The sequence below is a fragment of the Perca fluviatilis genome, chromosome 21 (assembly GCF_010015445.1).
Source record: "Perca fluviatilis chromosome 21, GENO_Pfluv_1.0, whole genome shotgun sequence".
Lineage (NCBI taxonomy): Eukaryota > Metazoa > Chordata > Actinopteri > Perciformes > Percidae > Perca > Perca fluviatilis.
In genome coordinates this window covers 11,847,496-11,991,163 of record NC_053132.1, presented here as the reverse complement: position 1 = coordinate 11,991,163, position 143,668 = coordinate 11,847,496, and the positions used below count along the sequence as shown (strand labels likewise).

The 143,668-nt window shown below is 40.3% G+C and overlaps 4 protein-coding genes and 1 long non-coding RNA gene across 5 annotated transcripts; 2 read left to right on the top strand and 3 right to left on the bottom strand.

The window, feature by feature from the left end:
* Positions 1-14,624: 14,624 nt before the first annotated feature.
* On the top strand, positions 14,625-21,420 carry LOC120551361 (G-protein coupled receptor 26-like). Its single transcript, XM_039788765.1, has 3 exons — positions 14,625-15,636; positions 16,456-16,569; positions 18,690-21,420. Exons 1-3 carry the CDS (start codon positions 14,969-14,971, stop codon positions 18,916-18,918), a joined length of 1,011 nt encoding a protein of 336 aa, XP_039644699.1. The 5' UTR covers positions 14,625-14,968; the 3' UTR covers positions 18,919-21,420.
* Positions 21,421-28,646: 7,226 nt separating this feature from the next.
* On the bottom strand, positions 28,647-57,363 carry cpxm2 (carboxypeptidase X (M14 family), member 2). Its single transcript, XM_039789323.1, has 14 exons — positions 56,553-57,363; positions 53,175-53,276; positions 47,952-48,061; positions 45,319-45,458; positions 40,716-40,800; positions 39,386-39,536; positions 38,750-38,838; positions 35,592-35,715; positions 35,225-35,421; positions 34,210-34,389; positions 33,199-33,496; positions 32,719-32,858; positions 32,082-32,181; positions 28,647-29,503 (listed from the first exon to the last, which is right to left on the bottom strand). The coding sequence occupies exons 1-14, from the start codon at positions 56,833-56,835 to the stop codon at positions 29,247-29,249; spliced, it is 2,256 nt and encodes a 751-aa protein (XP_039645257.1). The 5' UTR covers positions 56,836-57,363; the 3' UTR covers positions 28,647-29,246.
* A 14,420-nt stretch (positions 57,364-71,783) lies between these two features.
* LOC120550610 (carbohydrate sulfotransferase 15-like) lies at positions 71,784-93,050 on the bottom strand. Its single transcript, XM_039787217.1, has 8 exons — positions 92,961-93,050; positions 91,309-91,623; positions 89,033-89,372; positions 82,724-82,867; positions 80,611-80,767; positions 79,689-79,845; positions 77,534-77,681; positions 71,784-72,032 (listed from the first exon to the last, which is right to left on the bottom strand). The coding sequence occupies exons 1-8, from the start codon at positions 92,997-92,999 to the stop codon at positions 71,803-71,805; spliced, it is 1,530 nt and encodes a 509-aa protein (XP_039643151.1). The 5' UTR covers positions 93,000-93,050; the 3' UTR covers positions 71,784-71,802.
* A 57-nt stretch (positions 93,051-93,107) lies between these two features.
* Positions 93,108-94,001, top strand: LOC120550611. Its single transcript, XR_005637758.1, has 2 exons — positions 93,108-93,323; positions 93,534-94,001. It is a non-coding gene; the product is annotated as an uncharacterized LOC120550611 (long non-coding RNA).
* A 7,745-nt stretch (positions 94,002-101,746) lies between these two features.
* LOC120551667 (carbohydrate sulfotransferase 15-like) lies at positions 101,747-142,879 on the bottom strand. Its single transcript, XM_039789160.1, has 8 exons — positions 142,654-142,879; positions 119,518-120,120; positions 117,137-117,476; positions 111,357-111,500; positions 107,927-108,083; positions 106,249-106,405; positions 104,119-104,266; positions 101,747-102,249 (listed from the first exon to the last, which is right to left on the bottom strand). The coding sequence occupies exons 2-8, from the start codon at positions 119,956-119,958 to the stop codon at positions 102,053-102,055; spliced, it is 1,584 nt and encodes a 527-aa protein (XP_039645094.1). The 5' UTR covers positions 119,959-120,120; positions 142,654-142,879; the 3' UTR covers positions 101,747-102,052.
* Positions 142,880-143,668: the final 789 nt, after the last annotated feature.

The window sequence follows — 143,668 nt, the reverse complement described above, 5'->3', positions numbered from 1 at the left end:
AGCTTTTAATCATAACACATGATTTTAATCAGCAGATGGAGTTTGCCAAGTTGTCATGGAATTATAGACCTCAGAAAAAACGGACTTTTGAACCTCTATAATTTCTAAAGATCAGGGGATATGATCAGAAGCGCATAAAGCTACTTAATGGACTGTGGTGAGATTGTTTCTTAGCTGCTGTTTCAACTTTGAACCTCAGCTTGTGTCAAAAGTTTCTGGGAAATTTTCAAAGTAAATCAGTTGCTCATCTACAGATTGAGGGTCTTCAAGAGTCTTTTAAAAACACCGGAAATGCATCTTTTACAGAGTGAATTAAAAGTAGACAGTTGGAGAAACAAGACTTTTTGTTAACACTTTAGATTACAGGCTGCAACATACAGCGTAATAGTCATTTTGTTTAAGTTAATGGCATGTTACATGTTAAGCCCATAGTTTGCATAGTCTGAGTATTGAGAAGAAATGTCCCAAAATGTCAACATATGCTTATACCAGTACCTTAAATTGTACAATACTGGAGTATACTATTTATTTCCCACCTGTGCTAATAACCGAGTGAAAATGGAATTAATTGTGATCCAAGCAAATATAAGAAAAAAACAGCCACAACTTTCAGAATAACTAACAGATCGTCTACCACAATATGAAGTGCATTCAACAAAACTACAGTGAGCAAACACCAAACATTTAGAAATCAAAATCTAACCCTATTTATAATCCTACATTTTGTCAATCCCTGTTGGTTTGGGATTTCTGTTTACCATAAATCACCATGGAATATAAAATATTTCATACATAACATTATATAGTTGGTTCAACATAAAGATATAGTTGTATTATATGTAATATAATAATCCAGTTCATTCTAAGTGTTATGATTCATTTTATAATACAGCAGTGCAAGATGAAGGGGAAATGAAGGAATAAAATTATTATTCACAGGTAACCCTTTAAGAGCACAAAGAGCAGATCTATCACAATAATGTAGAGACGTTTAACCTGGAGTTGGCTGAAAATAATAAGATTTTACATTTCAGAGCATATGGGAGGACACTGATACTGTATATTATGTGTTTTCCCCTGAGCTCATAGATGATATACATAAGGATTTGCTTGCACATGTAGCAGGATTCTCACATCCTGCATGAGTCTACAGAAAGGATATTACAAAAGTGATGAAGAATATTTAATTCAGCAGTAAATACACACGAAATATCTCATTGTGGTGATAAACAATATCCGGATAGCACAAAATACCATGAAAGAGCTTAATATCAAGAGCAGATAGCCAAATCAGCTCATATGGGCTCAATGGAAGCCAATAAACAGAGGCACTCTGCCTCTTCTGACCTTCACTTCTGGTTGAGATCGGGGTGATAAAGCAGGCGCAACCTCAATAAAACCCATACAATGGACTAAAATAAATAGATATTAAATTAAAGCAGAGGCAATACTGGCTGAACTGCTGCAGGAATTTGAGAACAAAAGCTTCTTTGTGCAGTTTAATATTGTCTACAATCACCGCCTCATGATACATTTCCAATCATTTTCATCTCTTGCCTTCACGTATCAACACATATAATCATCTTGTATTGGAACTTGCAAATGACTTGTGTGTGTGAGCAGCCACGTTTAGATATTAAATGTGACTCATGCTCCTAGTTTGGCCTTTTCGGTTGGAGTTAATATCAAATTCATAATCTCTCTCATCTCTGACTGTCCAGCGAGGAGGAGTTTATGGTGTCAAACATTGTCATGAGTGCATGTTGTTTGTCTTGCACAAACTTTACCCTGGCTACATTTTATGTTCTTTTTAGGCATTAGGCTGCATTAGGCTGCTTATTTTGGTGTCATTATTAAACATGCTGCTGCAAAACCCATGTTGTTGTCTTTAGCCTTTTGTCATGGGCTGAAATACAGGCCCCCTTCAGGTCCACTGCATTGCTTCAAGTGGTTCCTGAAGCCTTGCGTCTTCCATTGCCAGCGTTAATGTCATTTTCACCTAATGCACCTGAAGAGCTCCGCTCTGTGTGTGGGGAGTTGCTGAGGGTTTTCAGGTCCCCTCTAAAGCGTAATTAGGCATCAGCGTTCATACTTGGGGGGCTTAGCTACTATTGTATAGAGCGCTTAGTAACCTCAGTAGACAGAAATGAGCGTAATCTGGAGAATTACTGTGGTATTAATTATATGTATGGTATTTGTCAGAACTGGACTGTCATGTACAAGTAGTTCATATTTAGTGTGGTGTACAGTATAAAAAAAGATAAAAAACTTTCACACTGACGATATTTCCATATTCTATCTTTCAAATCAAATATCTCATTTGCAGAAGTAATGGCTACATGACATCGCTGATGCTCTGCTCACTAATTTTTGCTCATTTCCTTTGAATTATTAATATGAGAGATTCTCCATATGCTCTAAGAGGATTCTTGCCCATTCCTTTCGGAGAGAATTAGCATTTTACAATGAAGAGTATGAAGAGCCTAACTGCCCCAATCACACCAGGGGATTTAAAATCTGTCTAATCGAGATGTTTAATAGGGGTTGCAGCTGGATGACCTGAAGTAAATGGTCTGAAAATATTCCTGGGTCTCAGTCACCTGTATAATTAGGACAATTTCACCTGCAAAAGCATGGGTGCTGAAAAGAGGTTTGCGAAATAAGGCTCTAAAAATGTAGTCTTGCATTGCCAGAACTATTTCCACAGCGCTGCGGAGGAATACTATAAATGAGGTAAAATAAACCATTCGGAGGTAAATTGCTGAATGCATAATTGACATAATAACTACACAAAACTGAATAACTCTTAATCCCACTGATATAATAAACTCAGTTAAACCTTGTCTCAAAACTGAAGCGGGAAAGTGTAAAAAACAATTTTGCTATCAACCCAGGAGAGCATTCTTTGTGACTAGCCTGCCTCAGTAATTAGTTATGCCATATGAAGAGGTAATTTGTATGCTAAAGTTGAATTGTTCAATTATGACTGGATGTGAGAGGAGGCCTTGATGCCATTTCATCATGTTTGAAAATAGTGTTGAACCCCTCAAGCCGCATGTTGTAATAGTTGGCAATTATAGAGAGAGCCCTCTAACTAAGTTGATTGATGAAGAAGCCTTTGCTACCTGCCGGATGCAGTCGTTGGCAGTGAAGAGTCGGTCCATTCAGCCTGCAGAGCTGAACCAGCCGGGCTCTGTAGAAGAAAAAGTTCTCAGGTCCAATTCAGTGGCTGGTTCAGATTAGTTTTATTTACTGCGCGGTGGTGAAAGAAGTTCACAAAAGCTGTCGAATTCTCTCTAACCAGAATGAGTTTCTGGTCAGGGTTTTATACACGGTTACAGGAAGGGACAGAATAAACAAAGGCTGAGAAAATGTTAAACTTACAAGTCTATCTGACTTGTAAGGCTCAATACTGTCTCTCCAAATAATCAGAAGGTGTGAATATCTCTGTTGGGCCAACCTGGGCAAAAGATGATCGAAGTGAAATGCTTCCTCTAACACCAAGTTAGAGAAAAGGCAGAGAGACTTAAATAAATCAGGATGCACTAAATGTTGTTGATTAGGTAAAATTGTTCCAGCACAGTTGAAATATCATACAGAACAGTAGGAGTTTGATCAGTGAACAATTCAAGAGAGTATTAGTATAAGATTAAACTAAAACTCTTAGGTAATTCATTTTCTTCTACAGCTCTAAGGACCTCAACTAGCTGCTGATAGACGGCATAAGCACCAACTGTATAAGTACTGTGGAGGACAACATGTTAAAACAACATTATCACAAAAAAAAACCAAGAGATTAGTTGGCAATTTTTTGTCGGAAAAAAAAAGCTTACTTTCTTCATGCTATAAACAGATAGAGAAACTAAATCACATGAACAATGATCCTCAGCATTTTTTCATTATGTCATGAATACAGTTTCAAATAACATTTTGAATGCCCAATCCTCCAATTTGCATTTCACCCTGGGAAGTTTCATGTGTTTGTGGCCTCTGAATACAGCTTTTATTGAGGCCAAAATCTGGGATTGAGTTTTGGCTCAGTGATTTGTTTTTTTTCCCCCTGTATACTGACCTCTCAATGAAGGCCTGAAAACAAGCATTACTACCTTATTCAGGTATTGTGTTTTTTTAAAAGAACAACTGTAAATGTCAAACAAATATGTACATATTTTTTAATTTAAATTTCCACAGTGATGCGAATGCTTTATAACAATTACTATTTTGTTAATTCAATTTAATAAAAAAAACCTATTGTATAAATAATGAAGAAGCCTTGTATTGCCATCTGCAGGCTGCCATTAAACAAAACAATAAAAGGCATTTAAAAACAAGATCTTACAAAGCTTGAAACGTTTGTCATCATCATAATATAATGCACAGTGCTTGAGCCAAGTGTAATAAAGCAACAGAAATAATAGAGAATAATACTGTTAAAGAGAAATTCTGTGGGACACTGAATTGCATTTGCATGTCTTTTTCAGATGTATGGGTAATACAGACATATACCAAGTAATTACAACTCCACAATCAGTTACTGATGACCTGGGATGACATGGGCTGATGATGACCAATCATTATGGTCCATTTCATGCTTTTTAGGGGCCCAGATGGGAATCCAGGAGACAAAAGGGGCCTCTTCACTCTCACCCAACAGCTTTTCAAGATTCTCATTAGCGTGCTAAATTGATCCATATGTGTCCAATTTGTAATTAGCTCCTACACAACAAGGGATGACACAATGTCTTTGAGAGTGAAAAGGTCTAGGCCTAGCTACTCTATTAAAGGCCTGTCTGTTCTCAACAACAACAACATTAATAACAATACAGGAAGTGAGATTATTTTAGCTTTTTTTATATACAGATACGGACAGATCTTATTTGTATTCCTTACAAAAACATGAAGGCAATAAAAAGCTGCCTTTGTGAAAAAGAATTCATAAATAATAAAAAGTTACAGTAAGGCCAAGTCAAAACTTTTGTGAATTTAGGAAACACACTTTAAGCTTTGTTGGCCCTTTGATGAGTGATTTGTAAAACCAGAGGTATAACAACAGGTACTTTCAGCTCTCCCCAAACAGAAAATGCCCCTTTCATGTTCTTCCAACTTGGTACTCACAATCTGAAACAAGGGTGCAATTGTGGTTGTCACCAAACAATGACATTTTTTTCTTTCTTTCACTCTCTAAATTCCCCATATCATCTCTACACAGATGAGCAATTTGTCTGTCATGACGTCTGGGGCATTGAGCCACTCTGGGCCTATTTCCCTGACAACACTGTTATTAGGTGTAAGCCGAGCCAGTGGCAAATGAACCTGCCTACTGTTTAGGAGGCCAGGGCTCTTTTCAGCGATTAATTTGATAAATATATTAATTATGAATCTGGATGACAGTACAATCAGATTGTCAGGCTTCTAGACTTAGCCTTTGTGATAAGTCTGCTTTGAGATTGAGTCTCCTCGGGTTTCAGGAGCTGTCATCCCCGGGGCTCAGCCTCTTATCAGCGCCTGACCCATTCACTTGGTAATTTCCTGTGTGTTGTAATTAAATGGAGGCTTTCTGATTGCAAGTGACTCTCTTTAAGAGGTGCTTCTTGGGTTTCAGGTGAATGGGATGTTCAATGGACTGTCTGTCTCCCCTGCTCTCTGCAGTATGTGTACCTTTAATACATCTGCTTTAATGTGAAACTCTTGTTGATGGTTTCTGCTGAAGAAGAATCCCCACAAATCCTGTATAAGGGTGTACAATGTTTGTCGATGTGGACATATTCCAACGCACAAATGAGTATTACAAGCTGGTTTGTCTCATCATCAAATAACCCAAAGAAAGACAAACACCAATTTATCACTTTGAATCTGGACAAACAAATATGATATGTAAGGTAGCTTTCTTCTTGTTAGGTTATGTCAGGTTAACTCAGCACAAAACCAGTAACCAATCAGTTAATAAACTATTAAACATATTAAAAACATTATATTTGCACTGAATGATGGTCTGTTTATTAGTATGCTGGAATATGTTGGCCACTGCTTGGAAGTTTAAGGAATCTTCTGCTGGCTGCTGACAGTGGAATATGGACATTTACTGTAGGTGCTGACTCTGCCAGATCATCTCCGCTTGGATACTGTTACAGGACTGGCAGACAGACTTCCTGAGCCTGGCGTTGGGCCTGCAGCAGCAGTCCTCTGTCAGTATAGTCTGACAAATGGTTGCAAGGCAGTGGGATGTTTAAAAAAAATAAAGTAAAAATAATGCTTGAGGTGCAGCAGAACCAAATACTGAAAAGTCTGGATTTTCTTCAGTGGTGCATCCATGTTCATGCCATCAAGAGATGACAAAAAAATATTCTATATAATTTATAGAAATTACAGGCTTCATTTGGAGTTTATGTTTTAAAGTTTTAGTTTTTTCAGTATCTAATCTTTGGTAAAGAAGACATTAGAGGGACAACTCAAATTTACACACAACTGTGTTTACTATTTCCCAATTTAATTCACCCTTGGTAACACCCTTATTCTCAAGAGTGGGAGCCAATGAAAGCTTAAATTAGCTCGCCTGCGCTGCCTCTGGAGGCACAAAAGGTTTCCCTGCCGCCCCCTTTCAGTTTTCCTCTCTGGTATCACCAAGACCTATAATTAAAATCACTTTTTTTTTTCATATGGCCGGTGAGCGCCATTAATTCAGAGAGTGGGAGCCATTATGGAGCTTGTGGCTCCCGGGGTAGCACTGGGGAAGAGGTGGGGCACTGGCTTTTCAACATTAATGGCCCCCATATGTGTCTGCCTGCCAGTAATCTCAACAAGGAGTGAAGTGGCTTCATCACAGCTGCAGAAGCAGGACAGCAGCTCCCAAAACACGGCAAAGATTAAATGGAGTTTCGTCCTGGGCCCTTTACTCTGACCTGTGCTGTGACATTTAAAAAGGTTCTCACAGTGGGCTCACCTTTACTTGCCATAAATTGGGATACAATCGGGAATATTGATTTCGTTTATATCACTTTTCAGAAATAGCAGCACTTTTATTTTTAATAAAGGATCCCATTTATTTATGCAAGTGCAAATATTTGGACAGAAACTGATACAGCACCTTGTTTTGTATTGTGGAATTATTTTATTCTTTCAGCTTGTCAAACAGCGTCTTGGCTGGAAAAACAATGTGTAGGTCACCTCTTGTCTACATTCAAAGGTTGTCGAATAATTCCTATATACACCATGACAAGCAGGACATGCAATTTATAAATGCCACTCAACAAGACGTGGACTATAAATAGCAGGAAAATGACAATGTAGATAAAAACAGCACTGACCTTGCTTTGCCACAAGGAGGAAGCACCGGTTTAATTTTGCTGCAGTTGTAGTTCATTGCTCAGTCATGCAATAACAGTTCAACAGACACTTTTAGTCTGATTGTAATGCTGCAGCTTTTCACTAGATGGCAGGAGTGCATCATTTAGTCGCTGAGCTTGTGTCATCATAACAATGAACATCCAAGATAATCTCTTTTATGGACAAGCCACCTGAAAAAACAGGAGAGTCACTGCTTTTGCTTTTCTATCTGGACAACAGTGGTGGCTAAGCTGTAAAACAGGCTTCTAAATATAAAATGACTCATAAAGAAGTATGTTACAGTAACACAGCATTTATCAAAACACAGCCCCCATGGATGATAAATGTCAGGCCTCAGAAGCAACCCTCTTTCATCTTTTTGTATCATGTCCCAAAATGACACCTTTCTGGACTCATATCTTTTAAACTATCTCGGAAGTTATCAACACTCCATTAGAACCAGAGCCTGTACTGGTTGTCCTTGGAACGTCTGAAACATTACATAAGAAAACTCACCAAGTTCCAGCAACAATTCCTTTCTTATTGTCTCATCACAGCAAAAAAAAATACTTTCCATGTCATGGAAAGGGTCAGTGGTTCTTACAACCAAGATGGTGCTCCAGGACCTGACTAGTACATTACATCTGGAAAGGATGAGATATGTAATGAAGGACAAACTAGCACAATACAGTAAAACTTGGCAGCCCTTTGTGTCATACCTGTCACAGTGAAAGTTGTAGAATACATATACGCACTGTTGTACTGTATCTCTTTAGCGAGTTAGATGAGTGAGAGTAGTAGGTTAAGGAATGGGATGGGTATGGGGAAATGAAGCTCTCACGTGTGTGTGTGTGCGTGTGTGTTTGTTTTATTTCTGTATTTCTGTACCAAATATTCTACATACAGATTCATGATTGTAATCTTACTTTCGCCTTTCCAAATTTTTTTGCATTGACTTGACTATGCTATCTATTACTATCTGTACAATAATCCTTGGCTATAGTATGTTTGTGTATTAAAAACAGGCTCCATCACATTTCTAGAGATAAACTTTAAAGGATCTGATCAAGTTTCCATCTTCAGAGCCTCATATGTATCACTAAAACGAACAGTTACCTTAATGGTTACATCCTGCTGGAGAGGGGACACCAAAGGTTAATTGCAGTCTCCTGCAAACTAGATAGAGTGGCTCCATGCAAACAGGGAAAAAACAAATTACACTCTCACAATCATGCAATCATGCTGATATGAAATTAATTCTCTGAAGCCAAAATCTGCTGTTATCCCCTTGTTGCATTCTATCCATGCTGGCCATGATAAGCCGGAAATAAAAGAATAATTATGCATTAGTGTTTCTAATTAAGGTTCCTCTCAAAGGTAAATGGAACACTGATGAATTTTTTTCTGGGATTTATTAAATGACTGTGAAATCGAATTAGGGTAACAAATTAATCCTTGCCGTGAATTAGATCAGTGAATGAGAAAATTGACTTTTCAACACAAAAGCAGGGGATGAGAAGGCAGGATTGGTATAAAACACAGACACACAACAGGTTGTTGAGCTCACATGATTATCAAGGATGGATGGCAACAGCTCTTGTCCAACCGAAGACGTCCACATGGGCTACATTTACACGTAGGTACTGTAGGTGAAGCATCCATAAAGAAATTCACAGGAGCAAGAATCATACACATTTCTTATCTCAGAGAGACAAGAAAAGTGCCTTTGGCTCCTTCAGTAAGTACACATGGCTTTTATTCATATACTCACACTTCCTATACTCACACACATTGATTTAGCCTCTCAGTGACATACTGTGCTGTGATTTTGTTGACTCCCACTACTGTATTTTTCCAGGCATACCCACAATGCATTCAGAAAATCTGTCTAGTGTTTGCAGTGATGCACAAACGTATGCATCCCCAAAAGAATCATATTTTTCTTGAGTGCACCAAAGTGTGCCAGTACACTGTTCTTTCCTTTAACACAAAACTGTTCCTACTTGAGAATGATAATGCACTTTTTAGTTTAATATCTACATGAAATACACTTATTTGCATTCTTAAAAAGATTAAAAAAAAAGTATAGAGCAAAGCGTTATTATTGTGGTTCCCTGTTTAAATAATTGTTTAATAATTTATTTAGTACTTAATGACTGGTATGCTGCCTGTTTCCTCTCACTGAGGTGCTCTACCCAGGGGAACAATAGCTGTAGCTTCCAGTTATAGATCATTGGTTTCTGGCTTTAGGGGGTTAAACAGTTAATATTGAAAAATACTGATTATATTTCCTAGATTACAAAAATAAGTAAGTCTTTAAGGGGGAATTCTAACTATCAAATACGTTTGCTGGTTTACATTTTGACAATTCTCTTCATATTGGACACAAAGTGCATAAACAATTGTCATAAAATGATGGATAGTCTCTTATGTGGCTTAATTTTTATTAGGATCAAATAAAGGTCAAATGTCAAAGACTTTCACTGGTAACAGGCTGTATACTTCTCTCTTTCATGAGCTTTGGGTTTTGCTGACTTGCATTAATCACTCGATCTCAGACAGTAGACACAACAGGTCTATTAGAAAACAGGATTTAACTGGTGTCAGGAAGAAAGATTTTAAATCTCACTCCAGCGTGGAGGAGAAATCTAATCGAGTCAACTGCATTTGAAAAAGTATAGTTTGTGCATTTCGATTTGAAAGCTTGTGCCTTGGCACAATATAATCCCCCGCTTTATGTTTATCTGGACGTTATTGAATCCAAACACTCTGCAGCTTCACAGCAAGTTTGACACTTGGTACTTTGCTGCAGAATTGCTAATAAGAAGATCAATACATTGCAGATTGTGTTTGCTTTCAGCTGTTTGATGTAGCACGGGTGTCAAAGAACAGCTGATAATGACACTGTGAAATCATCTGTAAAATAAACAGATGAAAGACAGAGAGCCTCTTATTTGAGCTGCTTTATGACCTGGATTGATACCTCCAAGGGTGAAAATATGTCCTAAATTGTAATGTGTAGAAAATCCCTCTGGCATCAAACTCAGTGGACCTTTTTCTTCTGGCCAAAAATACATCTATTTCTTGTAGGGTTCAACTGTTTTACATAATTATTATATAAATCTGACTCCATCCTTCAGAAGCTGAACAGCAAATATTAGCAGAACACTGTCCAGCTACAGATAATAATTGCAGCTCCATGTTTTATGGGCCAAATGTTAACAAAGAGGCTAAAAGCAATTTGTCAGTACCTACTGTCAATCTGACAATCACACCATGTCATACTAAAATCTTTTTTTTTTGGTGGACAGTTGCCTATTTGCAGCCATGATCATGGTGTCACACTGCCAAAACTCTCCCGGATCCATAATGAAAATAACCTTGTACTCTATAGCCCGGTGCCTGTATTAACAGTGTTCAGATTATAAATTGCTGATGGCGAGCTCGGGCCTCGGTGCTGGGTTTCCTCGACATCACCACTGCTAATGTGAAATGACAGAGGGGCCTCAGATTGTTCAGGGGGGTTTTGGTGGTGCACTGCCCAGCCAGGCATTCAGATGGAGGGCATGGACAACAGCCTCTTATGATGGAGGCTTTTCTAACAATCATTTATAGCACTCAGGGTGTTACATTGTTATATTATTACAATCGATAAGCAGAGAAGTATGGAAGTATTAGCAGCAAAATGTATCTAAGCATCAACAGTCCTGGTCCATTCATGGTTGTTAAAAATTATTGGTACTTTTGTACTTTTTCTAAATTTGCCCGGCTGCTTGTGGTAGCTTAGAACCAGCTTAACAAAATGTTTGAGTGATCCAACAGCTTTGGACAACTTCTTTGGCCCTATATGTGTTTCTTTAAACGAACTTGCAAGTTGTTTTGCCCTCATGATGACTGAGCCAGGGATGACAGGAGGCTGGAATTTCAGAACTGTGTCAGTACCTTCCCAGTTTGGCATTTCACTGTTTGTCTAAGTGCGTTTCCCTCCTGTCTTCACCTATGAGACCTTTATAAGCCATGAGAACGCTGTGCTACCAGTCAGCTCTTAAAGTATGTACATTCTTCTGAATTACATAACGTAGTCTCAAGTCTGAGTTTTAAAAAATTCCCCCAATCTTTTTATCTAAGTTCCTCTCAACTCAGCTTAGAAATCCCACATCAGTAGTTGAGATATGTTCAAATTATAAGCGACAAGTCTTTATTCAAAAGGTGAGTTGGGAAAAACGTAAAAGCTAAAGCATACATCTAGGTTAAAACTTTACGCTAGCCTGCCAATCCGAGGGAAGTCATGTGTGGAATTGGAACTGGCAGCAAACTCAAATCCACACTGTCGTGGCAAAAAGGAGGAGTGCTGCAGGCTTTCTCTCAACCTTCCATCTCTCACAGTCAAGTCCTGCACTTGTTGAATCTTCTGACAAGAGGTATTATCTTCAAAGGGCAGATCTGCAGACTTGATGTCTTGACTTGTCTCAAACACGGTAAACACACATACAAAAATCTGTTTTTATGTTTCTAACATCTACATGTTTACACAGTTAAGATGGCAATCAATAAAGACAATGGTAAGAGTCCTTCGCTTGGATTACAATATAGCAAGCGATCATTGACCAAACTCGTAAAATTAGCACTAGTCGATTAGTCAATAATTTTGGAACTCGTCCTCTATTAAGCAAAAAAGAAAATCACTGGTTCCAGCTTCTCAAATGTGAGGAATTTGTTGTCTTTTTATGTTTTTAAATGGAATATCGGTTGGACCAACTATTCCAAGCCATCTTGTTAGATTATGGGGTAATTTTTCACCATCTTTAGACATTTTGTAGACTTAATAATTACTTATTAATAGTCTATAGCCTTGACGTTCCACTTCTGGGATTGCTCCGGTGCCGCAGGAAATTCCGCCGGATGCATGTATTTTTGCTGATGTCCATTTCCTTCCTCTTTCTTTGTGTTGGAATTTTAAACTCCGGAAGATTTATGATGACTATGGTTGACTGAGATCTCTGCAGGGTAAATTGAGACAGCTAGCTAGACTATCTGTCCAATCTGAGTTTTCTCTCGCACGACTGTTTTGCGGGGCTCCGTGCAGAGTTTAGCGCTGCCCATGACGATTGTGATTGGTTTAAAGAAATGCCATTAAACCAGAGCATGTTTTTCTCCCATTCCGTACTGCTGTGTGGACTAGCCAGACCCTCCTCCGCTCTGCAGCGTGTGAATGGTCTGGCAAAGCGAGACTACTTGATTAATAAAAATTTTAAATAGACAGATAATAAAAAAGTTGTTAGTTTCAGCCCTAAAGTCAGCAATATTGCTTGTAAATAAACAAACTGAAACCTGCTGCTACACTTCCACGCACAGTATGCACAAACTCATTAATGTTTGGTAATGCATGTATGATGAAATGAGTAAGGGATAATGGCTTTTACCTGGATTGACTTCATTAACATTTACTTCCTAAAAAATAGGCAGGTTTCTTTAATATTTTGTTTGTGTCTCTGATTTATTTGTGAGATGCACTCGACCAACATCGGACAAAGAAGCTGCTGCGCTGTATTACCTGAGGCCAGGAGGCATCAAAGCCTCCAATCAGGCCTCATTTACATGGATCTGCTTAGACATAATGCTCTCCTCAAATAAAGCCTCTTTCAGGTGGAATGAAAGAGAACATTTTGTATATATTTCAAAAACATCATCCATATTTATCAAAAGCTATTTCTATGCACATCTGTCTAATGTGGCATGGTGCCTAATGGGGAAGTTTGTGTGGCTTTGTTTTCCGATTGATCCATCTTTTATAAAACTCAACTTTTATAAAAGAAAATTTGCCAGCTAGAACAACAAAATCCATCACAAGTACAATCCTCTCACCCATGCACAATAAAAACCCATCCATATCACCCCTCAAAGCTATATTTTTAGAATGGCTTTTTTTTTTCACAGACATTATTGTCTCTGGAGCTGGCATTTAATTATGAAAAGAATAATTAAAGTGATCCTTACGAAAAGCTGCTTTTGCACCTGAGGTCAACTTGTGGTTCTGTGCTGATAAGGCCTCTGAACTGACAGGAGAGAGCTGCACAAGCAGTTGCATGACTGTGCTCAAAGATTGCCCCCATCACATATATATGCAAGTATAATGCTGGAAATGCATCCATCATAGCCAAAGCCCTACTCTGGGCCAAGATGGAGCTGCATTTCAGCTTAATAACACCCAGGAGCTGGCCGGGTTGTCTGTCCTTCCCCTGCAGCCGCCTTCTTTTTGCATCAGAAGCAAACATCAGCCCATACTCCACAGCCACATACACCATTACAGAATGACATTTTAACGAGCTTCCTTTTAAATGAAAATCTTCCTTTTTTTTCTCTCCTGTTCCTGTTCACCCTTTGCCACCCAGGAGAGAATGAAGAGAACATGGTGCCCTGCATAAAGTAGAATCACATCTCCCCAGTGAAATACAATGTCATGCACATTGTGTGTTGCAGTAACAATAACTCTTTCCACCCACACACTCTCACTCTGACACCCCCCTTCCCCTTATTGCAACCACTACCCCCACCTCAGGCTGCTCCAGAGCCTTCAGTGGCTCACGTGCCACAGCACACTCTGATGAGTACCACGCTTCAGAGGAACGATTCTCAACACTCAAGTCCAGAGGGGCAGCACAGTGTGGGGGCGTCATCCGGCTTCCAGAGGAATGGAAGATGTTGCTGCCTATTAATCTGATGAAGCAGACTTAATCAGTAAAGATTTTTGAGTAAAGCATGAGGTGAAGAGATACTGCAGGAATGCAATGGTTGATCAAATCAACCGAAACCACTAAAACATGAATTGATTTGTCTTTCATCAATCAGTTTGATTCCAAAATAAGGTTTGATTAAATGAGCCAGAGTGGGGAAAAAAATGATCACTTGACAATCGCTTTCGCACATTGTGTGGCAGTTTTCTTCACGTGCATGTGTTGTTTGTATTGTATCTATTGTCACTATAAAGAAGAAAAGAAAAGGAAATACACCTTGAATACATCAGACAATGATGGTATAATTTAATGTGTATGACATTCATCTAATTGATAATATAAAAACAGTGTTCCAAGTAAAAAACTAAAAAAAACTAAAATAATAATACTAAGCACATCAAGTGTGTAATTTACTGTTAAAACATTTTTTTATTCAAGCATAAATTTGGATTATGTGAAAGGATGAAACTCTTTCTAGTAGGAGTCCCAACTTAATGTTATTTGTTTAACAAAGAAGACAGGAGAGAGACCAAGTAGCCCACACACTGTGCAGTGTGTGCGGAAGGGTGATGCCTCGAGAGCGCATCACAGCACGACAAAACCCCACTGCAAGACGCAGTGCCAGAATAGAGCAGCTTTGGCACGAGAGCTGGTTTCCTGTAGTTGATAGGAGGAGAGGGAAGATCGTCTCTAAGAATCCCCAAACATACTTCTTATCATGCTGGAATCCGAATCTTTGCTGGCTCGCGTACAGAGGCAATGTAGTGGAAAGAAAAAGGGGAACTCCACCGGTGGAGAGATCTGGGGATGCATGGACGCGGCTATGGGTGATTAATGCCATGTTGTAGCTGCACAACAAGACTGGATATGCGCACAAAAAGTGGGGATAAGTGAGTTTCGGGGCCCACAGGATGGACACTGCGGAGGTGATTCTCTCTGTGCTGGTGGTTGTGATTATCTTAGTGTCGTTGCTGTCCAACGTCCTGGTGCTGATCTGCTTTCTGTACAACCCGGAGATCCGCAAGCAGGTCCCCGGTCTGTTCAACCTCAACCTCACCTTTTGCAACTTGTTGCTGACTGTGTCCAACATGCCGCTCACTTTGGTGGGACTTGTCAGTAAGGCTCAACCGGGAGGAGACGGCTTCTGCCAGATTGTGGGCTTCTTGGAGACCTTCCTATCCACCAACTCGATGCTGAGCATGGCAGCTCTGAGCATCGACAGGTGGATCGCGGTGGTGTTCCCCCTGAGGTACCACTCCAAAATGCGCCATAAAGACGCGGCTTTTGTGCTTGGGTACACGTGGGCACACTCCATGTCCTTCTCCACGGTGGCCACCTGCCTCTCCTGGGTGGGATACCACCGGTTTTACGCGTCCTGCACCCTGTTCAACCCGAGGGCGAGCAGTCGGACCCAGTTTGTTATCTTCACCGTCTTTTTCCACTCCTTCACCTTTCTCCTGTCTTTAATAGTGCTGTGTGTCACTTACCTCAAAGTGCTTAAAGTGGCAAGGTTTCACTGTAAGAGGATCGACGTTATTACAATGCAAACTTTGGTGCTGCTGGTGGATATACACCCCAGGTGAGCTCCTTGGACTTATTTTTCCTGTTGTATTGCTCCCGCATTAGGCACCTCTTATTACCCTTATACTACACTGTTGACTCACATTTGGAAAGCAAATAAGGACATTTCAAGATTGTTCAGGATTTAGAAAATAAGAACAAACTGTACAAATCAACCCTATGATCAAAAAGGGGAAAAAAATTGTTTTCATTGGGAGCAATTAGTGTAGTTGGAGCCCTCATTTCTTTTAATATTGATTTTAAAGCCTGAGCAGTTAATGAGGCTTTGCCATCTTTGCACTGTGTCTTCAGTATTCAGAGGGGGTGCACCATCTGATTCTATTCTATACCTTATATATATATATATATAGTGTGTGTGTGAGTGTGTGTGTGTGTGTGTGAGAGAGAGAGAAGAGAGAGAGAGAGAGAGAGAAGAGAAGAGAATGAGATCTATCCATGTAAGTTTGGCTACATACTACTGTCTTTGAGGTGCATGCTGGTGTTCCAACTCCTGCCTGTCTTTACTGACCATGTCATTAAATATTAGATGAAGTAGTGTGTCATCATTACATCACAGCCTTAGTGCACTCAGGTTCACACGCAACATGTTATGTAATTCCTAAAGTGGGGATCCTTACTTTGGCGTTACAGCAGTGTCTTTGGGATAGATCAATTATTTTACCTCAGTTTAGCCTCATATGTATTTAACCCCTGCACAACAGAAATAAAGCAGAAGGGCACCCACTAGCTGTCTTTTATGATATTTCTAGAGACACTTTGTGGTCTTCTCTCACTTTGTCTCACTGACATAAACCCACTTAACTCCCTGTGTTTCCAGTGTTCGCCAGCGTTGCTTGGAAGAGCAGAAGAGGAGACGACAAAGAGCGACAAAAAAGATCAGCACCTTCATCGGCACCTTCATGGTCTGCTTCGCTCCATATGTGATTACAAGGTGAGAGTCCCGTGCAGACCATAGGGAAACCACACTGGCACACTGCGGCGTACGCAGCACTTTTGTTCTGCTGGTATACCCCAAACCTCCCTCCTCTGCTGTCAAATCCCCCCCACCCCTTCCTCTGTCTGCCTCCTCTCTGCTCACTCTCCACACTGGCCAGAGTTGGAAGATGAGATTGGCTGATCTTGTGATAAGTAATATGCCTCTGCTCTGCTGTTGCTGCTGCATTAGCACTTTTCTCCTCAAGTTCGACGGGTGCATCAGTTAGTTAGGAAAACACTTGCATCCATCACTGGACAAAGAGAGGATGTGACATGAGGCTTTAGGGTGTGAGACACAAAAGTGATGTACGAGTGGACATGTGAGAAAAAATACAAATAAAACTGTTTGTACTTGAGACATTAGAATATAAAAAAAATATAGTGTGCAGGGAGAGAAAAGAAACCTAAGAAAGGCTAATTTGTTACCTCTATCAACAAATACAGACGCTGAACATGTTCTGTAAGAGGTTGTTAAGGGTTGGTTCTCTCAAATTACAATTTATTTTTAATTTTTTCGCCTCACTTTACCGTTTTCCACTGAAGAAATAGTCCCTGATTGTTCTAGGGATTATCCAAAGTAACAGGGACACTGTTTTTGGAAAATGATGCTGTTGAAAATTTCATTTTCAATGATGTCAGAACCTCAAAAGGAATTCTATTCACCTTCATTATATTTGGTTTGAGGCAGACATCATCTACCCATGGGTACCAATAAGTCAGTAAGTCAAACATATCCGTGCCCCAAACCCATGCTACATACGTTATTTTAATGAGAAAAGGGTTCCATAAATTACTACCCCCTATCTTATTTAAAATGTACCCCTGCTCAGAAGATGTTGGTGTGATGTAGATGGAGATTAGATGGTGTCTGGTAGGATATGAAATGATCCAGAGAGATTTATCTTGTAAACGTTGCCCATTAACATCTTTAATTAAAATCTCTCAACATTTGGAAGAAGTAGGATGTTTTTTTAAATGAAACCAGGTTGTCATAAATAAAGTTAAGTCTTGAGTTTTTCATTCACTCAGAAAATTTGTGTTATCAGTTAACTGTCGGTAATGAATGACCATAGCAGCACTGTACATGCTCTCATTCCGCAAATGGCAGTTTACTAATTACAATATGAATATATTACGCCAAAAGCTCCACCACTGCCTCTCTGATGCTCATTTGTTGTCAGGGTCATCAGGTGTATAGTAAAAGCCCCGCTGTGTGCTGTGGCAGCTGACTTAACCTTCTGTTCGCTCTGGTGGTGTGGAGTTTGTGGGCAAATGCCAGTGATGGCTGCCGGCCCCTGTAAGACCAGTGTTAATGTGCTGACAGAGCTTGAGTGTGGACAGAGTAATCATACAGAGTGCAAGCACGAGGATCAGCATTTTTTTAATACCATTTATGACACCACATACGGTAACATGTTTTTATACTTGATAAAAAATCTGCATGAAAGCACCCATTTTACGTCTTAATGAGCATGGCTGAGATCACTTTGAGATGCAAATAACAAGCAAAGCTCATTATGTGCCCCTGTAAATCAAATGTGCATTTTTTTCAAGTACAGAAGAGTATTTTTTCCCCCACACTGCTGAAAGAACTCACTGTCATATGCCCTTCATGGTTTTCTGCTTAGCCTTCTGTCTAATACTGTATTCAGTAACAATCAGAGTTAATTGGCTTGTTTCTCAGTACTGCTTAGACAGGTCTGTTTTATTCTTCTGGTAGCTCTGCCTTTCCTTTTTCTGACATTTATGCTGCTGGTTGCAAATGAGAAATAAGATTAAAAAAAAAGTTGCCTCACACACAATGTACATGCGTAAAAGAGGGCGACATTTTACATTTAGTTTTACTTGACAGCTGCCTCCACTTTAACTTTAACTTACTTACTTAGATGACTCTAAAAAATAAACCGTAGTTCTTTTCATAACTAGTAAAGAAGCACTCTTCTCCCAGTGATAAAAAAAAATGTCTTGCAAATATATTTCTATTTCTGAATAATAAGCTTAAGGCATGCAAGCCTTTTCCAGCATGTTGACTTGCCTCACCCTCTCACAACCCTCTCTGTTTATGCTTGCTTGCAGGATTGTGGAGTTATTTCCAGCGGTGCTTATCAACCCCCACTGGGGAATTGTCTCCAAGTGCTTAGCTTACAGCAAGGCAGCCTGCGACCCTTTTGTGTACTCCCTGCTGCGACACCAGTACAAGAAGACTTGCACTGACATCATCAACAGGCTGCTGAAGCGTAGCTCCTTGAATACATCCGGGCGCATGCACGAGAACCAAGTCAACAGCATAGTGCCTGCAGAGTGACAGATAGTGGATTGATACAGTCTGAGTGTTGACCCAGCAACTGTTAGGGAAATATCAGACTGATTTATCGTCGATGAAGAAGAGAACAAATATCGGATGTTTCCGTCCACGTCTGCTTGAATTTGGTCTGACGTGCCAAAAAAAAACAAGGTCAAATCCCTGCACAGGAATACCACTGTGCTTTCATACTGAGTCCCCAGAGCAGCAGATCAGTGGAGTGAACTTGTGAGGACTTTCGGCAATTCGGCAGATTTCACATCCACCTGGAGAGACATATGTGCTCAGCCAAGAAGAATGGCCAGTTCATAGCCTCATTATTCCAACTAGCATAGCTTTCAGTCTGATGTAAGATGCAGTATATTGAGTTTGTTTTACATAACTGTAGTAAATGCTCATTATCTTAAAGAAAAAAAGGATAGGGAATGACTGTACTGTATGTCTGTTTTAGTCTGTGCCAAGTGTTTGCAAGTGACAAGTTGATACGTTCACACTGTATGTAGCACTGAAAACTAGTCTAACCAAAACTTGACAGTCCCCAAATTGTATCACAGATGAAAACATACAGCAGACAGTGCCGCAGCACAGTCCGGCTCAGGTTATTTCAGACATGATGGGGTAAAAAATAGCCACAATTTAACACATTTAAGGTACTTTTATTTTTGTAGTACATTGCCTTGTAGTGTATAAGGGCCAATGAAGGGAAACAAAGCAAGATTATGTATTTTCTGTGTTTCATGTGCGTAAACACATTACCATTATTTGTGCTTTCAGCACCCATTTTGAAGGACCCGGCCAAGGAGAGTTCTAACAGGAAAAATAGGCCTTTAAACCGGCTGCCTTTGCTGTCACGACTGACATGTGCCCCTCAGGTTGTTTAGTCAAGTGGAGCGTGATTGACTGTAGTTGGCCGGGTGTGTACTAGCAGAGAGGAGTAACCCGTGGAGACTGCTTCATGCTTTATCACACATTTGGGAAAAATGGACAGGAAAGGACAATGTACATTATGTTTTTATTTTCATTAGCAGAGTGATCATGTGGCGATTAATAACATTGTGTGATATTTAATGTCCATGACAGAAAAGCTAAAGAAATAGTCTCTGCTTTCGGTTTCATTTACAGTGTTTTTAAGAAAGATACTTGGAAACGTTTATGTTTTTTTTAATAAGATGGATATATAGAGGATAGCAATATCATCTTTTTACTCTCACTTTGAATATATACATATTCTGCAGTTTAGTAGTTTCCAGACATTTCTTGAAGCCTAAGCCCAAGAGCCCTCTCGACTGACAAATTGTTATCTGACTCACTACATGTTGTACCTATTATATTCATTTTTGTTCTGTATCAGAAGACAGGCAGCTCTGTGTCAGAGGGCTTTTGACTGGGCTCCACTTGTTATAGAGTCAACATATTTTAGATAGAGGCGCTTCAACGCCTTAGTTCAGAAAACAGAGAATACAGAATATTGCAAAAGTTTAAGTTCTTGATGGATTTGGATGCACAATGTGTTTAGACTGTACATGAACAGGGCCAACAGTGAGATACTATATGTATCACACAGTGCCAAAATTATTAATGATGCCCAGTGAGCCAAATATTAGTAGCTGCAGTTCATTTTCTTCTGAAAACATAAGAAAAGATAGATAAAAAAAAAAACTTTATGTAATTACTAATTGATACATATTTGATTTTATTTTGTGTTTGGATTTATGATAATACAGAGGAGAAATGGTTGTCTTGGATATAATGCAGTGAAGCACTGTATAATACTCCAAGACAACCAATGCCTTAAATTCTGTAATATATGGTGGTTTAGAGTTTTACCATTCACAATAGCATATGTATATCTTATAACAATATAGAGTCAATCATTGCCTTATTCACTTCTGTTCATTAACACATACTCTTCTAGAATCTGTATTTCTGTACCTTAAATTCTGCTTTCAATGGTAATTTATGTTTTGCACTGATGTAGAGTAGTTATTTTTGTCATACACGATGGTTAATGGTGAAAAACAAGATAAAAGAATATAATATGTTGACAGATTTAGATAAATGACAACGTGAAAAGTATTTTTGTGTCTTTTTGATATATGTACATGTGATTTATGACGACACTGTATTTGTTTGAGTGTTACAGAATGTGCAGCTTCACATGCAAATTATGTTTGAATTGTTGTTGATAGGTGACAATGACTTGAGTGTAATATACCTCATTGTGTTACGGTGACTGACTTGACTGCCTGAAGTGTTTTGTAATGTACATTAAATGTATTAAACCACTGGCTCGATGCTGCTGCAGATGCAGATCCGATACAGATTGCTAAGATGATAAACAGTTGATGTGATGACAGGTGATCATGATAACGATTACTGCTGTTTGCATCTGTTGAGGATATTTCGTATTGATGGTGATTGTTATTGTAATTTTTGTGAAAATGAAGAGGATGAGTTTTTCAGATGTTGACCATAATGATTAAACTGTAAACTTTACCAAAGTGGTCTGGTACTGTTGTGTAAGTTTTTTTTTCTTCCACAAATGGGATGCAGAGAAACTCCACGAAACACTGTTCCAACCTCTGTTCCCCCAGCATCTATTTTTTTTTTTTTCGGAAGTTTAAAGGGGCTGTACTCAAAATAGTGAAAAAAACAGCATATTCAGATTGTCTCCAAATGGCTCTCACAGACCCTATCCCAATACGTGAAATACCTAAATTTTTTCACGCCACATGCACTAATATGCAACATTACAACACACAAAGGGAGTGTGACTCACCATTACTCCACTTTATCTTTACATACAGTGGCACATATTTGTTTTCTTTTATATTAATGTTCTGAATGTTGAGTACAGCCCCTTTAAACCTGTAAACTTGTTCCAGAAGTTTTCTGTCCCTCTGGAAGATAATTGGGTCGTATGTTTTAACTATCCATCCCCGCCCTCCCTAGGTGGACTTGCGTATTTGTGATATGTCAAAGGCAAACATAACCTGGCACAAAATGCCTTTACCTGGAAACATGATTGACAATGCAGTTCTGTTGAGAGGGAATATTATTTTTAGGAGCCAGGGCTGACTTATTTTTTTATTTTATTTTATTTGTTTATTTGATAGGGACCATGCATATTTATGAACATTGCTGTATAAAAAACACCATGGAAATATGCTAGAATTAGTATAAATACCTACTTTTCATCTGCAGTCTCTAGGCAGGTGACATAGGACTAACATAGAGACAGCCAGCAGTCATACAGCACTCATTCACTATAATTAAAAGGTGCACATAATGGTGACATATACGTTGACAAAACAAACACACAAACAAACAAAACAAAAATACATGATGGCAAAGACATTATTCATCCACCTCTATACTGCATTCAATTTAACAGTGAAAGTGTATCACTGGTTTTCTAAAAAACACCGTGTCATTTTAATAAAGATTAAAAAACAATTATTTTGTTCGTATTCAGCAACTGCATCACCCATGAGGCTTTGACAGATTGCCATTGGTTAAAAACAAACAAGAAAAAAAGATAGCTTAACCACGCACTTATCAGAAAAAAGTTGGCGAAGAGTGGCAACTGTTTGCCTGCATCGCAACCATGGTCTAGTGATAAATCAGGGCCGTAATCATGTCTTATAGAAACAACGGGAGGGCTTGACAAGAGTGATGTGACGTTCAGCTTTATCCACAGCAATTCAGACTGTTTCCACCTGCAATCAGTCTGAGCCAGGTGGAAGCCATTTTTCTGTTCACACCACAGCGCAGGTCGTAATGAAACAACATCAGCGGCTGGCTGAGTTAGCCTCATCTGAGATTCTGTACACCGATTCACTCTCCAGGAGCTAGTGATTATTTTCAGGTGGCACTGACCGTAACACACGGCGCCTGAGTGAGACATAACCACAACTCAAAGTGAAAAGTGGACACCTGGCTTTGCACAACAACATTTGTTGTTTTTCTCTTCATAACCCTTTGACTTGGGTCCAGGAATCAAAAGAAGTAAACTTCAAAGCTCTGAAAGTCTGAATCTCTAGTCCATTTGTTCTCTGAAATCCGTGTGAATGTAAAATGACACATTTATCCAGTCATTGGTGAAACAAAACTTAAAATAATATCTATTCTGACAAGTACTTCGAAAACCACAAAAAAACTTTAAAAAAAAGAAATAGAGGGTATGAAAACACTAGTTATAGCAAAGATTTAATGTTGTGTTTGTTTTTGTTCAACCACAAAAAAATAAATATAAAAGACTGGAATGAAGACTATGAATGCTTTGTTTCATCCAAACTCCAAAAAAAACCAACAAACCTCACCTTGGCTTATAACCTCAACATCTGAATGACATGTGTCCGAATCACTGTGCTTCCTGTATCAAAAAACAAAAGGTATGTGGTGCTCATTGTTCCACTTGTGCTCTTGTTTCTCGCTATGCTTTCGGTTTGTCTGTGTGTACACACCGTGCAGTTATGAAATATGTGTGGCTGCTGCTCTCATTTGTCATACTGTACTTCCACCAGGAAGGTTAATTTGTTTGGTTTTTGCTGGTTTCTGCAGAGACTTCTAAATAAACAACATTTTATAATGAAATTAGATGGAAGTTGAAGTGGTTAGTTTATGGTGCAGATTAGGGCCCAGTACTTTTTGAGGGCACTGTACTGTTTGGTACACCAAATAATTCACTCAAATAAAATGGTGAACAGCTAATATTGTGCACTGAAAATTAAAAAGGGAGTGATTTTGGACACAGCCATTTTTCATAGACATTTTGACACACAATTAAAAGCCTAAATGAAGGCTTAATTTCCATAAGGTGTTCCAATTTCAGGTCCTGATATTGTGCATACTGGCTCAGTAATAAGCTTACTGGAACACCTAAATGGAACAGGGCCTTTATTAAGTGACAATAATTTATGATAAGAGTTATACCTGGGCTTTTTTTGTTTGTTTTTTGATAAGCCATGCCATAAAACGGGTATATTGGAGTTTAAAAATACCAAAACTGCTGAAGTCTAATTAAGTCTAATTAGAGGTGATAACTCGAAACACCTGAGTTTTCAGCAGAGGGCTAATCAGCTACAATGCAAAGAGCAAATACCTGTGTGTGTGCGCAAGGCTGTGGCTTAAGGCTGTTTTATGCTTTTGCGTCAACTCCACGCTAGGGCTTTGACTCCGAAGTTATTCAAATATAATTTGAATATTTAAAAAAATATTGATTTTCGAACAAATATTAGGCAGCCTTTAATATTCAAACCTGTTATGGGCATTATTTTTTGTAAATGTGTTTGCTTGTAAATGTTTTCAATTCAGAGGGGTCTGCGGGGGTACACCGTTGATTCGACGCAGAAGCATAAATCAGCCTTTAGGCTCAGTCGCCTGCTGATCGGAAGGTTGGTGGTTCGATCCCTGGCCCTGCAGTTCCATGTCGATGTGTCCTTGGCAAGACACTGAACCCGAAATTGCTCCCGATGCTGCGTCATCTGAGTGTAAATGTGTGTGAATGTTTATCTGATGAGCAGGTGGCACCTTATGGCAGCCTCGGCCACAGTGTATGAATGTGTGTGAATGGTGAATGGTTCTTTTACTATGTTAAAGCGCTTTGAGTAGTCGTTAAGACTAGAAAAGCGCTATATAAATACAGTCCATTTAGATTTACATTTACTTTAGTCAAGTATCGTGCACCATATATCAGCTGTGAGGGATCAAACAATATGATGGTGTTTCACCAAAGCATTTGCACTTGTAATTAATGAATATGCTATGAAGATAAGTCATAGTAATACCCGTTACCATACTTTTTGCCAACTAAGGCCCCGTTTACACGAAGGGAAGATGCAGATATTTTCCTGTGGTTTGGCCTCTCATTTACACGAAAACCCTGTTTTTATCACAGAAAACGATTATTTCTAAAAACTCCAGCCAAAGTGGAGATTTTGGAAAACTTTGTTTGCACGTTTGCATGTAAACTGAGACAAACGGAGGTTTAGGCAGCCGAGAGAGAGAAAGAGGACGTGATTGGTTGCTGTTGTTGCTATTGTCGGGATTCTGATTGGCTAACGTGGGCTTGAGCTTCTTGTTACACTGCCGCCTACAGATCTGGCGTGCTCTTGACTGCATTGACGGCACATATACACAGGTACATATAAACAAACACTTTTCTGAAAACGGAGAGGTTGAAATGTCCTTTTATGAAAATAGCCGGCCACTTGTAAACGTAGCATAAATGTTACCTAAAAAACCTCTCACGTAGCAGCTCTATCACATTTTACTAGCTTCTGTGTGCAGCAGCTGTGTGTGATGATTCTGCTGGTGGGTGGAGTTGGTTTGCTCATTTTCCTAAACCTGTAACATCTGTGCTGGGGCTGCTCCAGTTTAAAAGGACTGTCTCACGCTACAGTCACCTCTTTTCTAAGTTTTATTCACTCATACTTGTAAACACACTGCTGATCTGTGCCGCATTTGCACACCTTATGGTTTGGTTAACTATTACTATATTCCGTTATCCCATTTAGTTTTTTTGAGCAAGGTCGTAACAGCAAATAATCATGCTTTTGTCATTATGATTTGTTGTAGAGTTTCATCAAGCACTTGCAGATTCACGGAGCAAGCAAATATTGATCTTGAGACATTTAGCAATTGTGTCTTAAAATACTTTTTTTTTTGGAAATGTGATGATATTTAACACTGTCTGGCTTACTCTTTAAATGATCATTTCCTTAACTTGGTTCAATGATAAATGATAATTCTGGTTTATTCCGGGCTGGGTCTTAACCTTTTAGCCATGCTAGCAGTACGGCCCTGGGGATGTGTCGGCCTGCTGGATGGATGGTCCACCACCTTTGATCCAGACTGAAATAACTTAACTATTTGATGGATTGCCATGAAATTTTGTACTGACATTTTTAGTCCCTGGAGGATAAAGTCTAAGGACTTTGATGATCTTCTCGACTCTGCCTCTAGTGCCACCATGAGGTGGACGTTTGTTGTGCATGGACTGCCATGAAATGTTGTACTTTGTGAAATAGTGTTAAAGCGTAACTCTCGCCAAAATGCAACCTAGGGTCTTTTTGTGAATGTACACGAAAGCATTGACAACATTGTTTGTGTACCCAGAGTTTACTAAAAAGAAAGGTTTTGAACAACTCACCGTAGCTCTTGTTGTTTCCGGCCGCTACCACTTCGGCAGTCAAAACGAGTCGATATCCAAATGTGAATGAACAGACTCCATATGAGGCTTGTCAATGCTTTCGTTAAGGTGTAGAGCCCTTGGTGATACTTCGAGCAAAGTTTCATGTTGTATCAAGCCTTCTTAGTGTTTTAAAAATAGCAATTTTGAGGATAGCATAAAAGTGCCCCTAGCACTCCCATTCAAAAGTCCATTTGACCGAAAAACAAAAATACAGTAAATCTTAAAAGTGCCAATTCCGTCCTAAATATGCTTTTAAACGAAAGTTTGACTCGGGTACATTCACAAAAAGACCCTAGGTTGCATTTTGGCGAGAGTTATGCTTTAAGTGCATGGACTGCCATGAAATGGTTGTACTTTGTGAAATAGTGTTAAGTGCATGGACTGCCATGAAATGGTTGTACTTTGTGTTTAGTGCTAACTAGCGAGCAAAATCTAACACAGTATTATGTGTGTAAACTTTGTGATTACAAAAATAGCATAACTTTTCAACGACCATCCCTCTCTTTACTGATCTGGTTGCCGTCTTTGATGTCCATCAAGCCAACAGAGAGTCTAATCTGTTTCAGAGGCTCCGGAGCAGCGGTGGGGAGAGAGGTTAAGATCTGGTTTACCAACGCTGCATGGCAACTCACTCCTGTGATGTCCAGGCCGCCACTATTAACACTTCAAAGGCTGGACCGACTTCTGAAGAGGCATTGGCCTTTTAACTGCTGGCAAAGTCAGTTGGTGCCTGTGTCTTCCCACACAACTACATTATGACAGCTGCAAGCCACAGAGGCTACACTGCACAACCTGCACACTGAACCGCCCCTTCCCCCGTCCCATCACGATCCACACCCACCTTAACTCACAGGGATTGTCTGCTTGCCATATGGCAGAAGTCTGAACCTCAATTTGTCTTACTAAGTTTTTATTATTAATGCTGCCTCACCAGCAGTTCTCTCAAGTAAGTAGTAAATAGTATGGTAATGATGTCACAGATTTGCATGCCAACATGTGACATCATGTAGCTACTTTTTAAGTAGGCGTAAGCTGCTTTCCATAAAAATAATTGCCACCACTGCTCCTGGTTGTGTGTGTGTTGATGTAGCATAATACATGTTAGTTTGCCACAGTATTCCAGTCATTTTTAGGTTACACTTTACTTGAAGGTATCTACATAAGAGTGACATGACACTGTCATGAACGTGTCATAAACATTATAAACAAGTCATAAACGTGTATGACATAACGCTTCTTTTAGGAAGTGTCATTCGGTTTTTGTCATGACAAGTTGTGGTTAGGGTTAGGATTAGGGTTAGAGTTAGGGTTAGGGTTCATGTGTCATGACTGTGTAATGTCATGCTTATGTAGATACCTTCAAGTAAAGTGTTACCCATTTTTACAAACATTCAGCAGTTCTCTCATTGAGTCTCATAGCTTGCTATAGTTTGTCAGATCATACAGGACTGAAATGCATAGATGAAAGTTTGGGGTGGGCAAATTTAAAATCAAACCTTTGTAACAGCAGTTCCTCTGTTTCACATTCAAAGTCACTGACTATGGTATAGAGCTGCAAAAAGCTTTGCAATATATGTCCTGTACTCTCCAGTGCTCTGAGATGCTGACTCTCTGTTCAATAACCAAGGAAATAAGAGGTTGAGGTCTTTCTATAATTGCATGTTGGCGAGAGAGAAGGTAGGCTGGTGGTGTTGTCAGAATAAGCCAGTGATCTGTAAAAGCCCCAGCAGAGCTCTGGTAATTAGAGCCTTTCCACCTCGACACTCCGAAGATACGATCTCCCTATACTACAGGAATCAGATGCGAGGATGCTTAAAATTAACCACAGTGATTACAACTAAGTTATTGGAATTAAATAATGTTTATTTTACCATCAGGGAAGTTCAATCAAGCAGGAGTGAATGTAAATGCTGAGTTAATTTGAATATTATTCATACAACATTCTATTAAATCACTCCTGCAAATTTGAATTTATCAATTTATAACCTATCTTCAATTCCTTGTCCTTTCGATGTGAAATATAAAAATAAATATAAAACGTGTAGGAGAGAAAAGAAAAATGTGTTTATGAAAGAATTTATAGATTATATTTTTGGCTTCAGATCTGTAGATGTTTCCATACGTGTTGTTTAATTCACGTTTAATTAGCTTCTACTTTTATATTTTTTTCCATTTCAATTTGATATCTTTGTTTTTTTTGTACATTAGTTAACCATTGTGCACTGTTTAACAAATTTTCTAGATTGCCACATTAATTGGAATTGAAAGTGTACAAACTGAAAGCTGTTTTCTCTACAATTCATACCAAACTAAATAGCTCTTTCTGGGGGAACCTTTTGGAAATGATAAGAAAATTATGGAACCATAAAATAAAGCGCCATCATGAAATTATAAGGGAATTACAAACCCACATAAAAGTAACCCTTGAACCATTTTGAAGTGTGCACTGTATGAAAGGTGCTATACAAATGAAGCTTGATTGATGAGTGCTTACCATGAATAAAATCCACACACTTCCACATTGGCAATTACACAATTTCAATTTGTTCAAACATAGTTTAATAACTTGCCACAGGTAAAGTGTATAAAAAAAACTAATCAATGACACACAAAAAGGTCACTGAGTCAACATGTTTTTTTAAAGGACCGGAAATTGTGCAGATAATAAAGCTTTCGTAATGGTTTTCATAACAGTGTTATATAAGTTAATAAGTATGTACATAATGGCCATTCCTCACAGTGGTTAAAATGAATCACTTGGGCAGATTCCTCATCTGTAACATTTATTTCAATTTTCTTTATTTAAAAAAATAAGTTTTAATGTGATTATATTCTGTCAGTATTTATAGTTGATGGAATGATTGTCTTAATAATAACATAGTAAAAAAATAAATTGAAAAAGGCGTTATACGTTATATATTACTTAGCCTTTGACCGAATTAAATACAGTGAATACAAAGAAAGGTTGAGATGACAAGAGTGAACCAAACAAAACATCCCGTTTAAATTAATCCACATTTTCAATCTTCAAACACTAATTCCACTGACAGCACTCTGGAATCTGTTAGAGGTCCTTGGAGTTGACCCCAGTCTGATCAGAGAAGATGTTTGTTTTTAATTCTTCCTCATTCAGTCATTACGTTCCCATGCGTCTCTCTCTGGTCCTACGAGCTTGGAGCTGCCTGACGGGCAATCTGATGGGCTGCTTGTTGAATTTTTCCATTATTTCTTTGATTCGTGACAGGTTGGTGCGGCTGATGATGAAGTTGCAGGTGGTGGCGCCCATCTCGTAGCCCACCTCACACTTTTTACTGGTGAGGCTGTAGCCCTCAGCCCTGGCTGTTACTCTGTACTCTCCAGGGTTCAGCAAGCGCCAGTAATCGCCATCAGAAGCTGAAAACACACACAAAACCCTTTCACACATGCACTGAAACCCTGCACTTATCTAGACATTACTCGGAGGAGCTGTATGTGAGAACGCAAATGTCCTAAGTTGGACATTAAACTAACTTTACAGTGCCAGCTCCCTACTACAAAGTCCACATAATGTCTGATTGAGCCCATGTGTGAATAGAGCAGGTCATTGTCCAGAGAATTCTCAGCGAGAGAGAATGTTTGATGACATTTCTACCATGTGGCTGGTGCAAAACCAGAAGACAACAAACATCTGAGGGTAAAGAAGAGGGGTCCTTTACACAAAGATGACAACGGAAATGTCTAACTGGAGAGACAACGAGATTTGGGAATTTCTGTCAGTTAGTACCAACGCCAAAACTGTCAGATAAATTCAAAGAACGGCAAGATACTCCTGCACACTCTACCCAGTGCCAACCCTCGCCTAAACCAAAGAGAGAGGGTGCGTCTGAGACTGACAATCTCCTGTTGTGTGCTACCTGTTTGAAAGGGCAACTTCGGACAATGTCCAGATCTGATTCTCCAGACATTGTCCAGACGTTATATCAGAAAATGGCTTAAGACAAAAAAAAACAATAATTTTTGCATATACGCTTGCAGTGTCTGTTGTGCTGTTGGCACAACTATTCTCTCAGGTGAACCATTTTACTATGGATGTTGCATGCATTTAAGGGTCCTTATAAACATTGTATTAAAGTTAAATCACAACAAGCATAACATTTACAGTTACACATTATTTGTGCAAAAGCAGCAATATGCAAATCTTGTCCTAGAAAGCTGAATTTAAAGAGCCTGCTAAGCAGTTGCAAAAAGAAAGCCTAAAATAAAAGTTATAGAGAGTTCTTTGTGTTCCACTTTTGAGAAGACCATGTTCTATATTCCTATTCCGGTTTTTAAAAATAGCTCTGCTTTGTCATGTTGGATTTTCTTGGTCTCTCTCTACTTTATGTAACCTGGGTACACAAGCATTATAACAAGTATAAAATGTATTTTCAGGCTTGGGCACACTCACAGCAAAAGACAGTGTCGCTTCCTTCCAGTCATCCAAACACCCACCTGACACGTCTGAACAACCACTGAGACAAATGAAATATGAAGGCAGGTCTGTCTCTGCTGCTGATAACAGTCCATCTAGTCTTGCTTTGCCAGACCCTCCTTCACAGCGCTGCGGAGGAAGGTCTGGCTAGTCCACACAGCATTTCGGGATGGGAGAAAAACGTGCTCTGGTTTATTGGCATTTTTTTAAACCAATCACATTCGACGCTAAGCTCCGCACGGAGAGGCTGCAAAATAGCCTCGGGAAGGAACTTGTTTTGGTGAAACGTATACTTCAAAAGTTGTTTTAGTTGTGCGAGAGAAAACTCAGATTGGGCAGATAGTCTGCTAGATCTCTCAATTTACTGTGCAGAGATCTGAGGAGCAGTCAACCATAGTCTTCATAAATTGACCGGAGTTTAAAAAGGAAACGGACATCAGCAAAAAGACATGCATCCGGCGGAATTTCCTGCGGCACCGGAGCAATCCCGGAAGTGGAACGTTGTGGATATACTGTAGACTACAGTCCACCCAATTGCTACATGTGGACATCTGCCATCTCACATTCAGATGGCAAAAGATAATCTAATTGTTTCCTAGAATGCTTCAATATAAAATTCTAATAAGCCAATGAATACTCACAGGGGCGTAGCACAACATTCTAGGCCCTGTAGAAAGGCATTCTCTATGGGCCCCTCCCCGCATCCACAGCTATTCATTCTAGCATCTTTTTGGGCCCTCCTCACATGAGGGCCCTGGGTACTCCCATTTCCACCCCCAGTCTGACACCCCTGAATAATCAGTCTGGCAAGAACATCTTTCGGATATCAATGTGCCATCCAGGCTGTCTGTCCTGCCTTCTCAGTGAATACAGCTGATTCATCCAGACTAGAGCACAACTGCTTTGCTAACTTCTGTTTTTGAAGGTTCATACAGTTCCAATTTATATTCCAAGCAGCTGAAATGGTACAATTTTCAAAATAAATACCCTGAAATCTTTCCTGACTACAGTGAGAATAACAAGGTTTCTGAAAGGAAACAGTGGCTTATACTTTGTTCCAGGAATAATAAGGGCTAATGTCCTTTTGGACAGTCGATTTCACGCTCTAAGTACAAAACTACTTTTGGCTTTGAAGGCTGCATTTTTTAGGTATCAGCAGAGATTGCCTTGAGGACACACAATCAATAGTCAAATTCAGAGCAGGAGGCCTCAACGACACTGGCTATGACTGTAAATTGAGTCAGACTACAACCTGCTCCAGCTGCTTTTGTTTATGCTGCTTATTCCATGTTACACTGGAGAACTGACTTACGGAAATCGTCATTCTGTATGAATAATTTGAAGAGCAGTCACAGTCAAGTCAGTGCGCCCTGCTGCTTTGATTGCAAAATCTAAGCTTGCTCACATAAAATTACAGAGATGAAGCGATAAAATATCCACATGCTGCAAAACAGACAGCAGAAATTAACCATTAAATATTTTAAATCCTACATAAGAATCAGGTGAAATGTGATGTTGTACCTGTGCGAATATCATGGTTGATGCCCTCCACAGAGATGATGGCATTAGCTATTCCGCGCCCTTGTAGGTCCCTCACCACACCTTTAATCCCACGATGCACCTGCACATTAAAAGCATGCCCCAAGGCAACCATGTGTGAATCCAGCTCCAAGTTTACCCCATCAAAATCTACTTCATCATTTAATACAATGTATATTACATAACGTGATGCTATCATGTATAATGTATAAGCTTCAGAGTTAAACATGTTTTAATATATTTCCTCCTCATCCAGCTTCAATAATAAATAAAAGTTGTTTCCCAGCATGGGGCCTCTGAAGTCCACATCACTAGAGAGAATATAACGTCTTCTCAAAGTACCCATGAGAATGCAGCCTTATTTTGACACGACCTTTGCAACCATGGTCATTAAAATACTCTTGAGTATGTGTAGAGTATGTGATCAGCTTGTACAGTATTGATACAGCATTTTACACTGTACTTTAGTGAGGAGATCAACAGGAACAAATTGATATTCCATATTCCTAAAATAACTCAAATAATAAAAAGCATGTGTTTATTTGGCTCGCTTGCGTGCACATGGGTTTTCTTCCGTGTATGTACTGTATAAGTTGCGGGAGCTGCTTTGCCTCTGTACCTGCTCCATGAAGACAAGAAGTGACTCGCGATTGTTCTCCCACTCCTCAGGCAGTTCGCTCTCATGTGGGAATTTGTCACAACCCACATACATCGACAGCTCAAAGCAGTTGGTGTGCAAATAGCTGAAATCATTCATACCTGCCAAGAAAGAGAAACATATTTGTAGGACAGCATCAACTTAAGTCAGCATTTTGTCACGCTCGTGGAGAAGTTGTGGTGTTAATTAAGAGTGGAATGGGTTTGTATCACTTTCACTTTTGCCTTACATTGTTTGTTTGCCTTTGAATTCTTACATGATGCTTCAAGCTAAAACATAGACGCTTTAAAACAGCCAAAGGGGCTCAGTACTGAATATGCAGATGTGCTACTGTGTGCTAAACAAAGCTACAGCTGAAAGGATCAGAGCTGAGCAGAGAAATCCTGCATAACACAGTGTTAGGATCAGTGAGAAAACACCCGGGCAGCTATGGACACTAACTGCCAGCCGCGGTGTGCCAGGATGCTCCGTTGATGGTGCCATCCTCCTTGGCAAAATCTTCTGTGTGGCAGACCCTTCGGTTGGCAGTGGTCATTAGGCGGTGGGTGGACGCGTAGGAAAAGGCCAGCCAGCGGAAGACGTGGTCATCCGGGGTCGGGGTCTGCTCCCTGGCCACCCCTTGGGAGCGAGTTTTGTCGTACGGGAAAGTCACCACCAGCTCCCCTCCCTGGATGTTACTGCCCAGCACAAAGGGCATCTTCTCCATCCATGCTGTCAGAGCCCGTGTCTCCACAGCAACCTGCAGCGGGGACACAGGAGAGGGGAGGATAATGTAATTCCCAAAATCATCTTGGTGCTGTGATTGCTAAATTAACTCCTTCACGGTGAAAACAATTTCACTGCTCTCAAGACGGAGTGATAACTAATTTCACAAATTTTCTGTCTGAAAAGTCAACACATTTTCATCAAGAGGCAACAGGCCAGCTTGCATCCAATGGCTTCTGTTTGCATGTTACAATCAGGATATTGATTTAAAAAATGTGCCTTCTGTTTGGACTCATAATTAAACCAGCCATCCTAACTCTAAGCACTGGTGGGGCCAGTCAGTGAGGCGAGCGAGGTTAGTTTTCACAGCTCCGTAAGCACAGATGGGGATCCAAGCTCTGCAGCTGCAGCAGCTATTCTGGAGGCTATGTGTGACTCACTCGTGGCTCTCGGTAACGTCAAAACACTCGTGAGGATGAGCTTTTAATAGGTCGCTGGGTCTATTTTAGCTCACAGCCTCTTCCTCACAAATAGCGAATGCATCAGCTTCTCCCAAATTAGACATCACTGGTATGCCCACGAGCCTGTTTTACCCTTTTTACTGTGGGATTTCTTTGTTAAAGTGGAGGCCACACGTGGCATTTCTGTAAACCATAATCTGAAAAATGCATGTCTTTACCTGTAGGGATGATATAATATACACATTCAATAAGTTTAAAATACAATATAACAGTCAATCAGACTCACTGAAGCATTTTTGGACAGGTACCACTCTGGGACGGGCACATGGTGGTTGAACATTTTGCGAGGGATCCACTTCTTTGCCTCGGCATCCCACAGGATGGAGTTGAGATCGGGGAAGTTATGGTGAATATCTATTCCATCATTGCTCCATCGACCCAAAGACCACCCGCTGAGCTCTGAACCCTGCGCAAAATAAGAAGAAAAAGAAACAAAGTTTGAGGGAAATCCAGATAAAATGATAGTTACAACAGCAGTTCTATGATCCCAGATGGAGCCCTGTAACATGGCTCAGATGGCTTGATGGGAGGTGTGGAGTTAGGTTATCGTCACATTTTGCCTCCCTGCCATCAAAGCTCATCCAAAAAAAATGCTGCTTAACTGTGTAGAGATGCAGAGTGGGGCATTTATTCTAAGTCATAGTACTAACTTAGTGCGTAGTACTCTAGTGACCTTTTTACATTAGACAGAGTAACTTGATTTAATGTTAATCTCAACAATATAGCTCAATGGCTATAGCTTAATTAATCTTTGCATAAGCCATGGTAAAGTGTGCTTATTTGAGCTGAAAAACAAAAAAAACTGGCCTGTCCACTGCACTTGTATATGTCACATAGGGCTGAATAGTCTCTCATTTCTTTTGATGTACATGCACATTTTAGTACAAGCTAGCTTTTGTAAAACAAAGCATTAAGTACGTACTGTGCAGTGCATTCCCACATCGGGTCACCAAAATACATGATGTCAATGACTGTAAAGCAGCCAAGCCACAATATCTAGCAGCATGTGTTTCAGTGGTATTTTACAGCAGAACAGGCAGCCCATGTCCACTTATGTTCTCTTATATAAAGCATTCATGGTTCATCAAGGCATTTCCACCAGATTGTTCAAACCAATTTCCCTGCATGCACCACGCGCTCTCTTATCAGAGACTATCAAGACTTGACCACAAATACGGTGTCGTTTTCAGCAGAGGCCAGCGTGTGATATGAGGTCACTAATGGCCGCCTTGCAGACCTACCACTTCAAAGGCTTTCTCGTACCCATCGGGGTTGACAGATGGCAATAGATGGATTCTGGTCTCTTCCACCAGGTGACGTATCCGCTGGTTGCCGGACAGATACTCCAGACACATGAACTGCATCAGCAGGAGGAGCAGCTCTCGTCCCAGCACCTCGTTACCATGGGAACCTGCTGTGTAACGAAACTCTGGTTCACCTGGACAACATGTTCATACGAAGGGAGAGATGAGGGGGAGAAAGAGGAAGATTAAATATGCAATCACTGTAACTACATTTACACGACCCTCGCTCAGAGCAACGCAGTGTGATGTCTCTGATGTTATTATTGCGCATTAAATCACGTCCTGAAGCCTTAAATATACTCACCAACTTCATGCTCTCCTGGGTTGTCAGAAATCTCTATGGCATACAGCTTGAGGCCGCTGTGGCTCTTTCCTATGTTATAGATCCGGGTGATGTTAGGGCACATTTCATTGACCACCTTCATAAGCTGTGGAAGGTAAATAAATAAAGCATCAGCTCTTGATATATTATATAAAGTTTGTGTTTTTGTATTTAACTGTTGGACATTTAGGAATATTTCATGTTATAGAGAAACACTTGTTTTCAGGCGCTTTAAGAACATTTTACTGCTAATACTTTCAAACAAGTAGCCTACTTTTACTTATGAACAACCATGAATGTAGGACTTTTACCCAAAGGTCCTGAAAACTTGTTTCCTCAATGACCCTCTTAGTATGAATAATGGAGTCCTACACAAACACACAATTGTCTGCCAACGTTTTGGTTATTTTGATGAGAGATTTTGCTAGTAAGATGTCACATACTTCCATGCACCAATCAGGATTGAGTAACATTTGAATTAGAATCCTATGACAGCTTTTGGGTTGTTTGGTTACTGTCAATCAAACTTTTAACTTTGACTGTTGCTTATTTAGTAGTGAATATTATATTCTATAGATAAATAGATAAATATAAAAAATTTGAAGTCAAGTTTTCAAGTATTCAAAACTACTTTAAATGCTGGGTACTTGATGCCTCAAAATAGTACAAAATAATCTCCATGTTATTGGAAATTTCAAAAACAATATCACCAGACCTTATTTAATAACTCTAGACGGTGAAGGGGGGGGGCGCTGTGTGGAAAGGCAGTCAAGGTAATTATGAAGACAGGCTTGTGGAGGAGCTGATTAAAATAGCAACAACTATCATTTACCCATGTGGGCATGAGTGGAGACACAAAGAGGAAGTGCAGCAGGATAAAGACTAACAAGCTGTTAAGAAATCTGTGTTTACTCTCTATTCCAGCTGACCAGTCAGGAGTGATGTTTTTTTTTTATTAATTCTGGTGTATCTTGCCTTTTCCAACCAAATAAATCATTAAACAAACATTTGGTTTACAAGAAGAAGAACGCTATTTTTATATAGTTTTTTATAGCCCGGGTCCGAATTTTCCTGCAAAGGTAGACGGCGCTACAGAGCACACATTCTGATGGGTCACAGATTTCGGCATAACACCAGAAAAGCCTGTGTTAGCGAGTATGCAGGTAAAAGGTACCAGTAGATGTCTTTATGTAGGCCTAATTGTATTTTCATTTTCATTTTAGAAGTGGTGGCAATCACAAAAAAAAGAAATGAAATGGAGAACAACTAAAAGCTAAAAGGGGAAAGTGAAAGACAACGGGAAAAATCCGAGTCACACCTGGTCGAGCTTTCAACAGATGGACACAATTACGGGATCGTAAATGATTCAAAAACGTCTCTGAATTTCATTCATTAAAGGTGCCCTGCCACACGTATTTCATTACTTTGTGGTAATGTCTGAAGTTCTACCATGGAAAAAATGCCTTGGTTACCTTGTTTCAAGCCATTCTAGTGTGGTATAGAAAGCCTACAGGAAGACTCAGCTCGATTTCTGCCAGTTCTCATTAATATTCAACAAGCTAAGCTGTTTGAATCTGATTGGGTAACAGCTAGCCAATGAGAGCCTGGCTGTCAGAATCCTTTACCCAGCCCAACTGGGCGAGCTAATGAATAGTAATGAGCTCAGGCCAATATGATGTCAGACTGACCAGCTTTTGTAATTGGCCTGATTTTTCAGCTTATTTCTTTTCAGTGGCTAGAGCTGACAAAGGAGGTAGCAGTTCATTTTCACATTCAAAAACGGTTTTGTATGGCAGGGCACATTTAAATAACTTTAGATTGCGCGATGTGGTTGTACATCAGTAGCCAACATTAAATTACGTTCCCCTTCAATTTAGCACGGACGTTTTATTCCTTTTTGTCTGTGTTTGTGTTGGCCTACTATTTTCTTGTCCCCCTGTATTTGTGTAAAGCTTCCTTTAGGTTTCATGAAATGCGCTATCTTAATCAAAGTTATTATTACGTTGGTTGCTACAACAAACTCTTATTGCTTTGGCTTGTTTCACAGTGACAGTGATACCTATATAGCTCACGATACATCCAAAGTAAGCTAAGTTACCTTATGCAACACTTAAAAATGCAACGATGCATCTGTAACATGCTCTCTTATTTTATCTGTCTGAGCAAAATATTCATTGCAACTATATGACCTCCCCATAATGCTAACTCCTAGACATTTACGACAGCAAGTGTGGTAAAAACACTACCGCTTTTGTCCAAAGGGGCTGCATATAGCCACTTTAAACTAATGTTATCATTAAAGAGAAGCTTCTTGGCCCGGGATGTGCCAGGGTAATGGTAAGGTAATATATTATCTGCCTCTTCTTTCCACCTATTTTATTATATCTTTCAACTGTCCTCACTCTAACAATATCAGTATTCCCAAGGCTACGTTATTTGTACTTTATTTGAGAAGCCACAATGTGGCTATTTCCACTTTGAGGTTCTGGTACAGAACTATTTAAACTGCTGTTGATAAGGGCGAGATACGGGTTTACCTGAGTGTATGTAGAAAAGAAATGTCAAGGCTTTAGGAGCTGAGTTTTAAAAATAGTCCTTCCTTTCTTTGCAAAGGTCCATTGAGGATGGACACCCTGCGTGACACACATTACACAGAAAAATAGAAGAAAAAAAACAGTCACCAGGGGAACAAAAGCTTTACAATGAGCCATACGTTCAGAGCATTAATTGGAGTTCATTGTGGGTCATGACAGCAGTTTAGGACACCTGTAATCGAATGTTTGGCACAGAGGAGCTGCTACATTACAGACAACTGCGATTCACAGCACTTTTACCTTCACAACCACTCAGTCACAGTGTAATCCGTGACAAAAACAGCTGTCCTCCTTCTCGGTACAAACAGGCTACTGTTCATGACAACTATATGAATAAGTAATGACACAACCCAGGAGATGCTTAATGCATTTTCATGTGGCTGCCAGCGCTCACTTCATTTGTTACTGCACACTTTGTTCTCGCAAAGGACACAACTTGTCTGGTGTTGGCTCACAGTCACACAAGATGTTTTATTGCTCCATGCTCTGGCGTCTTTGAATAAGCAGGCGGCTGATGTCTGTTGTTTTCTGTTCACTGTGACTCACCTGCCTCATTTCTTTATAGCTGTGGTGTCTGAAGTCCAAGTCGTCTGTCGTTATGACTTCATTGCGTCGGTGGTAGTAATTATTTGGATCTGTGAGGAATCAGGAAAGATATAAAGGAGGTGGATGAGTTATTTTATTTGCAATGATACCAAAGGAAAGGAATGATCAGTCATGTCAGGTGGGTCCAGACTATGGGCACCTTTCATCCTTTCCTGCAGTCTAGGTCGAGTTCAGGCAACTTACAAATACCATATTTTCTCTCTGACCTCCAGTGGTATACAACCATGCAGAAAGTTTAGGTATTTTGTGCCAGGGTTTTGAGATATCTGCTGCCACCCCAACACAAAGGTTCAACATTTTTATTTAAGGTGTTTAAATGTGGGACCTTGCTGTGCAAAGCTTTCATTGGGAGAATTGTTTGTATTTTGGATACAGAGATGCTGTCCTTTCGACAACGGCATCAGATCCAAAAGTGTTTACTGTATTACTGTATAATTGGCTTTCTTAGAGCGTGAATGCTGTTTTTTGTAGTTCTGTGTGTCTGAACTAGTCCCCAATCCTGAATCAACCTGATATTTCTACACTCCAGCGGCAGGGACTATTCATGTGTCTGCTTTGTCCATACAAACCCGTCACCTGGCATAGGACAGCCAAGGATCTCCACTCTCATACAGATACTCCCGCTGGGAAACCATGAGCGAGGGTTGACTCGGATGTATCGGCCGATCACTGGCGCAGGAAAGATGTTCTGGACTGGGATCTCCTTTTCCCTGTTGCCAATGAAGATCTACTAAAGCAAACACATTCATCCAAATGGTGAAAAAAGGACAGCATTTTATTTATTTTTTTTGCAAAGTGAACCTTGGTTGATTTTAGATATTTTATTACATTCATTACTATAGTGTATTTGTCATGGACAAAGTCTTTTGATCAAGAATGTCATTGGCCCTGACAAGATGTTTAAATACAGTCTAAAAGACTAATAAAATTACAAACACACCATGTATAAAGAACTGAATATACAGCAGATGTTGAAGAAGCTTTTGGAAATGGAATAAATTCAGTGAGAACATGCACAGGACAATTAGTTTCTATGCTTTGGTCCACAAAACCCTAGAGCAAACATACATTTACACACCTGTAGAACGTTATTAATCCTTGATACCACCAGGAGTTTATTGTAAATTTTAACACCTGTAGAACGTGATTAAACCTTGATACCACCGGGAGTTTATTGTACATTTTAACACCCACCATTCTAAATCTTCTCTGCACCTTTTGGCATTTTGCAAGACAGTTTGGCATTTGGCATAAAAGGTGTGCGAGTGGGTGAGCGGGAAGCTTGTAGCTTGTCGACTAAATGAATGTAGGGGCATTATCTCCCACATCTATGACATCACCAGCCAAGGGAGTGTAGAGTTACACCAAAATGTTATTAGCTGGGACGTGAACTGCAGTGGGGAGCAGCGAGGATATCATTTTCCTCAAAAACATAATCTGATCTGCATGCTCATTGATAATAGGATTATTAATATTTGTTATACTTTTACAGGCCGAATGCATCAGTGATCAGTTGCTGCTTTAGTTTGTTGTCAATAAATTCCCATCTATTCAATTACATCAAGTGCTGAGACTGTAAGTCTGACAATGAGCCAGAATCAGACTCCCATCTGCTTGAGGATCATCAGTATTTACTACTGCCTCCCAGCTCATTAAGCTTGGAAATAAGCAAAGACGTAAATCTTCCTCTGTAATGACTGTCAGACAAGAATTCATTTTTCTATTATGCTCCAGTCAACAAGGGACACACGAAACAAGTCTCCTTAAGAAGCTAGTTTACGCGGAGAAAGAGTAACAATGCTTGAGCTCAAAAGTTATTATCACACTGTAAAGTGTGATAATAATTGCCTACTTTGTGGATATTTGTCAGGAGAAAGTAGTTTTAAATGTCATGATTGTTACTCACCAAGTCCTTGGAGCCGTTCTTCAGTGTTATCCAGGTGTGACTGTCATTGCTCACCATCACCTTATACGAGGTCACCCAATCGCTCCTGTTAGTGTGAGAAAATCAGGGCATGAGAGGAAGAAAAGAAATATCCAATCAGGCTGAATTCAATGCAAATGAGGTGACTGTGAGGAAGTCGCTCAACACATACTCGAACACGCTTCGTTCTCACAGGATAGAAGTCTGTTTAAAAGTAGCACAATGAAAGAGGAGGTCAAATAATTTATATTAGTAGTATATACTTATATCAAGTGTCACTTGAGCCTCTTACTGCTTAAAGTTTTGAAACATGAGCAACAGTGAAGTTTGTCATGCAGATGAATTCATTTTAACTGGGTCGAGTTTTGGTTCTGAGTTCCAGAATACGTTGGCCAGATGATTGTAGTGAATTTCCATTTTGTTTCACTTCATTCATTCATTCATTTATTCATTTGAATCGCTGAACAAATCAGAAATGTTGGCGGTGATTCAGGGGTCTAGGACCAGGCTAACAATGCTCTGGATTATTTATGTGAGTGAGGCATGAGTCATGAATTCGAAAAAACACAGTAAATGTTAAAAGAATAGTTTGACTTCTTGGAAAATGCGCTTTCTTAGATGAGAAGATTGATACCACTACCACGTCTGTACGTTAAATATGACACTACATATAAACGTCAACTGAATAAACAACCTTAAGGCCCTGACACACCAACCCGATAATAGGCCGTCGCACAGTCTGGCGAGGTCGGTGACTCAAGTCTGTTTAGTGTGTTCCGTGCCGTCGTCCGTCGGAGGGGCCGTCGGCCTTCATTTTGGCCAACCTGACTTGCTGGGTCGGAGAGCGGGCAGTCGGACTCAATGACCAATCTGATTGGTGGAGTGCTAACCCGGAAATGGCGAGCGGAATGAGTGACGAACGCCTCTCAAAATCTGACGAAAATCTTTTAAACTGACCTTTGTCGATCTAAAATGAAGACAGATTCAGCAACTGTATGGCCTATGTCTCGCTTAAAATGTTTTCAGAAACACGTTTCAGTGAACTATTTTCGTAAAATATGAGATTGTATATCGAACAAGCCGCCATTATCGGTCAGCTGGAGAAGCCAGACCCACGTGATGCGTTTGTAATTTTCAGTTTTCATTTTTTTGTATTACGTCTCGCGCACGCGCAGAACGTACGTTCAAGTTGGCGTCGCTTCGGTGTGTTCCAAGGCACTTTTTGGACCTCGGGGAGCCGACTGATCAATCCGACTGCCTTTTCTGCTGACGGTCGGGTTGGTGTGTCAGGGCCATTAAACTTCTCAAATTAGCATTTCAAAAATCTTGGCTATGGCCCTGGCAACAATAACGTAGCTATGACAAAAAAAATGCAGACTTAATAATCACTGTGATAGATTACAAATATCAAGCAAGTTAAAAAGTCTTCTAAGAGATTTTCATAACAGGTGGAGATAAATGGAAAGAAATTGCTGTCTGGTACAGAAAGTTTAGGAGCTAAACACACTGGTATTGTCCATTTAAAAAGTATCTTAGAACACATCACAATAATACGATGCTTTTATGTCTGTCTGCAAAAATACTTCACAGGTGATTTAATGTCCCATCACGCCAGACAGAGCTCTACCCACGTGAGCAGTAGGTCGGTTGATAGTGACTTCCATGCTTCTGGATAAAGGCATCAGGGCTGAGCTGGTCAAGCCTGGTAAGAATTCCCAGTTCTGCTAATTAGAGCGCTGTTGTAGACAGAAACCCCGGAGCTGACACCGCAGACAGTTACATGCCCTACAGAGCTAATTGCGGGAGAAATTCTGTCTCGGGCATCGGTGTCTTCCGCGCCCTCAGATAGTGCTATGTCCTAGAAGGAAAATTACCAACACAGCCTGATAAAGTATCTCCCAATGCTCTACTACACAGCAGTTTTCAGAAGTCTGCGCCTATCCTTTCCAATTAAGAAGGACAAAGGACAAACATTTTCAAATATTATTACGGAGCAAGGTCAGAGTAGGTAGATGGTAGGGAAAAATGTGAACAAAAGCATGTGTTGGTTTTCTTGGTGGCTATAGGACCCTGGTTAAATGCAAATACAACTTGTCCCTTTAGTTTATCAAGGCTGCTTTCTAAGAAGGCATATTTTATTTTAAGTTTCCTATTTGAAAATGCTTCCACCAAAGCCATTATGACAAAATACTATTTACTGTAGGCAACACACACCTATACAGTGGGGAGGAGATTTCTGTATTGTTCTCCGACACAATAAGAGCTTAAAGTTAGGTCTAGCATAATATAGAATCCAGTTTTGTTGAAGAGTGGGCTGAATAATTCAAGGTGAATCACCTTAACTACGTTTGTTCGTAACGAAACACACGCAGACGCACACGCGCGCACACACACACACACACACAATTCTATGAGATTTCAGAGGGGATTTCTTAAGAGCTCATGGACTCAAGTATGTACTTTACAGTATGCGACCATAAGTGTCACACACTAAAACTCACATACTGGGTTAATTTTTCCCACTGCCAAATGAGTATTTAAAAAAGAAAAACAAACAAATGTGCCACGTCATAGGGTCAATAGTTGCTGTTATAATATATTCTGGCTCTTTTTAATAAGCCTTTGTTCTCACCCATACTGGGTCAAGTTTGGGTACTGGATAAAGTGTAGTCAAATATTTGACCACGGGCTTTTTAGCGTCAGAAAAGGTGTTACTCTACAATTATACATGATTGTACATCTTTTAACTTAATCTTAAAAACAACCCACTCTGGCACAGTAATTGAAGCGATGAGATGCATATTTGGGTTCTAAATTTTGAGTAAATGTCTTCATATTCAAAAAAGATGCGGCAGGCTTATGTACTGATGAGCTGAGGCTGAGGCTGAGGCTAACGATGTCACAGACACACAGCAGACTCATCCCATGTTGTAGTCAGTATACACTTACAGTAAATATAATTAAAGTGTTCAAATGTGTTCAGTTCAAATCCCTACTTGTTATATCATTCTTATCTCCCTCATCTGAGTGGATTGAACAAGCTTACAGTGCAGTAAAAAACACTTCTCCTGTGTTATTTTTAAAATGCACTGCCCTTTTAAGAGAGATGAAAGAATGAGGCTGTACTCTAATCAATCAAACTCATAAATCCTTAATCCCACAGTGAAGGGATCAGAAAAGAAAAGGGCAAACGCCAGTGAAGGTTCTACGCCATGTGGACAAGATTGAAAAGCTTGTTTTGTTTATATTTGGGCAGTAAAATTTTCCAGTTGGGTTTACAGGAAAATCCAAGACTCATTTAGAATTCTGGAACAATTATTGCTGTCTGTCTGCTTCTAGTTTTCATTTCCCGTAGTTATTTTGAAACTCATGCCATATATAATTACATTTTTGGCTGCTAACTGTGTTGGGATTTTTATAGCCATGTTATCTCAACAACTATTGGATAGATTGCCATGAAATTTGGTCCACACTTTCATGTCCCATCAGTCTCAACTGTACTTTGGTGCTAATTGCCAATTATTAGCATGCTGACATGCTACACTAAGATGATGAACATGGTAAACATTATATTTGCTAAACGTTGGCATGTTAGCATCATCATTGTGAGCATTTTAGCACGCTGGCATTAGCTCAAAGCACTGCTGTGTTTACAGTAAGTACAGCCTCACAGAGCTGTACGAGCATGTTTGTACACTCTGTCTCTGACTTATAAAAACTTCATGATGCCAACCTGTGCTTTAAATGAACTTCTAATATAAGTATATCACTAATAAAAAACAGTGGTAGCAAAATGCAGGTTATTGAAGCAAAAAGCGTTTCATGGATGGCATGACATATCTACTTTCCTCATACTGTATTTTTCATTTATTTTATCCTTTTCTAATATGGACTATAGGGATCCATATTAAATGTGCTGGATTATCAAGATATGTGAGAGGTTTCCTTCCTTGTTCTACAAAAATGAGTGTCCTCTAATGCAGGGGTCGTCAACATGTTTGAAGCCAAGGACCCCTTAACTGCGAGAAAGACAGAGCAGGGACCCCCTACTACATATTGTATTAAATTAAGTTGCATATTGAACTGGGCATACAATAATGTGTGGGCAGCCATAAAGCCTTTCTACATACCATTTTAGTGCATATAATACTGAGCTATTAAAATAATTGTTGTTACAGTGAATCCTTAGGATGAACTGTATCTGTGGGTGGCTACCTTAGTGACTAACTATAGGCCAGTAAGCTTATAATCAGTGTGTTTTTTTGCTTCCAAATAGGCTGATTTATATTTGCTAATAATTTGTTGGATTCATGGTAAGACATTTTCATCTTTGAAAAACCTTAGACAGTGTGTGGGAGTTTTTTTGCAACTTTTGACTTACTTTTCCCCCTTCCCTGTCTCCTGTTATAGATGTGCAAAGAATTTTTCTATAATGAAAAACTTTAAAAAAAATTAACACTGAGGACCTGAGAACTGGCATGAAATCCATCCCCCAGAATTATCCTTTAATGTTAGCTTGGACAAGAAAATCTTCATTCTCAACCATGTGCAACTCTCCATGCGTGTCTGTAGGGTTCCTACTCACGACCAGAGGGAGCTTCTGCCTTGTGTGATGACCCCTGTAAACTTAGTCAGCCTCCTGGCGTCCACCTCGAACCACTGCAGCGGGTCATCTCTGCCAGCACACCAGGCCCCGTCATAGAGGTCATCTTCATAAAGGCCAGCCTGCGGTCCAGAAAACAGCGTAGATCATAACTTTATCCCAGATGTCCATGTGGTAACACAAACACGCAATCTATGTTTGGTGCAACACACTGACTAGTATTGCTGACCACCTCCGCTTTGCTTGCATTTGTCAAATATTTATTAAAGGTCACTATGTTGACAGTCAAGGCTGATATGTTTAGATTTTAACCTCTGAATCTAAAATATGCTGTCAAGATAAGAATCAGCTTAGCTGCAGTAGATCAATGTTTCTTTTACCATGATAAAGGCAGCACTGTAAACGTTATAAAACAGGCTACATCACTCAAAGCAGACTGGATCATACTTAATGGAGTGAACAAGGGAAAAACAAAGCCAGTGAAGTTGAGATACGGGAATGATTGCAGGACACATCTGCGATACAGGGCTGAGCATTGAAAAAAACATCTAAGCTATTTTCCGTTTCCCAGAATTCAACAGTTTTGGTGTACGTGCTACTGATGGATCACAAGGACACATTTTCTGGACACTTGCTCAGTTCAACAGCTGAAAATGTTAAACTAATTATAATGCTACACCCTCTATGAAGCCCATACTCTACCAGTTGACACTGTTGGCTCAGAGCAAGATGTGTGAACAGTCACACACATGCTGTGTGTGTCCTTCATCTTCTTCATCCAACTGCTAAGATTATGATGACATACTGCACTGTAAAAGCTGAGTGCATGCTATCACTGTCTCTTTATCATGACTGTCAAGTCTCTTTGAAGTACACCACTCAAATAATGTCAAGAAGAATGTGACTTGACATTTTCCGTACAAATGTACATTAAGTTAGGATTGGAATGGGTGTGAAACACAGTGATGATCTGACAAATTTGTGAATTATATTAGGTTAATACTCAACATCACTGTGTTGTGTCTAATTCATTATAAAGTGTTTACATTACATTAAAAGTATTTTATCAAAGTCAAACATGAAGAAAGTTAGGGATTTAGAATTAGTCCTGTACATATGAAGTTGCCTCAGAGAAAAACTGGATTTCTGGAAGAATGTATCTAAGTTACAATTATAACTCTGTAAACAAACACAACAAACATGTACACAGCTCCCAAATCTGAAAGTCGCGTGGCTCTGTGCTTGAAACAAGCTGTGAGGTCTATCCAACATCCTGTCAGGATGCAGGTTTGAAATGGAAAAGACAAAAATGTGTTCATACTTTTATTCACATGCTGCTAGGAGAAGCATGTTCCAGCCATAAGAAGTAAGTGTCCAGCGGCCTTGAACCACATCCTGAAGCAAAAATGCATGCCTAGGTTTACTGTTGAATGATTTGTAATGATTCTGCAAGTAAATAGGCCTACTTCTGCCAAGGAGGGTCTGTTTTATGTACCATTTCTCTGTCAGTTAGCAGAATATCTAATAAAAAAAAGAAAAAATAACGTTAACAGATTTGAATTAATATGAATGTCATGGAACGGGGATTACATTTGGTACCAATTCAGATCCAGGTGCAGACCCAGGACCTTTCATTACTTGAATGAACACAATCTGGCACATGATGTATCCCATACTTGTCTGTCACTATATGTATTTTGCTGCAGGATAAGTTTAACTTTCCAAACACTTCTATTACAAATTTAGACGGTGTTAAGCGATGTCTAGCATTTCAATTGTTCATGTTTCACTGCCATCTCCAAATATGAAAAAAGGAAAGTTAAATTCCTCACATCACATAACTCTTGGTGTCTGGAATCAAACAAACTGTAGCAGCTACAAAAAGTGGAGAAAAAAAACCAAGCTACATGGCCACAAGCCTGATTCAACAGGCAACATCTGCTTTCTATGTTTTTCTCATGATTTACAGATAATTGTTCTCTATAATGGACACTACTGTATCTGCCCCTCTATGATTCTTGAGAGGCACTGACATACACAGGGGTGCACACACACCACACCAAACAACACATCCCTTGTTTTGTTGATTTCCTGACACATAATGCCTTGTGTGGATTAAGAGCAGTGCAGCCTGCAGTACATGAAGCGCGCTGCAGACTGTACACATGCTAATACCCTCAAAGCACAGCTTGCACTAACAGGAAATTCCTCTTTTCCCAGATACCAATCTTTTTTGTTAGTCTTGGGGATGTGCCCCTGGTACGACGGCAACACTATCACTTTCTCTGTTGAGTTGCCGCTGCGAGCTCATGATAATGTCATCCACATTTAACTGAACAAAAGTCAGTTATCGCAGGCGACATCTTTCCACGGAGCTTGAACATGAACTTAAACTGATTCTAAAATTAAAAGATGCTATCTCTGGATCATATTACTTTTGTATTGCTAATTTGTGGGGGGAAATGAGGCTTCCAGAAGCATTCAAACAAAGGTGAAATTGTATAATGCGAGTCACAACATTTCTGGTACGCTTACCCAAGCTTCCAACACTTTGAGTCTTTGAAAAGCGCTATATAAATTAAATTTATTATTATTACTTTACATTCCCATCTCACCTGAATGTTAAGTCGACCTCTGTGTGCACCAAGGCCGTAGCGTTTCGTAGTTGAAGCATGAAGCTGGAAATCATCAATCTTCAATGTCTCCAGTCCCATGGGAGGGCATTCTGGGTAACGAGAGTGACAAATTAGCCTGTGCTTTCTGCACAGTACAGTATAGCTCCTTGACTCAACAGTAATAAGCTAATTTAGACTTTTCACAGTGAGCTCAAATATGTGAACCAAACGAAGACAGCAGCTGCACTCTGTGTTTGTTACTGAGAAGATAATAGGTGCTCTATACTGCAAACATAACCGACACAACACACATAGTGAACAAGGAACAGTTTAATAAAGGTTCAAATTAAAGCAGAATGTGATTGTGATAGCGACCATTATCAGTGATGCTGTTTCTTCATTCTGCCTCCAAACCAAACACAACAATTACTCAAGATGCAAAACTCATTACATCTTGAGTTATTGTTGTCAAAGCACGTGTCCTTTGCAGCTAATTTGATCACCTGTAGGAACAAATCAGGAAAAGTTCATTTTCACACTTCTGTCTCTAAACAACTCATTTTCTCCAAACCTGGAAAATCAAACTACAAAAGGTGAGTATGTGTGAAGGAAATGGAGCTTAACAGCGTGACAGAGGCTTTGATGTCTAAACTGCTATGAATTTCAAAATGTGTCAATCTTCATGAATGATTAATGACTGTACACTATGAACACTTTCTTTTTCTAATTTTGCAATGCACGCCTATCACAGCCATCTAACTGCACAATGAATACATAATTAAATTGGTGAAATGGAATATCATGAAAGGGCAAAAATGGGAAATTGCAGCAGCTACAAACCTGTCAAGCATGAGGTATTGGTAAAAAAATAAATAAAAAAAATAAGAAGGTCTATTCTCATATTGTTGATCACCTACATTTACTTAATGCATGCCCACTCTATGCTGAAACATTGGTACACATGCTAGACTGAGAGGGTTTTGGTGCCAGTGCTATTAGCAGATATTGGATAAGCTGACAAACGGGTCAAAATAATAAAAAAGTTGTGTGATCCTTCAAGACCTTTTGCACAACATAGTTCCCTTAGAGCACTCTAGCACTTTTAAATTGCTCTTCCAAAAAGTTGTGGGACAGATAGTTAAAAAAGAAAAGAAATTAAAGCAGAAGAGGCTGATTTATCCTGACTTTTGATTCGCAATTTCCCATAAAGCAACCTGATACTGCCTTTGTGTTTCACCCTCCCTGCCCAATAAACTCCACTGTGTTTCAAATTCTATGCCCTTGGGTTTATAATGCAGGATGTCTGTTTTTTTTTGAGTCTCCAAGCCAACACTCAAATAACCCTGATGACATCACTATGACCTCATCAGGGTTATTTGAGTTATCTTCTCAGACCTGTCAGACCTAACTACTGTAGATGATGATACTACTGATACTGTGCAGGCATCCTCCCAGCCCAGACCACAGGACATGAGAGATCTTCAATGCAATGAGTCCCATATTTCTTACATGTATATTAACCGGCAGTGCTGATGATGGCAATAAGTCATCGATATGACAAATCATCTTGTAATTAACTCCTTGAGTATGGCAATTATCCAGTAACACCCACTGATGCCACAGCAATGGTTTGGCAGGCATGCAGCTGTCTTCAAGGCACTATTTTAGAAAAACACAGTCCTTAAAAAGAGAAAACTGCACATCACTTAAGAATGTTTTCATTTGCTGCTGGAGGGAGTTTGCCGTTCATTTGAACAAATGCCTGTCTTTAAGTGATTGCAGAAACTGAGTTGGTGTTCACTAAATAGAGCTCTTTGTGTGAGATTGGCTCATCCTTTACACTACAATGGATATCAGCCAGTGAGTGCTAAATGGGAAAATCAAGGTTGATGAGTGAAATTCCAGCTGCCCAACGGCTCTTTGGGTCAGATCATGCTGTTTGCAGACTTGCCCGGATCACAGCGATAGAAATTCAAAGCAAGAATTGTGCACTGATCTGTTTGTACATGCAGCATATGCTGCACATGCTGGTGTCATACAGCAAATGAACACCCAGAAGTGTAATAGGCACAAAGAAGACAAAGACATTTTCTTTAAAGAAATACTGTGGCTTAGACTTTTGCTTTTACAGGATGTATGCATTCTGTACTGCATTAGTTTTTGACCCATAAATGAAGCTGCCTTTGCATTGTATATAACTGTTACAGCAGCCTGATATGTCTGAGACACTGGAGACCGTCAATCACATGAACCAGGATTTGTTAAGAAGCCAGAGAAAAAGATGATCTGCATCCAAAATCCACACATGCATGAGGCAATTTATGTTTGGTGCATTAAGCAAACATAGCTTGAGAGCAAATTAATGCATGCTGTAAAACTGAGGTGTAAAAGTTGATTAACAAGCTTCTGGTAAGACCAGTTAGTGTAGTAGTCACAGTAACTCTATACAGCAATAAAACATTCGTGTTGATCTACTTGTGACCCTGTATTCCTATAAATAGTATCAGACACATACTGTAAGGCCACAGGCTTTCTGAATGGAGTGAACATATTATGGCCGGGACACATATAGCCGACGACCGACCGTTGACAGAAAACCCCGTCGATATGATCAGTCGCGTCCCCGAGGTCCAAAAAACTGCCACAGAACAGACCAAAAAGACGAGAGGAGACGAGACGTAATACATCTCTATAACAGCAGGCGGCGCTAATCTGTAATGTTGCCCAAGAAATGAAAACCGGCAGCTGATTGGACGAACGCGTCACATGGGTTTGTTTTCTCCGGAAATTGAAAGCCAGACTGTCATGGCGGCCGTTCAGAATACGATCTCATATTGTACTAAAATAGTTCACTGAAACGTGTTTCTGAAAACATTTTAAGCGAGAAATAGGCCGTGCAGTTGCTGAATCTGTCTTCATTTCAGCTCAACAAAGGTCAGTTTAAAAGATTTTCATCAGATTTTGAGAGACTGTAGTCACCTCATTCCGCTCGCCATTTCCGGGTGAGTCCCGACTTCCCTGCCGCCGACCGAACATGTCAGGTCGGCCAAAATGAACGCCGACAGCCCCCCAGACGGACGACGGCACGGGACACACCGAACAGATTTGAGTCACTGACCTCGCCAGACTGTCCCACGGCCGATAATCGGCCTGATGTGTCCCGGCCATTAGGGACAACCCAGCCCTCTAAGCAGGGTGCCTGCCATGTTGCAAAGCCCTAAATCATTATCCCCATCTGAATGCAATCCTTTGCAAGAGGACCCACACAGGAACACAGCATTTGGCCTTAACAATATTGTTTAATATTAACATCTGGTGGTACAGTATTGAAATATGTTACGTGTATGATTCATTCACATTATCACGTTTATCTACTGTAAGTTTTAAACTGCTTTCATCAAGGTGGAGGGTGGGGGTGTGGCCTTGACCAACTGCCACTTTGCTCGTTTGAAAGCCATGATGTCTCTCTCTAAATATGGTAAATAAATGGCAATTGCAGGATATCAGCTCATTGAATTTCCATGTTGCCCAAAAACATGTAAGTCTGAACAACTTTTCTGGCTATGCGCCCAGCAAACGACTTTCAATTGAATGAATCGGTTGCCCTCTTGGAACACTTTTCAATTCATAATGCATGTGTAATTGGGACTGCAAGTAGGAAATGACAAACATGTCTTGTGGTGAGGTTACTTACTTACTTGTGATAAAACCATTGAAATGTTTATCCGTGAAATTCTGCAAAATAGGTTATAGTACTGACTTAGCATTGTCAGTTGTTTGCTGATATCTATCTAGAGTTTAAAAACATTAGCTAACGTTAGCCACCATAAGCTACTGGTCATACCTGACCAAAACAGCAAATCTCCTCAGTGTATTTCATTATTGATTGTGGGTTCAGCTTTTAATTTGTAAGAAGAAGATTGTATTATTTCTTCTTTCAAAAGTTCATGGTCTCGCTCTAACGACACACTGTGACATAGTGTACTTAACCCCCAAATCATCATTGTACATCAACCCAGGATACAATTTGGACTTTTCTACAGCCTCTGTGACTGCACAGATGTGACAAACTGTGTTATCTGAGCAGAAACATCTTGTTTCAACACATTTCTGTCCAACGGGAATAATGAATGAGCCGTTGAGACATCCGCTGAATCAAACTTTGAAATACCTCGCTGGTCTCAGACCGCAGTTTAATGAATTCCCTATTGTTTTGGTATGTGTGGACGTGGCAGGCAATGAGGTTCTGCTACACCTCCAACAGTGGCCGGTGTCAGAATGCATAATTAAAAGTTTTGAGGCTGAACGATTTCTGAAACGTTAATGCAGCTCTTGATATATAGAAAGTGTATTATTTTTTACATTTAACATAAATCAGCTGCAACCAGGAGATGCTGAAACAAAGTTGGAAAACAGATTGGTGTTGAGTCACAGTTTCAGCAGTGAAAAGTGAAACATGATTTTGGGAGCCTGAGCCTTCACGATCTTGACTGCCTGGGCTTCTTGGTGCCAGGCGTGTCGGCATGGAGTTACCATTTTCCAACACACATGAATATCCAACTTTCTGCTCCCATTCTTGAGTGCCAAATTAAAAATGGCAACCTTTCTGTCTGTCTCAGTAAGTTACTTACAATAGCTTCAACATAAACACATAAATTCACAGTTGGCTACCACAGCCTCTCTTAATCTCCAAGAATTATTAAATACAGCTTCCCGTTATGCTAGAAATGTCTGACACTGTGTAAATAAGTTTAATCAGGGCAATATCACCACGTTCAGAGCTGTGGAAAGTCTGAGGTCAAAGCACATGTGCTTTGCCCTAAATCACGCTCTCAGTCGAGCGAGTTTAATCTGTCATCAGACATGACAGGAAAGCTACTGGGGCATCCTGGCTTCAGTTTAGCAAATATACCATGATCCATGGAAACCAAACACAATGCTTCATATTCAAAGACGACATCAGTGCCTCTGTGGCTTGACTCCACTTCTGAGAGGCTCATCTTATATTGCCAGACTTTTCCTCTGAGGGAAAATATGTTCTCTGAAAAGCTCTTCCCCTTTCCAAAATATTTGTCATCTGTGAGAGAGTTTGTTTTTCTTTTCCCATCCTAACGGCTCCCGTGAAAGTTAAGAAATGATCCATGCACATCGGAGAGAAGATGAATTTTCATGAGATCATAAATTTCCCATAACAAGTGAGAGTGTCACCGGTTGTTCACTCACCCTCTTTTATCGAGTTGTATTGTCCTTCTCCCTCTGAGATGCTGTTTGGGGTTTTCAGGGCGCTCTTCTTGTTCTTCTCAGCCTTTTTGTTGGCTGTTTTCACTGAGGAAGGAAATGACATTAATGCGGGAACAGAAATAAAACTTTTTTTTTCTCCATTTGCTTTGACAGGTCCAATTACATTTAAAACTGCTGATTCATTGTTGTTAAAGGGATTGTTTGCACAGGACAAAACTTTGGCTGGATTCAGCCCTACACACATGGATAGAGTCAGAATTGGGTCCTGAACCAAGAGACACTCTTTAGAAAACATACTCTAAATAAACTCTATTGCTCCTACATTCAATCACAGTATGTCTCCCACTCACAAGGGCAGATGCTCATTTAAGATATTTAATACAGTAATACAATGTACAGTGTAAGATCACTGCCTCAAGGTTCAAATCAGTCACAGGGGCAGGAGTCATGGAAGGGAGGCGTGTGCCTTTTATTAGACTGAGTGTCAGGTCAGGATAGGCCCCACGTGATAACAATCCTTCTCACATCTGAAAGTCTTTACCCTCATTCTGGGGACAGGGTAAATCCTCAACAATGCTCCGAGCTGCATATGTGGTTCAGCGTAACGGATATAGAAGGCTCTAACATATGACCATTTAGACGGTGGTGAGGTAGAGACAATGTTCATGCCTGTAACACAATAAACACAAATAAATGTCCTGTATTTAAAATTCTACTTAAGTTACACCACACGTTTTAGAGTTTTAAGGTTTTGTAATGAAGCAACAAAAACAGCACTGCAAGGTTTTTCATCTGTTCCCTGTTTCTCCACGTTTTGGACCCGTGCAACCATTATGTAATGCTTTCAGATCAGTTGAAAGTCTCCACGCTAATCCAAAGTTATTAGATCATTTAAAACATGTATTAGGTTTTACCCAACAACAAGCTTTTGATATGTGCGTAAAAAAATCTCCAAATTGGAAAAATTCAAGAACCGGCAGCCCAAAACTGTACTTAAAGCTGCAATAAATGAATTTTGTTTTTTTTTGTTATATTTGTTTATTTATTCACTTTGGGGAAGCAGAACACAGTACTGACAATTTAAAAGTTGTTATGGCAAACATGTTAGAAAGCAAATTAAATAAAAATGTATTCATTGCCAAAAGTTATTATGATGAAGATGAATAATTTTATTTCGGTTAACATACAGTACATGGAAGAAATAATTATTTTCCACAATTTGCCAGCGTATCGAACCGAAAAAGGAATAGGCTGAAGCCAAGTCTTAGTAATTTCACATTTTTATTGAATTACTTCATAACCCTTAATTATTTTAGATTTTAAAGCTTTTTTGAAACTCAACAGAGACGTACACATCATTAAGTTCATTCCATAATTTAACCCCAAAACTGAAAAACATCTATATTTTACATTAGTCCTCACTTCACCAACTTCAAAGATAGAGAACCGTTTTAAATTATAATTACATTCTCTTAATAAAAAATGAATACACACAGGAAGGCCATTGTTCACAACTCAAAAAAGTATTTCCAAATTTTTTAAATATACAAGATTAGTGCAGCTTTAAAGGAACATGCCAACTTATTCATTACACTCATTCACCGTACCCCCAGAGTTAGATACGTCCATACATACCCTTCTCATCTCCGTGCGTGTCGTAACTCTGTCTGGCACACCCACCGCTAGCCTAGCTTAGCACAGATCCTGGAGGTAACCGGCTCCATCTAGCCTACTGCTCCCAATAAGTGACAAAATAATGCCAACATTTGCTTGCAGCACACGAGAAGCCCCGTGGTGAGGAGCAGAGAGTAACAACGGTGCTTTTCAGGTGTTGCGCTAATCACTCCGCCCAAGTAGCAGAAGTAGCAGTGCTTCGCCTTTCTGAGAATATAGTTCCCAGTTTGTATACGGTTAGAAAATGGCTGTGTCTCATGTGACCTTGTTATTTGTACACCCTGTGACTATACAAATCACAACATGTAAATAGGAAAATGTTGGCGTTATTTTGTCACTTATTGGGAGCAGTAGGCTAGTTGGAGCCGGTTACCTCCAGGATCTGTGCTAAGCTAGGCTAGCGGTGGGTGCGCCAGACAGAGTTACGACACGCACGGAGATGAGAAGGGTATGTATGTACTTATCTAACTCTGGGGGATACGGTGAATAAGCTAAAGTCCCAATAAGTCAGCGTGTTCCTTCAAGTTCAGTGCATCAATTAATCTATTATTTACTTCCCGCCTGTGAGTTTCCAGTTTTTGTTCTACCATCAGCACACTGTCAACATGTAATTAAGTCCTGGCAGTAAGTATTCACGGGCCTCTAAAAAACAACAATATATCTTGTTAATACGATTCAGTGTGATGGAGATGAAACAAACAACTCTCATCAAAGGTAAGCAGTGACTTTTTCATATTTCACTGTTATCATATTCCTGCTCTATTCCCACCTGCAGCAGATATTCCTGCTGAGACACGTGAAGCCCGATGCCTGAAACATGAGGTCACTGTTGATACAGCTGCTCTAAATTATCTGCCACCAACCAACTGAAAGCCCTCATGCCTGTTACTGTCCTCCAATCACCTGGCAGGATCTCAAACATACCTACAAACCTGCTACTGCATGTGCTGAGAGTCCTATACAGAGAGCTTTAAGCTGTACATTTCTATGTACAGCACTACTGTGTCACACTGCTGTTGGAAAAACGTGGATTTCACATGTGTTCTGGCCCCTAAATGCAGTCCTGACCTCTGTAGTGGGTTAATCCTGCTGAAGCCACACAGAAACATGGCTCTGATCTATGCGTGAGGGGGGGAGGGAAGAAGACTACCTGAGGTCATAGTTATTGTTTTTTCTCTGCACATCCATCACCATGTGAATTGAATTGAAGTCTGAGAAAATGTAACTTTCTAAATATTACCTGCAACTTTCAACTCTGATCTTTCAGTTTAACTAAAAAGTTCACTGTAAAAGCATCATCTGATACAAAAAGCCACAGAAACAGGAGTTTTTTTTTTAATGAAATTTGTGTTTTACCGTTTAATCCCAAAGCACATCCTTACTAATTCTATTTTCACTTTTATTTTATTAAAATATTAATAACAATTTACCGGATAAAGCTTAAATGATTAGCCATACACTGTCATCTATAGTGGCAACACTGACTTATAATGTCACTTTAAAAGTTTCAGCAGAACTTTAGTTTACTTACTAAACTTTACTGTATTGCTGATTGGTTGCCCATGGCACTGTGAAGATGATTTTGTGAAGGACTTCTAAAAAAAGAATGACATTTTACTACTACTACTACTTAGAAAAGCAACACTTTCTCAAGTTGTCCTTCTAAAGAGATGGCAGTGCTTTTACCTGATTTTACATCAGCTCTGTTTTTTTCCGTCTGCGTGCTGCTGTCTGCTTTTCCCTTGGGCACTTTCTTGGCAGGCTTTTGGCTGGGGTGCACATGCCTGTCAGGTATCGAGGCCACAGGCTTCTCCAGCACTTGGACCTGGTTATACTGCTCTCTTGTCAGCAGCTCCTGCATGTAGTAATCCTCATCCTCACCGGCAGAGCCTTGGCTGAGGTCTGCAAGCCCCACGAGGAGTCCCAGCAGAGCCAGGGGGGTTAGGAGGCATAGGCACTGTCTTGTCATGACCCAGGGGATTAGCTCCAGCTGTGAGTCCTGATGCCGTCTCCAAAGGAGCCTGCTGCTGCTGCCGGTCTGCGTCCCATCAACTGCTCCCCTTCCTCTCCCTTCCCACTCCAACGCAGAGAGTTCACAAAGTTCTCAGAGCGCTCCAAGTCACTGACGAAAGCAGCGGAGCCAGAGGGTCCATGGACGCCTTAGTCTGGGAAAAATGCAGTGAGGGAGGGAGAACGACAGAGAGCAGGAGATGAGGGAGAGGAGAGGGAAGAGGCAGGGAGACAGACAGCACCGCTCTCTCCTTTAGATGCTGGCAGGTGACTCAAAAAGAAACCTTTTTTTCTTTCTCTCTCATAGATTCAAACCAGCCCAGGCTGCTGACACATTGCAGAGTCACTGTATTGACGTTGGCTTTGTGTGGGTAGAAGAGAAATAGGAATATAAATCTCTCTGGGATACATACATTGACACATTTAGGATCTGCTTTCATCTCCATCTCCTCCCACTCTGTCTGGGGCAGCTTTAACCAGAGGAAAGTTTCTTCTTTTCCTGCGGGGGAATCAACTCGGGGACTGCTCTTAACCAGTTTGCAATTCTCTGTAGCAGAGGCGAGTTTCCTGATCTGCGCAGGGGTGTGTTTTTTTTAAGTCCAAACTTGCACAAATTATGCATTGCCCAACAAATAGCAGCAGAAATCATCATCCACCCTGAACAGTAAATCACACTGGATGTACATCTGTCAGAGCTTAGTAAAAAAGTGCACTTATTGCATTGAATGTCTCCTAACACCACATCATATCCCTTTACTGGGAAAGCTAATTAACTTGTTCCTCTTCTTCAAGCTGCCTCATTGGCTGAAGCTGCTCGTGTTTCAGCCAAGACCATTGTAGTCTCTGCAGTAATTTACCCGTTAACAAGCGGCTGAAATTGAACTGAACAAACTCTCTGTGGAGCATCCAGGCACGTTCTAACACAGGGATGAAGCGATGCCCCATGTGTCACACCTCATCACATCAGCGCCGTCTGTTCCTCATGAAGCTCTTTCTCTCCTCTTCTCTCTCTCTCTCTCTCTCTCTCTCACACACACACACACACACACACACATACAGCAGCTGATGGAGCCTCACTCTCACAAGAAGACAAAGCCCAAAGCCAACACACTCCTGATTAAAACCATATTTTCCCAGCGAAAAATATTTATCTTTAAGTTAGATAAAGGTTTCATCACAAGGGTCCCAATGAGTTGTATCTGGCATTTAAGAAGCGTTTGGAGGTATTTCTAAGCAGAGACTATGATGTCTAGCCTTTGGCCTTAAATATTTAGTCATGAGGAGAAGTGGGATTCCACTAAACATTTGCACAACTAATAGGTACAGTTTTTGACATTTCATCAACCTAAGGCAAGACAAACTAAGGCAAAGATAATAATCCCTTAACAAGCCCTGCCTGGACTCTGCCCAATTTGAATGCACTGGTTCATTACACATAACTAATGCAGATAGACATTACATACAGATAAGTCTAAATAGGTTATATGGAAATCAGACTTTACACCTGAGACTATAGCTTCTGAATGGTGGCTAAAGGAGGCTGAGGCTGCAGGCTAATCACAGAACAGCAGGATCTGGAGTGGGTGGACAGCTCGAGGCAGGAAGACTCCATGCTTGGCTGGCACAGTCTTTTGTAGCAGGCATTCGCTGTTCGCCCACTCTTCATCTAGACTACACCCATCCTAAACTGTCTGGGTGGAAAAATGAGGGAGGAACGATGCGGGAGCATTTAACATCAAAGGCTCTGACACAAGAAATATCCTCCCTCCCTCTACGTACACCTTAAAACAACCACAACTTTCAAGTGTCAGGTCTCTCCAAATGCATGACTACACTGTAGCTGTGATGCTTGGAGGCAAGTCTACATTACAGGAGTGATTACTTTATGGCATTGTAAAGGATTTCTAAAACAGTCAGTCTGATCACCACCATGTGAAGATCGTAACGTGACAGATTTGGCTGTTTGTTGTGGTTTAAGGGCACCGACCACAAGGACTGAATAGGTTCTGTGATGCACTTAATTTTTAGGTGCTATTTGACCAAAATCTTAACTCTCATTCTCAGTTCTGTTGTCAAATTATGTTTTCACTATTTACTACAAAAATAAAGCCATAACTTTCTTTTAAATGCTAGCTTTATTTCCGTCCTATTCAGATGACTGTAGCTTGGTTTATTCCGCCCATACATTTCTGCCTTCAGTTTAAAATGCTACAGCAACCTGAACCCAGTTAGCATCTTTACAATGGTTACTAGTGCGTAATGCTAAATAAATGAACCCAAGCCAATCTTTTCTGAGATCCTTGTTTCCAAAATTACCCATATCATCATTCGAAACACAACTCATATGGGCAATTTCTGAGGTTTGTTTGAGTTTAGGCAACTAAAACCACTTAGTTAAGTCTAGGGGAAAATCAACCTATTAATCAAGCCTATGCATTGTATGTAAATTCCTTTCTGTGGCAATACAGGAATACAATATGAATACATTATTGTTGGATTTACTAATGTTGTGCAATTTACAAAATCAAACAAAACCCCCAAACTAAGAGAAACCATTGATATGGACCATATTTATCTTCCATTGGCTGCATTATCTCTGCCTTTACACACATGGCTTTTAGTTTAGAAGTTACTTAGACACGGTCAACATCCATTAAAGCATGAAATGTGTTTCTGTCTGAAACAGCCAGAATTTTCTGCATTCAAATACCTGCTATAGTCTGAAGCAAGCAGATCAAACAGCCGCTTATCAGGCTGTGGAGCAGAGCAGCTTGAGGCAGGGATGTTGTGACAATAGCTGTCTTCTCAGTGAAGAACACCCAAGGTGGGAGAGTGATGGCTCCTGCCTTTCTCCATAATCTCTTATAGTGAGAAAATCCCCGGCTGAATTCTCATTAATTGGACGTCAGTGCCCACAGTGACAGGTTAGAGGCTCAGTGGCAAATACCTCCCTGCTCCTGCTTTGGCAGCTTGTAATTGATGAAAATGGGGGACTGGTTTGAGATACAGAATCTGTGGGTGGAAAAAATAATGTCTAATGGTATTGTACTGTTAAGCAGGACATGGCAAGGCCAAGTGTTCCCTGACAGACAACGTGTAGTTAGTGACAATTGGGACTTACAGTGAGGAATAAAAAAAAGCAAATGCAATATCACACACTGACACTTTTTAAACATAACGGATTAAAGTCAGTAATGGTCCCACTGTGGCTTACAAATGTGGAGTTTTTTCCTTTTCGCTTGAGGGGAGGCTCTGATTAATGTGTGTGTAATCTCACACATTCTGTACACATGCACTGACAAAACTGTATGAATGCAAACACATTTTGTGATCATCCATCAAACACAACCTTGAATGTGTCAAACTGGCTTGTGTCCAATATTTCTAATAAATACTGAAGTTATGAGTTCAATGAGGACAAACAGGTACACCCCTGGTTGACAGGGACAAACCTGACTTGTCTTGTTTATTATTCACATGTCCGGCATAATGTAATACGACATATTTATGGCTCCAAAAAGTGGCAGATTACAACCTTGGATTTACTACTTTAAATCATGTGCATTTCATTATAGATGAATCTCAACTCCTGGCATTATTGATATGCGGACAGGCAGGGAAACTAAATATGCAAGCTAGATCTTGGTTCATCTTAAACTATAAGACAAATGTGCTGAATTTCCCTACAAGGATGACAATGGTGCTATCAATGTTTGAATTTCATGTTGATGCTTTGTACACTTTAATGACATAGACAAGGAAACAGGCCTGTTACATTGTTCTTCCGAGACTAATATTTGGAGGTTTGAAAGGCAAAAAAAACACTGTAAAACACACACATTAAAAAATAAATCCATTCCTGCATAGCTCCGGTTGTATACACTTCGAAACTTGGCTCAATTGTATCTGTGAACATTTCTGATCACAGAAAAAGGTATAAGGCTGGTCTTGGCTCTTAGCAATACTTCTCATGTGTCCATGGAAACTGTGTGAAACGTGGTGATGATCAATTTGTTAGACCGGCACACACGCAGAGCAGTATGCTTTGAGGCCACGTCCACACGTACCAAAACGATCTTTTTTTTCCCCCGTCTTCCCTGGCATCGTTTCAAGAACGTTTGCATCCAAACGGATCCATTTGTAAATGACTCAACACGCTACTTCATATTCCAGGCCTAAATAGGTGGTGCTGTTTCTGCTACAGAAATTCATCAAAAACGGAGAAGAAGAGGCGGAGCATGCGCATACAGCTTACACGCTGTATACAAGCAGACAGTAGAAGAAGAAACCAAAGAGCCCTAGTCATAGACATAATATGTATATGGCCCTAGTAACCCTAATAGGCTCAATATCTTCTCCAGCAGGAACACAAGCATGTAGTCCGCCATTGTTGTTGTTAGGAGATGTCGTTGCAGCATAAGAGGTCGAAGGCTAGAGGTCAAGGGGTGTGGCGATGACATCATCGATACGCAAGTATGCAGCTTTGCCGTCCAAATTAACGTTTTCGAATTTTTTTCACCCTGGGAAAGGTTTCAAAAAAATGCGTCTTCAGGCAGTGCGTTTACAGGATTCGTTTGGACGATCGGCCAAAACGATGCAAAACGTGCATTTACACCAAAAAGCGTTTCCGTGTGGATGGCCCCTGAGTCTTGAAATCCGTGTCAGCTTATGTTCTCCTGGTATCCTTCTTGGAACTTAAAAAATCCCTACCTGCTTTACCAGCCATGTCAAAGATATAAGCCATTTTTTATTGGTTTGATTATAATCAATATATTCAATGTGTTGACGTAGCAGGATATCACCACATAACAGTCCCTTGGTGATATTGCTTTGGTGTGTAATGCTGAAGCAGATTTCAGATGTTCTGAATCAGGTTCAGTTGATCCAGTTTCATTAGTTTTTTGTTTTTTTTTCGTAGACATGTTGTGTAACACTTTATAATAACCATTGCTAATAAATGGCAAATTGATAGTTAATTAAACTTAAGTTAATAGTTATTTTACTGTTAACTAACAACTAAATGATAATTAATAATATTTACTAATTATCAGTTATGCTATACTTTATTTTAACAGCTTGTTTTTGTTAACATCATAACATTTAGTAACACAGTTAATGATTAATAAATTGTTTATAAACCGTTAAATAAACATTATTTGGATGGCTATTATAAAGTTGCATCTGATGAATATAATTCCTTGTTAATGGTCAATAAATGTTTTGTAAAGCATCTATAAACATTATAAGGCTAGTTATTATCAGTGTACAAATAATCAAATAATCATCTCTTTTATAGATTGCCAAAAAAGATTTAATGGGGCCAAATAAATGTTACTGCTTTATAAACCATTTATTAATCATTAACTTATTATTATAATAAGCATTAGTTGCAACTTTACAATAGCCATCCAGATAATGTTTATAGATGGTTTCCAAAACAATTATTTGCCATTGACAATCTAAATGTATAAACTTATTATTTTATATTACACTAATATATTGCTAAAATAGCATAAATTAGGTTATAACATTACCAATAATAAGTAGACATTATTTAAATCATAATTTTATTGTTTGTTAACAGTAAAATAACTATTAAATGAAGTTTAAATAACTATCAATTTACCATTTATTAGTGATGGGTACAAATAAAGACATTTTGTACCTCCTGATTCTGTTCAGCACAGTAAGATGCTTTTTTGCCACATACAAAATCAAAGCAGACTCAAACCTAATATGTTGCGAAATGACAGTTATGAAACCATTTCTACTCAAGAAAGAAAACTCTCTAAAGTACAGTCAGTGATACATGATGACTGTATGATATTGAGAGAGAATTTTCACACATAATAGTGTAAGAAGAGATGAAAATAGAAGCCAGTTGCCCTTACGGTACTGAAACTTTACTCTTATTCCCAAATATTTGAAAGCTGCCATAATCTTTATTTTTGCATTAACTAAGGATTCAATTAATCTGTCAAGTTGGTAGAGAGCAAAACAGAGCAAAAAGCAGAGTGAATAAAGCAGAAGTGGCCATAACACAACTCCAAATGAATGCTAATGCATAAATAACCTACAGTTTACATGTTAACTTAAAACAAAGTAATAAGACAATGTTAGTGTTGTGTTTACAGCTTGTTTAGGCTGCACCATAATGGCCAAAGAATAAGTAAATAAAAAATAAAAAAAATAGTTTCTACAAATTTCAAAAGCAAATGTTATCTCTGGTATGCCAATAATATCTTGTCAACGTACAGAGTAAGCTGTTTTTCATGCCAATTGAGACAAAAAAGTAATTTGAACATCTGTCTTTTACACTGGCTACAACCTACTTTTATGGTTTTCTACTTTCTGTATTGGCTCTGTCCAGTTATAGCAATGCTTTATGATCCCTGCAGAAACTATTACATTTGTCATCCTACAATTTGGGACAATTTATTGTTGTTTGCAGTTTGGGGAGGTTGTAGGATGGACTCCCCTTTGGAGACCCTAAGGTTATGAAAAAGCTCTTTATCTATTCATCACACATTAAGACCTCAAGCTCCTTGGTAACATACGTCAGATTGACTTCTCGGTGGCCTGGATCTTGATGCGTTTCAGTACAGCCGGCCTCAGTTTCCTCCTTGAAAACGCTCCTTTCCTGAACACCTGTGTTTGTAATTATTTGTCCACATTCACCGCGGCTGGGCCAGGTTCCAGCTGAATGTGATCGAAACAGGCCAGATGTTCACATCTAATAACAGTATTTCATTTGAATGGCAAGAGAATCCTGATAGAAGCTTCAATTTACATGTTAAAAAAAGTTGATTTAGCTCGTTTGTTCTTTACTGCCATGTTAGTTTTTTGCTGTCCAAACCTATTGTCTCAGGGAAATATAAATCATTATCTTTGACTTTGTTGACACACTGATGACAAAATTAAAAGGTTATCGGTCTCTAAAATGCCAAGGACTTCTTCAATGTACCAACAAGGATTTGATAATACAGCTGTGCTCAGCATATTGACAGTGAAGCAGTGGTGCACGTTCTTTGGGCACCCTGAATGAAATCTGGTAGTTTAGCTGCTGCAAGGGGACAGTCCGCCCAGACACAGATGTAACCACATTAGAATTCTGTACTGTCCTTGTTGTGAAATGCTTGGCTGGACTCTGAGGTGGGAGTTAATGCAGAGCAACAACCCTGGATCCATTAAACCTTGTTGAACAATGACAAAACTGCAAGGGCACAAGGGGCCTGGGAGGACAGAAAAGAAACAAAGAAGAAATATCTGGTTTAGCACATCCTCCATTGTTAACGGTTTGATCTGATAAAAATAGCTGAATTGATAAATTCAGCCATATCGTCACTTGCCAAGAGTGAACAGAACGTGTTCTCATGAACGGGTTCGTATGTTATATGTTAACAATTCGTATTATGTCCAAGAAATTACGACTGCCAGCTGGTCACGTGATGACCGGTCACATGACAGTTAAGTTTAGCGGTCTTTACAGTTAAATTTAGCCGAGAAAAGGTTACAGTGAGGTAGGACTGGGCGATATAGAGTAAATCAGATATCACGATATTCTTGACCAAATACCTCGATATCGATATTGTGGGGATATTCTAGGGTTGAAAATTGGTGCTTTAATCTTCACACTTAGATTAACACTTAGATAAATAATCATCAGTAATGTGGCCATAATGTCTAAGTGGGGAAACTAGCTTTTAAAACTAGTAAAAGAAAACACTTATGTCATATCACAATATTACGATATCCAAAATCTAAGACAATATCTAGTCTCATATCACAATATCGATATAATATCGATATATTGCCCAGCCCTACGGTGAGGCAGCTACAGAGCACCGCAAGGGTGACTGTCCTTTCAGTGGCCGTTGCAGTTGAGTTTAGCCGACAAAACGTGACCATCATGTGGCATGACAAAACAGTTACGTTTAGGCACCAAAACGACTATCTATGATTAGAAAAGTCCCCTTAAGTCCCCCTTAAGTAGGGTGAATGTCTTGCATTTTCCCCGGGACATGCACTCTGCTCCTCCACTTGAATGCTCTGTGTTTTATGACCCACCCATCCACCCCAACCTCCTTTCTACGTGGAGCAGAGCGTTTTTATACAGCAGCAGTCAATGTGGTGCATACAGCAATAAATACGTGGAATACATAGGAATTACAGTTCATTACTTTTCGTAGCTATAAGATTCATGAGAAAAGCATGAACAGAAACATCGGGACAATTAATTAGGATGCAAACGTGCAGGAAAAGGAGTTCTTCTACATTTCCAAAGATTTTGGCTGCCCATAACTTTTTTTTTATGATCAATTTTTTACAGTTTTTTTTATATTCCTAAACATACAAAACAGACAAACAATGGAACAAGAAAGCTGCCCATAACTTTTAGAGTTTTAAAAGAGCCTGCAACAATATTTACAAGTATAATGTCCGAAAACTTATAAAGGACTGTAAGATTTTGACAATGCCATTACATTAGCTTAGCTTAGTAGACTGTGTGAAGAAAGAAGCAGGGCAATCAGTGATCACTAGCCATGCCAGGGACCATTTCTATTTATGTGTCCAAAAGAGATAAAAATTGCATAGCACAGTATATCCCAAACAGATGTTTTGGGCTGAACCCTTAATATCCCACAAATGTTAGGAAAGAGAAGTGAACAGGACTTGCAGAACTCTTCAGTGTAATATCCTCAGCTTACTTTTGGATTACTGTGTGTAATATAATATAATCATTGCTATAGTACACATTTTCTCTAACAAATCTTACCCACGTTTTTATAAAGATCTGCATTTTATTTATTCCTGAATTCCTAGCTCGCTCCATCACCAGTGGGCATGACTAGGCCTCACATAGTCAAATACAACTGGCAGGCTATCAGAGACCTCAATCAGCATGATGGATAGCAAATGTTTGTTGCATAAACTTTGTTTATCCAAATTTTTCTTTCTTGTTATCTCAAGACACTCTCCATTAATCATTGACAACAGTGAGACACAGAGCTGTGATTCAAAAGATTTTTTTAATTTTCACTCACTTTGTTTGAAAGGATCACGGGAGAGTTACTAGCAGGAGATGTAGTGATCGTGACATTGTTGGTGGCCTTTGAAAGCATTTTTTACTGTCATGGTCAAAGGTCTTAAACTTACTTGGGACATAGTCTATATCCTTGAAATGCCATTAAACCAGAGCAAGTTTTCCTCCCATCCCCGAATGCTATGTGGAGTAGCCAGACCTTCCTTCAGTGCGCTTTGGAGGAGGGTCTGGCAAAGCGAGACTACTTGGTACATAACTTGGAGACCAGAAACAAACATCCCTCACATTAAGAAGTCCCACTCCCACACCACAATGGAATTTCATTAAATCCTAATCTGACAGAGGGCTAAAGTACAACAAGAAGGAAGGGCAGAGAAGCTAAAAGATACTTGATAAGGAGTGAAAAGAAAAGTGGTGGGAAAGACGTTGGAGAGAGAGGCCTCTCTCCTAAAGCCGTGCTTTAAAGCTTATCCAAACTGACAGAGGAGAAATGGACCAGGGGACAAAATTTCGACCAGCCACATCCAACATCCTGTTGTGAATCCCATAAATGTGACCTGAATGTGACACCCTACCTCCATCTTACAGGTTCAGGGACTCTTATCACCTTGCTGTCTGCATCTAGACATCTAGACATCTAGACATTTTCTAATGTTCATATAACTGATGCCATTAGATCAATAACTCCTGTTTAATAAGATATTTACCCAGAAGCAACTCATGTTTTTTGTTTGTTGATGAAGTGAAAATGAAATTGTATCTCGATCTATACTGACATTCTGAGAGTCCTGGAGCCTCTTTATGGACTCATGGTGGGGCCTGAATCATACTTGGGAACCCTTTGGTCTTGAAATAAACAAACCCTGCTTTTCCGTCTCTTAAAGGATAGAGTTGGCGTCATTTCATAAGCTACTTTTTGTCATTGTATGAGAATACCAAAACCAACAAACCTTTGATCTTTCAAAAATTCCCAACTTTCCTGCCATGTCTGTGGCACTTAACCCAAAACCCATTGGTTCCACCACGATGTAAAGCTTAAAAAAAACAGGTCACAAATACATAGTTTAATATAAAAACAAAGGCTAACTAATTTCCTCACACAGATGGACACTATATTTTAACCCTTGTGTTGTCCTTCGGGTCCCAGTGACCCGAAGGACAACACAAGGATTATGTACTTCCCTTTACTTTGTTGAGAATTGCTCTCTAAACAAGGGTTAATACAGCACCTTAGTTCTTGTTTGTACAGCATTTTGGTCAGCTTAAACTGTGTTTAAATGTGTTCTAGAAATAAACTTTACTTACTTACTTTACAAGAAACAGGGTTTAGAGAGCAATTCTCAACAAAGTAAAGGGAAGTACATAATCCTTGTGTGGTCCTTCGGGTCACTGGGACCCGAAGGACCACACAAGGGTTAAGTAATTACTACTCAAACATAAGTAGTGGATTTTTTGCTGATTCATTCATCACCATTTATCTATACATATCCTGATCAAATACTTCAGATACATATCCCCGGTTATTTTAAATAATCCATAGTGAACACCTTTCATTGCACAGAGGAATAAGCAATATCAAGCTTTGGCTGCACAGGGAATACTAGTAGCCAATCAATGAATTGTTGGTTTAAAATAGCCAGCCTGCTGTTAAGGTTTCCTTTAATCGTAGACCTACCTGTTAAGTGATTGAAGACTGACAAAAATGAATGGATTGAAGAACTGTAGCTTCTTTAGGATGACAACAGCTACACTCACACACGTCAAACCCGTCGAACCCCACTTCCTGCAGAATAGATCGAACGCATCTTTTGCAGTAGGCCTACCGTGAGGAGGCGGCCTATTTACACCTTGTGCGCTTTTGAGCAACTCTCATTGGAATGTACAGGGCTTCGCAATTGTGCCGAAAGCTGTATCCAGTTCTCTTAATACATCAGTGATTTAAACTGTCACTGCCACTTGTGTCAGTCAGGCTGCTGTGCAGCTCTTTTGCTAACTCTGCTAAAAAAAACTAACTGCTATGCTGACAGAACATTTTATAAAGAAGCTAGCCTGCTTACAGCCCTGCTAACAGTTGGATTTCATGAGGAAATAATACTATTACTACTATTATTATAATTGTTTGCTGCCAACATTCAGAGATGTCAGTATTGGTGATTAACTCTCTTCACCAAACTCCACTTTAACCTTAATTTATTCTATTCTGGAACCATGGCAACTTTTTCCCCAAAGAACACAAAACCGGCAATCACTTCTTCCCTTCAGCAGGGTAAGTTTGTGCTGCTAATGCTAACATTAATTTGTGTTAATTCGTTGCTGGATGGCGTGTTCAGTTGGTGTTTTTAGCTTGTTACCCATTTTAAGCGAGGCTGCTAACGTTACAAGGTCTCTTCTAAATACCATAGACAGTGAAAGAAAAGTGTTTTCATTTCCTCCATTTGGATGTGTGGGGGTTATTCACTATCAAGTCACTCTAATGTTGATGCCAAACACAATATTTTATGTTATGCTGCCCTAAATGTGAAGTATTTTCAATGGTGGGCTATTAATTATGAATTAGGCTACATATGGTGAATAGCCTAATGGTTGAACTTGTTTTTTTTTCTTGATTTTTGGAACATGCATTGTTAATTTTTCATGCGTGTTGATTTATAATGATGCATACCCATGTTTGTGAATTGTTGTTGTGGGCTGAATTGGTTTTGCTGATTTGTTCGATTTCTGGGGAGAGGGAAGGGCTTAGGCTACTGTAATTGAGGGTCATGTTGTGTATTAGCTATAGGGATGTATACAGTCCATGGCTTTTTATCACACAGGGGTCACATTTTCTCCACCCGCTTTATACTCCGCTAAGCATTAGAGAAATATTTCAACTCAAAACTCATCTGCTGAGCTGCTGTTTTATGGTTGACACTGCTGCTGCTACACTCAATGCCAATAACGTCCATGTAGGCCTACTGATCTTCATCTGATTTTGATAAGAATAAGTTGGTAATATATGCTGCAGATGTCACGTGTTTTAGCATGTTGCTTCATGATGGATTTCTGGGTTTAGATTTGTCCATCTTAATTCACTAGATAGTTTACATACAATGTAGGGCTGTGCAATTAATACATTTTTAATCGTGATTATGATTTCTGCTCCTAACGATCACAAAAAAGATTATTTTGCACATTACGTTTTGCAAGTCAACTCTTATTTTGTCCTGTGTTCTGAATGGAGAAAAAAAAGCTCAAAAGGGAAATGTATTAGAGGGAAATTTCACAGTTCAAGGTGTTTTCATTTGTTTAACTTTTTTACTGTTGTTTTTTTCAATAATTACGTCTTTCCAAAATTCAATGAGTAATCGTGTAAAATAATCGTGATTTCAATATTGACCAAAATAATCGTTATGATTCTTTCCATAATCAAGCAGCCCTAATACAGAGGTGTTTTGTTCGGCAACAGTAACACTAAGGCGGGTGCCCCAGTCTTCACATTGAAGGTGTATATAGGTGTAGTATATTTCTCTCACATTCGGAGGTGCCCTTTGCTCGGCTATGCTGCTCTTGCCTGGTCAAACTCTGCTGTCCACTGGACACACTTTGCTGCTGCCACCCCAGCATGCACCTGTAGGCTCTAAAGTTCCCTGGAGTGAAGTTTATTATCAACACTGCCCAGTCTCTGCTGTGGTGAACTTGGTGTATCCTTGTGGGATGTGATGGGGTCGGAGACTACAGTAGATGCTGAATAACAACTCTATATTACCATTATAAATCTGTTCCACGTGAGTTGGTTGACTTGATTATTCTTTTGTCCGACAGACAGCTAGAATACTGCCTGAAATAACATTTGTCATTTCCAATGCCAACAGGTTGTAGTTTTGGGATACTGAGGACAAAATTCAGCACAGATGCAAAGGAATGTGAAATAGTGGGATCTTAGGTTAAATGTGTATCAAAAAATGTGTTTTCTCAGCGGCAGTAGTTATCCGGTTTCCTGTCAGTTACTGTATCCTGATACAGCACAGACTAGGATGAAAGAAGTTTTGATAATGTTTGTGAATTCCAAGGAAATTGAAGTTGTTTAGAGGCTCTCATTGAAGCGGAACCTCTTCAGCCAGCCAGATGGACCATCCAACTCCAAACAAAATATGCAAATGATTTGCAGTCCCTTTTCTTTCCAGTCAGATTGTCTTGATTTCAGTGAGAAGGAAGGAGTCAAATCTGCTGGCATTGTGAGAATGTACAGTGAAGGATCTGCATTCCCTTAATTTCTTTTTTAAACAGCAACAAGAAGAATGGGATCTTGTGGTGTTCAATAAATCTGTGTGATTGCAGGTTTCGTCTTAAGGTTTTCCAGTGGTATTTGGGTCAGTTTGCCTTGAAGTGAATTAAATTAAATTTTATTGTCATTGACACAATGTGCAGGCACATATGTAACGCAATGTAGGTCGTAGTCTCCATACTCCAACAAACAGTGCACATACACCATAGATTAAAAGACACATTGAAGGTTGGGGAGGAAGGCTAAATCTTCAAAAAAATGAGACCTGACTACTGACAGGTGATTTTTTTTTATTTTTCTCACTCCTTTTTCTTGACACATTTTTGTGTTTAAAGCACACTAAATCACCCAGATGTTGTGGCTAGTGAAATGTTTTTATCTTGCTGTTGCCATAACTTACTAAATGCCTTATGTCTAAGTTGCAGCTATCCATTGGTAAGCATTGTCTGCCCTCTGGTGTGGAGAAAATGTGTGTTCCAACTTCAGTAATATTTCCTTAATTTAAATTGTTCAGCATTGCTTGACAGTGTTTTCAAACGCATGAAATTGCTGTTGATTTGTCCAGTTATCTTTTACCCCTGGGTAGCCATGTTTCTTTCTAAGGTGTTCAAAAGTTATTGTTTCAATTACCAAATTAATTTGCAAGGTTTAATAGCTTCCAATCACTAATATTTTACTTCAGCTCGTTACTTATTGGTAATTATTAAGTGGTTGTGACATCCATTCAACAGAAGGAGAGCAAATCATTATCAAGGCTTGATCAGAGTGACTACATACCTGGCTGCCTCTCAGCTACCTGACTCACTCAACTTCAGTCAGAGAATCATATTAGTCATTTAGATTTCCTTCGAACACGAACTTCGGACTCATTTGGTATTCAAATAGAGTACGTTACTGTCCAAAGTTTTGGTGGTTGATGAACGCAGATTTTTGCTGATTGGCTCTCAAAACAGGGCGTATGGATGGCAAATGTCTGACAACTCCACATTCTAATTGTGATAATTTGTGATTTAAATTCTGTATCTGCAATGTTCTCGGTCAGGCAAATGTAGTAGTACAATGTCTTCCTCTGATGTAGAAGTACACTGTAAGTCAGTAGTAGGCTGGTTGCATATTAAGTACTTTGGGGTCCTTCTGTAAGTAATTTTGGGGTACAACTTGGTTCTGGAGAATGCTGCAAGGAGCAATACCACAGCCAAAGCAATCGGCCCGTTCCAAATAGGCACATTTTGAACGTGCACTGTACTAGTAGTGTTGAATGAAGGAAGCTTTTAAGGTTGCATCTACATGTGGTGTCCAGTAGAGGGTGGTGTTGTTTCACTGAACTTCTGCTTTGATTAGACGACTATTCAGCTTGCACTCACTATATGCAAGTACACTTAGGAGACTGAAATTGTGTTCAAGGTGCAAGTTTATTTTTCATCTGCATTCCAGCTATGTTAGACAAACTATTACAATAAGTACACACACACACACACACACACACACACACACACACACACACACACACACACACACACACACACACACACACACACACACACACACACACACACACACACACACACACACACACACACACACACTTGAACGAAGGGGCTGGCTGACACATCAGTGGTTTATTTTACTGAAGTAAAGGGGAGGTGGGTTGTGCAGAGTTTAGAGTTCTCCCAGAGGAAGGAGTCATTCTGCAGCACTTTGGCCAATTTCTCGTTGAACGGCATGTAGAAATCCCGCAGGATCTCTTCAGTGATGGGCAGCATGGGTCCCAGGTTTTTGTCAGATGTCCTCCTGGTGTTTGACGCTGGACTTCTTGTGATCTTTGACTCTATTTCTTTTGTCGGCAGCCCTATAAAAACACAAACTTCTTTCAAATCCCTTCTTTCTGGGCATCCCAATTTTCGGCAGTTCTTTGAAAAGCTAAGTCAGAGGTTTGGGGCAATTTAACTGGGATTAACCAGTGAGACAAGGGGGCTTCCAGACTACAGGGCTAAACTGAATATCCAAAAAAATACAATTTTGATACTGAAAGTATAGAAGGTGTGAGAAAGTTCAGGGGTCTCATTTATAAACATGGCGTACGCACAAAAACGGGCTGAAAATGTGCGTACACCACTTCCCACGCAAAGGTTATTTATAAAAAACAAACTTGACGGGAGAATGTGCGGTCCTCCACACACATGGAGACAAAATAGGAATTGGCGACGCAGATGGTGAACTGAAGTCAGTTTGCAGAGAGTAAATGGGAATAAGATTACGCGTAATATTTTCTAGTATTAATGCCTCACGCACACTTTCACTCCATATCATCCATGTTACCATGAAGATGAAATCCAGCAGTGTTATATGCGCTTGTACTGTGTGATAACTGTTCCATAAACCCCTCCAACTCAAATCTTAAATAAAAATTAGTTCTTAATATTTAATCAACGCTGTCTCACCATCACATTGCCCGCTACAGAGCGCAGGAGGAGGGGATGGCCCGACTGCATGGAATACAGGATAGCATCAAATACCCTCGCATTAAATAAAGGCAGAACACAGTGTAAATAACTAAATATCTGTCTTTAAAACATGTGTGCATATATCATCAAATGTCAAAGTCTGAAAATACAGCAGTTAAGTTATCGTGCAATAGTTACCCTTAATGTCTTTATTGTCTTAATTGTCTTTATTACCGTTTGTGACAAAACCTGCATGAAGAAAAGTGCGTTTGCCTATTACACTTTATTTCGTCTTCAAATTGTATCTCGGGGTGGGGGATACCACAAGTTGATGCTGTGTTGGCAAGGTGTTAACAATCACAAATTGTTGTAAACAAATACTGCGGTGAACCCGTGCGTAATGCTGCATGATGGCACTGCAGGAGAACTACACTAATGGAAGAATCAGGAGAAAAAAAGAGACTTCAGGGACCAATATGCCGATTTAGATTCCCTGAAGCTGAGCTCTTGGATCTATGTACTGAATTGGGTCCAGTAGAGAGGGCAACGCGCCGGAACCATGCCATCCCCGTCCAAATACAGGTCCTCGCCACTCTGGGGGAAACGGCTGTTTCCAGAGGGACATGTCAGACAGCTAAGTGTTTTTTTTTATTTATTTATTTATTTTATTTTTTTAATCTTCAACTTTATCACTACGGCTTGTTTGGGGAGAGGGAGAGATATAGTACAGGCCAAAAGTTTGGACACCTTCTCATTCAATGCGTTTCCTTTATTTTCATGACTATTTACATTGTAGATTCTCACTGAAGGCATCAAAACTATGAATGAACACATGTGGAATTATGTACTTAACAAAAAGTGTGAAATCACTGAAAACATGTCTTATATTCTAGTTTCTTCAAAGTAGCCAACCTTTGCTCCGATTACTGCTTTGCACACTCTTGGCATTCTCTTGATGAGCTTCCAGAGGTAGTCACCTGAAATGGTTTTCAAACCGTCTTGAAGGAGTTCCCAGAGATGCTTAGCACTTGTTGGCCCTTTTGCCTTCACTCTGCGGTCCAGCTCACCCCAAACCATCTCGATTGGGTTCAGGTCCGGTGACTGTGGAGGCCAGGTCATCTGGCACTGCACTCCATCACTCTCCTTCTTGGTCAAATAGCCCTTACACAGCCTGGAGGTGTGTTTGGGCTCATTGTCCTGTTGAAAAATAAATGATGGTCCAACTAAACGCAAACCGGACAGGATGGCATGTCGCTGCAGGATGCTGTGGTAGCCATGCTGGTTCAGTATGCCTTCAATTTCGAATAAATCCAACAGTGTCACCAGCAAAGCACCCCACACCATCACACCTCCTCCTCCATGCTTCACGGTGGGAACCAGGCATGTAGAATCCATCCGTTCACCTTTTCTGCGTCGAAGACAGGGCGGTTGGAACCAAAGATCTCAAATTTGGACTCATCAGACCAAAGCACAGATTTCCACTGGTCTAATGTCCATTCCTTGTGTTTCTTGGCCCAAACAAATCTCTTCTGCTTGTTGCCTCTCCTTAGCAGTAGTTTCCTAGCAGCTACTTGACCATGAAGGCCTGATTCGCACAGTCTCCTCTTAACAGTTGTTCTAGAGATGTCTGCTGCTAGAACTCTGTGTGGCATTCATCTGGTCTCTAATCTGAGCTGCTGTTAACTTGCGATTTCTGAGGCTGGTGACTCGGATGAACTTATCCTCCGCAGCAGAGGTGACCCTTGGTCTTCCTTTCCCGGGGCGGTCCTCATGTGAGCCAGTTTCGTTGTAGCGCTTGATGGTTTTTGCGCCTGCACTTGGGGACACATTCAAAGTTTTCGCAATTTTCCAGACTGACTGACCTTCATTTGTTAAAGTAATGATGGCCACTCGTTTCTCTTTACTTAGCTGATTGGTTCTTGCCATAATATGAATTCTAACAGTTGTCCAATAGGGCTGTTGGCTGTGTATCAACCTGACTTCTGATGGTCCCACAACTGATGGTCCCAACCCCATTAATAAGGGGGAAAATTCCACTAATTAACCCTGACAAGGCACACCTGTGAAGTGAAAACCATTTCAGGTGACTACCTCATGAAGCTCATTGAGAGAACACCAAGGGTTTGCAGCGCTATCAAAAAAGCAAAGGGTGGCTACTTTGAGGAATCTAAAATATAAGACATGTTTTCAGTTATTTCACACTTTTTTGTTGAGTACATAATTTCATGTGTTCATTCATAGTTTTGATGCCTTCAGTGAGAATCTACAATGTAAGTAGTCATGAAAATAAAGAAAACTCATTGAATGAGAAGGTGTGTCCAAACGTTTGGCCTGTACTGTATGCACACACACACACACACACACAACACACACACAACCACAGTCTGATCTGTTGGCCACTGAGGAGCTCCACTGGAGCGGTTGGGGTTAAGGGCCTTGCTCAAGGGCACCTCAGTGGTGGTAATGAGGGAGGGACAAGCGCTGTTCTTTCACTTTCCCTACCCAGATTTTATCCTGGACGTATTATTAATATCTAGTATATAAATCAGGGTTCCATACGCTGTGCAAGAACAGGCCGACATAATTCAATTTGCAGAACGTCAGAAGTTTCTTGCTTTTTTGCCAGTGTCATTCATACACTGATCAGCATTCACAAGGTGTTTGGCATTGACTATGGTTAAAAATGGGCGTATACAGGGCGGGATAAGAGGCTGATCCACGTACACACACTTGTAGGTAATCTCTGATTTATAAAGGGAACATTGCTTACAGGTGTGCGTACACACTGTTTTATAAATCTTTTTTTGGCAGAGGCCTACGCCATTTTGGGCTTACGTACACTTATATTTAACATTACATGTGCCTGCTTGTCTTTAGTGATCCAGTGTTTCCCCTACCATTGTTTGGGGGGGCAGTCTGCCCCCCCTGAAAGAATGACAAACATAATTATGTTATATATTAAAAAAAAAAAAAAAACGCATGCACGAGATAAAGCTGTTTTCACACACGGCAATTCGCATATTGTTCCTCTCCTTAAAAGTTCAATTAATTTTAACTTTACGGGCTGGCTACATTGCACGCGTAATGTATGCGGAGCGGACGTTCCAACACTACGCTTTCCCCATAATCAATGAAACTGGCTACACCGGGCAGAGTGCAGCGCATAGTGGGTATGCACCACGGAGATCCGCTCTACCGTGTTCCAAATTATTATGATAATGATATTTTACAAGGATTTTCCTAAATAGTCGATGCAAATGACAGTCAGTATAATTTTCAAGTCACCAAGCATTAGGGTATAAGTCGAATTTCATTGAACAAGCTACCCAATGAAAACAGTATTTTTTCAAAAATAAAAAAAAACTCAAAATGCACTTTTCCAAATTATTATGCAACGTGAGAAAACTTTTTGCACACCTCTTTGGTCGGGCAGGTGCGTAGGATATGATCAAAGGTAACAGATCAAAAATTGTTGAGAAAATCCCGCACACCGACCATTACGCAAGCAATAATCTACCTAGAAAAATACAACGTTTCAGTCCCAGACCTTCATCAGGTAAATTTAGGAATTTACCTAGTGTGTGCGGGCCTTTTACACAGAAATGGATCATAAAGTGTCATTATTTCTTTTAAATTAAGGTGCTGTAGGTAGGATTTTGAAGATCCAGGATTTAGCCAAAGAATTTGAACATCACCAACTTCTCAGTCCTACCCCCCCTTTCTGCTAAAGCCCAAACGGTCTCCTAAGCCCCTCCCCCTACGAGGGAGAATGAATGCATGTGCCTGAGCAGTGATTGACATGCAGTTAGACACCCCTGGCCCTGATTGGTGGATCTGAACAGGGCAAAGTGGATTTTTGCAAATCACACTACAGGCTGTAAGTGGTGCCAGAGGATTTTTTTTTAAATTACCTGCTTAATGTAGTTCTACTCTAGCCTAGAAATCTAGACGCACCCTAGTGGCAGCAAATTTATTTTGCAGCCAGGGTCAGTCTAGGCAATCTCCGTTGGCTTGCGAGCTGGAAAAATCAAATTTTGGTCAGGCCAATCACATCGTGTATAGAGTCGGTGGGCGGGCTTATGGCTGCTGCTGCTGGGAACAGCGGTCTTCTGGAAGACTTGGAATTAAGCTTTTCTTAAAAAAGGTAGATGTGTTCGGAGTTTTGCTGACCGGATACGGCAAAAGTTTAATCTATCAACTAGCTTTGCTACCTTCTTCGGTGCTCTGGCTGGTTGTAGCGCTATCCTATTGCGTGCAGAGGGAATTTGAAAGACAACCGTTTATCCCGCCCCTCGGATTGAGCCTGTCAATGGTGAATTCCCAGACCCAACATCTTGATGTGGGTCTGGCTTGTCAGGCTAGTTATACTCGAACATAAGGTTAGTTTCAGCAAATATGACAGAAAGTTTTATAAGTCCTTACCTTCTGCATCTTTAAACTACTGATATACAGGAAACGACTTAATGACTGAATGAGCGTATTGGCAGTTTCATTTTCAGTTTGTTTTTATTTCTGGTTTCCCTCACCTGCGTCCTGATAACAGCTGATTGACATTTTCACAGCGCTGTGCCAGCTCCAAAAAACGGAAGAAATAACAGTCCCAAAGCAAAAGCTCTCCGTCTCACCTGTGACTCACACAATCCTAGGCCGTGTGTGTGCAGCTGGCGTAGCCAGTTAAAACATACATTCCGTGGCATATACGCGCCGCTAATTGTCCGCATACGTTATGCGTTCAATGTTGCCAAAGTCCCATTCAGTGCCCCCCTGCTTAACAACTTTTGGGGGGAGAGTCACCACCCACCTTGAAAAGAATCCTAGGGAAAAACTGATCTATTTTGTATTGATCAGTCACCAGAGGAAATTATTACAGACCAGGTCATGTGTTGGGATGTGTTGCTTTACTCACCCAGGTTAAGGAAATCAAAGACTTTGTGCATTGTGTATTTCCTGTTAGAGGCATGGTCTTCCAACCTCAGGACCAGAATCTGTTCCCTGCTGAAGACGGTCATCCAGTCCATTAAGTACACAATGTACAGACCAACGTACAACCTGACCTAAGGGAACAAAACCGGATAATCAATGGGAGATGACGAGCCCTATCCAAGAAATGTCCTCCTTTAGTGGAGGGACACGGGGGTGTGTATGCATGTTTAAACTTCTCTAATGGCAGTTACACACCAACCAGACGAACAACCGTCGGCAGAAAAGCCAGTCAGACTGATCAGTCTCCCGGAGTTGGTCCAAAAAGTGCCACAGAACACACCAAAGAGACGAGACGTAATACGTCTCCATAACAACAGGCAGCGCTAATCTGTATTGTTGCCCAAAAAATTAAAACCAGCAGGTGATTGGACGAACGGATCACATGGGTTTGTTTTCTCCGGAAATTCAAAGCCAGACTGTCATGGCGGCTTGTTCAGAATACGATCTAGTACTAAAATAGTTCACTGAAACAGGTTTCTGAAAACATTTTAAGCGACAAATAGACCATGCAGTTGCTGAATCTGTGTTCATTTCAGATAAACAAAAGGTCAGTTTAAAAAAAAAATTGTCAGATTTTGAGAGACTCTAGTCACGCTATTCCGCTCGCCATTTCCGGGTGAGTCCCGACTGCCCTGCCTCTGACTGAACATGTCAGGTCGGCCAAAATAAAAGGCCGACAGCCCCTCAGATGGACGACCGCACGGAACACACTGAACAGACTCGAGTCGCTGACCTCGCCAGACTGTCCAACGGCCGATTATCAGGTTGGTGTGTCAGCGCCTTTAAGGAGATGAACAGTCGGAGGGAGGGGAAGTTGGAGGGAGAGAATTCCACCAGCTTTCTCTTTCATCTTCCCCTTGGGTACGGGCGGCTGGGTAATGCTAGGCACTGTGAGGGAATTGAACATGTACTGGTATTGTGGTGGGAGTGGTTGAGGGATTTAAGAAAGATAGCGTTTCCTCTGGATTGAGAAACCTGCATCACCACATGCCAGTGGACCAGCTGCTCACTTTATACCCCTACATGTTTAGTTTCAGCCCATTATTGTGATCCCTTAATCATACTTTTCTTTGGGCCGTTGGTCAGACGACACCAACAATAAGAAGAATGGGGGCTGCGGGAACTTTTATGGGTGTTCTTTTCACTATTTGACATTTTGTTGATTAAACAAAATTAATTCATAACATTCCAAAAAAAAAAAATTTATCTTTTGTCAGATTTCACCACAGTGTACTTGCAGGTAGCCTAATTGTTTTTGAAATGCATTTTTAGATTCCCATGTGACCAATCATTGCAGAACAGTAGGCGTAAACAAAATACCTTGTTAATGGGAAAAGAATTGTCTTCCTGTCCTTTTGCCTCTTTAGCAAAACTGAAAGGCCTTTCAGAATAAATGATTGCAAGCCAGGCCAGCAACTCCTCTCTTTGTTAAATGAATTTGGTGAAGTGAAGGCCAATCGTGTTCTCCTGCTGGTGGTGTTTGTCTTTTCTCCCCGGACTCTAATCTGAGCTCTAAAACTTTTATCGAGGAGCCACAGGCATGAGAGACCGCTGTAAGGACAGCTGTAATGCTTTTCACATGGTCTAATAACTCTGAGGAGATATTAGTGGATGGACAATTAGGCCAGCGAATACTGAGCATGCTCCCAGAGGGCCATAAAGCTTGTCAGTGGCAGTTGAAGAGGAGGACCTCTGAGTACAAGGCAGCCTGGAGGGGGAGCCAAAAGAGGATGGTCTCCTCCTCCCTCTCTCAGCCAATCTGCCTCAGGGCACTGTGGGAAAAGCTGTCCAGGGGCCCAACACTGGGGGCCCTGCACTGGCTGACAAGACTTGTTTTTCTAATACAAAGATAGGCTCTAGACACTGCCTTGTTTTAATAGTTCAACAATATTGTCAATCCACTTCGTATAGTCTGCTCTGCAAGCTTTAGCATGTGCAAATGAAGTGTGGATTTCACTCCATCTGTCTTTTTCACTCCTCTTTTGTATTTCTTTCTTCCCACCAGCTTATACACAGGTCGCTAAATTGCGGATTTCTGTGGGGCTTCGAGACAAAAGCAGAAGTGAGGGTACACTCACTGGCATGGCGTTGTTGACAGTAGTGTTGTACACACAGGAGCGCATTGTGTACTCCGTAAGGCACCCCTCGAATAACTGCAGCGACTCTGACACCTTCTCATGGAAATCCTCTGCAGACTTGTTGGCAATACCAAAGTAAAGGTAGTCAGAGTAGAGCCTGCAAGACAATAGAGATGCTCTGTAAACAAATGTGAAAGTGTAGGTGTTTGCAGATATTTTTAAGTGAAGCAGGTTTACACCGGTTTTTACCCATATTTTGTCTTGCATCAAAATTCTGTTTCCTGCAGCAACACAGGCCCCGATCATTGTAGTTTACAGTAAACAAGGCGCGATTGCAGTGTTTACATCTCAGAAAATGTCAGTGGCACAAATTGAAGACAAAAATTGCAAGATTTCTTTTTTGTCTTGAGAACCTAATGACTTAACTGAGTGGTAATCCTTGGACTAGACTGGGTAGCTATTGCACTAATAGACCCAAGCCACGTGGACGACCCAAGCCCTGATGACGACATTAACGCCGTCATCACTCTCGCACACAGACAGTATAATTTCTTCTCAAATGTTTGCTTTAGTTATCTCTCCCTTGCTGCAACAGACAACCAATAAGCTTTATGCAAATAATGCTCGATGATGCAACTAATTAGCAAATAAGCGTATGACGTCATTAGCACCTATGCACTCTAAAAACAAACAAACCCCTAAAACGTGGCACCCGGTGTCAGTAAAAGGCAACACATCATTTGTGACGGTAGGTCTTTTGTTTCCTGTAAACAGGTAAAGTATCTGTCTGTATCTGCAGTGTAAACAGCTATGATAGAAGCATAAGGGTAGAGGTGTGCGGGTCAGAGCTGAATCGGCATCAGTCCAGGCATTTTTAGTGCAGATATGCAGTGGGAGGCAGTAAAACAGAGATCACTTTCACCTTTCCACTGGGTCCCTGAGCATGATGATGAAGCGGGCATTAGGCTGCAGGGCGTGGACGAAGTCCAGGACAAGGAAAGGAGGCTCTCCCTCTGTGGTGTTGTCATAGAAATACACCCAGGCGTTGTTGTCCCACATGGTGGACGCGCTGGCTTCTCCTGCAAAATACACCCACAGTGGTTTAAATAAAAACATGCACACAGACCATCATAAACATACTGTACAATAATGCAGAGACATTACATGCATACAGACACATTTTCATAGTTTTTCTCACTCATTGCATTTGATATGTGTAGTTGAATATGCCAATTATTCCCATTAAAAAAAAAAAAAAATACTGTAATACTGTATCTGAAGTCTCTTTCCCAAAATTCAGCCTTGGTGCAGAATTACAGCCACTAGAGCCAGTCCCACAATGAGCTTTCCTTAGGATGTGCCATTTCTGTGTCTGTAGCTATTGAGGAGGAGAGAGGGGGGGCAAGGTGGCTGTTGGGGGTGTGGCCTTCACCAACTGCCACTTTGCTCATTTCAAAGCCATGATGTCTCTCTTTCTAATGGGCAGGCCAAATTCTCTGGGCAGGCAAAGCAGAGAAAGGGGAGGTAACCCTGCTCCTCATGACCTCATAAGGAGAAGATTCCAGATCAGCCCATCTGAGCTTTCAATTTCTCAAAGGCAGAGCAGGATACCCAGGGCTCTATTTACACCTATCGCAATTTCTAGCCACTGGGTGACCATAGGCAGGCTGGGGGAACTCATTAATGTTAAAAAAACTCAAAGTGACATTTTCATGCCATGGGACCTTTAAGGAGGGAAACAAAACATGCATGGCTGCACTCAATGCACCAACTCAGTCCAGTCTGAAAAGGCTATTCTTTAAAACTTAAATCAGTTTTTCTTTGCAGCTGAGCAGTTCTTAGAGATTGTGTTTGGATGACTGGGAAAGACCGACAGATGGAAGCAGGCGCTGGGAGCAGGATATGCAGATAGAGGACAGATTTGAAAGACTTCTCGACCCTGCTGTGGATATTATTGCTGTCCTCACAAAAAAAAACAAAAAAAAAACAATGATCCCTTTTATATGGCACTTCAGTGAAGCAGAAGGAAGTCCAGTATTATTAAGCGGTTAGTGTCTCTTTAGGACTGAGTCACTGGTTCTCTTAAAAATCTAGCCAGAATGAGAGTGGCTGCTACGGAGCATGTCTGTGCTTCAGCCTCACTACCTGCTGCTTTAATAGCAGCTTTGTTATATTGCAGGCACAATTACAAGTGAAGTTCCAGGCAAATGGCAGGTCTCTGCAGCTGGAACACTATTGGCTGCAGCCTGACGGGGACACAGAGTCCTGTCAGGCCACGTTTCTCACACAGATTCACAGCGCTGATACATGACCTGAGTAACCAATATGATACATCAGAGGGAGGGCGGCTCAAGCTGTCCTCTGACATGATGTGACAAAACAGGAAGGCAAAGATTACACTGAACAGGAAATGTTTGTCCAACTAAAACTGCCTGGAGATCTGATTAGAGATGCTATCTTGTTCCCTTCTCTTGCTTTCCACTACCATGTAATTCTTAAAAGGGGTGATAGATTGATTGTATAGGGTATTTCACACTGTTCCTTAAGGTCTCCTAATAGGGTATGTAACATTGGTTGGGCTGAAAATGGCCTGGTTGATATTTTATTGGCCCTTATGCATCCCTGTGTTTTGGCCCTATTTCTAACAAGAGCTTTTCTTCCAAATATGGTATGCACCAGATACAGCAGTTGCTGCGGCTCATTATCATTAATGGTCAATTCAAATAAAGCATTAACAAAATACTTTCTACATTGCAGATCTTGTGACTTTGACTCTGGCAATTTTTGGTTGCTTTTAACATCAGTGATTTATTTTAAGCTTATCCTCTGCACTGGCCATTGGTTACCGTATGGGAAGAATCGTACATACATTTGATACAGAGATGCTCACGTGGAACAAGTGAACTAGTTCAAAAACTTCATCTGTGAGGAACAATTCAACTGATTGCAAATGATAATTGTATTACATTTAACCATACTGTATTTAGTAAATACACACATTGGTGGTAAATACTATTGGCTGTCATTTTGCTTACCTATGATGATGTTAGGTTGGCTGGGGCTTCCACTGGCATTTGTTGTGAGTTTGCCCTGGATTTGGTAAGCAGCCTGATCGAATAAGTCCAGGTAGTCCTCCACTGGGTATCGATCATGAAAGCCCTCGCTCAGAGGTTTGATACCTGTAGGAGAAGAGAAATCAGGGATGGTAGACACACTTTGTGGGTTACAATTACATCTCTAGTCAGTCCTTCCAGAAAAATGCAGAGTTTTTTTTGTGATTGTTGCGGGTAAAAATCCTTGATTATGCGGCACGTTTTCTTAAAAAATGCGATGGAATATACGGGATATTTCTGCAATTTTATGCGATGAAAAACTTGCAAAAACTGCAGTTTGATGAAAAAGAGAAAGTGATTTGATGATGCAATTACGTCACTTCATAACATTCCCATGGCAACAGGGGAAAATGGCTGCTCTTGTGTGAAGTAAAGGCAAAATTTTTCAACTTTCTGCTAAGATGTGACTTTTTGCAACGAAAATGCGGGGATTATGAAATCATGCAAGCCCCGCATATTTTGTGCGGAAATCGACAATTTATGCGGCGAAAGTGCGGCAAATTTGAACAAATGCAGCCCCCGCAAAACTATGCGGGCTTTGGCTGAATTATGCAATCGCATAATTGTGTTTTCTATAATATTATATGTGTATAAGCTGGTGGGTTTACTTTAGTTGGCAAGTAATCAGATCTTATGTTTGGTAGAAAGTAGAGAGACAAATATTTCTTTTATTAGCCTATAAATATTAAGGAGAATTCCGGTCGATTTGAACACATAGCTCCATTTGTAAATTTGGAGTGCTGTCAGTAGTGACAAAAACAAGAACAATTGGTGTTGCCTACACCGTGTTATCCTCCTGCTACAGTTTGCACCCAGGAGGCTGAAACAGGGCAAGTTTTAAATGTGCTTTTAGCCTCTTAACATGTTCGAAATGTCATTACAAGTGCCTACACGTGAAGGGATTCTTTCTGAGTGAACACAGTGAATCTGACTACAGAAGATGTGAAAGAAATGCATAAAAGTTCTGCTAATTCAGCTCTGTTTAGTTCCAGTGTTGAGACGGCAAGACTTAGGGACAGTCTACAAACACCGAAAAGAGATTACAAAAGAAATTATTAATTTAATGATTAAATAAGGTAGTGTTTCCAAACATACCTCAATTATAACTTGTCTCCTGCTAGTTGTACTACAGCACTTTTAAAAAATAAGCATATGCCTATTTTTGAAAATATTTTTGTATCTCTTTTCAGTGTTGTAGTTTGTAGACTGTCCCGAAGCACTCGTCTTTCCAATAGAGCTGAATTAGCACAACTTTCATGCATTTCTGTCACATCTACTGCAGTCAGATTCACTGTGTTCACTCCGAAGGAATCACTTCACATGGGTAGGCACTTGTAATGACATTTCGAACATGTTAAGAGGTTAAAAGCACGTTTAAAACTTGCCCCGTTTCAGCCACCTGGGCGCAATACAATAACTTAGAGGAACCTATGTCCTTGGGATACAGCTGCATTTGCTGCTACGCAACATCACAGGCTGCAGAAAACACAAGCACAAGGCCGATAAATTAAAGCAAACAACTCATTCACATCCCGCAGTTTTAGGAGGTTCAAATAATTATCAACTCAAACTGAACACAACACATCAAAAAAGGTATTTCATGCAGACTGATCAATCCACCAGTTATGTTTTGAGAGTCGCAACGGATTAGTATGGAGGAAATATGAAAACGAAAGGGGTGCAGAGGCACCTTATGAACAGCAGGGGGAGCAGACTGTTGGGGAGCATCTGTCTGCAGCTTCACAACCAGGCTGGCTTGGCCTCTTATTTCACATGATAGAAAATGATGATGCAGGCTAAACACAAACGACATTTCATGCAACAACCGTGAAGTTTTTATGTAGTTACTATAATTGGGCCCATGTTAGTGAAGACTATATTAGGACTGTATTTAAAGCCGATTCTGGTTTCCAACTTCGCCCCAGGTGTGTCTGTTTAAAACACTCTACACAGTTAATTTATCGCATAAACAAGTCTCAGAAGTGAATTTAGTGGTGAAAAAGCAGATGGAAATTATAAAAAGTTTCCAGTTGTTTGCTGCTGCTAATAGGGCAAACTCCCGATCTAGATTAGGCTATAGAATCGATATTATTTTTTTTTTAATATAATTTCCATCTGCTTTTTCACCACTAAATTCACTTCTGAGACTTTTTTATGCGATAAATTAACTGTGTAGAGTTTGAATATGGGCAGTTTTACAAACATTGATGGCCAACTGCACATTTTCTCCGATGTTGTCAGAAGATTCAGTCTGACAGGACAGCCAGCTGGTGGCGGCCGGGATCGCCTCCCTGCTGGCCGGCCAGTGATGCTCACAGATACCGCTGTTAGCTGGAAGTCTGAAAAAGTACACGGGCTGTACAAAAGGCCGTCAATCAGGAGTGATTGTTGTGAGTACATGTTGGAGAATAGCGCGGACACGCACCTCAGACCGCGTGCACCACCCAGAGAAAAAAGTGAAAGAAAAAGGAGAGGTCGCAGTTTGGACGATCCGGTTGAGATTGTGTGCGTCCTCGAGATCTGACCACACACAAACACACGTAGCAGAGCTACCCACACCCATGTTCCTACTGTTGCTTAATTAAATAAAAAAAATAAAAAGAGAGAAGTTGTCTGAGTCCGTGTTTTAAACAGACACACCTGGGGCGAAGTTGGGAACCAGAATCAGCTTTAAATACAATCCTAATCTAGTCCTCACTAACACTTGCCCAATTATAGTAACTACATGAAAACTTCACAGTTGTTGCATGAAATGTCGTTTGCGTTTAGCTTACATCATCATTTTCCATCATGTGAAATAAGAGGCCAAGCCAGCCTGGTTGTGAAGCTGCAGACAGATGCTCCTCAGCAGTCTGCTCCCCCTGCTGTTCATAAGGTGCCTCTGCACCCCTTTCGTTTCAGACCCTCCCACCAGCCTTTGGGCCACTCCTCCTCATTTACATTGACATGTGTCAAGTCCAAATGAAAAGGCAATGTTAAATGGAAATTCAAAAGCCAAATATTAAATGAAAATTAAAAGCCAATGTTAAATTGAAATTCAAAAGCCAAATATTAAATGAAAATTAAAAGCCAATGATAAATTGAAATTCAAAAGCCAAATATTAAATTCAAAAGCCAAATATTAAATTCAAAAGCCAAATATTAAATTCAAAAGCCAAATGAAAAAAAAAAAAAAAAAAAAAAAGAATATTTTTAATTTCATCTCGCTTTGTTTTCTCTTTGGACTTTCAATTTCTCTTTGGACTTTCAATTTGAATTATGAATAAATATTTCCTCCATAGATGTGAAAATGCAGCTGCTGTTCTTAAAAGGGAATTATGAGATTATCTACACACAATAACTCCAGTCTTTCAACTAAAGTCATTATCTAATCTGCTCTGATTTCATAATCAGAAGCAGACTTTAAAAAGCACCTCTACAGTGTGCACACACACACACACACACACACACACACACCATAATGCTGTTTTAAAGAAACAAACCCTGGTAGGTATTGAGAATAATGGGAGCAAAAACACAAGACAAATTTAGAAGGTACAATATACAGTGCAACATTACATTGTCAATTATAACAAGACATTTCTATTAACCCCATCCCACCCACAACAGAATCTGGGCCCTATTTCAGGTAGAAGTCTAACCCTGATGTCTGAGTTGATTTACCCTGAGATGGGAAACTGAGTATTCGGTTCCAGAACAGCTGATATGAGTTGGTTCAATTAACTCAGAGTAGGTTAATGCACGTGCACCACCACAATAAAAAGGCAGCATGAATGGAGCCATGATACTACGATTTACCATGGTAATAACCACAAACAAACGGGTCGGCGGAAATACTCATGCGCACATACAGCGTGTTAAAAAAAGCAACAGCGGCTGCTGCAAAAGAGAGAATTTGCGTGGGAGAAAATTGCTGCTAAAGTAAATGCATATATTCCAATATAGTGTCGCCTATATCATATTTAATCATAAATATAGCCTAATATTACTGGCGAAATGGTATTGAACCTATAATCTATTTCATTTAGGTGCAACACTGCGGACGAAAAAGTCCTAAGCCTACTACTCCCATTTTGAGGCTGCAGCACCATCATTAACACACAAATCTGCTGGGATGTAAGAGCATAGATGGGTGACGTTAGTGATATGAGGACGGATAAGGTTATGTAGCCTAGACTACATAACTGATAGACTGGGAAGAAAAATATACCGCTCAAATAGGTTATTTAAGTAAGTTATTTCAAAATTAAAATGTCGGGGCTTCAATATCATCTCCCGACATATAACACCTAGCAAAGTAAAGCAGCTTCTTCATCAACGGGATCATCGACAAAAGGAAATGCCATGTTTTGAAAAATAAAACGTTTAATAGTCTGCCTAACATGGTTAATAAACAATTTTTTTTTATTCATGCCGATAAACTGCGCTAAAATGCGCCTGATACAGACTGGATGAATGAATGAGGAAATTAAAGAGCGCTGTGTCAGAGGGAGGAGACTGAGAGAAACTCTAGGTTTATTGAAGAAAACCTGCTCCCGACCTGGTTAGGTTCACAGGCTCAGTTACCATAGTAACTGGCTCTGAGGTTAAGATACCTCTCTTTCTGAAATGGGCTGGAGTAATCTCTCTCAGGTTTGATTAACCTCCCTTTCTGAAACAGAAAAACCAGAGTTTCCCCTCATCTCAGGGTTAACAAACTCAGAGTTTTCACTAAACCTGCTTTCTGAAATAGGGCCCTGAAAGTGTTACTGCTAGCCTGAGGAGTAATTCTCAACTACATTTGATTTAGAAAAACATCTCTCACATCTGAGAGAAGAGACTCAAGATGCTTTTAATGTCATTAGGATGAAGTCATCAAATCAAAGCAGCAGTGCAATAAAGCATCTGCAAGTTAAGTGAGCGGCTGGATTTGTTTACAGAGGATTTTCAGCTCACCTAAATACAGTCTCGCACTCCCAGATCTGGCATAGCTTTTAATTCCATCTGTGGTGGTTCTTTTAACATCACAGATACACATGGTGAAGCAAACCATGTGCATCCACACATTTAGATAACAGAACCGCCCTATGACCAGATGTCTACTGCGGGCGGGCAGCTCTTACCTCTCACACAGTTTGAGGGTTTATCTTTGTTTGAGAAAATTAAATACAGTATTAATACCAGTTCAAACTCCATGAAAACGCGTGTGTGTGTGTGTGTGTGTGTGTGTGTTCCCTAAAACTAGAGAAAAATAACATCCTGAAGTATAGTCTAGTTAAGGGGTCTTAAACGTTTAAGCCAGGGACCCCTTACCTGAAAGAGACCGAGCAGGGACCCCCTACTACATATATTGTATAACATGAAGTAACATAATAAACTGGGACTACAAGTACATGTAGGGCAGCCTGAAGCCTTTATACATCTTTTTTTTTTAAATAGCTTAATTGTAATAATTGGCATGATTTTATATGTATCTGTGGGTGGCTATTGACTACTTATAGGTAGGTAAGCCTATCATAAGTTGGGATTTATATTTGCTAATATGTTGGATTTAAAACCTTTTTTTAGAAATGTTTTTAAAAACATAATCATTTGAAGGCCCCCCTGCATTGACTCTGGAGGACCCCCTAGGGGTCCCGGGCCCCATGATGAAGATCCCTGGTCTAGTTTGTTTGCTTCCTTATAAAATAAAATGATTTGCCATCTAATTAAATACATGATTGCTTTTTTAAACAAGAGTATAGAATCAACTGTCTGTGCAAAGAGGGAGCAGCCAGAAAGTAAAATAGAGCAAGAACTAGAAGCTTAAGGAAGCAAAGTTCATGGTGGCAAGATGTGTCGTAAGGAGTGACTCTCAGGTAGAAAATAAACAATTGCATTGGGAGAGTGCACCAAGGATACTTAATTCATGACACATTCAGACAAAGGACTCCCCCTCTCACCCCCCAATTAACTACCGAAATGTGTTTAAATTATGGAATTTTGTTACAATCAACATATCTTAGCAATATGATGGCAGTAAGTATACAGGAGATACATTTAATAATGCTCATGAAACAGGCAGGCCTACCTTTGAGGCTGACCCTTTAGAAACATCTGTCAATGAGTGCTTTTCTGAAGCCCTCTGTGCTGATTTTGCCAAAATAATATACTGTAGAGTCACATTTCACACTTTAAATGCTCTGGGACTCTCATTATCGTGTACCAGCCTGAAGGCCTCTACCACAACAAATTTTAGTTTTCTTTACTCACCAAACCTCCTGCGGGTCCACCAGTGTGGCTCTTTGAAAGTGGAGAACTTCACATCCTGGTGCAGGCTCAGTTGGTCATACAGGTCCGTTGTGCCACACTTTGGTTGGCCGATGATATAGAAATAAGGAAGGCATCGCATGCGGTAGGGTTTCCCATCGCGGTGAAACAAGCGTTCTCGGAAAGTGTTCCTCAAGTGCTGAAACAATGTCCGGAACCTGCTTGAATAGAGTGCATACAAGTTTGTCCTGTATGGGTCTGAGGTAATATTCCCAGTATATTCCTCATACCAGCAGGGGTTCTTGACACCAGGCAGGAATTTCCGGGGGATGGCAGAAAACATCTGTAAAGGTAAAGAAAGCAGGCTGCTTTAAGCTTCTGAGTCACTGAACTTCCCAAATATATAAAGCATTTCAGACAAAGCCTTCTGTAAACCCTTGAAATTATCATTGCTATGGCTGCACGATGGAAGTTAATCACCTTCCAATCATTTGACAGACACATTAAAGAAAGAGGTTTGTTTCAACAATTTAAACAGTTTTAAAATTGCCTTGCAAAACGCGGTTCCCAGCGCCCTCAGGCTTTTTTACAGCAGTGTGTCCATGAATAGACACGTACAGTCTGCCCTGGGAGTGTAAAGCAGATTCATGTTCAACAGTCTCCGTTTGTGTTACACAAGTGTTTTTAGGTGATCAAACACAACAAAGGAAGACATTACTGTGACTCGCTCACAGCCTGTGTGAGACACAACTACAATTAATGCCAGATCCATCCACAGACGTGATATTGATTGTCCTGCGGCCACACTCTTCTATTCATTAGCTGGTTCAATAAGAAATTAGTTATGTTGCAAGTAGCCCTCACACAAGCGATTAATATTAGGATTAACAATTAATTGAACCAGGCATTGAGGTGAGGCAAGAAAGCCACAGGGCCAATGTGTTGGAAGACTGGGATGACTGAGCTTTAAATCCCTTCTACAAAAAGAAAATGGTGGAGACATATGCAATTATCTGGTGTGACATGAAGTGTTCTTTTTTAAGTAATTCAATTTGAAACTGCTGTGGGAAATTGCAACAGTGTAGCTGGTTTGAACCAGGTGTAGACTGCATGTAGGCACGAATACTAATTTAAAATCACCTTTTCACTTAGCATTTAATTACGGTTCAAGACACTGATTGTCTAAAGAGAGAGATCAATATCACCCTGGGGCATGTTTGTATTATTAAAATAGAGATACTGTAACATGTACAGTATAAAACACTGAGTTACTAATTACAGCAAGAACTAAATACATTTTTTGATAGCGTCCTTAAGATCTCTTTGAATAAATGAGTATTAGGATTGCAAAATTCTAGAAATTTTCAAAGTTGGAAATTTTCCATGGGAATTAATGTGAATATATGGAATTAATAGGAATAAACTGGATATTTTTAATATTGCTTGTAATATACTGTTAGTCTATAACAGGGAACTTAAATGTAGTTGGAAAAAAACCTCTAGCAGCATAATCTTGGTTAAAACAACCTGATTTAATGCAACTTCAGTTGAATGTCCTCCCTATATTCGTCAATGACATGCACGCAGCAATCAGCATAGGCTACTACATACTTGCCAACATTTAGTTTTTAAAATACAGGAGTTTCTTTTTTTTCTTGGGGGTAAATACACAACCCATTGCTATTAACCCATGTGTTAATTGTATAGCCCACTTGTTCTTGATAGGCTGGAAACAGACCGCGCTGGTTAGCTTAGCAGGAATATAACTATAGTAAATCAAAGGCAGCATGTTAGCTACCTTCATATGTTAAGCTAAACGTCAATGTTTGGGCTATTGGCCTACTGCAGGGCTATTGAGGCCACACCCACTGCACAGATCATTTCTAGAATTCAACATTCAGCAGCAGATTGAAGCTGATTGAAGACAGATTGAAGCCTGGGAGGGGCCATGTTTTTGAAGGGGTTGAGAATTGAAGTTGAGAATATCAAAGTTCTGACAAATATTTGTATTCACTGTATATGCCTGTCTGCTTATTACAAAACAAAATGTTTATATTTATGTTTGTATAAGATTGAGTTTGTATGAATTACCCAACATTTCCAGTTAATTCTCATAAATTCCCATTAATTACCATAATTTCCCATTAATTCCCATGAAAGTTTCCAAATTGGAACATTTCCAAATTCCCCAGCTTAACTTTTCATGGAAAGTTTCCAGAAATTTACTGGAAAATGTCCACCCCTTTGCAGCCCTAATGAGGACAGATAGGTCTACTCACATTTGGCTCACTGTTAACCAGTGCCTTTAGCTCTGGGAGCTGTCGACTGCTGCGAAACTCCACCTTGGATGTGATGGACCCGACCACCAGTTTGATATGTGCATAGTCCTTGACTGAGGAGAGGTTGAAGGTATAAGGTCTCAGGCTGACTAGGCTGCTGAAGTGGTAGGGGGAAGTGGGGAGGAGGACACCCTTCTTGTTCGAAGCCATGATGACGAACGTGACGGACAGGCCTAACAGGACGCTGTAAAGCCGGATCTTGCTTTTGATATCCATGATGGGTTGTGGAGTGTGATCTACCTCATCCACTGACACCTGCCCAGTAAGTGGAAAAACAGTCAACTACATTGAATCACTGTTTAATGGGTTATGGCTGATGCAGTAACTTCTAAAACCTCAGAAATATTTAATATAACCTTTTGTTTCCACCTACGCTTTTCTATGTAGCTAAAGCTCCCAGTTTCACATTAACAATAGCTGAAAGAGGAGTCAGATTACCCAGAAGTTTCATTGATGCAATACTGTGACAAAGAATAGACTCGTAGTCTCATCCTGTTCAAATGCTGACTTGCATTTGTGTATCTGCTTCATTTGGAAACCAGGTCGCAACAAAGGCCAGGCACAGATTGAAATAGTTTCCGTTTTAGTTTCAATGTACATTTCATACCTCTAAGAGCATGTCATCCTATCCCTCAGTCTGAGAAAAATGCCAAAATAATGCCGCTTTGTGAAAGCAGTCAGAGGATTAGATAGCCAAAGGGAATTTCACTTAAACCTCTGCAGTTGTAACTTCAGCTTCAACAAAAAAATATATATAAATTGACAGAACGGTGAATTCTGTCTGCTCTGAATATTGATGACTGTACGTGAAAAGCACTTAAGAAGTCATCCTGTAAAACTACAACTCACTTCAAAATGTCACAATGTCCTGGAACATTTGACAGTCTCATTTTCATTGAGACTAACAATTGAGCAACAATCACATTTTTCAGGATTAACTAATTTCACTGACCTCTCACACTTCCTGTTTTAATAGACAGAAACTCAGTCATCCAATCCTCCCACCCTCCCTGTGCATCAGAATCACAATATGGAGGGAGTGAGAAGGACGAGGGATGCATTAAACAGTTACAGCCTCCATTTAAAGAAACCAACCAAGGCTCAAAAGGAACTGGAGTATGCAACATAAAAAAGGATGCCAGACACAAGGTTAACAATTAACCAACAAGCTTTATTAAGTAATGCAAAAATATTCCCAAAAGTAGCAACCAAAGAAAAAAAAATTAAAATAAAAAAAAAAAAAATAAAAAAGGACTGGAGGCCCCAGCCAAAAAGAACAAAAGATGGGAAGACACTGGACCAACCTTGCAATGGGCGGTCGCTCCCCACGTCTCCCCCTAAATTACCTAAAAAGGGTAAACTAATCCTACAACAAACAAAAGAGACGAATTACTGAACTACCGGCCCAAACTAACACAATAAACTAAAATAACAAAACTCCAACACCTAAGTGTGTATGGAGGTTGGGAAACACAAACCTGCTTGTGGAGAAAAAAAGGTGAGGAAACTCTAAGGCGAGACACTACAGGTGAATAGGGCAACATTTTTAACTTACAGATATCACCATGAAACTTTACCAATTGATTACTCACATGAATAGGACACATCACACACACTGGTGTGTTCTCCATGTGTCTCTGTCCCTCTTTCTGCCTTCTTATCACCTCCCCCACTCTACCTGAGCACTGATTACACTCAGGTGTCCAACAGGCAGGGAGGAGGGCAGAACGAGGGACAGAGAGAGACAGAGGGAGAAAACAAGACACACACACCAGAGGCACATGTAACATCAACCTAGAAACTATAAGGCTGTGTGTCAGACTCTCCTGGGGAGAGAAATCAATATAAGAGATACCCAGTCTGGACCGGAGAAGGGATTATATTATCAGGAAATGGTATTAAGTCACATGGATCAACAGTCGCCCACAGATAAAAGGAGGGCCAATGTCTAAAGGGTGAGAGAATTGGGGATCTTTAATGATAATGCCCCTGCAGCAGCAACGTGTAGTTTTATCCTTGAGGCTTTCTATGAATGGCTAAGCAACTTTTTTTTACTCGACTTTTTGGGGGCTTTATTAGCTTGACTTGCACAGCCTGATGTATTTTGCACTCTCTTGTAGGCACTTTTTCATGAAGGTTTTTTCAATGTGATTTTGTGATTTCAGATGCTTCATCGGACTGAACCCCTCTAGTGGGACCAAGACAACAAAGATGATGAGCCAAAAAAGTGGGAAGGTACAGGAGAAGAAGAGAAACTGCATTAACCCTCATGTCTCCTCTCTACTCAAGAGGCTGATGGATGTTGAATGGCTTCCATTGTAAGTCATATACAAACGACTTCCTCACTATTTGAACGGACATTGTTCTAATCTTCTAATGTTTAATTTTTGCCTGTTGTGGATGTGATGTTTTGAACGGTTATTGTAATCCAGGTCTTGATTTTATATTGGGTCTTTAAGCAACATATAATGGTGAATTTTAATATTGCTGGACCTCGTTGCAACTCTTAATTTGAATTCCATTGAATGTTTAATGAGCTGTTTAGAAAAAGAAAAGTTACATTAGGTTCTGAAAACTTACAGTATTGTAACACTGTATTGCGTTTTAATAATAAAATGTCATGATTTTTATTATTCTCTGACTCTGGTTTTATTTAACAGTTGAAGAGAATCTAATGCAATGATTTTTGGATTAAAAGTAAGCCTGGTCTTCTTTAAAACACTTTACAATAGGCATCAGCAAAGCTGCAAATGTAAAAAAACTAACATTTACTGTAATTCTTTTTACAACAACATATTGTATTGTGAAATATTTACAGCTTTTTGCTGGCAACTCAAGTTGCCAGGTAACACCTGTAATTTGAAAAGAATACAAGATAATGTTGTAAACTAAATTACAATAAAGTGTTGTTTTCCTGTAAAAAAAAAGAAAAACAATACATTGCTATAATTTATTTTTTAACAATAACCTGTAAAAGAAATCCTGTATTATACTGTAATTACTTTCACAGGTATTAACAGCAATTTTACGAGACTTTACTGGCAACTTTTTTACCAGGTATTTACTGTAAACTCTACAGTCAAATTCATTACAGTGTGCAGCCCCTGAGCATAAGTGCTTTGCCTACCTTTTCATTATAGAATAGGTCATTTCTTTGGTTCAAAATCTAATAATTAAATGTAGACTAAATTAATTGGAAGCCAGGAGGGGAGGAGGCTGGTGAGCGGTATCTTTTTTTTTTTTTTTACAGGTGCTTTAAAAAAAAATCATAGGCCAATATCAAAAGTTCGATCATATAGGACATTTCATTGAACAAAGGTAAACGTTTATATATTTTAAATAAAATACACATAAAGTGAAATTTTTCAAGCCTTTTGGGTTTTAATTTGGATTACTGCGGTTACAGTTCATGAAAATCAAAACATCTGTGTCTTCACAATCAGTTTATTTATCCTAATAATGGTGTCTTAATTTTTTCAGCTTAAGGAAGACACTGTGTACCTCATTAAACATGAGGACCAGGAGGTACTTCTGCCAATAAATAATGGGCTATTGGATGTCTTCGGGACTGTAGGTCCCTATGAAGTCCATGGAGAGGAGGCAGGGAATACCTCATCCTCTCATTCAGACCCAGGACAGTCACAGGCGACAAGGCAATTTGCTTTTGCAAGTCAGCCCAGCGCCTCAACCAGCCGCTCACAGGTGCCACCACCTCCAGGCCCAGCTCAGAGGAGCTATTCGAGGTAACATGAATATTGAGGAAAATAGACCTACAGTTCGGTTAAAACAAAAGTCACCACAGGTTGAAATTCAAAAGGTGTTTCTGGTAAGAAGAACCATGCAACTTAAATTTAAATTTCCCTTTTAAATTATAATGTCTCTCTAAAAATTAGGCTATAGCATATATCTGTGATTTTTTTTTAATAAACACTGAATGCAGGAATAATTAGGCTACTTGTCGAGTCTGACATTGTGAGTAATCAATATTCTGCTTTTTTTTTGGAGTATAGTTAGTGCATTTAATTAACTTTAATCAATAAATTCCCAAATTGAATAATTGTATGTGTTTAATAGCATATCCTTAATTTATTGCCAGTGAAGGTAATTAGTTCGACCTTTATCAGTAGAGATATCATTTATTTGTGCCAGTGTTTCCCAAAGGTTGAGAATTTAATAATGTTTAGCAGATAAAATACCAGATTACCTGGAGCCCAAATGTTCTATGTAGGGCATTCTGAAGTAAATTATTTTTCAGGATCACGAGAAGGATCGCTTTCTGACCGGTGTGGTCTGGTATGAACAGCCAGGCACTAGTTGCTATGGTGATTAATGAGTGCATAGGGAAAGGGCTGTTTTACACACATTGTCACAGAGTTAATTTGCTGGAAGTCTTTTTTGAAAAATGCTGCTTCTGACTCGCAGGCAGTTTGTCCAATCGTCATTTGTGCATAAGATTTCCTACGTTTAAATGTAAAAATTATTTAAGTTGAGTGAAGTTGAAAACTTTTTTACTCTCTTTTTCAGCTGCCTTCCATTCTATAGATGATGTCACCCACTCTAGCCCTAAACAATCCATTTCAATTTACCTTACATTAGTTTGAGTCAAACAAAACTAATCTCTGTCCAAATAAACAGGTCTGACAACGGATATCACATGACATTCATACACACTGGGCATCTGCGTGCAGGTGTGAATGGGAATTATTTCTTACTGAAAAAATATGCAATATAAATATATATTAAACATCTCAAATTAGTGATAACTTCCATTTCCAAAAGTTACACTTATCTTTTATTAGATTCATTAAAGTCTCCCACAAAGTAATTTTAGTTAAAACTATGAATAGACTTAATATATAAATTGTTGTAACTTGTACATTTTGCTTGTTCAAGTGGAGGAGCTTGTCCTGGCAGCTTAGGACTTTCCAAATATTGCCCAGATGATGAGGAAGATGGCTGGGCTAGCTGAGACAGGCCGGCTGTGACATTGACAGAAGCCCAGGCCAACTCTGTGAAGGCCACCTTCCAGTGCCTTATTTGCAGAGGTCTGTAACCTACGGAGCCCCCCTCGTCCCACTTTGTCAAAAAAAATTAATTATAACTATCTCGTGGCCACGAGATACGTATCTTGAGGCCTCAAGATACTATCTTGAGGCCACGAGATAGTATCTCGTCACGGCACTAAATCCAACTTGTATTGCAGGCAGTGTTTGGCAGTAGGGTTACTAGTTTAACCACTTCTCAATTGCACCGCTGTTTTCTGAATCAAGTAGCTTTTCAATAGCTTAGCTCTTTTATTGACCAAACAGTAAGTAAGTGTCCAAATGCAACATGGCATCATAACTTTGCGTAAACATACACGCCACTTTCCTAAAGCCAAATGGCATGTTATCTGTACGCATTTTGAGCTTTCCACGTGTATATCTACGCTGTATACAATGGATGGAGCGATAATTCACACATATTGTAGGTCAACAGAGGCCTTACGGCGTTGATAAACACGCTAAAAAACGATTATGCGTCTTGATTACACGCCAAAATGGCATATGAATTGGCGTGTCATACATACGCCAGTTAATGAGATCAGTCTGCCACACAAGCTTCCTGAGCATTTCTGGGGCTCCGAGGCAGCTTTGCTTTCTGCTGCTGTATGAAATAAAACGGTTGAGGATTACTCACACCACCGCCAATTTATTTAGGGACGGTAGTTGCAGTGTAGTTCAGTGTCATTTACTGTAGAATAACTGGTAGATTAGCTCTCCACACATTCCAATACCTTGCCCTACACTGGGACTAAGCAATATGACAACGTGATTAACATGTTTCTAAAACGAACAGAGTTGCTAGTGTCTGACAGCAAAGTGGGAGTGAGGGGGGAACGGTGCACTTGGTGTTTGTTCATGTGTTCATTTGGGTGACAAAATGATATAGTCTATATATATATATATATATATATATATATATATATATACATATATTTCCTTGGAAGGAGCTATGACTGGCCTTATAATTGCATTTTTTTTTATTGTTGTGTGTGTGTGTGTGTGTGTGTGTGTGTGTGTGTGTGTGTGTGTGTGTGTGTGTTGTTGTTGTAAATTGTAATTAATAACAATGAACATGAATTTTAAATCTCCGCACCAAAATTATTTATTATTTTTATTCAGGAATTCAACTGTCCGAAAATGCAAATAAAAAAATCATTAAAATCATGAACTGCACGCAGCCTGACGTCTGACATCTGCCAAGCTCGTGTTTTATTCATGGATGTATTAAGTTTTTTTTTTCTTTTGGCAGATAGTGATATGGTTTGATGCATTATGCCAGGGAGTCTGTAAGATAACCAAACTTAATTTAAATATAACGTGCAAATAGGGAAATAAGTGTGTAACGTATAAAATAAAGTCCCCTGAAATAAATAAAAGTAAAACATATGTATTTAGGCTATTGAACTATATTGACTAATTTATATATGTATATGTATTGTATCATTTCAGGATGTATTTCATAGCCATATGTATTTGTGTAAAAAGGTGCAAAAAAACAGAGGATCAGTTTCCCTCAACTGCAGAATTAGACAATGCATAGACTTGATATACAGTCTATGGTTATTAGTTAGCCCGGTAGCATGGTTAGCAAGGTGCAATCTAGCTAGCTAACTGATATTAATTGGGATGCTAACGTTGGCTAATGAAAAACCGTATTAAAACAAAATGTAACGTTACTTACCGGAAAAACTGAACTGCCGACTCCCTTGATTGTGTTGTCGTACAACCGAACACTGAACAAGACATTATTAGGCGACCAAGTGTCACAGTCACTAAGACAAAAGCGTGGTCAACCCTCAAAATGAAGTTCATGTGCCATGGACAAGCTTTGCTAAACCTCTGTCATGATTGACAGGCCGCGAACTGTCAATCGCATCATAGCCACGCCCTAAAACACCCCCTGCTTTATCGTCGATTTAAAAATCAACGAGACCATAATTCAAAAAATGAATGAAACATTCTGTATTGCAGAAGACTTAAAACTAGCGATTGAGACCATAAACTCATTATGAAAATGTTTACGGAGGTAATAAATCAAGTTAGAAGTGGGTCACTTTCTCATAGACTTCTACAGAAACCGACCTCCTTTTGATACAGCACGTATCGCCCCCTGCTGGAATTCAGATAGAATGCAGGTTTAAGGCATTTCCGCATTTGCAGCACTTCACCAAACCGGACGCGAAATTACGAATCCCACTATGGCCACGCCAAGACCCGCCCTACGAAGCATCTCGATTGGTTGGGGTGAGGCATTTGACCTCGAGTGGTTAAGGTTAGGATAGCCGATTGGCCAGGGGATAGGACCTGTACAAATGGGGTTATGTTACCTTGCATAAGCATGGACGCCTGACCAATAAATGCTATTGAAGGGCTGGTCTTGGCGTGTCCATTGATATGAATCAGATGCTGCGAAGCGAAAGCTAACTTCAGCGTGGTGTCAGATGAGTCCATACAGTGGTCACATCAAGTTTGAGCCATTTTCAGCGCAAAATCTCCTCACATTTCTTGCAGAAAATCCTCTTGCACCCCCACTTCCCTGTGATATGCGCACAGAGATTTCTGCACATGACAGGCCTTTTTTTCTAAAATGTCTAAAATTACAGATTAGGAATCCAAAGTAATTTTAGCCAATGCTAAAAGCAACACTGGTACACTAAAATTACAGTAAAATAAAGTACACTGGTGCTGTTGCCTTGGAAATGACAACATCCGGTCTCAGAATATAAAAAACAGGCCTTTTTTCATTTCTGTTTTCTAGTGATTTTATTTTTTGTTATATGAAATAGAAAATCAAAATCAAAGCATATTTGAAATTTCTCTCATCTCCTTTTAACCATGAAAAGGAAAAAACGCCTTGTATTTAAATTTTAAAATTTCGATTTTAAAATGAAAATCAAATAACCATTTGTTTTTTAATACCTGTTTATGAAAGGAAAATTTAATGACCGAAAGATACACTGACCGTAACCTGACCCTGTTAAGGTTTCCTTTAAACATCTACACTCACCTAAAGGATTATTAGGAACACCCTACTAAGACCGTGTTTGACCCCCTTTCGCCTTCAGAACTGCCTTAATTCTTCGTGGCATTGATTCAACGAGGTGCTGGAAGCATTCTTTAGAAACGTTGGCCCATATTGATAGGAGAGCATCTTGCAGTTGATGGAGATTTGTGGGGTGCACATCCAGGGCATGAAGCTCCAGTTCCACCACATCCCAAAGATGTTCTATTGGGTTGAGATCTGGTGATTGTGGGGGCCATTTTAGTACAGCAAACTCATTGTCATGTTCAAGAAACCAATTTGAAATAATTCGAGCTTTGTGAAATGGTGCATTAACCTGCTGGAAGTAGCCATCAGAGGATTGGTACATGGTGGTCATAAAGGGATGGACATGGTCAGAAACAATGCTCAGGTAGGCTGTGGCATTTAAACGATGCCCAATTGGTACCAAGGGTCCTAAAAGTGTGCTAAGAAAACATTCCCCACACCATTACACCACCACCACCAGCCTGCACAGTGGTAACAAGGCATGACAGATCCATGTTCTCATTCTGTTTGAATGGGATCGTGTGGTGTTCAATAAATCTGTGTGATTGCAGGTTTCCTCTTAATTATAAAAGGAGGTTTTCCAGTGGTATTTGGGTCGGTTTGCCTTGAAGTGAATTCAATTAAATTTTTTTGTCATTAGGGCTGGGCAATCTATCGATATTATATTGATATCGTAATATGAGACTAGATATCGTCTTAGATTTTGGATATTGTAATATCGTGATATGACACAAGTGTTGTCTTTCCTTGTTTTACAGTCTGCATTACATTAGTAAAATGTTTATTTTGTGAACTTACCAGACTGTTCTAGCTGTTCTATTATTTGCCTTTACCCACGTAAGTATTATATCCACATTACTGATGATTATATATTTAAAAAAAAAACATTTTGTGAAAGCACCAAATGTCAACCCTACAATATCGCCGCAATATCGATATTGAAGTATTGGGTCAAAATTATCGTGATATCTGATTTTCTCCGTATCGCCCAGCCCTAACTGTCATTGACACAATGTGCAGGCACATATGTAAATATATGAATGAATGAAATATGAAATGTAGGTCGTAGTCTCCATACTCCAACAAACAGTGCAGATACACTGTAGATTAAAAGACACATTGAAGGTTGGGGAGGAAGGCTAAATCTGCCAAAAATGACTATTGACAGGTGATTTTTTTTTTTCTCTCTCCTTTTTCTTGTATAAAATTGAGGCACATTTTTGTGTTTAAAGCACATTAAATCACCCAGATGTTGTTGCTAGCAAAACGTTTTTATGTTGCTGTTGCCATAACTTACTAAATGCCTTATGTCTAAGTTGCAGCTATCCATTGGTAAGCATTGTCTGCCCTCTGGTGTAGAGAAAGTGTGTTTTCCAACTTCAGAATTTCAAAGTATTATATTTCCTTAATTTAAATTGTTCAGCATTGCTTGACAGTGTTTTCAAACGCATGAAATTGCTGTTGATTTGTCCCCAGTTATCTTTTACCCCTGGGTAGCCATGTTTCTTTCTAAGGTGTTCAAAAGTTATTGTTTCAATTACCAAATTAATTTGCAAGGTTTAATAGCTTCCAATCATGAACATGTTACTTCAGCTCGTCACTTATTGGTAATTATTCAGTAGATGTGACCTCCATATAAGGAGAGCAAATCAATATTATCAAGGCTTGATCAGAGTGACTACATGGAGTGCGGATGGATTGCGCACCGCCATGAGTCCATGAGACAAACGTCTGATAACTCCACATTCTAATTGTGATATTTTGTGATTTAAATTCTGTATCTGCAATGTTCTCGGTCAGGCAAATGTAGTAGAACAATGTCTTCCTCTGATGTAGAAGTACACTGTAAGTCAGTAGTAGGCTGGTTGCATATTAAGTACTTTGGGGTCCTTCTGTAAGTAATTTTGGGGTACAACTTGGTTCTGGAGAATGCTGCAAGAAGCAATACCACAGCCAAAGCAATCGGCCCGTTCCAAATAGGCACATTTTGAACGGGCACTGTACTAGTAGCGTTGAATGAGGGAAGCTTTTAAGGTTGCATCTACATGTGGTGTCCAGTAGAGGGTGGTGTTGTTGCACTGAACTTCTGCTTTGATTAGACGACTATTCAGCTTGCACTCGCTATATGTTAGTACACTTTGTGATCAATTGTGATCAAGGCGCATTGTACGTTTTTTATCTGCTCTGTTATACCAGCTATGTTGGACAAAAAGTACAGACTATTACAGTAGGTCAGTTTTTAATTAATCAAACCAAACTTTAAAAAAAAAACACTACACAGGACTGTTTATAATAGCTTTGAATTCACTATTTAATTTTGTACAACTGGTCACAAGAACAAAAAAAATCAACACCTGATATCTTTCTCTGACTGTCTCACACACACTCACTCACTCACACTCTCTCTCTCTCTCTCCCTCTCTCTCTTGTGCTATTTTCTATCTTTGATTCATCTCTGCTTTTATAACTTAGAAAATAATTTAAAAACATTTTTTTTTTGCATGGGCACTTGAAAAAGATGAAGCTTGAACGAAGGGGCTGGCTGACACATCAGTGGTTTTTTTACTGAAGTAAAGGGGAGGTGGGTTGTTCAGAGTTTAGAGTTCTCCCAGAGGAAGGAGTCATTCCGCAGCACTTTGGCCAATTTCTCGTTGAACGGCATGTAGAAATCCCGCAGGATCTCTTTAGTGATGGGCAGCATGGGTCCCAGGTTTTTGTCAGCTGGCCTCCTGGTGTTTGACGCTGGACTTCTTGTGATCTCTGACTCTATTTCTTTTGTCGGCGGCCCTATAAAAACACACAAACACTTCTTTCAAATCCCTTATTTCTGGGCATCCCAGATTTTGCTGCAGCACTAAACAAATGGAACAAAAATACAGTAATGGACTCTGAAGTGTAACTGTATATCAGCAGCGCTCTGAACAGAAGTTTTGACGCTCTGGGAGGTAATCGCATCTTGGCTGGGGTTGGCAGCTCTTTGAAGAGCTAAGTCAGAGCTTCCAGACTACAGGGCAAAACTGAATATCCAAGAAAATACAATTTTTGATACTGAAAGTTTAGAAGGTGTAAGAAAGTTCAGAACTGTATCTGAAGGAAATGTAACTCTTCTCTAAGCTATTGAGCTATACACGACTTAAGCACTTAAAAATCAACAGAATTTCATAATGCAGTAAGTGCACTGCTCTTTGTTAACATGGTTTTGTAGCATCAAAATGGCGCCATAGGAGGTTCGAGTTCTGAAGCGAAGCTTACCCCCTTGGCTGTACCCAAGGGGGTAAGCTTCTTCTTGGAACACGTAGCTTCTGTGGCGCCATTTTGATGCTAACAAGCCATCAACTCCCATAAGCATTCCACTAACTTCCATTCATTTTGGCGCCACTTTGACAGCGAATAACTTTACATTTGAAGCGTTTACAGACTCTATTTGTCCATTGTTTATTTCTAAAGAAACACAACAAGGTATAAAAGGCTCGATTACCTTGTACCTCATGTTATGGCTCCATAGCAGACGTTTTTGTAAAAATAGGCTAACGATTGTGTCATAACCACGCGACTTACTGTTGCATAGTAGAGTTATTACCATATAGTACAGGAGAAGCTTGCAGCAGTTTCGACTCACATTAGCTGTTTAAGTTTAATTACTAACGTTAACTAGCATTTTAGTTAGCAATAGTTAGCCTGTGCCCATGTTATCTCCTTACATATACCTACGCTCTCCGTCTTTGTAAGATTGGGAATGATTGAGATTTCTCTTGGCACTCTTTCAGACAGGTTGCTCACGTCACATTTACGTTGTCTCTCTCAGTTGGAGGCTGCGCAGTACCGCTCAGCTATCACCGGAAAAGTGCTTCTAATATCCTTCACTGGTCTCCGTCCAGAGCAACGGGATCTGTTGGTCCATTTTATATGTATGTCAATGGGTACAGCCAATTCGTGAATGAGCACATGTAAGTTTGTTAAATAACCAGAACACGTTTCAGTTACTTTGATGTTCTGTGGCAGAGCTTTACTGTGTTTTAAGGACGATTTAAAGAGTTTGATTGTTGTTAATGATGTTTCTGTGAGTAGATTGAATACTGTTTCCACATTGCTGTTAAGAAGCTAATGCTAACGCAATAATGCTAATGCTAATGCGCTAATGATAATTTGTGAGTGTAGCATATTAATAACTGGTGCTAATGTGACCGTTTTGTATCATTTCACGGTTTTACTGTCATATTGACTCACTAATTGTTTTCTATTCTTATTATTTCAGATACCATATGTATACCATACAGGCATCATACTACCTTCCTACATAGAAAGGAAGCTGTTCCTACTGTTCAAACCACTGTACCAGATTCTGAACACCAGTAAAGGTTAAGTGGAATCAAGACCTCTGCCCCCTGTGTCTATCTCTCTAACTGGAGACCCAATGCAGATGAGGAGCCGGCCTACATGCTCCAAAAACCTGAAGAAACAGTCCCAAAGCAAAAGCTCTCCGTCTCACCTGTGACTCACACAATCCTAGGCTGTGTGTGTGCAGCTGGTGTAGCCAGTTAAAACATACATTACGCGGCACATACGCTCCTCTAACGGTCCGCATATATTACGCGTTCAATGTTGCCAGAGTCCCCCCCACCGACCCCCTATGTTGGGATGTGTTGCTTTACTCACCCAGGTTAAGGAAATCAAAGACTTTGTGCATTGTGTATTTCCTGTTAGAGGCATGGTCTTCCAACCTCAGGACCAGAATCTGTTCCCTGCTGAAGACGGTCATCCAGTCCATTAAGTACACAATGTACAGACCAACTTGCAACCTGACCTAAGGGAACAAAACCGGAGAATCAATGTGAGATAACGAGCCCTATCTAAGAAATGTCCTCCTTTAGTGGAGGGACATGGGGGGTGTGTATGCATGTTTAAACTTCTCTTAAAGGTACACTGTGTAGGAATTTCTCCCATCTAGCGGTGAAATTGTATTTTGCATTCAAACGAACAGTGCTCTCTAGCACCTTGCTTTTTCAAATGTGTGTTGCAACTACGGTAGCCTTTTTTGGCGACGAGGATTCCTTCTCCTCTGAGTATGATCCTCCATTATGAACTAAAGTGCAGTGCAGGCTTTCAAATTTGCCGGGCCAGTGACAAGCGCCTCTCACTGATCTCCTTCTCCGTTTCAGCTGGTTTCAGTACGTGACGCTGGCTCTGAACAAAAACGCGTTGTGGATTAGCTAGACAGGTAGGCTAGTGCTTTATGTCCCTCTCAGCAATTATAGTTTTTCAAAATGGTGGAACGACATGGAAGCCTCCTTGGACTTGCCTGTCCAATGTAAATACAGATAAGAAATTATTTGCTTACTTTATAAGTCAGATCATTGGCAGAGGTAATTTTACACCAATGCGGACATATTTATGAATGAAGACATTGATTTTAGCTAATAAAATACTTAAAACACTACATAGTGTACCTTTTTAAGGAGATGAACAGTAGGAGGGAAGGGAAGTTGGAGGGAGAGAATTCCACCAGCTTTCTCTTTCATCTTCCCCTTGGGTACGGGCGGCTGGGTAATGCTAGGCACTGTGAGGGAATTGAACATGTACTGGTATTGTAGTGTGAGTAGTTGACAGAGTTTCCTCTAGATTGAGAAACCTGCATCACCACCTGCCAGTGGACCAGCTGCTCACTTTATACCCCTACATGTTTATTTTTAGCCCATTATTTTGATCCCTTAATCATACTTTTTCTTTGGGCTGTTGGTCGGACGAAACCAGCAATAAGAAGATGTCACTTTGGAACTTTATGGGTGTCCTTTTTACTATTTTTGACATTTTGTTGATTTAAACCAAATTAATTCATAACATTCCAAAAAAATGAATTGGCTGCTGATCTTTTGTCAGATTTCACCACAGTGTACTTGCAGGTAGCCTAATTGTTTTTGAAATGGATTTTTAGATTCCCATGTGACCAGTCATTGCAGAACAGTAGGCGTAAACAAAATACCTTGTTAATGGGAAAATAATTGTCTTCGTGTCCTTTTGCCTCTTTAGCAAAACTGAAAGGCCTTTCAGAATAAATGATTGCAAGCCAGGCCAGCAACTCCTCCCTTTGTTAAATTAATTTGGTGAAGTGAAGGCCAATCGTGTTCTCCTGCTGGTGGTGTTTATTTGTCTTTTCTTCCCGGACTCTAATCTGAGCTCTAAAACTTTTATCGAGGAGCCACAGGCATGAGAGACCGCTGTAAGGACAGCTGTAATGCTTTTCACATGGTCTAATAACTCTGAGGAGATATTAGTGGATGGACAATTAGGCCAGCGAATACTGAGCATGCTCCCAGAGGGCCATAAAGCTTGTCAGTGGCAGTTGAAGAGGAGGACCTCTGAGTACAAGGCAGCCTGGAGGGGGAGCCAAAAGAGGATGGTCTCCTCCTCCCTCTCTCAGCCAATCTGCCTCAGGGCACTGTGGGAAAAGCTGTCTAGGGGCCCAACACTGGGGGCCCTGCACTGGCTGACAAGACTTTTGGTTGTTTTTTTTAGTAAGAAGCAAGTTCACACCACAGGTAAACTTGTTTTTCTAATACAAAGATAGGCTCTAGACACTGCCCCGTTTAATAGTTCAACAATATTGTCAATCCACTTCGTATAGTCTGCTCTGCAAGCTTTAGCATGTGCAAATGAAGTGTGGATTTCACTCCATCTGTCTTTTTCACTCTTTTGTATTTCTTTCTTCCCACCAGCTTATACGCAGCTCGCTAAATTGCGGATTTCTGTGGGGCTGCGAGACAAAAGCACAAGCAAGGGTGCACTCACTGGCATGGCGTTGTTGACAGTAGTGTTGTACACACAGGAGCGCATTGTGTACTCCGTAAGGCACCCCTCGAATAACTGCAGCGACTCTGACACCTTCTCATGGAAATCCTCTGCAGACTTGTTGGCAATACCAAAGTAAAGGTAGTCAGAGTAGAGCCTGCAAGACAATAGAGATGCTCTGTAAACAAATGTGAACGTGTAGGTGTTTGCAGATATTTTTAAGTGAAGCAGGTTTACACCGTTTTTTACCCATATTTTGTCTTGCATCAAAAATCTGTTTCCTGCAGCAACATAGGCCCCGATCATTGTAGTTTACAGTAAACAAGGCGCGATTGCAATGTTTACATTTTACGATTTTTTTTCAGAGGCACAAAGTGAAGACAAAAATTGCAAGATTTCTTTTTTGTCTTGAGAACCTAATGACTTAACTGAGTGTTGGGTATTCTCCATGGGTTCAGTTTCCCTAGAACCAAATGAACAATATTCAAATAAGTGGTCATAAAAAACAGTTTATGACCGGTTTTAACGGAGGGCATTTTTCTCCAGCTGGATATATAAATGATGGGCAACTGAACTTCCAAGCATAAAAAAATGTGTGATAAGGAGAAGATATTGATTCTGAGAATAATTTGTATGGCAACATACATACACATTGTTAATACTATACTAAAGAACAGTATATAGGAATGTGAATACGGATGGAGCAATATCAATAATTCATTTCAACAGTACATTTCAATATTAGGACAGAAACAATTATAGAGAGCATGTAAATTCTCTGAAGTAAAAATCAATGTTAACACTTAACAGCAAAAATAAGTTCTCCACGGCTCTGATAAAGGCATCACAATTAAAAGGGATGCAGGTTTTTCCCTACCATTATACGGCTTAGGGGCAGGGCCTAAGCGTAAGAACATAAAAACAATGTGGAAAGTATCGGCATGGGCATCCCATGTTGTCTTCTGCATACATGTTGCATGGTGGTTTGCGCACACAGCGGCACAGTGTCACACACACACACACACACACACACACACACACACCGTTGCACACACAGCGAGTGTGCGGTGAAGAGAGAGACAGGGAAAAAGAGAGGGAGCTGTGTGTGTGTCGATGAGTATGAAGTTGGCAGTAATGTTATAACTGTAAGTAGCAGTGCAGTCTGTGTACAGTTTATCTGTCAGTGAATAAATGCTACAACTCCTCAAGACTCAAGCCATTTGGACGACCCAAGCCCTGATGACGACATTAACGCCGTCATTACTCTCACACACAGACGGTATCATTTTGGCTTAAAATAGACTAGCTTTTAATGTCTTTTTCACCAATTTTTGCTTTAGTTATCTCTCCCTCGCTGCAACAGACAACCACTTTATGCAAATAATGCTCGATGATGCAACTAATTAGCAAATAAGCGTATGACGTCATTTGCACCTATGAGCTCTAAAAAAACTAAAAAACGTGGCACCCGGTGTCAGTAAAAGGCAACGCATCATTTGTGACAGTAGGTCTTTTGTTTCCTGTAAACAGGTAAAGTATCTGTCTGTATCTGCAGTGTAAACAGCTATGATAGAAGCATAAGGGTAGAGGTGTGCGGGTCAGAGCTGAATCGGCATCAGTCCAGGCATTTTTAGTGCAGATATGCAGTGGGAGGCAGTAAAACAGAGATCACTTTCACCTTTCCACTGGGTCCCTGAGCATGATGATGAAGCGGGCATTAGGCTGCAGGGCGTGGACGAAGTCCTGGATAAGGAAAGGAGGCTCTCCCTCTGTGGTGTTGTCATAGAAATACACCCAGGCGTTGTTGTCCCACATGGTGGACGCACTGGCTTCTCCTGCAAAATACACCCACAGTGGTTTAAATAAAAACATGCACACAGACCATCATAAACATACTTTACAATAATGCAGAGACAGAACATGCATACAGACACATTTTCATTTAGTTTTTCTCACTCATTGCATTTGATATGTGTAGTTGAATATGCTAATTGAGTAATCATAATTGAGTAATGTAACCCATATAAATGGATACATTACCCCAAGTAGTTTCTTCAGAAAAACATGCAGTAGCCCAATAAGCCATAAATGTATGGAAGTTTTTTTCAACCTCCTTTTATATAATTGCCTTTAAATCAAGGCTGGAACTAACAGACACAGCATGTTCCCAACAGGCATGCAATGCAACAAGTCAATAAAACGTAAGATTCTAAATGGAGGGCAAAAAAAAACAAATCCAGCAAATCCAGCTGTGGGTAAAATTGTGGAAAGACTGCAATTCACACAGTGACCGTACTGGTGCTCATAACGAGTCAGAGAACAATTTGAGAGCAGAACCTTTATCAGGCTGTGCTGAGAAATGATATCCAGGATTCATTAGGCTGTCTGTGCCTTCATTATCCTCTTATCTGTGAAGTAAAGCTGCGATGCATTTGGAGGGAACACAACACGGCCTTATCGGCCTCCCTTCCTCAGAGAAAGGGATGATAGCCAGGACCTATTTTCTGTGACGACAACGATGAGAGTGAAACAGGATAGCTGCTAATGTTGTTATGCTTGAAATGATACACACTGTGATCAAGTCCATTAAAGGTCTCGGTGTCCATTAAAAGGGCTTATTTTGCTCCACGGGGAGAGACCGTATTAGGGCAAACAAATGGCAGAGCCAGACCGGCGTGCCCATGGTGTTGGCCAGCGGTTGAGGAGAGTCAGAAGCCTGAGATTCTGGCCACAGGCCTGCACCTTGCTGGGCTCTCCCAGGGCATGGTGTGAATACTGAGTGGAGCTTTGGCACACTCCTTTTTTTTTCTTCTTTTACAAGGATTATTTATTTAAGGAGGGAAACAAAACAGGGCGGCATGCTAAGCTGCACTCAATGCACCAACTCAGTCCAGTCTGAAAAGGCTATTGTTGAAAACTTAAATCAGTTTTTCTTTGCAGCTGAGCAGTTCTTAGAGATTGTGTTTGGATGACGGGGAAAGACAGACAGATGGAAGCAGAGGTGCTGGGAGCAGGATATGCAGATAGAGGACAGAGATTTGAAAGACTTCTCCACCCTGCTGTGGATATTATTGCTGTCCTGACAAAAAAAAAAAAACAATGATCCCTTTTATATGGCACTTCAGTGAAGTGCCATATAAAAGGCTGAGTGAAGCAGAAGGAAGTCCAGTATTATTAAGCTGTAAGAGTGTCTCTTTAGGACTGAGTCACTGGCTCTCTTAAAAATCTAGCCAGAATGAGAGTGGCTGCTACGGAGCATGTCTGTGCTTCAGCCTCATACCTGCTGCTTTAATAGCAGCTTTGTTATATTGCAGGCGCGATTACAAGTGAAGTTCCAGGCAAATGGCAGGTCTCCGCAGCTGGAACGCTATTGGCTGCAGCCTGACGGGGACACAGAGTGCTGTCAGGCCACGTTTCTCACACAGATTCACAGCGCTGATACATGACCTGAGTAACCAATATGATACATCAGAGGGAGGGCGGCTCAAGCTGTCCTCTGACATGATGTGACAAAACAGGAAGGCAAAGATTACACTGAACAGGAAATGTTTGTGCAACTAAAACTGCCTGGAGATCTGATTAGAGAGATGCGATCTTGTTCCCTTCTCTTGTTTTCCACTACCATAATTAAATCGTAATCCTTAAGATAATCATTCTGAAATAGATCAGAGGTGCTTTATTGGAATATATGTATGCAGAGGAGGCATAGTGTGCCACTCAAAGGGTAGCTGAGTTTCACATGATGCTAAGTGTGAAAAGCTTTGTTTGATGTTTAGTTTTTGGGTTACAGTTAATCTTAAGACTATTGTTAATTAAAAATCGGCTCAGGGTTAGATTGGAATTGGAAAAAAGTCAGTGTTAGGCAGTGGTTGATTTTTATTAAGGGGAACATAGAGTTCGAGCTTGTCTTTTATTCCCATTCCCAGAGGCATTGGGTTAGTGCTTTTTTATATTGGGTATCTGCCACATATACACAGTCTGATCCAATACTTACACCAATATTTATTTTGATGCATTGAAATGACAGCTGTAGCGTACTAAATCTGACAAGCTAGCTACTTGATTCAAATACTAAAGGCCCTGGTTCAAAACCATTAAATTATTAAGCATAAATTATGATTTGAGTGAAAGTTTAAAGGAACACGCCGACTTATTGGGAATTTAGCTTATTCACCGTAACCCCCAGAGTAAGACAAGTCCATACATACCCTTCTCATCTCCGTGCGTGCTGTAAGGCTGTCTGATAGATCGAATGTAGACAGCCATTGTCTAACATAAATTCTCTATTTACATATTGTGATTTAGATCAATAGCGTGTACAAAAAACAACGTCACATGAGACACAGCCATCTTCTAACTGTAAACAAACCAGGAACTATATTCTCAGGCGAAAGAATATAGTACTTGGGCGGAGTGATATGCTCACAGCAAGCCTGTCTGAGAATATAGTTCCCGGTTTGTTTACGGATAGTAGACGGCCGTGTCTCATGTTACGTTGTTTTTTGTACACGCTGTGACTCTACAAATAACAACATGTAAATAGGAACATGTTGGCGTTATTTTGTCACTTTTGTCACAATTGGGAGCAGTAGGCTAGTTGGAACCAGTTACCTGCAGGATCTGTGCTGGGCTAAGCTAATGCTGGAGCCGTCAGCATTACAGCACGCACGGAGATGAGAAGGGTATGTATCGACTTGTCTTACTCTGGGGGTTACGGTGAATAAGCTAAATTCCCAATAAGTCGGCGTGTTCCTTTAACTGGAGAATGCAACCCTTAAAACTGACGTGACTTGACCAGCTAGAGAGAAGACTAATCACCCTGTTGGAGAAAGAAAGGACTCGTTTTTGGTTGCTTTTAACATCAGTGATTTATTTTAAGCTTATCCTCTGCACTGGCCATTGGTTACCATATGGGGAGAATCATGCATACATTTGATGCTGAGATGCTCATACGGAACAAGTGAACTAGTTCAAAAACTTCATTTGTGAGGCATAATTTCCACTGGAATTTAACGGATTGCAAATGATAATTGTATTACATTTAACCATACTGTATTTAGTAAATACACACATTGGTGGTAAATACTATTGGCTGTCATTTTGCTTACCTATGATGATGTTAGGTTGGCTGGGGCTTCCACTGGCATTTGCTGTGAGGTTGCCCTGGATTTGGTAAGCAGCCTGATCGAATAAGTCCAGGTAGTCCTCCACTGGGTATCGATCATGAAAGCCCTCGCTCAGACGGATGATACCTGTAGGAGAAGAGAAATCAGGGATGGTAGATACACTTTGTGGGTTACAATTACATCTAAAGTGCAGGTTTACTTTAGTTGGCAAGTAATCAGATCTTATGTTTGGTAGAAAGTAGAGACAGACAAATATTTCTCTTTTATGAGCCTATAAATATTAAGATAGACATTGTTTGGGTCGGAATCTTTAGCACTGACATCCCTGTGTATACATCAAGCATGTTTTCGTTCCTGCCTGCCCTGTCCTCTCCATATGTTTCTGTGATCACACTAAAGGAGGTCATTAGTGCTTCTGTGTTGTCTTGACTGTGGAGTGGCCTAATAAAAGTTCAGATCCAATCCCAATTCAGCATGGAGTAGCGTCCCTGCTCAGTTTTCCCCGTTTCCAATTAGGTGCCAAAGTCAAGTTAATGCTTTGAATGCAGTACCAGCAAATGTGTTTTCCATCTGAGCTGTTGTGGTCCGCAGTATAATAATTTACTAGGCAGGCAATTGTGGAGATGCAGGGTAGGATTTAGGAGTATCCATGCAGGATAAGGATAATGAGGTAGCTCAGGTGTCTGTTACTTTCAGTGATGCTTTGATGGTGTCACAGTAAAACACCGTTCTCTAGTTAGCAGGAAAACTCTCCAGACATACAGCCTGCATCATTATTAATCCAGAACGGTTACACTAGGTGTGATGGTGCTTGTCTTTTTCGGTTTTGTTTTTCCCATCCCTTTTGCTTTTTGATATAATTTGAAGTGTCACACAATTTGCAAATAGTCCGTGTTTCTTGATGGGTACTGCATACGAAAGGCACATCTGCTTAAGATTCAAACTGCTCCTCTCGGAAAGTTATGTGACGCGGATCGCATCAAATCACCTTTTCACTGCTTTGGATGAGTGGAGCCTTGAGGGGAATGAAATAAAAAAATAAATACAAAACAAGACCATTTGAATTCAGAGTGTTCTCAAAGGATGTCTTAAGAGAAAAGTGCTGATTACCAGCACATAGCTCTAAGTGCAACACTGGAAGGGAGAGAGGGAGAAAGAAAGTGGCAGCAAAGATGAAAGGATGGGAAATGAGTGGGGGAGGGGGGGTGTGGGGGGGGGCAATAACTTAGAGGGACCTATGTCCTTGGGATACAGCTGCATTTGCTGCTATGCAACATCACAGGCTGCAGAAAACACAAGCACAAGGCCGACAAATTAAGGCAAACAACTCATTCACATCTCGCAGCTTTTATGAGGTTCAAATAATTATCAACTCAAACTGAACACAACACATCAAAAAAGGTATTTCATGCAGACTGATCAATCCACCAGTTATGTTTTGAGAGTCGCAAGGGATTAGGGGCATCGTCGGCAACTGGATGAACTTCAAAAGGATCGTTTTGGCTGCCACGGTTAAACCTCCTTTGATATTTGCGTCGAAAATTTGGATGAAATTTTCAGAAAATGTTTGTAGCTCCCTCCAACAAGTATAATGCCAAAACCCCAGGGTGAAATTATTAAAATCATTAAGCAATTTTTAGACCAATAGCTCCAGGCAAAACAAAATGTATGCATCAGCCATTGCTGAGCAGAAGAATAAGTCTTCCACAGTGAGAAATTGCCATTTTAAATGTTGAGTCCTCATGCTGCGCTGATGTGAAAATGCAGCTGCTGTTCTTAAAAGGGAATTATGAGATTATCTACACCCTATAACTCACGTCTTTCAACTAAAGTCATTATCTAATCTGCTCTGATTTCATAATCGGAAGCAGACTTTAAAAAGATCAGCGTCTCTACAGTTTATCTGCTGCTCTTCACTTCTTTTTTTCTAGTATTTCTTCACACGTACTACATACATACATACACACTGACTCACACTCCTGATGCCTGCCTCTTGAGCTGTTGCCGATTTTCCATTATTAATGAGTCCTAATGAGCGTTTAAGTTTTAAAGAAAACAAAAAGCCTGGTAGGTATTGAGAATAATGATTTGCCTTCTTTTGGGAGCAAAAACACAAGACAAATTGTGTTACTGCTAGCCTGAGGAGTAATTATCAACTACATTTGATTTAGAAAAAATCTTTCACATCTGAGAGAAGAGACTTAAGATGCTTTTAATGTCATTAGGCTAAAGTCATCAAATCAAAGCAGCAGTGCAATTAAGCATCTGCAAGTTAAGTGAGCGGTTGGATTTGTTTACAGAGATAGATAGACATTTATTGATCCTTTTGGAAATTCATCTTGCACCATACACCTCATCAGACAGACAACAGACAACAACAGGACCAAATTTCTCTACATTATAAAATAGTAAAGTGCAGTATCATAAGCACCAGTGGGCTATCAATAGTAATTTGCAACATCATCAGTGACATTTTAATACTGTACCAAAGTGCAGTATTATCACACAAAAAGGATCAAGTTATTTTCCCTGACTTATTCAGTAGTGTGATGCTGGTAGGAATAAATGATTTGCGAGGCCGGTTGGTTTGTAAGGACGGCACCCTAAATCTTCTGCCCGATGGCAGCACGTCGTACGCCTGGAATAGAGGATGTAGCCCGTCACCGCAAATTGCTTGTCCTTTGGTCAGAGAATTTAACGGATATCCAGCAATCTTGCTGGCCATGTTAACTATCCTGTGTAATTTATTTTTGTTTGTCAGTGACAAAGACAAATACCAGGCAATGGAGCAGAAAGTTAAAATACTCTCAACAAAAGAGGAAAGGACCATCATGTCTCTCTGAACTAGGGCTTTGAATATAATTTGAATATTTAAAAAAATGATTGATATTCGAACGAATCTTAGGCAGCCCTTAAAGCGCCCATATTATGGTCATTTTCAGGTTCATAACTGTATTTTAAGGTTGTACCAGAATAGGTTTACATGGTTTAATTTTCAAAAAACACCATATTTTTGTTGTACTGCACAGCTCTCTCTCACTACTGCAGATCCTCTTTTCACCTGGTTTCTGTTTTAGCTACAGAGTGAGACCTCTTTTCTTCTTCTTCTTCTGTACTATCTTTGATTGCACTCGCACATGCTCAGTAGCTCAGATGTAGATCATGTCAGCTAGCTAACTCTAGAAACAGTAAAAGAAAGCCTGTTTCTCCAACTTTGGTCAGTGACAAGGCAGGATTAGCTGGGAGACTTCTAAATGAGGGCGCACATGTAAGTAGTTCGTTTGTTGATTATGGTGAACTTGTGTGTGTTGTAGCAGTGCTTTGCTATTGAGAACGAGGTAGCATGCTAGCATTAGCGTTAGCATGCTAACGCTAGCGTTAGCATGCTAATTGCTAACAATTAGTTAACAATGCTAATTGTGACGTCACAAGCCGGGCCGATTTTGAACAGCTCACCAGGAGACTGAAGGCAGGACGCATTCAGAAACCGTATCTCACTCAGAACAGCATGGATGGATTTTTTTCAAAGTTTGTATGTGTGTGGAAGCACCAGAGACACAAAATAACACCCCAAATCCCAGAAAAAGTGTTTTTTCATAATATGGGCACTTTAATATTCTGTTATGGCCATTGTTATTTGTAAATGTGTTTTGCTTGTAAACGTTTTCAATTCAGATTCCAAGGCTTTTTCACGCATTTCAAAATGTAACTCCCGCTCAGCCGTTGCGTGGTAGCGTTGCATTTCCCCCGACTCATTTCCTGGTTCTCCTTCTCCATAAACAACATGAAATCAAGGAGAGGGTGAACTTTTCCTGCTACAGATGTCTCACCGTGGTCAGAAAGAACAGGGGAGACACTTTGTTTCTCTCACTATGACTCTAGAGTCGCTACTCGCTCTGAAGCTACCGGTAATCACCGTCACTTTCTCACTCTAACACACACACACACACACACGCTGGCTCGACGCACACACCAGCGCAAAAGTATAAACATCAGACCACTTACGTAGGCTACGGTGAAAGCTCTCAACTTTTTGTCGAAAGCATACTGTTTGTGATTCATCCAGGGTCTGACTTTTAATTAAAAAACAAACAGTTGTGGCAGTGTGTTTTTCTTCTGAAAACATCATTGCCTGCCTATTTACTGATACACTGCCCTTTGGTGGACAGAACCTATACGAAGTTTGATACCAATATAAGTCTTACTGAAGGCATTTAATGGTCAAAATATGTATTAATAAGTATTCAAATATATTTGAATATTAATAAACAAACGAACTTCGAATATGATTTTTGGGCAAAAGTCAAAGCCCTACTCTGAACTGTCTCAGCTTCCGCATGAAATAAAGTCGTTGCAGACCCTTTTTTATAGATTGCATCAGTGTTGGAATTCCATGATAGCTTAGGATCTATTATTGTTCTTAAGTATTTATACTCCCCTACCACTTTAATCCCTTGCCCCTCCATAGTCATCTGCTGGGGGGTCGAACTCTCACTTCTAAAGTCAAATATAATTTCTTTAGGGAGATTCCGCTCACCCAAATACAGTCTCACACTCCCAGATCTCGTATAGCTTTTGATTCCATCTGTGGTGGTTCTTTTAACATCACAGATGCACATGGTGAAGCAAACACATGATGGCATCCACACATTTAGATAACAGAACCGCCCTATGACCAGATGTCTACGCAGTTGAGGGTTTATCTAATTTTTTTTTTTATTACATACAGTATTACCACCGGTTCAAACGCGTGTGTGTGTGTGTGTGTGTGTGTGTGTGTGTGTGTGTGTGTGTGTGTGTGTGTGTGTGTGTGTGTGTGTGTGTGTGTGTGTGTGTGTGTGTGTGTGTGTGTGTGTGTGTGTGTGTGTGTTGAAGTATGCCTCTATTTTGTTTGCTTCCTTATAAAATAAAATGATTTTCCGTCTAATTAAATACATGTATGATTGCTCTGTTACTCTTTTAAACAAGAGTATAGAATCAACTGTCTGTGCAAAGAGGGAGCAGCCAGAAAGGTGTAAAATAGAGCAAGAACTAGAAGCTTAAGGAAGCAAAGTTCATGGTGGCAAGATGTGTCGTAAGGAGTGAGTTTTTGCTAAACCAGTGCAGGAAACAGTGCGCCCACACATGTGGGTTCAAAGTGTGCAAGGATACTTCACACACACGGTGTTTTACGTGTGTCCTGAGCAAGTCATTTCTACCACAGAGAAAAATCTTATGTCCAAGATAATCTTTCTGAGTATTGTCCCAGTTAAGGCCATTAATGAGCACAGCCACCGCATGAGCTCAACCATCAATGTATCAAAATGGAGAAGTTGCACTGCTAAGAGGCAGATTATGGCGTAAAAGCACACAATGGAGGTCTTGAATATTCAAGATTAATTGCAATGGAAGAGTGCACCAGGGATACTTAATTCATGACACATTCAGACAAAGGACTCCCCCCAACCTTCCCCCAATTAAATACCGAAATGTGTTTAAATTATGGAATTTTGTTACTACAGTCAACATATCTTAGCAATATGATGGCAGTAAGTATACAGGAGATACATTTAATAATGCTCATGAAACAGGCAGGCCTACCTTTGAGGCTGACCCTTCAGAAACGTCTGTCAATGAGTGCTTTTCTGAAGCCCTCTGAGCTGATTTTGCCAAAATAATCTACTGTAGAGTCACATTTCACACTTTAAATGCTCTGGGGCTCTCATTATCGTGTACCAGCCTGAAGGCCTCTACCACAGCAAATTTTAGTTTTCTTTACTCACCAAACCTCTTGCGGGTCCACCAGTGTGGCTCTTTGAAAGTGGTGAACTTGACATCCGGGTGCAGCCTCAGTCGGTCATACAGGTCCGTTGTGCCACACTTTGGTTGGCCGATGATATAGAAATAAGGAAGGCATCGCATGCGGTAGGGTTTCCCATCGCGGTGAAACAAGTGTTCTCGGAAAGTGTTCCTCAAGTGCTGAAACACTGTCCGGAAGCGCCTTGAATAGCGTGCATACAAGTTTGTCCTGTATGGGTCTGAGGTAATATTCCCAGTATATTCCTCATACCAGCAGGGGTTCTTGACACCAGGCAGGAATTTCCGGGGGATGGCAGAAAACATCTGTAAAGGTAAAGAAAGCAGGCTGCTTTAAGCTTCTGAGTCACTGAACTTCCCAAATATATAAAGCATTTCAGACAAAGCCTTCTGTAAACCCTTGAAATTATCATTGCTATGGCTGCACGATGGAAGTTAATCACCTTCCAATCATTTGACAGACACATTAAATGAAGAGGTTTGTTTCAACAATTTAAACAGTTTTTTGTGTACAAGCCACTGTTTTGGCAGGTGTAGGCAAACACCATCATGACAAATTTATGCAAAAGGATACACTCTAGAGGGGCAGTAAGTTGCCTTTAGATGCACAGACATAAGTGAGTGCACACATACATGTAGTGCAGTCAGAGTATTTAGAAATTCACCATTTTTTGTTGTGTTGAACTATGTCACCTTGTTCACATCAGATGAACAGTATTGGAGTTGTAGCAATTTTATACACATTCCTCCAGTGGACAAAAAAAAGTTATTAGACAAGTTAACAAACTTAAATAAAGTCATGATTTTTGGGGACTTTTTGCCATCAGTCTGGTCCTCAGCAGAAATACATGATCAGTTGGATTGAGGTCAGGCCACTGACTTCACCAGTCAAGAACATTCCCGGTTTGGGCATAAAAACTCAAACTTGTGTCATTGTCCCGATGCACTGTCCTAAAAAGAGCTATCAGTCCTTTACGGTTTACCCAGTATGGATGTGAACACATTGTCTCATTCCAAATCCAATGTGCTGGATTCAAGAAAAACAAAACAAAATAAAAAGTACATTTGTATTGATTTTACAGCAGTGTGTCCATGAACACACACGTACAGTCTGCCCTGGGAGTGTAAAGCAGATTCATGTTCAACAGTAGAAGTGAGGCAACACATTTCCGACAGTCTTTTTCTGTTCGCGTTACACAAGTGTTTTTTGGTGATCAAACACGACAAAGGCCAACAGATTCTCAATCCCATCTCGTAAAATACGGATGGGACGCTTGGTCAGGTGCCTTTGTCGTTGTTATTGACGCTAAAGTCTCCTTTAGCGTCATATAACACGCTTTATCTAAACGCACTTGGTCGGGACTATTGGCGTCCCTTTTGATGCAGTTATGTTAAGGAAAAGGTCGTGGGTGGGCTTACGTTTCCATGGCATGTGGGAAGAACGGGGCGGTTGGATTTAGGAAAAGAAGAAAGCGACTTTAGGAAACATGACACGTGGGATACGAATCCCGCTCTCCTGGGTGAAAGTCCTGTGTTTGACCCATCCACCACCCCAACCAACCTCCCTGCGCTGAATTTCGGCCTTACATACTACTTCAGCCACTGTCCAAACATCTGTATTTTACGAGTGCGGAGTGAGAACGTGTTTCAAAGGCGGACATTACTGTGACTCACTCGCAGCCTGTGTGAGACACAGCTACTTTAAGGACAATTAATGCCGGATCCATCCACAGACATGGTATTGATTGTCCCACGGCCACACTCTTCAATTCATTAGCTGGTTCAATAAGAAATTAGTTTTGTTGCAAGTAGCCCTCACACAAGCCATTATCATTAGGATTAACAATTAATTGAACCAGGCATTGAGGTGAGACGGACACGTGTTGGAAGACTGTGGGATGACTTTGAACTTTAAATCCCTTCTGCAGAAAGAAAATGGTGGAGACATATGCAATTATCTGGTGTGACATGAAGTGTTCTACAAGGCTTTCAGAGCAGTTTTATCTCTTCTTCTTTTTTATATATATATAAATTAAAATTTTAAACTGCTGTGGGAAATTGCAACAGTGTAGCTGGTTTGAACCCGGTGTAGATGGCATGTAGGCACGAATACTAATTTAAATCACCTTTTCACTTAGCATTTAATTAGGCTTCAAGACACACATTAAAAGAGATCAATATCACACTGGACCATGTTTGTATTATGATTTAAAATAGAGATACTATAACATTTACACTATAAAACACTGAGGTACTAATTACAGCAATAACTAAATACATTTTTGGATAGAAATTGCGTCCTTAAGATCTCTTTGAATAAATGAGGACAGATAATAAGTCTACTCACATGTGGCTCACTGTTGACCAGTGCCTTTAGCTCTGGGAGCTGTCGACTGCTGCGAAACTCCACCTTGGATGTGATGGACTTGACCACCAGTTTGATATGTGCATAGTCCTTGACTGAGGAGAGGTTGAACGCATAAGGTCCCGGGCTGACTAGGCTGCTGAAGTGGTAGGGGGAAGGGGTGAGAAGGAGACCCTTCTTGTCTCCTGTCAGGATGTACGAAGCCATGATGACGAACGTGACGGCCAGGCCGAACAGGACGCTGTAGAGGCGGATCTTGCGGAAGCAGCCCAGGGAGCTCCAGCGTCTCGGCAGCTCCCGTTTCACCTCGAGGACTGCAAACAGGTTCATGGGCGTGTTGTCCACCTGCAGGAGCAACGGCCTCTTGCGGTAGTCGTCCACTGTGGAGCCCAGCAGGCTGTATTTGTAGTCCATCTGCGTCATGTTGTCAACAGCCTGCGAGTCCCAGGTGACACAGCTCAGACACAGGTGGGCGTTGTGGAGCAGGAGCCAGGAGGACAGGAGGTTGTGGGATGGGGGAATGGCTGACAGTTGATATCCATGATGGGTTGTGGAGTGCAGTCCACCTCATCCACTGACACCTGCCTAGTAAGTAGAAAAACACAGTCAACTACATTGAATCACTGTTTAATGGGTTATGGCTGATGCAGCAACTTCCACAACTTCAGAAATATTTAATATAACCTTTTGTTTCCACCTACGCTTTTCTATGTAGCTAAAGCTCCCCGTTTCACGTTAACAATAGCTGAAAGAGGAGTCAGATTACCCAGAAGTTTCATTGATGCAATACTGTGACAAAGAATAGACTCGTAGTCTCATCCTGTTCAAATGCTGACTTGCATTTGTGTATCTGCTTCATTTGGAAACCAGGTCGCAACCAAGGCCAGGCACGGATTGAAATTGTTTCCGTTTTAGTTTCAATGTACATTTCATACCTCTAAGAGCATGTCATCCTATCCCTCAGTCTCATAAAAATGCTAAAATAATGCCGGTTTGTGAAAGCTGTCAGAGGATTAGATAGCCGAAGGGAATTTCACTTAAACCTCTGCAGTTGTAACTTCAGCTTCAACAAAAAAAATATATAAATTGACAGAACGGTGAAAGAAATCTGTCTGCTCTGAATATTGATGACTGTACAAGAACAGCACCTAAGAAGTCATCCTGTAAAACTACAACTCACTTCAAAATGTCACAATGTCCTGGAACATCTGACATCATTTTCATTGTGACTGACAATTGAGCAACAATCAAATTTTTCAGGATTAACTAAATTCACTGACCTCTTACACTTCCTGTTTTAATCAGATAGCACAGCAACACCCTCCCCAAAACTCACAGTCCTCCAATCCTCCCACCCTCCCTGTGCATCAGAATCACAATATGGAGGGAGTGATAAGGACGAGGGATGCATTCAACCTAGAAACTATGAGGTTTGCGTGTCAGACTCTCCTGGGGAGAGACATGAATATAAGAGATACCCCGTCTGGACCGGAGAAGGGATTATATTATCAGGAAATGGTATTCCTCACTGTGAAGTCACATGGATCAACAGTCGCCCACAGATAAAAGGAGGGCCAATGTTTAAAGGATGAGAGAATTGGGGATCTTTAATGATAATGCCCCTGCAGCAGCAACGTGTAGTTTTATCCTCGAGGCTTTCTTTGTGTCTGGAGCCGAGCCAACACGATGGCAGTGAATACAATAGAGCATAATGACAAAAAGCCAACAGAGCCGAGGGTCTAGGACACTTTTCAAAGGAAGAAGGAAAGGATGTTCGAGAATATGGCTGAAGCCTTGAAACTGCACGGATACAGCCATGAGGTTGACGTATATGTTTATACCTGCATCCTGCTCGCATACCTCATAAGATAAGGGCACTATGGAATTGAGTCATCGCTCCTGCTCACGGCTGCTGATGCTGTCTGCCCCCCCACCAACGCCCATCACCCATACCCTTCGCACAGCTCTGTATCATGGAGCTTGCGGCAGAGCTGATAAGAGGATGGCTGGAGAGCGCCTGCCTACCTGCTCAAGCATGTCATTTACCCCCAGCTGGGCCCTGAGCGTCACCCCACAGCAACAGTCTCTCCAGGAGACAGGTGGAGAAATAACGAGCCACGCTCTGAAAAGACGTCAAGAAGTTGTCTGACTGTAGTGTTAGTATACGTCTTCTTATCCAAGCAGTCTGTATTCATGTGGGGTCCCATTTCTGTTTTTATTTATTTTTTCAAAGTGATGAAAGCTTCAAAAAGACTAAGAGGATTGCTTTTAACAGAAATGTAATTACTACAGAACAGATGTCCTGTTCCATCACAGAGATGGACATGCCAATCCGTATGATATTTGACTTATGATTTTCGTCTTTATTAGGCGTAAATGAGGTGCTTGTGCTCAAGGCTATGTCAAATAGAGGGAAGGAATAAGCAAGCATGAGGGGGTAAAGATGGAGAGCAAGCGAGTGAATACTGTGTCATTGACGAGAGACTGTCGCTATTAAGGGAACGCGCATCTAAATCAATCAGTCAGCTAACTCAGTGGGCGACTGGCAGTTTGACAGATAGCTTTATTCATAAAGGAAATATGTTGTGCCTGTCCATCAAACATGATGAAATGCCATAACTAGAATAGAAATATGGCTTGAGGGCAGTGGACAAAAAGGACACGAGGTTGCATCATCTACCTTGAAATAATAGAAAACCGTGTGGATTTGAACATTTTCCTCATTAAAGATGGATGTTAGCCACATTTATTTCAGCACTTTCAACATGACGAAGTGCCTCTGACCACGGCTCATAAAATTAATTGGTCACTATTTCTAATAAGGGTTTATTGCAAGTTATAGCTTTGATAGGTAATGCATTGTTTATTAATGCTTTATAGATCACTAATATCCCTTTGGCTGGTGTATATCCTCATCTGGCATAATGTGCTTTGACTTTTTACTCATAGTATAAGAAGCAGTGTTTGTATCACTATTAGAGCTACACAGGATATCTGATGATATATTGGTCCATATACATTTTTGATGTGGTTTTCGAAGTAATGTGAACATGATGCCTCCAAGCAGGTTATTTTATACTTATTAGATTAATGAATAAGTCACTCATTAAGGGCCATGGGTTCTGTCGTCGCTCTATAAGAGTAGGTTGCACACTGCTGATCTGTTATTTATTCCAATAGTTCTGTAGTCATAGTTGTGAAAAAGGCCTCTGTGGCTGAGATATGTTAGCATAGTAAACACACGAGTATAGCATGCTAACCTGCAGACAAAAGTAGTAAAAAAAAGTTTGAGTCATTTCAGTATGCATACTGTCATCATTCACATAATGATGAAATGACCAAAACCAATTAATGTATTAATACTTTCATTTTTTTTGTTAATATACAACTTAAATTAACCCATGGTTTGTTCTATCAGCTCCTGTCCTTATTACTGCTGGCCATATGTCCAACTAGACATGAATTGAGTGCATCCAATGGGTTTCGTTGAAGAGGGAACTTTACTGTACCATGTTGAGTAGAATACTAGAGATGCACCGATTGACCAGCTGGTGACCGGAATTGGCCGATTTTCACGTGATCGGCCATGACTGGCGACCGGCCGGTCAGTCTGACATATGCCGATTTTTATGCCGGTCAAATGCACTCGGGCGCCGCATGATTAACGTCGTGCAACATCAGCATCGCACTCGCACACACAGGGTTTCCGCTATATGCATGTAGCAGCGGCGCACCACCGCTCCATCAGCTGTTTATGAAATGTCAAAGTCGTACTTATACACGGCTCTGCAGAGCCGTCTGCTCTACTGATCTCAGGCGAACAGTCAGCCGCTCTCTCTCTCTCCTCTGAGGCTGAAAAACTGGAACATGAAAACCGCACTCCCGCGGGTCCCGTGAAATATGACGGCAGTTTATTGGAAAATAGCATTGGGCACACTGACTTTGATAAAGTCCAGTTTTTCAGTGTTTATCACACCCCAGATGAGACAAGAAGCTAACGTTAGCGAACACTGCGGCCCCTCTGCCTCTGATGCCCCGCTGCAGGAGATGCTGTATTCCTCCGACACGCTGTATTAACGTTAATGTTTTAAACACTTATACATACCGCTCATAACCAACATTAAAAACGTAGTAATCTTCCCTCAGCGTTTAGTTTTGTTGCTAAACTGTGTGTGACCGGCAATGACGTTAAATCATCTGTTTCAGGTAACAGCACCCTAGGGTACTGTCCATTTGCTGGATTGTTAAGAGGTAACCATCGGTAGCTAACGTTAGCAGATACGCCCATTGACAGCAACGGTAGTGTTCATATTTATGCACAATGACAAATAAAGCAAATTTGCTAAAAAAGGAACTACCGTACACGCTGTTTTCAGGTAACGTTACTTTTGACGTTCAAACAGGCCTGTGTGTGTGTGTGTGTGTGTGTGTGTGTGTGTGTGTGTGTGTGTGTGTGTGTGTGTGTGTGTGTGTGTGTGTGTGTGTGTGTGTGTGTGTGTGTGTGTGTTTGTGTGTGTGTGTGTGTGTGTGTGTGTTTTTGAGAAATATCTTTATACTGCAAGGCTATATTTATTTTTATTTGTTATTTATAGATTATTTTATTGCCATTACCTGTTTTCCCTTTTTTCATACAGAAGTTTAGTTTGCTAAATATATCACATTTTTTTTGTTGGATATTGGATATGAAAAGAAGGAAATGGTTCTTCCATAACATTGCACTTTAGATGTGTGTGAATTTCCCACACCAGGATTAATTTATATAGTTCTATTTTATAGCGATCAATTATCTGTTCAAAAAATGTTCTATGTTCTGTTCAAAATGTAAAATGTTCTATTAAAGAAAAGATAGAAAATAAATATTTGTGTGTGCTGTAAAGTGGTTAGAAAAAATACCGGTATTGGCAGGTCAAACTCAATGAAAAATCGGAATCGGACTAGAAAATTGTAATCGTTGCATCTCTGTAGAATACAGAGAGTTTTTCCATGTTTCCAGGAATACAGAGGGTTTTTTCATAATTTCCAGGAATAGCATTTTTAAAGTACCCTACACAACCTATATTCTTAATATTTCTGTTATGACAAAAACCTTAATGATTGTTTTACATAGAAATGCTATTTGAATGTCTTAATTGGTTATACACTACCTTTGGTTTGTCTGTAGGAGTTTTCTTTAAAAGCAAGGGTTAGATGCTCCTCAAGCGAGGTTATTTTTGGAGATGAAAGTTGGTTCAGTTCAGGAGCTAGCTGCCCAATGGCCGTGAGCCTACCATGAGTTTTGTTGTCATCAACATTATAATAATAATAATAATAATAATAATAATAAAAGCTACAATTATTTTTTTCACAATCAAGCAGCACAAAAGCTGTTCTTATTATTGACTTCCTACTGAACGATAAAGCCCTACATTTACTAACAATGAATAGCATAATAAGTAAACATTATAAACCCTCATAATGTATGCTTTTTATTAGAAAGAAGAAGTCTGCAAGTCAACTTCCAAACATAAGTGTCATCTGACTAGAGAGATCCAACATATTAACCACACAGATAACTTAAAATCATAATGATTGTAATTTAACTTCAAAGACACTGGTATCAGTGGTAATGGCCTGCATGCTGTGCTGATGCAGTAGTTCCCTCCCTGTGTGGTGCAAATGGAATTGCCACGGCCTTAATACCTCATCAGAGGGAGACCTCTCCATACTGTCTACCCTGTCATTCAGAGACGGAGCAGGCAGCGAAACAGGCAATCACGGAGATTTGTTCAGTCAGCCGTCTACTCCGCTCCTAGATGTCCATCCCCGCTCTGGAAAAGCCGACCAATCTCACACACTGGCAGCTAATTGCCATTCTCTTGTGTACCTTTTTTTTTTTCTTCCTTTCTTTGTGTTTATAGCTCTCAATACAGTATGATTGATTATTTGTGTAAAAAGATACAGTGCAGATGGACACATTATCTTTTATTGTACTTTATAAAAGCACCAATCGAAATCTATTGTTGTTAATCAAATTTCAAACTGGTTATATTACAGCTTTTGTCATGCTGTGGACATGGAAATTTCTTTGGCATTGATTGTGAAGACAAAAACAACAAAGTGGTGACACAAACAAACAAGACAAGACTTAGGAATATTGTTCTATTTTTCCGATGTCCATGAATTGTGGTCATATTCCATAGCACTGTCACACACAGTAGGAATGACAAAAACACTCCACAGACCTATATTCATTAATTTCTCCAACCACAGCGACGAATGATTGGGGGAGGGGGATTATTTGCATGGCCTGCTGATGGGCCCCTGAAATGCCCTTTTTTATTTTGATTCAACGCAAAGCACCAGCTTACTCTCAGGCTGCTCCATACCGCAGAATATAGTTAATATATCTTAGTTATCCCCACAGACCTCCCTCTGTTGTCTTCATCTTTGACTGCTTGAGAAGATTAAAAGGCCTTTTTTTCTATTGGGCACAACTCTAACCTATTTACTGTGGAACTCAGATGTTTTCTGCTTGTTTTCCCTTTGAAAAATGGTGCAGGAAACTCTTGGAGATACTCTGGAAAACAATTTTCCTCAGTATATGTGTCTGTCCTCCGGGGACCAGAAGAGGGAGGTCTACTTAGAATTATGTTTTATTATTCAGTGCTGTTTACATAGCATGACAGCTTAAACTTATCTGCAGGAGCAACAGGCAGATTAGAGGTTGCGTTGGAGACTGGGATGCAGTGGAATGCTATGTGAGGTTTTTCACAGAGTGAGACGATAAGTTTAAGCAATTCTGAGCCATATTACCATGAAAAGTCGATGGAAAAAAAATCCTCAAAGACAAATGAATCACTGGATACTCAATTTGTAATCATTGAGTTTAATCAGAGATAACAGGATTATGAAGGAGGAAATCAAGGTGTCATTGGACAAAGAGTAAAGATATACATACTTTAGATGCAAAGTGTATGCATTACAAACACTACAGACAGCATGAGGCACAGAGTGGGTTATACTGACTGATAAACAGGAGAACATAATGTAAACGAGTGATTATCCCTGATTCATTGTGCAGGGGTGTAAAGTAATACGCACATCTTGAGTGTTGCAGTGTTGCCTCCTCCCTATACAGACCGTAACATGGTATTTTCCATATGTCTGTGACAGTAGTAAAAAAACAGATTAATACAAGTGGAATGTGCACAGCATAAACAACTATCTGCTGCCAGCTTGCCTTCACAACCACAGAGCCAGAGAAAAGAAACAAAGGAAGCAAGCTCGGTACCTGTGCTTCATTCAAGGTGTGGAGGAATATAAAACCTGAGCACAAAATGACTGAGTGGACTAAAAATCCTGCGTTGAAGACACTTGGAAGACCTTGAGAATAGAATAGCACATTCTGTCCACAGAGTCCTTGTGTGCAGCTGCCCAGGAGTACCCTCGACCTACTCACACAGACTGATTTCCAACCATCCACTGTCATATTGAAGAAGCAGTTTGTCATTCAGGAACAAGCCCATCCACAAAGCTATTTCCCCGTTAGAATCACTTACAGAGCCTCCAATGCAAATAAGCAACAAAAAAACTGAAGAATAGAGTAAACAGCTAATGACTTCAGACCGTAAGTAGAATGTCAGAAGTGCCTGCAGCCTTGGGCAGTTTCCCGTTACGACTTTTTCACCGTAAACGGCTGATTAGCTGACTGTAAAAGCCAGTACTAGCTGAAGGGCTGTATAGTGCATGTTCTCTTCTGAGAAACAATCTGCTCATCCTCACTACCATGACCTCTTAACATTTCCAAGAAACGGAAAGTGGATTTTTGGTTGACGTCCACCAAAAACACAGGATGTACTGTCAGGCAAAAGCGTGATAGAAGCAGTCAGAGGGAAGAACAAAGAGGGCGTCATCGCTGTGTCAGCTGGAGAAAGATGTTTTTCAATCAGGCCACTCACAATAATTAAAGTTCAGCATGAGGCCACTACCAGGGTGGTACAGCCATGAGGCTCAGCCTGACATGTGAAACTGAAGCAACCCTGTGATTGGTTAAAGAGAGCTAGTGATAAATAGCTGCTGATGACACTGACACTGTCTCCTCCAGTGTCGAGTCTATTTTAATTTTCCAATGGGATCTTAAAGGGACAAGAGTTCTCTCCTTAAACTGTGGATATGTGTCCTATGTACAGTACAGGCCAAAAGTTTGGACACACCTTCTCATTCAATGAGTTTTCTTTATTTTCATGACTATTTACATTGTAGATTCTCACTTAAGGCATCAAAACTATGAATGAACACATATGGAATTATGTACTTAACAAAAAAGAAGAAATAACTGAAAACATGTCTTATATTTTAGATTCTTCAAAGTTGCCACCCTTTGCTTTTTTGATAACTCTGCGAACCCTTGGTGTTCTCTCAATGAGCTTCATGAGGTAGTCACCTGAAATGGTTTTCACTTCACAGGTGTGCCTTGTCAGGCATAATTAGTGGAATTTTTTCCCTTATTAATAAAAAAGCAAAGGGTGGCTACTTTGAAGAATCTAAAATATAAGACATGTTTTCAGTTATTTCACACTTTTTTGTTAAGTACATAATTCCATATGTGTTCATTCATAGTTTTGATGCCTTCAGTGAGAATCTACAATGTAAATAGTCATAAAAATAAAAAGGAAACGCATTGAATCAGAAGGTGTGTCCAAACTTTTGGCCTGTACTGTATATGTTTCTATATTAACATCTTTTCAGCAAAAAAGAATATTCATTTCAATTTACATTAGATTGTTTTTAACTGACCACCGATGGTTACGCTGGTAACAGCCAGTCCAGTTTAATACTACAGCAAACTCTCCTCTAGCAGCTACTTTTGTCAGAAAAGCATCAGGTATATCTGTTTACCGTGCCACCAAACAATCTGGACACCGTGAAGTTGGTTACCTTGTTAGAACTTAGATGTGTTTGTCACCTGCAACTCTTCTTCGAACAGCTCGCTGTAGCTGCTTCTTGTTCTATTTACTTCCTTCCAAAAATGTAGAATTATTCGCTCATGAAAAAATAGGACTGTTAGCTTGTTATGTAGACACATTGATTGGAGTCATTGTTAACCACAGTGATGAATATTAATAATACATTGCTGTTCCTGTTGCTGCTTCACAATGAAAGAGGTTGTTATTAGTAAGATAAAATTAAACTTGCACGGTTTCCTTTCATTCCCCTTTGCATGTGAAGGCAATTTGAATCCACCAACTACTATATGTAAATAGTATCAAAAATGGGTTTTGATTTTTATTAAAATCTCAAAGTTGATAACTTTTACTAGATTTTGTCTCCCACACACCCAAAAGTTATGTTTCCTGCTGCAATAAGGTATTGATCATTAGCCTGGTTGACACCAGACCCTTCTCAGTTGTAACTGAGAGTGGGTGTGTTAGGTTCAGTCGCAGTCATTTCCAAAGGGGCGTCACCAACGGACGCCGCTCAAATGCCTCTGGGCGCATTGGATAGTCCTTCAACCAATCAGATCAACGATCCGGGTGACGTAGCAGCGACAGCGGCATCAAGCGGCATCAACGAGTTTCTGCGCTTCGTTGGCCGTCATGTTGAATGTTAAAAAAAAAAGCTGCTCACCGTCGCTGTGCTATCGTCATCGTGCAAAGACCGCCTCAACAGTTGTGATTGGTGTAAAGCCCACCTTAACGGTTGTGATTGGTGTAAAGCCCACCTCAACGGTTGTGATTGGTGTAAAGCCCACCTCAACGGTTGTGATTGGTGCCTCGATTTGGAAAAATTGGAAATGGTCTTGAATGGGCTCTTGGCCAGACTGACTTGCAGAGCAAATCTCAAATTTGCCAGAAGGTTGTCAGGGTTTTCCCAGGCTAATTGATCACTGCAGTTTACAGTAAATAAGGTTGTCTTGTGATGAGGACATCTACAAAAAAAAAAAAAAAAGAAAAAAAAATGCTGAAAGTAAAGAGAACAATGATGAGAAATCGCAAGTGGGCAGCTGATTATGCGCAACATGAGCGCACAAGAAATGGTTAAACTCTGATAAATACTCTTAATAAATTCATGATTCAAATGAAAATGATGAGCCTTAACTATAGAGTATCTATTTAAATAAATTAAATCAATTGGAAAAGGCATCACTGGTGGAGTAAATGAAGCGAGAACCTAGGCAAGCTACTGAAGCATGAAATTACTCCTTACAATAGCTTGGGAGTACAAGAGAAACATCTGGAAGTAGGATTGCACTGGATTACAATGTACCACCCAGCGCACTGATAATGGAGTGAGCAGGGGCCCCATGACCTGTCAAATATGTCCCGCCCCAGGGGCTGCAGCCCCCATCTAATCATGTATATCACAACGATGTAACGCGAGCAAGAAAGAGAATATCAGTATTCACTGTGGCTTAGAGTGGATTCATTTGTCATATTACCCAGGGAGAAGTCATCCATCACATTCCCCCACATCACACACACTGTTGACCAAAGATCCGAATCTAATCTCCAGGAAGTCAGGCAGCATCCCCACCCCCCCAGGAGTCCAGAGGACCTGACCGTGACCTGACTGAGGAGCCGCCGGGTCGAATTATCAACACCCTTTCACGGCTGTGTCAAGGGTGGCGAGAAATGTGGCCTCTGTCCTGGATTCATAACTGCTGCTTTGCTGAGATTTCAGGCGGAATCCCAGTTCAGCATTTTCTTCCATCTTATCTTTTATTCATTATTTTAATTTCACTGGAAGCCTCCCGCAGCCTGGGCTCCTTCTGAGGTGGATAAGTGCTTATGATGGTGTCATAAAAAGCGCAGAAAAACAATGGCTGCTATTTAAATTACTGAGTACGGTAATGGATATGTTATGGAGAGCATGGGGTGCTCTGGTCCCTACACAGAACACATACAATGAGGCTAAATTGCGACTGAAAATGATAATGTAGAAATAAGAGGTGAAAGGTTCACGTGTCCATCTGAGATGGGTGCCTGCCTTGCATCAAATTAGGAATTAACGATGGTAAATTTATTTGAAGAGCTGCATCTTTAACACAATGAACGATCAAGGATTTATTGTGTGAATGAAAAGGAGCTTCAAGTTTTGAGGGGCATATGCAAAGCAGTGCTGTGTTCGCAGCAGCAACTTCCGATGAATAATGTATCAGGATGAACCTAGATGTGATGTGTCTCTAAGTTATTATCTATCTTTAGAAAATGTATACCCCCATGAATTCAAATAATTCTCCTTTTTATTTTAATCTTTCCTGCTGCTGTTGGAGATTTAAAAATTATTTTTGTAAGTGATCTACAGTCATTTTAATTCATTTGTTTTTTTCCTCTTGACCATATTCCTTGTTTGTGATATATTAATCTGTCTTGCTGACAGATTTTGAGATGTAGGTTGAAATAAAAGACAGGAGAGATGGAGTTAAAGAATGCCAACTGACAGGAAAACTTATTGTAAGTAAGGGGGTCGGGAGAAGTCGTAAAATATGACTTTGATTCATGGACGCTCAGTGCTGCCGCATAGGAGGATTGAATGTTTTTGTAATTTGGGAAATATGTGCCAATTGGTATCTCATCCCCTTAAGGTCCATCTCTCGTGTTTTAAACCGCCAATAACGTGGGTGGCAAATGCAGCCTGAAACATTTATATCGAGCACCATTAGCAACTCAGCATCAGAGCTGTTTTTCCTAGAAGGTAGATAAAAAAAACGAGGCTTCCAACAGACACCACTAAAAAATAAAAGTGTCAATCTTGTGATTGCATTAATACATTTTCACTGATGAAAATGGAGGGAAACGCAAGAATACTGGAGACGACAGTGAAACAATTGGTGCTCGAATTCGGCCCTTTACCTAATCTGACTTCTTCCTTCAGACGACCACCTTTTTCATTTGTTCAACATCCTACCAACACCTGCTCCTGCTGGCCTCCTCACGCTCTTAATGAGACCTGACAGGCAGTCTGTCTACATGTGGACCAAAGTTCAATCTACTGTTAATCTTCCTTTTTGACAAGAAGCAGACAGAGCTGGGGGAAAAGCAGTTGGTAATTAATCCAATGGGAATGTTTACTGTTTCCAGTGGAATGCCTCTGAACCCACAGTGCAGCAGCATAAATGGCTCAGGTCCAAATCGGCTTACAGAAAATGTAGGGAAAAAACGTAATGCTTGTGTAAAAAGAAGAAACAATGCTGTGGCTAGGACTTTCAAGGCTATATTTACAATTAAAACAATGTTGCGGTTGTAGGGTATTTTTCCATCCACATGCTGTTGCCCATTGACACACTTGACATTTGTAGGACACATCTGTAAACACTATTCTATGCTCTGAATCACACTGTACTTCAAGTTGGTAAACGGCTACTAAAATCTGTGCCACATATAAATACAGTATGTATTTTAGTAAACTCAATAAGACAATCATGAAAGCCAATAAAGGTGGGAAATTGGAGACATAGATCCAAGTGCTCAGAATGTGTGTTCCTAACAGAAGTCGTGAACATAAAATCCATCCATCTTGCTCTTTGCATCTTCTGATTGGTTTTCAGAAGGTTTTGCAATGGTTTTCCACACAAAGAGGAAGATCTAATTCATAAAATGAAGTTATGAAAGTCAGCAGAAGTGGAGATAGGAGGTTTTCACCTGACAGTGCTGGCATTATTCTGATTTATTATTTTTTTTTTCATTGGCTCCAAATGAATGAAATCATAACTTCATTGTTTTAAATATATCACACTTAAGCCTAAATAGCAAACACTTTACAGGTTGTTAGCATGATTATATAAAATTCCCGAAGTACATGTCACTACTACACATAATGCGTGCAGTTACACAATGGTTGTGCGATGAATTTGTATTGTGTATAGGTGTCATTAGTCTTCCTTTATCATTGACTAATGTTCCTTTCATTAATCAGAATGAAATGGGCACTTGGGATGTTTGATGTTGCTTGTAAATCATTGTTCTCAGTACGCCAGTATATTTTAAGTAGTTGCCCAGCAGATAGAAGAATATGATGATGGTACCCTGGACTCATATAAGCTGAAGTCACTAAGGGCTTGAAAGCCCAGTAAGGAAACTAAAAGAAGCTCATTTGTTAAATCAAGTGAGGCCTGATAGAAACTTTCTTTCCACTTGAGCTGTTCCTCTGCTTTTTCTTCCAACTTCCATCAAACAAACTTGTTTATTTATGCTGGAGGAAAATTTGAGTATCTCCCCCAAAAAAGCATCTTTGTGAAATCCTGCAGTTGTGAGGATTCAAGAAGTAACATTGTAAGTAGTAGGCTAACAATAAAAAAAATTAGCTTTTCCCTGCTGATGCAACATGCTGTTGACGCCCAGCAACTGAAAAAAGTCAGCCAAGTTATTAAAGACTACATTTCTATCTGTGACTATGTGTGTATGATGATGAGGAGAAGTGCCACTTCTTTCAGAACAGCTTCCTGTTTCGTCTGTAATTCACTGCTTTTGTAAGGTTGTGCAGGAGATGCTGTGCAGTAGCGTCTCACACCTAGTTAACAGTCAGTTTCATCTCTAATTGCGCTGAGCCTCCTGCCAGATAGGGATATGTGCACAGATTGAGTGTTAGCCTATGACTGCCAAGAAAACTTGTGAATTAACAAAACGTAGGCTATTACTGAGTCTGGCTGGCTTGCTGCTCTGCGCTCAGGAGCAGGCCTGATGCAAACAGTTTTAGGGAGGCTACTCGAGGGCATCCCAGAGGATCCATAATATTAACTTGGCCTGTGGATTTCAACTTATAAGATGCGGTGCTTTATCTTCTCCCTGCTACATTATACATGTGGCTCCCCAATAATGAAGGCTTGGACAAATTCTCCCAGCTTAACGGAGAGGCAGGCAGGTTAATTCTCCAAATTAAGGGTGAGCATAAAGAGGTCTCCTTTTTAATACGGAGGATTAATTGCATGGTATCTTCATTTTTAAGGTTGCCAATATGTTCCACCTCTCTCACAGAAGGATCACTTACACTGTAATTTGAGTGTGAGGTTTAGTATAAATCACAAAAATGCATCAGTCCTATTTAGTATGCTCTGGAAGTAGTAGATTGTAAAAACTAAACAAAAAACAGTTCTACCTGCTTGGCCACATCCTGATAAATGGAGGAAGGGAGAAAGATGTTCTAACTACAACAGCACATCCATCTCGCAAAGTGTAAAAAATTCTCTGGTTCGCCAAAGGTTCATACTGGCAGCAGCTGCCTGCACAGATATAAAACTCCAGATCCAAATTAACTTGGCAGGATAATCCCACAAAATGATAGCTGCAGCTATGAAAATAATATTTGTACAAATTCCTTGTGACCGGGGCCAGGTCGGAGTGCATCTCCTTCACTGCCAAAGAGCCTGAAGAATGCAAACAGCCCTGCAGTTGTGTCTGACGCTTCTGCTGGACATTTTGAGGCTGTCTGGTAAACGGAACTCTGTGTTGACCTTTGAACTCAGACAGACGTGCAGCTAGGTGGCAAGTGCATGCAAGTTTTTTTTTGTTTACCAGTCTGAGCGAGTTAAGACGCCGCGCCTCTTGCTTAGCCTGGGGCTGCTGCTGCTTGCACTTACGATCACCCCCTAAACCATGCATTCAGCTACATTACTTGGAAGTAGGGTTGGGTATCAGGTTTTTTTTCTTCCCGATACTGCTGCTAAAGTGATACTTTTAAAACAGTGATTTTAAAAAAGAGCACAAAACAACAGTCGGCGACATTTAAAGAATGGCTTGCCATATGGTCAAAATGAAATGATTTATTAATAATGTAATAACTAACTTATAACAATAACTTCTTTCACAGTAAATTGCTGTTATACGACAAAAACAAACACCAGATGGGAAAAGGGTATTTTGCAATAACTTTGAATGCATCACGAGGCTTAGGCCTTGTTTTTCCGACAACAGCAGCTGCAGAGCAGACTGATACGTCCCGGTGTTGGAATCCTCTACAGTGAAACAGAGTCACACTTTACACCGTTTACCATTAGCTGTCAGGATTTTAACCGTGTTTAGCACCAGCTACTGGCTAACGGTAGGCTAACTTTACCTGATGCCAAGTGTAGTGTTAATTAGCGTCACATGCAGCGATGCTTCTGTTGCCTGTAATGTTTGTTTCGGAGCATCAGAGGGCAGCGCAGGCATTTAAGTGGCACTGAAATCCGCGTTGCTACTCGGTCCGGTAGTTACCGGTCGTTTAGGCACAGGTGCCATATAAGCACCGGGTTTAGGTACTCAACCCTACTTGGAAGATGAGTAGAAGTTAAACTTCATAAAGTGGCGTATGTATGACACGCCAATTCGTATGCCGTTTTGGCGCGTTATCAAGAAGCATAATCGCTTTTTAGCGTGTTTATCAACGCCATTCAGCCGCCATTGTTCTACATTACGTGTGAATTTTCGCCGTAGCGAGTAGTATGAAAGGATGGGTAAAACACAGGACTTTCACCCAGGAGAGCCGGGATCGCGTCCCTCGTGCGGTGTTTTTCAACATTTTTCTTTTTTTTTTGGCGACGCCATATGGTGTGTATGTTTACATAAGCTGTATACAGCGTAGACATACACGTGGATAACTCAAAATGTGTACAAATAACACGCCATTTGGCTTTAGGAAAATGGCGTGTATGTTTACGCAAAGTCATGATGCCATGTTGGTGGTTTAGTAATGAGATGAAATTAACAGAAACGTTCTCAATGGTTTGTAGGTCATGTAGTGAGATAACTATGGTACTGAAAGGTTTCACACTTGCTCATTTATAAGAGGTAGCCGGAGGTAATTGGAAAATGAACACATCTCCCCCCACCGCTGTATATTGTTGAGGTCCCCACAGGTCTATGTTGAGGCCCATTAGAGTGACATCTGGAAGACAGATACTGTCTACAAACACACTCACACGCGCACACGCAACCACTAATACTGGGTCTTTCTGCTAACCTAAGGGATTCCATGGCAACACATGAAAGCGTCCATGATCAAGTGGCAGCGTAAATGTAAAAACACAATCATTATTTTTCAATGTTGTTTCTCTCTGGAAATTGTTTATTTAGAAGAAAAAAAATCTATAATACAAAAATGTGGATGCACAACCTCTCTGTAATTGAATTATTTCTTTTGATTTAAACTTAACTCAGTAGGGCTTTGGTGCATAATCAATTTGCCTTTTCTCCCCATTTTTCTTTCTTACAAGGAGATTTTTTTGAGCTATAAACATCCCTCATTTACCAACATGTCTTCATACCTAAACCACCAACTAGAACTACTTTGTTTAGAGATGGGGAAAGATCAAGGGCATGGCTGAAAGAAACTAGCGTTGATTGTTGGTAGGAGACAGGATGCAAACTATACTTTGTACACCCAACCGTCTATTAGGGGTGTTGGAATTAATCATCGCGATGCGGATGATTCTGCTTTTTTTGTTTTTGCTTTTTGTCCGCTGTCTGCTGTGTTCAGACTCCACTACATTCAGGACGTTTTTTTTTTAAGAGAAGATGCAATAAAAATGGGAGTTGATATACATCTGACTGCTTGAATTTGTTGATGAAAACCATGTGTAGCAATATAAACTTAAGATGCGTAAAACTTTGTATGAACACAAATAAAATTCAACTACTAAGAAATAAACTGAACAATGTTGCACAGACATGGGACTAACTGAAATGTGTCCCTGAACAAAGGATGGTCAAAATCAAAAGTCACAGTCAGAAACTGGTGTGGCCACCAGCTGCATTAAGTACTGCAGTGCATCTCCTCCTCGTGGACTGCACCAGGTTTGCCAAATCTTGTTGTGAGACTCTTCCACCAAGGCACCTGCAAGTTCCCGGACATTTCTGGGGGCATGGTTCTCGCCCTTACCCTCCGATCCAACAGGTCCCAGATGTGCTCAATGGGATTGAGATCCGGGCTCTTCGCTGGCCATACCAACTTTCCTGTCTTGCAGGAAATCGCACACAGAACAAGCGTTATGGCTGGTGGCATTATCATGCTGGAGGCTCATGTCAGGATGAGCCTGCAGGAAGGGTACCACATGAGGGAGGAAGATGTCTTCCCTGTAACTTTTGATTTTGACCATCCTTTGTTCAAGGACACATTTTTTCCATTTCTGTTAGTCACATGTCTGTGAAACATTGTTCAGTTTATTTCTTAGTAGTTGAATTTTTTTATGTTCATTCAAAGTTTTACGCATGTTAAGTTGGCTGAAAATAAAAGCAGTTGAAAGTGAGAGGACATTTATTTTTTTGCTGAGTTTATAACACATTTGAGGAGGTGATGCATCTGGATATTGAATTGTATCGAATCGTTGACAGGATAATCGTAATCAAATTGAATCGTGACACCAGTGAAGATTCACACCCCTACCGTCTATCCCAACCTCGTCCCTTAGTGTGAGACTTCTTGCAGCAGCAAACACCTTTTGGGCATGTAGAGGCATTCGATTCAGGTAATTATCAGTTTTAACGATGGTCTGACGCATGTCTGTTACGATTTGAATGAGTTATGACTCTGAGAAGAAATATGAATTTTGATGCAAATTGCAGCAATTGGGTGCTCAGAGTTTTATAGTACCTTAATTGCCCTTCACCTCAAGCATAATTTTTACCTCAAGTCTTTCCCTCCGTCCCCTCCAAACTGCTCCTTTTTATAAAAAACAATCCTAGAAAATTCAGTGTGATTAAACTCCAAACTATGAGCCTTAACTATACATTGTTTTTTTCAGCCATTTAAATGCTAATGAAGCGATAAAACCAGTGATGTATTTAGTAAACAGGGATTTTTACATAATTGTTAACATACAATTTTCTCTGCATAAGTAATATGTCCCAACACAGTCCCATAAATCAAACTGCTAGCTGCAAAAGGGGATGTTCTCATTCGCCCGACTCCATTTATAGCGCACAACTGGCTACAGATGGTGAGGGAAATAAAAGCCAGTTTAGTTTCCCACGCGTCACTAATACAAGAAATGACCCCCAGCTTGACAGTGGCACACGGCAACTCTGCGATGCCAGAATTACCTTCCTACTCAGCACCCCCAAAGTCCCAGCATGATTTCCACAATTTCACACAATGTCCCATGTTATTGCAGGAAAGTGTCCTACAGATATGTAAATATCAAGTCATACACTTTTCAAAAATATGTTTGTTTTTTTATGTGTGAGGTGTTATTTTCATGTTGTGTTCTCACATCACGTTTCAATTATTGCTTCATATACAGCATGGAGTTTAACCCATCTTCTTTTTTTTTAATTAATGCATCCAAAAATAACATGTCAAGAAAGCATACAGTATGTGGTTTGAATTTACAGGCAGATGTTTATGTGTGACATTTTTTTAAAAGGATGTATCTGACTTATAAATGTCTCAAGTACTGCATATAATGTTGGTTAGACCAGTTAAAATGACTCTTAAAGAGTTTAGACCTATGTTTAGAGACTATGACAAGATTGACCACAACCAGAAAGAGAATGAAGCATGCAACATGCTGACATGCTTCCTCCCGGGTTACTAGAGCCAATAACACCAGAGAAGAAACTTCCATGCGAGTCATTCACGAGATAAAGGAGATTAATGTCTGTCAGCATGTTAGCTTAATCACTGGAAGCTCATCAATCACAATGACAAATAGCCTCGGACCGCTGCTTCAATCAGACAGCATCTTCTGGAGTGGTTGCTCCTCCACAGCCACATAAATCCTGCCTGCTGAGCCACTACTCTCATCAGGAATACATAACATACCTTCACTGGATGATCTATCCATCACTGGGCTGCTCCATGCACCATTATTTTCAAAGTCCAACTTCTGCACTTGAGCACAGTCAGAAGGGAGCCGGATACCGTCTCTAGTACAGATCATTCAGTCTAAAACTGGAGCCTGCTGTCACTTAGATGCCAGCTCACAAAAACAGCAGTCTGTCGATGAAACATTTATGCAACAAAGGGTTACTGGTGACAGGAGTGGAGCTAAAGATGGCTACGTTAAGAGCTGACATGTTTTGATAGGCTGCTGGCTGTTCAGCAGCCTATCAAAACATGTCAGCTCTTCAGGACTGAACTTTAAATAGACACACAGCATCAGTTTGTTTATGTTGATGCAAAAACTCAATCTGCATGCTGATGAGGTAGATGTATCCACTATAGTAGTTTCAGGATGTGTTCAGTTTGTTAACCATCAGTGCTAAATCTAATCTAAAATCTAAACATTTAGGGCAGCAAACAACTACTTTCATCTTGATTAGTCATTGAATTGATTTTTTTTCTTGTTCTTGTCTTCAAATTGCTTGTTTTCTGCGGCCAACTGTCTAAAACCCAAAATATTCAATTCGCTACAATACATAACATAGTTAAGCAGCAAATCCTCACATTAGTGAAGCTGGAACCAATTAACTTTTAGCATTTTTGGTTGATAAATGATTTATAACAGTTAATTGGTTATCAGATATGTTGTCAATTAAGCACCCAAGGACTACGGAGACTGTCAATTTTAAAACCTGCTCAAAACACAACAGCAAGGCTACATTACAGTATGGTCTTTAAACCCAAATGTGGTGGGGAAAAAAACAGTATTAGGAAAGGCCAATGCTGACAGTTTCCGGTAAAATCTTTGCGCTTGAGATACATAAATCACATTTGAAGGACAGTTAGCTGACCCTGTTGTGTGTTGATGTTGTCTGCATACACATGGGTTGAGGGTCCGGTCAGTCTGTGTGCCCTGTGCCCCAGAGGAGTCCTATCGGGCTGTACGCAGTGGCCCCTGAAAGTACTCTTGACACTAACCGTCCTGCAGCAGTGAGTGAAATAAAAGACCCCCTAAAAGAGCGGTCAAATGCTTCATTTGAGAAACACAGAGTGCTGCTTCAGGCTCTCAGGCTGAAAAAGGAGATGTATCCCACAGAAGGAAACAAGAAAAGGTGTCCGAGGTATCAGTGCAGGGACAGAATGTGAGATACACTGGGAGAACGCAGGGTATCTATAAAGGTATATAAAGGACTGGTCAGAGGTTTTGGGGATGAGACACTGAGGCACTGGGGTAGCCGGTTGCCCCGTCTGGTGCAAAATGTCCCAGACAAGCCTGTGTCCTCACAAAAGACAAAGTGGAGCAAAATGAATTTGGCAGGAGGTCAGGCAGCACAGTGTTTATCATTGCTTTCTGATTTCTAGTTATTTGTTAATAAATCATAACATAGCCAGGGCTGTGACAAAAATGTGAATCTATTTCCCAAATATGGACATTTCCTCAGATTTATGAGTGACGATAAAGACGACACCCTACTTGAAAATGAAACCTGGACGGATAAACAAGAACACCATTGTGTTAAATCTGTGCGACGTTAAATGCAGGATGGCAGAACAATTCACATGAAAGTCTTTATTTTTTGGACCCTAAACGTCTCGGCTAATAAAAGCTGCTCCACTGCATGTTTTTCATATTACACAAAGACACAATACTGTAACAACATGGGAACAAGATGGTCAAATAATGCCAGCCAATTCCCAGAAGCACCCCCACACCAAAAAAATACAGCTTTGAAGTAACACTTGTTTCATCTTCTGGACTCAAACTAATCCAGTCTGTGGTTCGACATCCAAACACGACTGTACGTTTCATCACTGTCAGTGTCTGAAGACCTCCGTGAATCTGAAAAGGGCAACAGCTCTGTGCATGTTTGCTGCCAAAGTCTCCCCAGTTTGCATGATGAAGTGGCTTTAAAAAGGTCATTGAAATTGATTTCACCCAGATTCCCCTAGCCATTTCAATGGAATTCCCTTCACTTCAGAAATCTCCGACAAAGATTTAGTTAACAAAGGCATTCCCTCTTTGTCTGTATTGCACTAATAAGAGTCTACAGCTGGTCTATTACTGAAAGAAGCATCACCGGAATCTCTAATAAAAACCATTTGATGGAGAATGCATCCTAAAAGCTGCATTTCCTGCTGTGATCACATTTACATGTAATCAAAGTCTGGTTGAAAGACTAACATCTTGCTTTCTCTTAATTGATGGAAGAGTTATGACATTAATAGTAATTATTCATAGTTCTGCCTCTTTTTGCATGCTCTATTATGTTGCACAAAGCCCTGCTTCACATGCGGATTTGACAATGTGTGACAGTGTGATTCATTGTTTATTTACTTTAAATTCTTTTAAATGAATACTTCATCCGCCCACTACAAAGACCGAAGTTAACGCTTCATCTAAATCAAGAACAATCAGCCGGAAATATTACAGCTCAACTTATCTCGGACGGAGTAATTCATCAAAGTGCTTCAGTCTCTCCCAACGAAATCTGCTGTGGGAGAGATGAAATGAGCTCAAACAAAACAGAGTGCCTGCTAGAGGCCACGCACGCTACACCCAGTCGTGGCATTTAAATCATTCTAATCATCCATCCCACTCGCTGTATAATAATATATTGGAGCGAGAAAAAGAATCCCCCGCCACATTTATGACGCCTACGTCTCAGCGTCCCACACAGTCTGTAACAACTTGTAAGCAAACTGCTACACACACACACTGGCATGGCACACACACTGAGTGGCTATCTAGCCATGCCATGTAAACATGTGTATCATTATGAAATATGTGCTTTAAAACTGTAAGTGCTCTTTAGTATGACTTGTAATTATAATTTTCATTATCTGTTATTTCTTTTAATTAATATCAGATTATTAGTTTAGTCTATAAAATGTCCCAAAAAAAAGGTAAATTCTCAAATCACAAGTGCCCACAGCTTATGATGATCTTGTTTTGTCCAGTTAAAAGCAAATTTATAACAAATATTCAGTTTAGGCCTACAATGCTGCAAATTATCACATTTGAGAAGCTAGTGGCTGAGAATGTTTAGCATTTCTGCTTGATAAATGACCTCAGACATTTAAATTCTTGATTAATTTTCTCTTATTTTACTAATCGATTAAGTGCTCCAGCGCTAGTGCTCTTGACAATTTTCCTCCCGTTGGCCTGCCTTTTCTCCGATTTAGTTCGTTTTCTGTGTAGAACCCTCATGGCTAATGTGCTGGCAAGCAGCTACCATGGTGCGTAATTGAAAGCTCAAGTACAGTAATTAAAAACCCTTGTGTTACTCTGCACATTAACTTATTCAACTAGAAAGTAATGAGGGGAAGAGAGAGGAGGTTTATGTGATGTGATGCACGCTGAAGGCATGTCTTAACCATTAACCAAAACGTATCAGCCCTCACATGAATCCATATCATCAACAGCGCATATTGTAGATCTTTATGTCTTGCGCAGCTGAGTCAGTGAAGGATGTTGTGATGTAAACTGTGGAAAGCTTAACTAGCAGGTGCGTTGATGGCTTCTCACATCCTGAACACACTCTTGATAACATCTAATGATCTATATGGGAACATGCATCTGTGTGTGTGTGTGTGCGACCAGGCACTTAAAACTGTTTTTTAAAAAATCATAAAAATCCATTTGGAAAGCATTCCCAGTCAGTCTCATATTTGCCTTGCGGCAGTCTGTGGTCTATTTGCTGTCTCAGGTAGGACAAAGAGATGAGAGGACCACTCTGACCCTCCTGAGGCTTCCCCTGCTCTCATTGGTCAGCGGGACATCCTTTTGTTTTGGCTCCCACGCGAGAAGAGCCGAACAACGCATCTCATGAACGGAAGCCCAAATATTCCTGCACAATCACAAAGAAAATGTGACATGATTCTCGGAATCAAAGCAGTCCCTCGTAGAAGTGATGGCGACTGTGATCAAATATGTCCGATAGTCATTTATTACAATCCCCATGCTGTTAACTCTACAAGCAGCAGTTCTTTCTTCCACTTTAAACCGAGGCAAACTGAGTCAACTCTTGAGTTAGATTAGAATACATAGTGACCCATTCATTCTGTACGGGCAGCGGGCGCCTCGCCGCTGAAAGGAGACCGTTATATTGGCGATGTCTCCGGTTGTAGACAGGGCACACAGTCAAATCACCCAAAAAAAACTTTTCCATTTCTGCACGCAGTCGAGACACAGTCTAAAAACAGAGGGCATGAACTTCACCCACTCAGAGCTGATGGAGACAAAAACTAAAAAATGCATTGACAGAGATCAAAATACACAGGGCTAAATATCGTGCAGTAGGCTAATAATGATACTGTATGAAGAAAAAGAAAAAAATAACGTACCATGAGTTTCTTCTTGCAGCGCTCACGCGACCACCCGGATCAAACAACTTGTCGGCTCGTACATTTCCATTCCGGTCACCGGTCACGGGATTAATGACATTTGTAAATCCGTGTAATAAATATTTTTTACCCTCCGCTGGCGGTTACATGTGAACAAGTTGTAGACTCTGCGCTGTGACCGTCTCTCTCTCTCTCTTCTGCTTCTCTCTCAAGCTTCCGATATGAACGGTGGGAGTCAGTCTCTCTCTCTCTCTCTCTCGCTCCATCCCCCCCCTCCCCCTCACTCTCTGTATTGAGGGGTGTGTGTATGTGTGTGTGTGTGTGTGTGTGTGTGTGTGTGTGTGTGTGTGTGTGTGTGTGTGTGTGTGTGTGTGAGGGGTGAGAGGCAGCAAAAGGGTGGAGGGAGCAGGGGTCCCTCAATAAGAACTATAAGACTGTAATCGCTCTACAAACAGGAACGCTTAACGTTACCTCTACTGGATTTAGGAATAAACATCATTAAACACAAATTTAAGGGGTTTCCAAAAAATTTACTTTTCTCACTGTTCTACAGCCATGCACATATTCTGGGTTGTATTTGCCCAGGGTTTTAGATATATTAGATTTAAATTATATTCAAGTTTAAAGTTCTGCATAATTAAGGGTGTTTCGCTTTGAGTGACAGGCTGGCTGCTATCACAGGAGGCGTGCATAGTCTGTTGCCTTCATTCGGCCTACCTCAGCCCTGTCCACGCTCCACCTCTTTGCCCATTATTGGATTAGCTGACATCAGGCACTGCCAAGATGCCGACAGACAGAGCCACCGGGAGCTGCCCACTTTGAGCTTCATTTTGGCTCTTGAGAAAGTTATGTGGGACGTCACGGAGACCGCGTCCATATTGTAGACGGTCTATGGTATAAACTCACAAATAAAAGACATTACAGAAAAAGGTAGAAATGACAAATACATAAATAGCGGTTAAAGACAGCTCTAATCCCATGGAAAGTGTTCACTATGGCTTACTTAGAGTTACCA

Coding starts and splice junctions, on each gene's coding strand:
- LOC120551361 (XM_039788765.1), top strand. CDS start 14,969: ATGGACACTGCGGAGGTGATTCTCTCTGTGCTGGTGGTTGTGATTATC. Junction 15,637..16,455: donor CTGGTGGATATACACCCCAG/GTGAGCTCCTTG, acceptor CTGTGTTTCCAG/TGTTCGCCAGCGTTGCTTGG. Junction 16,570..18,689: donor GCTCCATATGTGATTACAAG/GTGAGAGTCCCG, acceptor GCTTGCTTGCAG/GATTGTGGAGTTATTTCCAG.
- cpxm2 (XM_039789323.1), bottom strand. CDS start 56,835: ATGACAAGACAGTGCCTATGCCTCCTAACCCCCCTGGCTCTGCTGGGA. Junction 48,062..53,174: donor ATACAACTCGATAAAAGAGG/GTGAGTGAACAA, acceptor CTCGTTACCCAG/AATGCCCTCCCATGGGACTG. Junction 39,537..40,715: donor AGAACGGCTCCAAGGACTTG/GTGAGTAACAAT, acceptor TTGCTTTAGTAG/ATCTTCATTGGCAACAGGGA.
- LOC120550610 (XM_039787217.1), bottom strand. CDS start 92,999: ATGGAGAACACACCAGTGTGTGTGATGTGTCCTATTCAT. Junction 80,768..82,723: donor CCAACCTAACATCATCATAG/GTAAGCAAAATG, acceptor TGTATTTTGCAG/GAGAAGCCAGCGCGTCCACC. Junction 72,033..77,533: donor CTTTGATTTCCTTAACCTGG/GTGAGTAAAGCA, acceptor GTGTTTTTATAG/GGCTGCCGACAAAAGAAATA.
- LOC120551667 (XM_039789160.1), bottom strand. CDS start 119,958: ATGACGCAGATGGACTACAAATACAGCCTGCTGGGCTCCACAGTGGAC. Junction 117,477..119,517: donor TGGTCAACAGTGAGCCACAT/GTGAGTAGACTT, acceptor TTACCTTTACAG/ATGTTTTCTGCCATCCCCCG. Junction 102,250..104,118: donor CTTTGATTTCCTTAACCTGG/GTGAGTAAAGCA, acceptor GTGTTTTTATAG/GGCCGCCGACAAAAGAAATA.